Source organism: Rhinatrema bivittatum, chromosome 1 (assembly GCF_901001135.1).
Source record: "Rhinatrema bivittatum chromosome 1, aRhiBiv1.1, whole genome shotgun sequence".
Lineage (NCBI taxonomy): Eukaryota > Metazoa > Chordata > Amphibia > Gymnophiona > Rhinatrematidae > Rhinatrema > Rhinatrema bivittatum.
In genome coordinates, this window is record NC_042615.1 from 709,955,711 (window position 1) to 710,099,889 (window position 144,179).

Sequence of the window (144,179 nt, forward strand, 5' to 3'; positions counted from 1 at the left end):
CCTTCAGGATCTGCTGCAATTTTTACCATATCTGTCCTGCAGTAGAACCTGCAGGAGGGCCAGGATATTCATGTGGACCAGACAATGTTAGAGATGAGTGTACAGGGTCTGGAATCCACTCTGAAGCAGGTCAACAACAGGAGATATAATCTGCTTCAGAGAAGAATCCCACCACCCATGAACCTTCATCTCCAGTACCCTAATAAGCAGGGCTAACAGGACCAATATTCTGATAACCCTGAGGCTTTCTTTTCCCCAAAAATATTCCCCTTCCCTGACCTTTCCCAGCTTTAAGATTTTTATGAAATATAATTAATAAATGTTATTTATTTTTCTTACTTTTTCTGTTTGTTTGTTTTTTTTAATTCATTTTAGGGAGCTCAAGCTTAAAAAACCTGTCATCTGTCCATAGGGAAAAATAGTCTAATCAACTGTATCACACATGACTACATTCACAGACCATAAGTTGCAAAATTGTGTGCAGCAGAGCCAAATGTCAAGGCTTCAACCTTGGCTACTATCCATTCACACACCTTTCAAAAGCATTCACGCTTCATATACTCATTATTTTTGGTGATGATTCTAAGTCCGTGACCCTTTGGGTCTCAGGGCAGAGAGTTACAGACCAGAGGCTAAATGAGGCTGATGGCTGTGAGCTTGTGATCCAAGGCTTGTAGGGCAGACAGAATCATGATCAAGAGATTAATCGGCTCCGTGAGTCTGTGACCCAAGTTTCTCAGAGCAGAGACAGAGTTACAGTCCAGAGATTAATTGAGGATGTTAGTCTGTGACCCAAGGTTCACAGGACAAAGACAGAATCACAGTCCAGACACTAATTTGGGCTGTGAATTGTTGCACCGGAGGTGGACCCTTGGGCTGAGGTGGGGTTGATGCAACTTATAGGTAGGGACCTACGGGTCCCCACCGTCGGCAGATGAAGTGGGCTGATGTATGGAGGACAGCTGGCATTTCACCAACACCAGCCCTCGTTCCCTGTGGGTTGAGCCTTTCGGTGCCGGGGCCGACTGGACTTAGGTTGGCCTCTATATGTCGTCGTCGATGGAGGGATCGAGATCAGCCCAGAGACAACAGTAGAGAGATGGTACAGTCTAGCACTAGAGGTAGTATCCCAGAGTCTCAGATACCAAAGGAACAAAGGCAGACAGGGGGCACCCAAGCAAGAGCAGGCCGAAGCCTGAATAGCCAAGTCCAGAAGGCTGAAGAGGCATCATGAAGCAAGCTTGAGTCAGGGCTGGTGGCAATCTGGAAGTAGTGGCAAGGAAAGCGGAGGTCTGATCATGGAGATAGTCAAACGTAGACAAGCGAAGCGGAGGTCTGAGCTTTGGAGAGAGGCAACAGAGTAGTCAGGCAATGCAGAGGTCTGGGCTTGGAGAGAGGAAACGGTGTGGTCAGGCAATGCAGAGGTCTGGGTCTGGAGAAAGGCAACGACATGGTCAGGCAATGGCGTGGTCAGGCAATACAGAGGTCTGGGTCTGGAGAGAGGCAACAGTGTGGTCAGGCAATGAAGAGGTCCTGGTTTGGAGAGAGGCAACAGCATGGTCAGGCAATGCAGAGGTATGAGTCTGGAGAGAGGCAATGGTGTGGTCAGGCAATGCAGAGGTCTGGGTCTGGAGAGAGGCAACGGCATGGTCAGGCAAAGCAAAGTCAAAGTCCGTGTAGGCAATCCAAGGAAGGGTAGAAGAGCAGGAATACGGGAATGAAGGAAACAGGAACCGGGGTGAGACGAGGAACTGGAACACAGGAATGAGATGAATCTCTCAAGAGGCAACAAGTACTCAACCAGCGAGGAGACCTGTTGCAAAGGCAAAGCTAGGGAGCGGAGCCTGGGCTTAAATACCAAAGCTCCGCTAACGTCATCATCCGGGGCCGTGGTTAGGTTCCCACTGCGGGCCCTAATTAATGTTAAGTGATGCATGTGCGTGCACCTAGGGAAGAGTGCGGCACTGAATTGCAGCGTTTCTCCGTGGGCCACGTGGAGAGGCCCAATGTGGAGCAGTGGGAGTGGTAGCTGAACTGGAGACACTAGGGTCTGTAGCTTAGCCGGAAGTACCAGGGGTAGTCTGAGGACGGAGCTGGTGGCCTACCACTGCCAGAGACGAGGTACCAGGCATTGGAGTTACTGAAGAGAGGGGAGGGGGCCATGCCACGGGTCTGCAGTGGACGGCATACGTAACATGAATATGATCAAAGGTTCTCAGGCAGAGATAGAGTCATAGTCCAGAGACTAATCAGAGGTGTGAGTCTGTGACCCAACATTCACAGGGCAGAGTCACAGTCCAGAGAGTAACTGTGAGTCTGCAACCCACTGACCCTTGGTTTACAGAGCAGGAAGGGGCAGGGCATATGTGTGAGAGAAAGAGTTCTAACTCAAGGGACTTAGGAAGGAACAGGACAAATGTTAGAGAGACTAAGGAAGAAGCATTTCATGTGTGGCAGAGAGGGAGTTCCACCCCAAGAGGAAGGGCCAGGGCAGATGAGTGAGAGACAGTGATACACCCCAATTGACTTAGGAAGTGACAGAACAGATATGAGACAGAGATTTCTATCCCAGGGACTTCGCTAAGGGCAGGTCATTAAAATTTGGAAGGAAAAATGTTGGGAAGGCCTTTCTACATCAAGAATCATGAACCTCTAATCCTCTTGCAAATCAAAGGGAATTTCTAGGAAACCAAGGAGAAGAAGGTTTATTTTGCTGAAAATAACTGTTCTACCAATTCTGGAGACAAACATGAGCGGTGTGGATTCACAATTCACACATGTTGGTGGGAAGGAAAGAAAGTGCTGTGCTACTTTGGCAAGGTCTGGCAAGACTACATCCTTCTGTGCCTAATACCAAGGGATTTGTAGGCATGTTCTCAACTGGCTCAGATAGGTAACACCTGACTGAAATATCTGAAAGTTTCTCCTGAGGCTAGTGTTTGCTTAAACCTCTGCTGCTAACTGTTGATGCTATCACCTTTGTCATGGGAGTCAGTTCATCAAAGGCAGGATAAGATTGATGTCTCAATGGAGGGGATTAGGATACAACTGATGGGGAGCTACTGATACTAATAGAGCTGGAAGGGGAACCTACTTCTTCACTGCCACCTACCCTCTTTGACAATACCTCCTCAACCATTATCAACTTCTTTTTCCAACACATAAGAGCATTCTATTTGACTATGATACTGCCTTTCGAGCACATAGTGACTAACGTAGCAATCCCACTGGATTAGAGGCTTTAACCTTTTTCTGCTTGGTGCTTTCAACAGTTAACAAGCACCAATACATCCTTTGAAAAATCCTGCTGATGCAGAAATTCCTCTAATAAACTTGAAAAAAATACTAGGAGATCCATATTCAAAGCCATTTGTCCAGCTAAGTTCAAACTTATCTGGATAAACCCTGAATAAATAAAATAATTTGCTTTATTATGTGTACTTTCCAGTTAAAATGAGATTGATGTGTTTTAATTGTAATCTGCACTGAACAGTCTGTTGACTGGAGGGAGTGAACTATAATGCTTGAATAAATAAATAATACCTGTTCCAGATAGTTTACTACAGGGATGACACCACTCAGAGTGGCCTTGGCTAAACTCAGTGCATCAATAAATAGTTTAAAAGGCCTAAGATCATACACCATCTATGCATTATGTGTCCAGTCTCGACATCCAAAAGGAAATTCCAATCCATTTTTAGAGTCCAGAGCCAACTCATGACGTAGTGTCTGCTGTTCAGACAACCTCTGCAGCATAAGGTAAGTAGAATTCCAGGTAGTACGTTCATCCTGAACAAGGCTGTTCAATTGTGGCCCAACTACTACCTGCTTCTCTCTGAGCAGCTGCCTACTCTTCACACTCTGACTAAAAAGGTCTTCTATTTTGTGGCACTTCTCAATCAACCACTTTAGGACTTGGCTTCCCCCTTCCTTGCCTCTAAGCCCCAAAGCATCCCTTGCTACCAGGTGCAGAGAGTGTGCAAATTATTGGATGCCCTGGAATTCACCTCCAGTCACTGCCTTAGTAATATTGGTGCCATTATCAGTTATAAAAATCTATTTAAATTTATTTCACTGCTTCTAACTAACCATCCTTCCAAAATCCCCTGGATTGCTTCCAAGATATGTCCTGAGGTGTGGCTCTGGACTAGCACGTTGGTGTGCAGCACAGACCACCAGAATCCTGCTGGTGTAGCCTTTTTAGAGCTGCATTTAGCTAATGCCTCATCCAACTGCCACCAGTATGCAGTGAGGGACAAATATGCATACATTGCATTCACACTAGTCCAAAAGTCATTGGTGAAATTGATGTTCCTCCCCTTTGCCTTTGCCAGAAAAAAATCTGCATTCAGGAAGGGCACTGCATGTAAGGCTTGGAATCACACCATAACTAAATGTAGTCCTGCAAGGAACTTTATAATTGAGGGCTAAGAGATAAAACAGCTGCTTAAACCCCACTTTCTCTATCGTAACTTGCCACTTCAATCAGGGAAGAGGATGTGCAGTAACTGAGGGAGATGGCTGAGGGGTAACACTAGAAGATTGACTACAACCTCCCCTTTGCTCCTGTAGCTTTTCTGCTGAATGGGTGATCACTGTCCCAGCCTCTTCTTTGAGAAAATATGCTCTATGTTGCTTTTCCATGCGGCATTTCATAGAAAAGGCAGATGTTACAGTATCCTTCCCCTGCTCAGTTTTTTTTTACAGAAGGTACATTCTGCAAACTTCTGATCAGCTAGTGCACCGAAGTGACTCCAAATCTAAGATTTCTTTCTACTATCCCTATGCTGCTTAGGGATGTGCAGAAGAAAAAAAATGTTTCAGTGTATTCATTTGTTTCGTTGGAACACAAATTCATTTCATTAGTTTCCAAACAACAAAAAAATGTTAATTTATTTCTTTCATTAGTTTACTTGTTTTCTAGAGATGTGAAACAGAACCTGAATCGGTTCTGATTCCGGTTCCGATTCACATCGTGTTGTTTTTTTTTTTGTCTGGCCCGATTGGGTTTTTTTTTATCGGCTGCACCCGAGCCGATAAAATAAAAACCACCCCGACCTTTTAAAACTAATCCCTTAGCTTCCCCCACCCTCCCAACCCCCCAAAAACTTTTTACCTGGTGGTCCAGTGGGGGTCCCGGGAGAGATCTCCCGCTCCCGAGCCGTTGGCTGCCACTAATAAAAATGGCGCCGATGGCCTTTGCCCTTACCATGTGACAGGATATACATGCCATTGGCCGGCCCCTGTCACATGGTAGGAGCACTGGATGACCCACGCCATTTTTTAAGATGGTGCCGGCTGTCCATTGCTCCTACCATGTGACAGAGGCTGGCCAATGGCATCGATAGCCCCTGTCACATGGTAAGGGCAACGGGCCACAGGCACCATTTTGTTTATTGGCAGCTGACAGCCCGAGAGTGGGAGATCGCTCACGGGACCCCCGCTGGACCACCAGGGATTCAGGCAAGTTTTGGGGGGTTGAGAGGGTGAGGGATTATAATTAATTACATCTAAAGGGTTGGGGTGGGGGAGGGGTTTCAGATCGGGACAGCTGAAAAAAAATCGGCCGAACCGCAGGAAATGAAATTTCCCGTGGCGGGCCGATAACGAAGGGCGAACTGAAAGGTTTGGCCGAATCACATCTCTAGTAGTGATTCTCTGGTCCAGCTGCCAGCCCTCCAGCATCTCTCTGATGGCTGCTAAAATATTGGCTGAGCCATGGGCTCATCCGCCAGGTGGGTGTGCAGCAATGCCCATCTGCAGCCTGATACTCTGTGCCTGTAGAACTGCTATCTGACCCTACCTTAATCAGATCCCACCAATTTGCTGTCAGAGAGAGGAAAGCGTGTGAAGCATTTGTAGTTGTCTAGATGTCACTTGTGAAATGAACATTGATCCCCGCTGCCTTGGCCAACAGCACCTGGATGTGCCTATGGCACTGATTGTACAGACTGGGGATGACCTTTCTATTAAAGGTGGTCTTGGAAGGAACTTTATAGTTTGGTGCTAACAGATGTAGTAAATGCTTGAAACCCGCGTTCTTCACTTCCTGCTGGGGCTGATCCTCTAAAGCAATCATTTTGCCAAAGCTCTTTGGGTGCTGCCTGCCTCTTTCCTCAAGACAGTGTGACAGTACACCACCTGTTTCCTCCATTGCGGGTTCTCACTTATGTCATATAGTGGGGGACTGCTATTACTGGCCTGCCACCTGACTGGTGGAAGGAGTCAGGGGTACGGGAACAGCTTGAGAAGCACTCATCCCCTTTTGAAACAGTGTCCTCTGGATTGAAGAAGAGGTCCCCTAACTACTGCTACTACCATCCCCAACTGAATATTGAAGGGGATACTCCTTCTTCAGGTGATGCTGCATCCCAGAATTGCTTAAATAGCCTAATCATTGGCCTGGGCCAATATCCTTGGCACAATAATTACACCAAGCAAAGCACAGGTCTTCCCTCTCTTGAAAGTGTCTCCAGATCACAGATGTCTTTCGTGATCCTTGCCTCTGTCTGCATCCTTTGGGGTGGATGTTGATATTGGCATTGAAGTGAAGATGGAGGCAAATGAACCCTGAGAAACAATGGCAGGGGCTTCACTCATCCTATTTTCTTACACTGTTGCCTGCTCTCCTTCACCATCATCAACTCCTGCCTCTCTCTCCTTTATCACTGAAGTAGAAGATAAGACACTACTGACCAAAACTAGGGTCTACCACATCTGCTTCTGGAAATCCTTTAAAAGAAGATTCTGATTCACATTCTGAAGCATCTTCTGACAAGACTGCTTTTACTGCCTATTCAGCCCTGAAGGTGGACTGCAATGCTGGTGCTTTGACAACTTGTACTTCTACCTCCAATGGTACTGGTGATGCCCTGCTGCTAGTGCCTTCTCTTTTGCCTACTGTCCAATACATCAGGAACTGGAAGAGACACAGGTGGTAGTGACACATCCTCTCCAAATTTCAATTTTTTACGGCTTGAGATGCCTGACACTCCTGACATTTTTTATTTGAAAAAAATTCCTGTTTATTTTTGTTGGAGGACTCACTGTTGCTTTATAGAATCCTCTGCCAACTGCTGACTTACCTCAGTCTCTGCCTTTCCCAGATATGATGGGGTTTTATTTATCAGACACAATGCCTTCTGGGATTTAAATGATAAGTATGTGTTAATCTTTATTAATTTGAATAAAGTGAATGAGTGTGTGTAGTACTGACAATGACTGACACAATACCACTGTCTGACTGAAATGATCACTCTTTGTGCAACGGTGAGCTAAACACAGAGAGATAATGCACTGTAATATTTTCCTCTTCACACTAGTGCATAGTGCACACACTGCACACAGCACAGATAACAGATTCTGTTCTGCTCTGTCTGTGCACTAATTCTCAACAGTATCCACAAAATGGCCACCTGCCTGCCTGCTTTGTAGATGCTCTGACTCTGGTGTACTACAGACCCAGAAATAGAAGAAAACAATATGTATCTTGCTGACTGTGTGGCACAGATAACTAGCTGCTGGTTCAATGCAACTGGTTCTAAATCGCTTCCACAGTCCACTATGTCCCCCGAAAGGGAGAGAAAAGTTATGAAAAAAAACGAAAGCCTTCCTTTTTCAGTGGGAATGACAGTAAGAGGTAAAAATAAAAATCTATACAGATCAGCACAGCAGCCAAAAAGATTTTAAGTGAGGTATTTCTAGTTTTAACCACAAAGGACAAGAAAACTGTTGAAAAGGGTTGAGCATTCGGGAGAAATGAAATAGGAAATGAGACATAAACCGTGGCCTGACAAAATGACTGTAGTCTATACATGAGAGTGGCACCGGGGTCATGTCTAGGATCTGGCCTGATGTCAAGGTATCAGGACTCAGATTCCGATCCAGGCTGCAGTATCAAGCCTGTATCTTAGCCAAGGCCCCAGTCTCAGACGAAACCTCCAGAATGGACCACAGGGTTGGGTCTGGGCCCAGGCCCTGGCCTAGACAGGGACCCAGGCATTGAGCTACAGCCTCAGACCTATGCCCAAGGTTCAGAAGGACCCAGTCTCCAGACTGGGTCCCAGCATCTTGCCTGGGCCCTGACCTAGGCTGATGCATCAGGTCCAGGTGTCTAAGCCTGGGCCTTGTGTAGGGCCTAGGGTTAGATCACAGAGACCTACTGAGGCCTAGGCCTATGCAAGGCTGAGGCTTTGATCTGGGCCTAAGCTTCATCAGCAGATTCCCCAAAACTGGGTAAGTGGCGACCAAGGAGGATCCTGACCCCAACATTTTTCGGAGTGGGACAGTTGGGTGGTGGGATGGGAGGCCTCAGGAAACCCCGTTTTTGTTTTGTGTTGGTTTTTTTTTCTGTTTATTTCATTGTTTTAAACTATAGAGGAGACCACGTGATGCGGTGAGCAGGAGAGGACATGTTCAGGAGGACTCTGGGTGCCGCACTCTGATTCTCTCAGTTTTTGGCCAGCCTGTACTTATTTCTGACTAGCAATATCGTGGGACTCCGTGAGTATATGTCGATCACCTCTTACATGCAGCGCTCATCCTCCAGAATGGCCTTAAAGACCGGTAAAAAAAGAGAGGGAGAAAACTAAGATGGCTGAGCCCAAGATGGCAGCTACCCCTGAATCGCAAAGTGCTAAAGATGCTTCCCCTACAATGCCAGAGAACTTCAGAACTATTCTAATGGAAGCTTTGGATGTTAAACTCGCGTCAATCTCAATGCAGATTACTGAAGTACCAACAGCCCTCACAGAGCTCAATCCCCACTTCGTCCATGGCCTGGCCCACTCTTAGTCCCGTTTCCAGAGTATCCCACTCCTGGACCATTAGCTGTTGGACCATAGGTTGCAATTAATTAAATTTGAAGGGTTGGGGTGGGTTTGGGTTTTTTTTTTAATGTGCCCTTTCTCCCCCCCCCTATAATGATAAGAAAACCACACAAAATTTCATGGGTTTCCCTATAATTTCGGTGCCCCCCCCAAAATGCGACGAAATAGGAAATATCATCTTTATTTCCTATTTCATCGCAAACGTATTCACATCCCTATCCTTTATACCCTGCATCATATAGATCAATATCTCTCCTTAACTGTGACCTCAAAATATTAGCTAAAGTATTGGTGGATAGGTTAAGCATAATATTGCCCCATCTTATTTCCGAGCACCAAGTCGGGTTCGTGAAAAACAGACCCGCATGCTCCCACATAATTAAGCTATTCACGGCCATGTCTTCTTCTTTACATCAGCAGATACCCACTCTAGCGATAGGATTCGACTCAGAAAAAGCTTTTGACCGGGTTTCGTGGCCTAAAACGGTATGGGATAGACAGTAATATCCTGACATATATATCTCTACTTTATTCTGATCCAGTATCCCACATAGTGGCAAACGGCTTCAAATCAGCGGTGGTGCGCAATCTGCGCATAGGGTGAGGGGTCAGGCAGGGTTGCCCCCTTTCCCCATTATTATACATCCTTACTATAGTTCCCTTACTCCGAAAAATTGCCCAATTGCAAGAAATCAGAGGATTTCGGAATGATTTACATATGTTCAAAAGAGTAGCTTTCGCTGATGATATCCTAGTCTTTCTCACTACCCCACAGTCGTCGTTAGCCCCCTTACTTCTCATACAGGCTGGACTGCGGATAAATCAAAACAAGCCGGAGGCTCTGTGTTATGAACACAGCGCGCGTTTTGACAGGAACAAAAAAATGCGAGCACATAACCCCAGTTCTGATTACGCTACATTGGTTACCCATAACTTATCGCATACAGTACAAAGTTGCATGTATTTTACATAAAATTTTATATGGAAATAACATTGACTGGTTGAACTCTTCAATACGTTTACATGTACCACATAGAGAACTCCGTTCCAGTAATAAAGGTCTTCTATCTATTCCAACTGTTAAATCTGCAAAATTCAGCGCAGTCCGGGACAGAGCAATATCCATCGCGGGTCCTAAATTGTGGAATACATTACCAGCTACTTTAAGACAGCAGACAGACACTAAGAAATTTAAAGCAGAAATAAAGACATGGCTCTTTACGTGTGCATACACAGAAGCATGACATCCAAACAGTATGCGACTATTATATCCGTGATACTATAATGTGTTAAGATTTATTATTGTTTTAAACCGATATTTTATTACCCAGTTGTTGTTTAGTATACTATTTAATCTTATTGTTCTTTGATAGTATAGTAGTTAAGTTTTTAAGTTTTATTATTTTAAACCTATTAAGATTTTAAGTTGTCATTGAATTTAGGTAACTAACCAAAATGTCGTATTCAATATAGTTAACTGTATGTATTGAATTATGTCAATGTACACCGTTGTGATGGTCAAACGACTGATGTAACGCTATAAAAAACCAAATAAACTATAAACTATAAACTATAAACCCTCCTGTAGTGGTGCTACGGGAGGTTCCTTACCTCTTCCTGGAGGCCGCTCTGAAGCCGAGGTCTTGCCTACGAACTATCCAGGATTTGCTCCAGGGCCTGGGAGGCCGCAATGTTCTTGGGACCTGCCTGAGGCTTGCTTGTGTCTGCATGGACTTCCTGGTTTGAGCCACACCCTTCTCCCTAGGGGCCGGCCCGCAGCTCTCCTCCGTAGTTATAGGGCCAGCTAGGTGTGGGCCTTCCAAACTCCTCCCAGGGAGTCGCTGGTCTGCAGCCCTATAAAAGGACTTCAACTTCCAGTCAGCCTTGCCTTGCATCGGAGTTACTTCACTCTGGAGGCTCCTGCATGCCAGAGCTCCGTCAGGTCTTCTTTGTGGAGCTCCTCTTCGTTTCGTCTTCATGTCAAGTCAAGTCAAGTCTTCGTGCCTGAGGTCCTCGTCCAGGTGTCCTGGTGTCTCGTCTTGATCTTCCGTTTCCTGATGTCCCAGGTTCCTTGATGTTCTGCCCTTCTTGGTGTTTGCTTCAGCGCTCCTGAGCCTTCTGGTACCTGTCAGGCCGTGCTCTCTCAGATGACATCTTTCCCGAGCGTGGAGTAGCCTACAGGTGGACTGGTGTCCTGTGCTCCTGAGCCGTCATGTCCTGCCAGCCTTTGCAGAGCTCTGGATGACTTATGGCTCCGTCGTCGAAGTTCTGCCTCAGCTGGATTCTTCCCTGTGCTCGTCCCGTTCTCAGCGTGGTCCATGACCAGCCTCCTTGGGCTGTGTAGGGCACGCAGTGGGACAGGGTGGTCCGCGACCAGTCCCGTGTGTAGACTGTGTAGGGCACCCTGAGAGACAGTGCCAATGTCTTCCTTCCCAGCTTCTCGTCTCTTCTGGACTTCATCAAGTTCCTCATCTCTGATGCCGTTGCATCCGCCCTAGTGTCATGTTTTTGCTTCAACCCTCATCTGTGATGCCGTCGCATCAACCTTGGTGTCATGTCTTCGTGTCAAGGCCTCCGTCTTCCCTCATCCTCAGGCCGGCCTGCTGCTCCATGCCGATTCAAGCGGCAGGTCCGAAAGGGCTCGGAACAGTAGGAGGACCATTCCCCTACCAACATCATCTGTTGTTGGCTCTGGGAGCTTGCAGGCCTGGCAGAGGGTAAGACCATGTTCTGCCATGCTGGGACACGTCGCCAACCCTCGGTTCGGTCCTGGATCCGTCTGGGGTCGGGCTGAGGCCCTAGGGCACACTAAACACCCGCTACTTAACAGAATGCAAGGCCTTCCGAGGCCGTTACGTAACAGAATGCAAGGCCTTGTGCCCGACGATTGTGTTCGGCGATGGATCCGCCTTGTTCCTGAGTCTTGTCTGTGTTCCTGGACTGGTTTTTGGGACCAAAAAAAATTTTCAGGTTTTTTGTATATGACCTGCTGGAGGCGCCAGCTATCTGGATAATACGACCTGCAGGTATTCACGGCCATCCAGATTTTTTTGTCATGTTCGCCAGCTTGGGGTTGTTTTGACCTGCAGGAGGTGCCTGCACCCCACCTGGTTAGCTGGTTTTGCTTTGCCCGCCCTGGGTTCCCTCCCCCAGCTCTTCTTGATGTTTCTTGTGGTTCTTGTCTTGTTTGTGCTGTTTTGCTTGTTTTTGCTCATTTGTGCTGTGCGTTTTTTGTTTTGCTCATTTGTGCTGTGTGTTTTTTCTTCTTGCTCGTTTGTGTTTGTTGTTTGCTGTTCGCTTGTTTGTGCTGTTTGCTTGTTTGCTGTTTGCTTGTTTGTGCTGTTGTGCACTGTTTGCTTGTTTGTGCTGTGCGCTCGTTTGTGCTGTTTGCTCATTTGTGCTGTTGGTTGTCTGCTCGTTTGTGCTGTTTGTTTTGCTCGTTTGTGTTGTTGGCTGTCTGTGCTGTTTCTGTGGTTCTTGCTTGCCCTATGCTCTGTTCTGCTTTGTTCCTGGTCCTCTTAAAATGAGGGAGGGACCCCTTTGAGGGGGGGGGGTACTGTTATGAACCCTCCTGTAGCGGTGCTACGGGAGGCTCCTTACCTCTTCCTGGAGGATGCTCTGAAGCCGGGGTCTTGCCTACGAACTATCCAGGATTTTCTCCAGGGCCTGGGAGGCCGCAATGTTCACATATTAGGAGCAATGGATGGCCGATGCCATCTTAAAAAATGGCATGGACTATCCATTGCTCCTACCGTGACAGGGGCTGACCAATGGCACCGATAGCCCCTTTCACATGGTAAGGGCAAAGGGCTATTGGCGCCATTTTGATTAGTGGCAGCCGATGGCCCAAGAGGGGGAAATCGCTCCTGGGACCCTGCTGGACCACCAGGGACCTTTGGTAAGTCTTGGGGGAGGTCGGCAAGTCTTGGGGATCGGGAGGGTACGGGGTTGCAATTGCAATTGCAAAACCGTTCACATGGCTCCTTCACAGAAAGCTGCAAGTCCACCCAAATGGTCACATGGTCAAAGATGACTTGGGGTCCAATTATTGCTTTAACTAGTGCATGGAAGCCGTTCTGGGGTATCAGAATGTAATCTATTCGAGACAGCGAGGCATGAGCTCGGGATATATGAGTATAAACTTTCTCGGCAGGGGGAAGGGCATGCCGGAACTTTTGGCCAGCTTGGGGGGGTCAGGAGGCCCCCCCAAGCTGGCCAAAAGTTCCGGTTGGGTCCAACGGGGGTCCTGGAGCGGAGGCACGGAGAAGCACGTGACGTCGGCGTCACTCCGACGTGATGCCGACGTCACGTGCTCCTCGCAAAGGAATACAGGGATGGCTTCCTGACTCCCCGCTGGACCATCAGGGAGTTTTGGTAAGTCTTGGGGGGGGGATTAAGGAGGGTGAGGGGTTTAAATTTTTATTTAGGGAACCGGTGAACTTATGGACAGACCCTCAACTTATGGAATTCTCCATATGTCCATATTGAACGAAATCGACCCTCAACTTCAACTTATCAACTTATCAACGCAAACTGTTTGTCTGCACATCCCTAGTAATCATGATGTTTCTGTTGTATGACCTACTGTTTACATGTTCAGATTGATTATTGTTTCGTTGTCTGAGAAAACGTAATAAACATAAGTTACAAAAAAAAAATAAACTATAGAAATGAAATAAGTATTAACCAAAATGAAATTTGTGGAACCCCCTCAAAAATAAAACAAAAAACAAAATTGCATTTTTACCTCCGCCCACCCCTAGTGGCTAATTGCCTGCCAGTGCTACTACATTGTGTATGTAGAAGGTGCACAGCTCTTTACTTTACTGGCTAGAACTGGTATTGAGCGAATGAGAGTAACCTCCTCCACCCCACACATACAACCAGTAGCACTGTGTGCAGTTTGTAGCAATGCGAAAAACCTTAGTTTGCTCCTTACAGAGCCAATATAACTGATGGTGAATAAAATAAGAATAATTATGACCCCCATCACTAGCATTACAACTAAAAAATGTACTGATGTACATATTGAAGTCAGAAGGCCACTGGCCAGAAGCCACATACCAGAGAATAAACACACACCACACACCGAGTGACAACTTAGCTAGCAAAGTAGGTGTTTTACTCCCTCCAATAATCAATGTCAGCAAAACATAAACCAAAATATGTAATTTTCTCATGAAAGGCAATGCATACATCTAGTGAAACTTAGTTATATGATATAGAAAGCAAAAGCAACAGTGAGTCTAAATAACTGACTGCCTGCTAGGTCACCACTGCTACTACGTTGTGTATGTAGAAGGAGTTCTACTCTTAAATTTATAACTAAGACATGAGATTACTTTCTAGAACAGAAACTGCAGTGAGTGGCTATGTGAACCTTTTACTCTGCAGAGCCAGTATGGTGATTAAAATAATAATAATAATGATGATCCCACCACCAAAAGTACAATTGAGATAATATAAACTGGAGCACTCACTGAGGTCAGTGAGCCACTGGCCAGAGGGCAAATGAAAGACTACATGATGGAGGTCAAACACACACACAATAACACCTTAGCTAACAAAATATGTGTGATACTCCTTCCAATAATCAAAGGCAGCAAAACATAAACCAAGAAAATGTAATATTCATACTAAGGGTAAAAGCACACATCCAGTGAGTCTTAGTCATATGACATAAAAATCAAAAGCAGCAGTAAAGAGTGTAAATGACAGATTGCCTGCTACTGAACCAGTGCATCAGTGCACCACTTCTACTATGTTGTGCATGTAGAAGGAATGCTGCTCTTAAATTTATGATTGGAAAATTAGATTACTTACTAGAACTGGAACTGTGCAGTGTGTGGCTGTGTGAACATTATTCTGTTCTGCAGAGCCAAAACATCTGTTGATGATTAAAATAAGAATAATGATGACCCCACTGCCAGCACTACAATTGAGATAATATAAACTGGAGCACTCACAGAAATCAGTAGGCCACTGGCTAGAGGGCAGATGCCAGGCTATGCGACAGAGGATAAACACACATTTATTTATTTATTATTGATTGATTGATTGATTTTTATATACCGTCGTTTGGTGTAGCTATCACAATGGTTAACAAAGCATGACAGAAACACATACACACACTGACACTTTAGCTAATAAAGTATGCATGATTCTCTGATAGCAAAACATAAACTTAGAAAATTCAAATCTCCCATTAAAGGCAATGCAGCAAGTGAGACTTAGATTATAGATAATGACAAAAGCAGCAGTTAGTGTGATTGTCCCATGGCTATTATGTTGTGTTGCATAGAGCCTACACTCTAATGCCCTACCTTGCAGGCCTAGTGCCTCACAAGATGTACACTAAATCAAATCAATTACCAATTAATACAATGATAATAATTTTTGAGATTTCAAATTAATTATGTATCTCTCTCAAAAGAACAATGAACTATGCTGTCATCTACTCAGTTCCCTCCAAATCAACTTAGCAGACAGCTTGAGTCCCCTTATATATCTGTACTCAAGAGTCAAATTAGGAAAAACAATTAAAACTGATTATGAATTGGAAGATTCAAAATACAATTTTGACAATTAATATGAATCTCTTAAAATAATAAAGCAAGGTTGATGGATTCAAAATATATCCCAAAATGCCAGGACTTCTTCCCAAAATGAATATGGATTGGCAAATTTAAAATATGTACTTGCATTGTTTACTAGAACTTGTATTGATATTATGCTTACTTGTTTACACTTGTTACCAGGCAGCTAGCATCTTCTCCCCACAGACCACCTTGAAACCTTTGCAACATAAACAAGTAACCAAAGAGATGGCCAATGGGACTGGAAAGGCATAGCTATAACTAATGAACTGCTCCACCACTTTTAAACCAGTTTTTAACATTTAGTGCACATAATTAATTTCTAAACAATGTGAACTTACATAAACACACATTCAGCCCATAAAAAATATATTGAAATCTCACATTTTTATTGCAATATAATGTTGATATAATGCTCATAACAGAATCTTGCAACAAGTTAGCTGACATAGTGTTAATCAATAACTTATATTCACCAGATTATACTCATTTAGCATCATTAAGGCAAGGTCAGAACAGAGGGGGCAGGCTGTTAATAATATACAAAGAATTGATTCTTCTTCAAGACCTAGAGTCAGTCAGCTGATAGTTTGCTCATGCAAATGTATTCATTAACATTTTACTTAGTATACATGCCACCATTACATGATAACCTGATAATATTGGGTGATTTTAATCTCCATTTTCCGAACAAAGAAATGTCAAAGTTAGAAATTTCTCATCCACTGGTAAATTTAGGCTTCATTCAATTAGTTAACAGATCAACATATAAGTCTTGTAATACCCTAGATCTTATATTTAGGACTGAATTTCTATTGACCAAAAGTTCCATCAATCTGGTTAATAGCCTTCTTATTCCATGGTCTGACCACTAGGCCACATGCGCTATAGTAAATCTAAGCCTGAAAAGTTCTAAGATTGAGTTGGATTGTTGTGCCAATGAATGTTACCCTCTTTCCACTCATCCTGATTCATCTTCTGAGTTCTATCTGTACTCTATTTCTATCTGTACTTACCTGACATAGGAGCCTTGAACTGCAAAATTTGGCACCTGGATTTCATAGGGAACAGTTGTCCATCTACTGCACCATAAATGAATAAATAAATAATAAAAATAAAAAGAATTGTGGACCAGCTTTGTAGGACATTTGTATGTTGCTAATAAACTTTTCCAAATCTCTGAAAACAGAGCAAACTTATCAACTGTCAGTCTCTTGGCAGAAAGTTAAGCATACCCAGAAATTCCTCTGTGCTAGGGAACAATGAGAAGAGATAAAGAAAAAAGATAAGTGGCACTAAGCCAGAATGACAGTCATTAAAATGTAATCTGTACGTGTCAGAGAATCTAAGCCAGGAGATGCCAGAGGCTAATACTGTATGGCAGCATAATACATAAGTAGGCATTTGCTTTGTTTTATTTTATTGAGTTGAGCTTCGGTTCAGGTCCCCCGTGGGAAATATCAGTTTTCTCGTGGGTTTTTTTTCGTGTTTCTATTGCTTTGGTGTTAGTGCGCACTAACTTCATGTTAGTGAGCACTAAGTCATGTTAGTGCACACTAACCGGTTTTCTAATTTTGGAGTTAGTGCGCTTTATGGGGCTTAGAGTGCACTAACTCTATTTTAGTGCGTACAACCTAGTTTTCTAATTCAGGAGTTAGTGTGCCCTAATAGAACTTAGGGTGCACTGACTGGTTGTTAGCATGCACTAACTAAAGTTAGTGCGCACTAATAAAAAATGTTACCATTAAGTTAAAAATTGGGGGGCAGTTTGTTAGCCTGAGGTATGGTTCTGCATTCCCTGTTTCCTTCTAAAGAGACAGTAAGGAGACAGCCAATGGGAATGCAGAACCATACCTCTAGCTAACGGTCTACACCCCAACTGCCACATTTTGTAACTTACTGGCCACATTTTTTGTTAGTGCGCACCAACTTTAGTTAGTGCATGCTAACAACCAATTAGTGCACACTAAGTCCTATTAAGGCGCACTAACTCTGGAATTAGAAAACTAGGTAGTGCCCACTAATGGGAGTTAACACACACTGACATGTAATTAGTGTACCCTAAGCCGCATTAGAGTGCACTAAAACTTTAACTTAGGTAGTGCACACTAATCGGACTTAGTACGTACTAACACAAAAAACGAATTTTTCTGAATTGTCGGAAAAATTCCCTTCATTTATTGGTTCTTGCGATCCATGACGAATTAGACAATATAGTTTAAATTGTCTAATTCATTTCAAACGAATGCACATCTCTAGTAAATAGTACAGTACAAGCTCACAAGCATGAAACCTGCATGCGGTATTTGATAAGTAGCTCAAAATAGCTCAAGAATAAAATGTTGCATTGGAGGTGGACCCTTGGGCTGAGGTGGGGTTGACGCAACCCGTAGGCGAGGACCTACGGGTCCCCACCATCAGCAGGTGGAGTGGGCTGAAGCTAGAGGCCACTGGAGCTTCACCTATACCAGCCCTCGTTCCCCTCAGGTTGAGCCTTTGGGTGCTGGGGCTGGCAGAACTTAGGTGGACCTCGAGGTTAGCTAGAGAAGGAAGGTGATTCAGCCCAAAGACAGCAGTTGGTAGATGGCGCAGTCCTATCCTGGACTGGATTTGGTACTGGAACTCAGGCGCCAAAGGAACAATGAGGAACTGAAGGCACTTAATCAAAAGAAGGCCAAAGCCTTGAAAGTCCTCATCCAGAGGATTGGCAAGGAGAGGTGTCACTGACAGGCTAGGGTTAGAGCCGGCGATGAGTAGAAGTTGTGGCAAGCAACGTAGAACTCTGGACACTGGATATTCTGTAGCGTAGTAATTCAAAGCAAGGATCAGGGCACGAAGAAGGCAGGCATAGTCAATAAAGGCTGTGGTCAGGGCACGAAGAAGGCAGGCAAAGTCGAGCGTAGCAAAGGTCTGGGGCTGGAGAGAAGCTGAAGAGTAGTCAGGCGTAGTGGAGGTCCGGGGCTGGAGAGAAGCTGAAGAGTAGTCAGGCGTAGTGGAGGTCAAATCCAATGAGTCAGTCCAACACATAGACGAAACAAGAACTACGAGGACAGGAACCGGGAACCACAGGAAAACAGGAACCCATGATGAGATGAATCTAGGATCAGCAATGAGTACTCAGAGTACGAGGAGACCTGTTGCAAAGGCAATGCTATGGAGCGAGCCCTGGGCTTTAATACGCTGGGTATGCGGCCAGGTTCCCTCCATGGGCCCTTTAAAAGAATCAATGATGTGCGCATACGCGCCTAGGAAGGGGTGCTGCGCTGATGGCGATGTCTCTCTGTGGGTCATGCGGAGAGGCCCGACAAACAGGGACATCTTGGCTGGCAACACTGGGTGACATGGCAGGGCCGGAGGCACCGGAGGGAACCCAAGGTCGGTGGCTGCGGCCCACCGCCTCCAGCAAAGAGGAGCCAGGAGCTGGAGTCCGTCTAAGAAGGTGAGAGGGCCACGCTGTGGGGCTGTCATGGGCGGCATGCATAAAAGTACCCCCCTTGATGCCCCCCTCCTGGAGGTCAGGGTTTGCCTGGATGGGCACAGTGGAAGCTCAAGAGGAGGTAGTTATTCAGGATGTTTCGAGCTGGCTCCCACGAATTCTCTTCGGGTCCATATCCATCCCAGGAAAGGAGGTATTCCCAATGGTGGCCCCCTACAACGGACGTCTAGGACTTCGTGGACTTTATACGTCATGTCGGTTTCTGCCAAGAAAGGAGGTGGTTCAAGAGCTTTCTGGGCAGGCCAGGACAGAATCACACTCTTTAGAAGCGATACTTGGAATGTATTATGTATCCCCAGTGTGGGGTCAGCCGAAGCTGGTATGTAACAGGTCCGATAATTCAGGTAACAGGGAAAGGCTCAATAAACCTAAGAGCAAATCTCTGAGACGGAATTCGAAGTCAGATGTATCTGGTACTTAACCAGACTTTCTGGCCAGGAAGGAATTCAGGAGCCGAGCGGCATCAACTGTCAGCAGTTCTCTTGGCCCGGGAGGCGGCCTGATGCAGGCGAAGATTTGTCTGTTCCCATAATGTCTTAAGGGTATCCACAATAGCCTGTGCTGCAGGGGAAGACACGGATAGATGTATGGGTAATGGTGGTCGTGGTTGTTTCCCATAGACGATTGAATATGGGGACGTTCCAGTAGCCGTGGCAATGTGAGAGTTGTCAGAAAACTCTGCCCAGGATAAGAGGTCTGACCAATTATCTTGTCAGTCATTGATGTACGTGCACAGGAGCCTTCAAAGAGCAGTTCATCCGTTCGGCTTGCCCGTTGGCCTGGGGATGATAGGCAGTCATAAGGCTGATGTTAATACCAAATTTTCGGCAGAGTGAATGCCAATACCTGGCTACGAATTGAGGACCTCGATCTGAAACGATATCCATGGGTAAACCATGTAATCTGAAAATATGGTGGAAGAACAATCGCGCTAGCTCTGGAGCAGATGGTAGGCCCGGCAGAGGTACAAAATGGGCCATTTTAGAAAAGCAGTCTATGGTAACCCAAATTACAGTGTGACCCTCAGAAGGTGGAAAATCCACAATGAAATCCATAGACAGGTGAGTCCATGGTTCTTCGGGTGCTGGAAGTGTTTAAAGAAGACCCCAAGGTCACCAGACTGGGGTTTTTTCCTGTGCACAAACATTACAAGATTCGACATATGCTTTTGCGTCGGAGACCAAGGTAGGCCACCAGAAGAACTGCTGGAGCAGTGCCACGGTGTTACGGATCTGCTAGGGAGTTAGAAATCTGTAAGGTTTCGGCTCCTATGAAGGGAGGAGCTAGCAATCTGTTAGGTTTTACTCCTGTGGAGGGGAGAAGTTAGCAATCTGTTATGCTTTGCTCCTGTAGAAGGAGGAGTGAGTAATCTATTATGAACTGGCTCCTGTGGAAGGAGGAGTTAGCCATCTGTTATGCTCAGCTCCTGTAGAGGGAGTAGTAAACAATTTCTTAAGGAATAGACTGCGGAGGTAGCAATCTGATAAGAAACTGTAGCTGAAGACTCCTGATGGAAAAGGAGTAGCAATCTGTTATCAGCGGAGTGCTTGGAGAGGTCACTCAGCTGTAGAGGAATGTAGATAGGTGGGTCCTTGGGCCAATGGCAGATAACAGCGCCCCCAGGAGGATATCCTGAGAGGGACCACCGGCTAGGCTTGGATATGGAGACAGACACAGATAGTTCTTTTATTAGACAGATTAGTAGAACCACCAGAGGTTGCAGTAGTGAGCAGGGCTGAAGTCCCTCAGGTACTGGAACAGCGATCCCAGGGTAGCTGAGCTGTAGAGAAACTATAGATAGTGAGTAGACAGGGTATGCGGTGTACATAGCCAGAACTAGATGACACAACTCACATAAGGTCTTAATGAAGCTCAGAAGCTGGAAAGGGTTAGGCCCTCAAGGAGCAAGTACCTGGTTACAGGGAAAGCTCTGAGAGAGTGATAGTAACTCACAATGTCTATATCTGCGATAGCTACCAGGCATTAGAGAATCTTTAGAGTGTTTGGGAACATGGGCCCTCGAGGAGCAAGTACCTGGTTCCAGGGAAAGCTCTGAGAAAGCGCTGATAACTCACAATGTCTGTTACTGCGATAGCTTCCAGGCAGTAGAGAGTCTTCAGAGTGTTCAGGAGCATGGACCCTTGAGGAGTGAGTACCGGTTCCCATCGGCAATCTGAAATAAAGAAAAGAGAGCGAGGCCCCCGAGAAGCAGGTACCCCTGGTAAGTTTGAGGAGGCAGAGTAGCTTGGATGAATCCTTGCAGAGTAGCTTGGACAGCTGAAGCGAGTCTTTGCTAACTCGACACTTTAGCAAATACTGAGACCTTTTATATTGGAAGAGGATGATGTCATCTCGGGGACGCCCCCGAGGTTTGTGCCCTTGCTGGTACATCAATGAGAGCGCGAGCGCACGCGCCCTATGTCATTAGGCAACATGGTGGATCCACAGCGTCATGCCAGTCCGGGGACGCCGGAGGGAGACGGCAAGAAGACGCCGCGGTAGCTAGCTGTCCATCAGACCCGGAGGGAGTCACCACAGAGGTAAAGAGGGAAGAGTGAGGGCATCGAGCAGCGATGGATGCAACAGTAACCCCCTGCAAAGGGCGATCTCCTCTTCAGGTACAGGTTTCAAAGAATGCACGAGGTGAAACTGATGAAGCATCTCTTTATCCAAGATATTGGTCTGAGGCTCCCAAGTGATCAAATCGGGGCCTAAGCCTTCCCAATCAGAAGGTCTTCAAAAGTCTTGCCTCTGTAGCGAACATCCAGAATCTCTTTGATCTTGATTTCTAATTCATCTTCTGTATTGGTGACAGATGGATCTTGAGATTTGGAAGAATCTTTCAGAGTGTATTGATGATATCAGCAGCAATGGGTAGAGCTGCTGTGGAAGTCACTGAGGAATTCAGTGGAAGTGGTGATGTTGAAGAATGTCCAAAATCCACTTCTAAAGATGACTCTCCAGTAGAAGATGCTGGATGAGAAATGGTAGTATTTAGCAGCAATAGCGAACTGATAGACGCCACTGAGATTTCAACGGAAGTGGCAATGTTGGAGTACGTCCAATCCCACATCTAATGGTAACTCTTCAGTAAGTAATGGGAAGAGGTGTGAATTCAGCAGCAATAGCTCAGCTGCTATGACGTCACTGAACCTTCAGTGGAAGTGGCGATGTTGGGGTACGTCCAACCCCACTTCTAAGGGTACTTCTTCAGTAATGTGACTGGATGAGGTATAGAATTCAGCAGCAATAGCTTAGCTGCTATGGACGTCACATAACCTTCAACAGAAGTGGCAATGTTGGGATACGTCCAAAACCCACTTCTGGATAACTCTTCCATAGATGAAGCTGGAAGTGAGATGGTGGCAGCACCAGCAAACAAACAGGCTGGTAGCTAGAGATATCTTCTTCGGAACTAATTGTGCTGTAGTGCTTCAGACACGACTTCCGAGTGCAACAAGCTTAGCAAATATCTCTAAGTTATAGTCCATGAAGACAGTAAAGATGTAGAGTGCCATCTAGCCATGGCGAACATAGCAACCACTATGTATATAAGCAGCCAGTAGTAGAACTGCTGTGGACATCATTAAGATCCTCAAGAGAAGCGGTGATGTAAAGGAACATCCAAAGCCCACTTCAAGTTGTGATGCAGTAATGGATCTTCTAATTTGACAAAGGGACTCCTCAGGTCTTCCACAAGACTTCTGAAAATAAGGTTGCCTCCTGCCCCTGAGTCCAACAGGGCAGGAGTCCAAACTGTTGCTGGTTCAGAGGTCACAGAGACTGAACGAGAGAGTGGAGGAGATAACGCAGTATGGCCCAAGAACAGTCCTCCCGCAGGACATAGGCCCATCCGTTTCCCGGACGAATGAAGCATGTAGAGACATCATGGCCGGGCTGACCACAGTACATGCACAGGCCCCGTTTCTTCCGGAATCTTCTCTCCTTTGAGGTCAAGTGACCATGACCAAGTTGCTTCGGTTCATCTAGATCAACAGCAAGAATTGCTGGACCCATCCTAGGTGCTGGGGTATTGGCCTGTTTCAATCCAGTTAACACCTTAGGCCAGAGTTCCTTCACCTTGTCTCGGAGCTGACAATCAATCCGAGTAGCTAAGGCTATCAATTCTTTTTTTTTTTTTTTTTTAATTTTATTTTTAATTTCAACAAATACAAGCAAGTATTTCACAAAAAGAAATTTTGATAGACATTGATTACAAACTTAAACCATGCAAATTTTCATAGCGGATTCCATTAATCTCAATGCCATATTCATAATCACAACTACAATTACTGGTGAGAGATTACATTTTGAGGAGTACAATTAGGAAAATATAAAGAAGCATTGGTATAACCCAAAAAAAAAAATATGGTGCTTACTTCATTCAAGGCTCAGTGGGTTCATGCATTATAGGAAAAGAATCAATAAAAGATCTGAGCTGTTCTAGGGCAAACAAATATGTAGTAGTCATTTCCCTTCCTTACAACACACTTGCATGGGTAACGTAACAGAAACGTAGCACCTAAGGAAACAGTTTCCTGTTTCATAGCTAGAAAGCCCCTGCGTCTTTCCTGTGTTATTTTAGATATATCAGGAAACATTCGGACTAATGACCCATGAAAAGGGATATTTAAATGACGAAAATACCTGGTCATTATTTTACTTATATCACTTTCAGATACTACAGAAACAATTAAAGTTGAACAATCAATGACTTCAAATGCAGATGATTCCAAAAACAACGTCAGATTATTTAAATCCAATACATTTTGCTCCCTATTAACCTCCCTTTCATCAGATGACCCAGGTATAAAATATACCTTATTTAATATTGGTATGTCATTCTCAGTCATTTGTAAAATCTCTCGGAGGTACCTTTTAAAAGTCAAAATGGGTAATTCCCCCATTATCCTGGGAAATTTTATTAACCTAAGATTTAACCTCTGATTCCAATTTTCCAAAAGTTCTAGTCTTCATGACAATGCCATCCTGTCCTTGATTGTAGCTTGGTTAAAATCTTGTATATTTTTAAGCTCCACTTCCATCTTTTCCACTTTCTTTTCTACACTTAGCAAGGAAGGACTGCTTTTGTTCACCCAAGCGTGTATTCAAAGAGGAGGCTAACTGCTCCATTTTCAGATTTGTTGTTTTAACCTCAATGGCTAGGCCAGTTGTAAGTTCCCACAGAGTCTCTAACGTGACCACTGCCGGCTTAATAGGAGCTGCCACTGACTCACCAGATAATGATGGTACTCGGCGTCTCCTGCAGGTCTCCTGGCGATGACGTGCTCCTCTCAGCAGGAGGTCTACTCGCGGGGGGGCTGAGAGAAATCTCTGCCTCAGGCAGCTCCGAATCTCCTCCTGTCGGAGCCGCAGCAAGGCCACTCCCCCCTTCTCTCACCGTAGTTGGAGTCGCAAAGTTGGTAATGAGTCTCTGCTCTGATAGCTGCGTAGGTATAGAGGGAAAAACCCTTATTTTGCCTTTTCGTTTAGGTGGCATCTTATTTTATATTTCGTCAGTTTTTTAAAGGCAAAAACAGGAAATTTCGACTTAATTCTAAGAGAAGAAAAGCAGCTCCTTCACAGCGACTTCACAGTGACTCCAGTTTGGGCGTCATCTTGCCCCCACTAGCCTCTGGATGCAGGTTTCAGGCTATCAATTCTTCCAGCAAGTCAGGTGTCTGGCGAGCAGCCAGCTCATCTTTCAAGTGGGTATCCAGGCCTCTGCAGAAGAGAGTCTTGAGACATCTGGGGTCCCAGCGAAATTCCACTGCAAGAGTCTTGAATTCTATGGCAAATTCAGCCAATGATCTGTTGTCTTGCTTCAAGTCCACTAAAGCAAACCCGGCAACAAACATACGAGCAGGCTCATCAAAAACGGATTTAAACAAGTCCATAAATCCTTTTATGTCCTGCAAAATAGGGTCCTTGCATTCCCACAAGGTAGATGCCCATGACAAGGCTCTTCCATCCAAGTATGACAGGATGTAGGTGGCCTTAGAGAAGTCCATGGGAAACAATGAAGGCTGTAAGGTGAAATGCATGTTGCACTGGTTCAAAAAGCCCCGCGTCGAGAGGGCGAGCAGGAGCGGAGAGAGAAGCCCCGGAGTGTGTCATCAGATCGGAGCCAGGAGGTAACCCGAGTCAGCTGTTGGGCTGTGCGGCGCAGAGGAGCTGATTGGAGGCGGGACCCGAAGCGGCCAATATCACCGGCCCCCTGACTCTCTTACCGCGAGGGCGAGCAGGAGCGGAGAGAGAAGCCCCGGAGTGTGTCATCAGATCGGAGCCAGGAGGTAACCCGAGTCAGCTGTTGGGCTGTGCGGCGCAGAGGAGCTGATTGGAGGCGGGACCCGAAGCGGCCAATATCACCGGCCCCCTGACTCTCTTACCGCGAGGGCGAGTAGGAGCGGAGAGAGAAGCCCCGGAGTGTGTCATCAGATCGGAGCCAGGAGGTAACCCGAGTCAGCTGTTGGGCTGTGCGGCGCAGAGGAGCTGATTGGAGGCGGGACCCGAAGCGGCCAATATCACCGGCCCCCTGACTCTCTTACCGCGAGGGCGAGTAGGAGCGGAGAGAGAAGCCCCGGAGTGTGTCATCAGATCGGAGCCAGGAGGTAACCCGAGTCAGCTGTTGGGCTGTGCGGCGCAGAGGAGCTGATTGGAGGCGGGACCCGAAGCGGCCAATATCAACGGCCAGTGTGCGGCGCGTAGCAGAGCCGGCGCGTCGCTAAAGCCGCGCGCGCTCAAGGGGCGCGCGCAGGAACGGCTTTGCCGGGCTTCGCCGGATTCGCCGGATTGCCAAGGTCAAGTAAGAACCAAAGTTAAACTTCTTCTCTCTATTAAGCTCCTTGCTCCGATCCCTTGATTTATCAATAGATTCTGCTAAGGGTGATATAGCTTATTTCTTGCTATCCTTAAGTATGCCTCCAAAGCGGAAGGGGAGAATAAGAATTTATCCTCCCCCACCAATGTCGTCTCCTATACAGCAAGAAATATCAAGTTATATGTTATCCCCTATACCCTTACTTAAGGGAGCTGAGGAATCTGATGTGCCAGTAGTTTTGGGGAAATCTATTGAGCCGGCAGAAGAAGCGTCCCTTAGCCCTCACATCGGGCTAGCACCCCAGCAGAGAGTTTTGGAAAGGGTAACGGAATTGTCTTTGGAAAATCTTGAGTTAACATCTCAAGGATTGCAGCTTGATGCAATCAAAATCCAAGAACAAACAGACACAGCTGCCTCTAGAAATTTTAAAGGGGCAGCAGGGGATGTTTCCGATTTGACCCCAAATGGAGTTAAAGATTTTACACCAAATCTAAAGCAAGCTGATATCCCAACCAAACCTGCTGTAGTAACGATGGATACGCTTTGGGATATGATGGCAGGCATGATGGGAAAAATTCAAAATCTGGAAGAGAAAATGAATTCGATGTGCGAAGGGAATCAACAAGACTCTTTGAGAATACAAAAACAGATAAAAGACTCTAATGAACGAATTAAAGTTTTGGAACTCCAAGAGAGGAAAAACTCAGAAATTAGACAAGCTTTAGTTAAAGATAAAGAATATTTATCCCGTAGAGTTGAAATGTTAGAAAATAATTCTAAAAGATTTAATTTAAGATTTCTGAATTTTCCACGTAAAGTAGGGGAAGACTCTTTGATTACCTTAAAAAAGTTTCTTGTAGAGCAACTCGGTTTTTCTGAGGATAGAGCTCCAACTATAAATAATTGCAGTTTTCTCCCCCTTCCAAGAAATATGACGAGACCAGAATTATTTCAGGGTAACTTGTCTAATTTTCTGGAGGATTCCTCCTTGGAAGTAATAAACTGGGGTACATTGCTAGTGACCTTTTATTCCTTTTTGGATGCTAACTCTGTCATGAAGAAATATTTTAGCAAATACCCGGTAAAATTTCATGATAAGGATGTAAAAATCTTTCCTGATTTGGCTGTTACCACCCAGCAAAGGCGTAAAGCCTTTTTGAATTTTCGACAAGAGGTTCTTTCATTAGGCTTTTCTTTTACCCTCCGCTTTCCGTGTAAGTGTATTATTAAAAAACAAGAAGTTACATATTTATTTTTCATCCCAGACCAATTAAAGAATTTCTTAACTCAAAATAGATTGCCTACCTCATCCCCATTATCCATTTAAATGATAAATATTGGGTATAGTATAAGTAAGAATCAATCCTGAAATATTTCCTGTTATTCCCCTTTAAAAAGATAATTATCAAGGAATAGAAACCCTCCATTTGATTGATATTAATGGTTTAATTTTCAATGTATAACAATGTAAATTCAGTGAATTTCTTCTTATAAATAACCATGTATTCTGAATACAAATAATATGATTGTATCTATTATTTGAAAAGTTATAAATAAAGAATTAAAAAAAAAAAAAAAAAAGCCCCGCGTCTTCTGGAGTTCTCCGGAGAAGCGAATAGGAGCAGCCAGTGGAACAGCAGGGTGAGGGGTGTCAAATTTCCAGAAATTGAAGTTCACCAGAAATGATTAAAAATCAGGAAGATTCAACTTGCTGCAATAATATTTTACCAATTGTACAAGTATTTATAGTTTTCGAATGCATGATAACGTGCACTCAGTGGTTATTGTGTAGTAAATGGTACAGTATAAGATCACATGTATGAAAATGGGCTAAAAAACATGAATTCTGAGGTTGATAAAGTAGCTTAAAGTGTCTAAAAAAAATGACAATCAAAAAAAGTGATCTGTAGATGTAGCAAAGGTTCTAAGCCATGAGATACTACAGGCAGACCCTGGCTGTCAGCATAATGTAGAAAATAGAACAATACAATCTCACGTGCATAAAAATGGGCATAAAAATGTGCATGCAGTAATTGATAAGTGGCTCAAAATGGCTCAAAAACACGACAATAAAAAAATGATCTGTGTATGTAGCAGAGGTTCTAAACCATGAGATACCACAGGCTAACAGTGGTTGTCAGCCTAATACAGTAAATATTACAGTACAAGTTAACTAATGTGAAAACCTGTGCACAGTACTGCAAGTGGCTCAAAATGACTCAAAAACACAATGACAATCAAAAAATGCATTCTGTATATGTAGCAGTCTTTAAGCCATGCAATATTACAAGTAGACACTGAAAGTCAGCATAATACAGGAAATATGTACAGTACAAGTATATGTGCACAAAAACATGCACTCGGTGGTTCTAGAACATCTTGATTTTTTTAGAAAAACTGAAGAGGCATTGGAATGTCAAATTATCAGAAATTGAAGGTCAGCAGAAATGATTAAAAGTCAGGAGATTCAACTTGCTACGATATGTTTTACCGATTGTGCAAGCATTTATAGTTTTTGAATGCACAAAAACATGCATTCAGTGAGTAGAGTATTATATTATGAGAAACATTTTTAAAATATTTTAATCAGGTCACTAAACAGATAACCTGGAAATACTAAGGGCTTCAACTTACCCTCACTATAGGTGAAAGTGCTGATACTGCAAAGAGATGGGCTTGGGTAGAACAAATGATAGAGTCCAGCAAGAAATATATAAAATTTCACTTTGAAATTTTAGCACATTTTTTATGACATGAGCTTTGTCACTGTAAATTCCATAGCTAGTAAAGCATTTGCTGCACCACTTGCCCTGTTCCTGTAAGCCTTGTATACATTTAAAATGTTTCCCTCTGTATATGAGTAACCATTACTGCCATATATATCCTATGTCACCTTTGAACTGAAAACCTAACCTTAATGAATGTGCCACCAGAGTCATTGTGAATGAACTCTGATATAAAGGAATTTAAAAAGAACTTAAAAACTTTTTTGATTTAAAAGGTCTTCAAAATTTAAATAACATCTCATGGCAACCAAACTCCTTGATTAGTAATGATGGGCTGTATTATTATTATTAATGCTATTATTATTATTGTCCATAAATCAGGATCTTAGATTTTTGCTGCCTGGCACATATTAGGATGATCTAACATAAAAGTTGAATGTTTATTATTTAATATTTATTTATTGTTTTATTGCTGTTGTCTGTTACAAGAACTATATTCATTGTTTTTAAAGTGTGAATATCACTTTGTAAAACACCCCAGGTGATATTCTTGAAGGGTGCGGTATATAAGACTTCTAAATATATAAAAAAAATTAATAAGTAAATAATAAAACTGAGAAATAAGTATGGAAAACATCAAGCAGCAAGACATTTTAGGCTTTCTCATGTAAGAACAAGTAATGTTTAAGTAACCCATGTACCCATGGAAAAGCTATAGTAAAAGTATTAATATATAGAGAGGTAGATTGTATAATATGTGCACATGTGTCCATGTGCACATGCTTCCTGGGGGAGCTATCGCAATTTCCACGTGGCAACACATTTGGGCCTTCCCTAATTCCTTCCAGTCCACTCCAATTAAGGAGTGGACTGGAAGGGAACTTCCTTACCCCCCTATCTAAACTCCCTCCCTCTTCCCCTTTCCTTCCCACCCTCTAAATCCTACCATTTGTTGTTTTTTGTATTATCATTTACCTCAGCTCCTGAGCTGAAGTTGCATGTGCCAGCCGGTTGCCAGCATGCAAGTCTTCGGGACAGCGATCAATGGCGCTGTCCCAGCCTGCTCCCTGCCTTTCCCCATCCCCACCTAGACCTCACCCCCCCCCCCCCCCCCCAGTCTGCCCCTTTGAAGAGGCCTGGCAGTTGTGTGTATACCAGGGTTTAAGCACATGGCCAGGCCTCTTTGAAAATTCGCCCAGCGTGTACAAGGCCCAGCCATGCATGTGAACCCCCTGGATTTATGCATGCAGACCTTTTAAAATCTACCCAAAAATGTGCTTAAACAGACCGTATGAAATCCATCTGTTGGAGACTGAGAGGTTGAGCATGCATGCAAAGTGCATATGTTCACTCCACCAAAGAAGAGATACACCTGGCCCCTCAGTTATTCTACAGATAGCACCACCCCCACCCATGCACCCAGAAGAAATTAGGGGGTGGGGTCAGCACATGCATGCGTACCTCACCAAGAAAGAGACAAGCTTGTCCCATCAGCTGTTCTGCAGACAGCAACACTCCCACCTAAGCACTGAGAAGATACTGGAGGGGAAGTCAGCATGTGCATGTGCACCCCACAAAGGAAGAGATCTACTTGGTCATCAGATATTCCACAGAGGGCAGCACACCCACCTGTGCACCCGGAAGAGACTGGAGAGGGGACACAAAGACATAAGAACATAAGACTGCCATACTGGGTCAGACCGAGGGTCCATCAAGCCCAGCATCCTGCTTCCAATAGTAGCAAATCCAGGTTTCAAGTACCTAGCAATTATCCATACATTAAAAAGATCTATGCTACTAATGCCAGTATAAGCAATGGCATTCTCTAATGGCCAAATTTTAAATCCCCATCGCTTGAAGAAACAGGGATTATGCGCATGGCCAGGCCTTGCACGCGCCACGCACATCTTCAAAGGGGCCCAGCTACGTGCATAACCCCTGTTATGCACCGAACTGCTGGCCCAGAAAAAGGGGCGGTCCGGGGGGGTGGGGAGGGGTGGAGCTGGAGGTGCCAGTACAGAGGCCATTTGCTGCTATGCCAGAGAGGCGTGCACCAGCAGGGTGCCGGTGCGCACAACTTGCTACTGCAACTTTGAGGAGCAAAAGGTAAAACAAAGAAATCGGAGGTAGATAGGATAGGGATAGAGGGCAGGGAGGAGAGGAGAAGGGGAAGTGGGAGAGAGGTTAGGTAGGGGTTAGGAAACTAGGGAAGGCCATGATGCGTCGGCAAGTGAAAATTGCTTAATTTCCCCCCTTGCGCACCGTGTGCACATGTATGCGTGGATTACAAAATCCAGTGCGCATGTGCGCGCGGCCCAATGATTTTATAACAGGCACGCCAGCGCATGCCAGGAAGCGCGCGTACATGGACACATGCGCATTTATTAAAATCTACCTCATGTCAACTTGATTAATTGCAGTTTATGGACTTCTTCTCCAAGAACTTAGCCAAGCCTTTTTTAAACCCAGCTGCAGTCTCTGCCTTAACCACATCCTCTGGCAATGATTTACAGAGCTTAATTTTGTGTTGAGTAAAAAATAATTTTCTCCGATTTGTTTTAAAAGTGCTATTTGCTAACTTCATGGAGTGCTCCATAGTTCTTGTTTATCTGAAAGAGTAAATAACCAAATCACATTTACCCATTCATGACCTTTCATGATTTTATAGATCATAACCCCCCCTCAGCCATCTCTTCTCCAAGCTGAACAGCCCTAAACTATTTAGCCTTTCTTCATAGGGAAGCCATTCCATGCACTTTATCATTTTTGGCGCCCTTCTCTGTAACTTCTCCAGTGCAACTATATTTTGTTTAAGATATTTCTGCAGTAAAGTTGGGGAGGGAAGAGGAAAGAGGCCACTGGTCAGACTGGGAGGGAAGAGGAGACAGGGCTATGGTTGGGCTAGGGAGCCAAGGTGGGAGGAGAGAGTGTTGGGGAAAAACTGGAGGAAGGAGGGGGCAATAGTGTTGGGGCTGGACTAGCAGGAGGATGAGAGAGAGCTGGGTTTGGGCTAGGGAAAGGAGGATTAGAGAGGGCTGGGGTCAAGCTGGGAAAAGGATAGGGTGGCTTGGACTGGGGGATGGAGGAGGAGAGAGGGCTAGAGTTGGGCTTGGCAGGTATAGGAGAAATGGCTGGGGGGGGGGGGAATGTGTTCTGTTGAAGTGGAGAGGATGAGGAGAGGGGGCTCGGAGTGGGAGGCAAGAAGTCTTGGGTTGGATGGGAAGAGTGATTTTGGATAAAACTGAAACAAGTAGGCAGAAACATTAAAACAGAGAAAAGTTAGAGCAGAAAAAGATTTATGGCCTATCTAGTCTGCCCATCCACACAAACTAATTCAGCTTACAATTCCTATCATTCTCTCAGAGATCCCCTGTTTATCCCATACTTTCTTGAAATCAGATACTCCACCACTTTCACGGGGAGGCTGTTCCATGCATCCACCACCCTCTCTGTAAAGAAATATTTCCTTCAATTACTCCTTAGTCTATCCCCTTTCACCCTCACCCCATGACCCCCTCTTTCCAGAGCCTTGTGAAGAAGACTGAGCAAAGTCTTCTTGACTAGAACATAAAATCACACTGACTACAGCCTTTTTTAATGCAATTTCAAGTTTTATTAACATAAACATCAAAATAACATCTCAGTAGATTGCCTACCTTTACAGTATATTCAAACACAACTTCAGATAGGGTCAGGAGCTCCTTGACCTAGAGATGTGTGGGCCTCATGATCCCAGCTGGGCTCATATTCTTAATGTCCCAGCAGGGTCCTGTCCACGGAGCTCTTCCTGCCCAACAGGGTGCCGCCCATAAAGTTCTCTCCCTCTATGGGATTTAAGGTAGACCAGGCTAACTGTCTCACCCCACAGATGTTTAAAGGGGAAAAATATGAGCATTTCATCACATAACTCCATCGGATTGGACCCATCAGTCTGAGGATTATTACTCCCCCATAGATGCAATACAAGAAAGTACCACACACCCCACTTCCCTTCATCTGGCCAGGGTTCTAAGGCCACACTCAACCCTACCTATTAGGGTACCCCAGACAGCAGTATTACAACCACCCTCTGTGCCCTTAGCCCAGGTGTACCCCCATTGCTAGCTCCAGGTTCCAATCTTGCCTCGGCTGGACTCTTTGGAATGGCTGTAGGACATCTTTTAGTGGTTCCTAAGGCACCAGTTGTGGGTTCTATCCAGCATCTGGTGCCTCCTCTCTAGCATTTCTTTCAGAGCCCTTGAGCCAATCTATAGCACCAGTCCCCGGCCCTTCTGTAGTGCCATGCACTGGCTTCTCTGTAGCCCCTCTTGCTGTGATCTCTATGGCATCTTTCTGGGCTCTCCATGGTGCCTCTCTCAAGACTCTCTGCAGATCCTCCCTCTGGACTCTCCACAGCACCTCCATCTGGCTTGTCTGATACACTTCCAGCTGGCCTCTTGGAAGCACCTCTTTCAAGCTTCTCCATGCTGCCTCCCTCGGTTCTTGTTGCAGCACCTGCATTCAACCTCATGATAGCGCATCCATCTGGTGTCTCTGCTGTGTCTCCATCTGGTCTTTTTGCAGCACTTGCATCTAGTTCCTCTGTACTGATTCCCATAAGCCAAACAGTGCTGCATCCAGCAGCTCATTCTGTATTACCCATTTCTGGGCAGTCTGTTTTGCCTTCTCCAAGCCAGGCTATGAAGTTCCAGAATGAGCTTTCTGGTTTCTCCAGTCACTGTAGGATCATTCTTCTGATGCTCCTCCTCATCTGGCTCTCACCATTCAGGGTCTTTTTTTGGCTTCAGCCTCCTTGCTGCTTTCATCTTCCATTAGCCCTATACCCTTGCCTGGCTTCACTTCTGGCATTTCAGTTTTTCTTAGTTCACACATTATCAAGGTGTTCTCTCTGGCAAGTTGCCTTAGTTCAACCTCCACTTGGGTCATCTCACTTGCAATCTTATGTACTTCAGCCATCAGCTGAAACTATTTATTTCTCTGTGCAGCCTTTGCTTCCAGCTTTATCTCTGTCAGGCAGACAGCAACCTATGTCCAATGTGCTTCCCGGACCAACAGGTTCCTCATGGCACCATCTAGTCCCATGGCGTGCTTCTCTGTCGGGCTCATACCAATCAGGATCTGGCCTGATGGCATCTGGCTTGCTATTTCCAGCTTCCTCAGAAGCAGTGTCCATTTTCAGGGTAGAACAGACAGCTGATTTGGGAAGTTGTGCTTCCAGCTGCACTGGTCCAGCCCTGGTTTTACTTTAGCCAGATTGGAGTTATACACACCCTATCTGCTTTCTGTTTCCCCCCGCTGTTTGTCCAAACACCCTGGTATTTTAGGACAGTATCCTGCAGCTGCTTCTACCCTTCTATGAGACTTTGCATCAATGCATGCATATTTAGTCTCATCATGCTTCCAGTCAGCTGAATTTTGTTGCTTAGTGCAAAGCCTGCATATTGCCGGGGCTACACCCTGTGCACCTACAAGCAGTTTTACTTTCTGCCTGGGCCACACCCTTTTCCAGCCACAGTACACAACTGCTTTTCTCTCTTTGTTTAGTTTTTTTCTCTTCAAATGAAAAAAAGGTAAAAACAAAACAAAAAAACCCCTGCCTCTTCAGCACTAACTTCACTGAGTATTACAGTTCTATCTCCAGATGGAGCTTTCCTCCTTTGCTAAAAATCCTAAACCTGCTTCCCTCCAGGCACAACAGACCATTTTCTGCTTTAAAGGCAGTTTTGTTCTTTTTTTTTTTTCTGTGCTCTTCTTTGAGCCAGCAGGCTTTACTACAGTGCTCTGGAGCACACTCAGCACTGCTTTGCCTCCAAACCTCTTCTTTGGCTGGCACCACAACAAGCAAAACTTTCTTTCTCAGTTCTCCTGGAGACTTTTTTTTTTTTTTTCTGTGCCAAGCTTAGAAAAAATCCACAAACTGACACCATATGTGAGGATGACTGAGCAACGTCTTCTCAGCTAGAGCAGAAAACCACACTGACTCTAGCCTTTTCTAATAGAGATGTGAATCGTGTCCTCGATCGTCTTAACGATCGATTTCGGCTGGGAGGGGGAGGGAATCTTATCGTCGCCGTTTGGGTGTTTAGAGTATCGTGAAAATCGTTAAAATCGTGAACCGGCACACTAAAACCCCCTAAAACCCACCCCCGACCCTTTAAATTAAATCCCCCACTCTCCCGAACCCCCCACCCAAATGCCTTAAATTACCTGGGGGTCCAGCGGCAGTCCGTAGCTAAATCGGGGGAAGGGGGAGGGCAGGAAAACCGGCACACTAAAACACCCTAAAACCCACCCCCGACCCTTTAAATTAAATCCCCCACCCTCCCGAACACCCCCCAAATGCCTTAAATTACCTGGGGGTCCAGCGGCGGTCCGTAGCTAAATCGGGGGAAGGGGGAGGGCAGGAAAACTGGCACACTAAAACACCCTAAAACCCACCCCCGACCCTTTAAATTAAATCCCCCACCCTCCCGAACCCCCCCCCCCCCCAAATGCCTTAAATTACCTGGGGGTCCAGCGGCAGTCCGGAACGGTCTCCTGCAATTGAATCGTGTTCTCTTCAGCCGGCGCCATTCTGCGTCGCCATTTTGCAAAATGGCGGCGCAAAATGGCGGCGGCCATAGACCAACACGATTCAACTGCAGGAGGTCGTTCCGGACCCCCGCTGGACTTTTGGCTAGTCTTGTGGGGGTCAGGAGGCCCCCCCAAGCTGGCCAAAAGTCCCTGGGGGTCCAGCGGGGGTCCGGGAGCGATTTCCTGCCGCGAATCGTTTTCCGTATGGAAAACGATTCGCGGCAGGAAATCGCAGCAGGAAATCGCAGGAAATCCGTACGGAAAATGATTCGCGGCAGGAAATCGCTCCCGGACCCCCGCTGGACCCCCAGGGACTTTTGGCCAGCTTGCGGGGGCCTCCTGACCCCCACAAGACTTGCCAAAAGTCCAGCGGGGGTCCGGAACAACCTCCTGCAGTCGAATCGTGTTGGTCTATGGCCGCCGCCATTTTGCGCCACCATTTTGCAAAATGGCGGCGCAGAATGGCGCCGGCTGAAGACAACACGATTCAATTGCAGGAGACCGTTCCGGACCACCGCTGGCTCCCCAGGTAATTTAAGGCATTTGGGGGGGGTTCGGGAGGGTGGGGGATTTAATTTAAAGGGTCGGGGGTGGGTTTTAGGGTGTTTTAGTGTGCCGGTTTTCCTGCCCTCCCCCTTCCCCCGATTTAGCTACGGACCGCCGCTGGACCCCCAGGTAATTTAAGGCATTTGGGGGGGGGGGGGTTCGGGAGGGTGGGGGATTTAATTTAAAGGGTCGGGGGTGGGTTTTAGGGTGTTTTAGTGTGCCGGTTTTCCTGCCCTCCCCCTTCCCCCGATTTACGATTTTTTGACGATAAATCGGGGGAATTGGTATTGTATCGTGGCCCTAACGATTTTTGACGATTTAAAATATATTGGACGATATTTTAAATCGTCAAAAAACGATTCACATCCCTATTTTCTAATGCAATTTCAAGTTTTATTAACATAAACAGCAAAATACAATCACTCTATATTGCCCTCAACCCCCCCTTTGCATTTTTGACTAAGTTATGGGGCTAACTCCAATATTCAAAGTTAGCTTCTTAACCTGTAGGGCTGTCCTAAAGTTAGCCGGTTAGACATAACCGGCTAATTTTAGGACAGCTGGATATATTCAGGGGCATAGCCACACCGCTGAATATACCCTGTTAGTTATCTGGATATGTTTAACCAGCTAACTAGCCAAGCTGCACAGTAGCTGAAAAAGGACCATGAGATGTTTATTACATAGAAAAAATATTTTAATATGCACAATAAACAACTTGATACACTTAGTACGTCTGCCCATTTGTGTCTAGTGAAGTTGAAGCATAGTCATGGATAATAGACAGTACTTTTTCATTCTCCATATAAATGAATGACTTTCTGCGGTGTGATTAAATGCTAACATGTCAATGACAACAATGATAAGGTCAACTGACCTCAGCACCAGCGTTCATCAGCATAGCACAGATTGACAAATAATTTGTAAAATGTCACAAGAAGCATTTAATTAAGCTAATAATGACTATTACAGTTGACTCTGTCTACGGTTCTCCTTTATATCACTAAAATAAATAAATTAGGTTTAATAACATGTCAAACATTGTTTTCAGTCTCCTCGATGTTTCTAATTTGAGCTTTTGCTTTCTTATAAATCAAAACTGTTTGGAAAACTTATTTTAAAATGTATGAGCTAGTATTCTCTATTCAATTGTAGTTTCTAGATGTCTCAATATTTTCTCACTGGGGAGATATCATGGAATGAAAACTTTCTACTTAAGAGTAAATAAGTCTAAATAAGTCTTTTATAAAATATGAATCAAGAAATTACGTGGAAGGGGTGTGCTATCATTTTTAACAACATAGACAATGCCAATGACATTGTCTACTTCGTTTTATATCATTTATAAATTGAAACAACAGAACATTTGATGAAATTTTGTTTTTAAGTTTCATTTTAGTATGCACCATTTCCAATTATTTATGTATTTATTTTCATTTTTTTTATTGTGCTTCTATTCTGTATTTCCTTTAATATCAATGCACATTATATCACACATGCATAATAATGCAAAATATGTACACATATAAAATAGCAACAGTTAATTAAAAGAATCTAAAAATAACATCATGTCCACCTTTTTCCTGAATTTTAAATAGTCTCCTTCACTATGCATATCCCATGGCAAAGTATTCGATAGAGCAGGCCCAAGATCGAAAATGCTTTGGCTCTAGTCATTGATAATCTAGACAAGGACAATGAAGGTAATATTAACAAGTCTTGTGATGTAGAGCAGAAGGAATGGGAAGGAGTGTAACATCTTATTATATTCTTTAGACAAAAGTCATCCGAATAAATAGCTCTGTGAAGTAGAAATAACAGCTTAATACTGTACTCACTGAGCAACTGGTAACTAGTGTAGTTCTTCTGAAGACCAAATAGCAAGCATACAGCAACATTTTGAATAAATTGTAAAACATGTAACAATTGTTTTGGCAACCCTCCATACAGTGAATTACAGTAGTCCAGGTATGAGAATACCAAATCCTGAACAACTTACTGCAAGTCCTGTGGTGAAAGAATTACTCATAAGGATTTTAATAACCTCAATTTAAAAAAAAAAAAAAAGCCATTTTTGCCACGTTTTGAATTTGGGCTTTTAGGGACAATTTAGAATCTAATATCAATCCCAAATTCCAGGACTAAGGTACAATCATTATAGTACATGTGGAATAGGTGTGGATCCCAACCATATAGTGGGAGCACAATTTAAAACTACCATATTGCCCCTGATCAAGAATATTGTGATCATCAAAAAATTTGCTTAACTGCTTTAAAACACATTTTTTTCTAAAAGTTTTAGCAATAAACAGAGATTAGAAATGGGAAGATAGGATACTTCACAACTTCAAAGGTACCACTCCAGATTGTAAAGAAAGATTTAGTATCTGTAACAAAGTATGAGCAAATATTTCAAATCTATTTTTTATTATTACAAAAATGATAAGCATGGAGATCTCTAGAAGAAGACTTTCTACCTGCCAAAACATCACCCAGAATATGATTTAATATCTAATGAAAGTGAGACCATGAAGTATTTTCATTGTTACTGAAAGACAGAATCTTGTCCACCTGCTCCAGAGGATGTGAACATATTATTTATTTATTTATTTTAATGTAAAAACTGAGCCAAACACTATGGACCAGATTTAATAGCTATGCCCAATTTTATAACATGCGCGTGCAGCCATATGCATGTAATAAAATCCGGGATCGGCGCAAGCAAGGGGGTGCATACTTGTGCACCTTGCACGCGCCGAGCCCTAGGGGAGCCCCGATGGCTTTCCCAGTTCCCTCTGAGGCCACTCTGAAATCAGAGTGGCTTCAGAAGGAACTTTCCTTCTGGCTCCCCCCACCTTCCCCTCCCTTCCCCTACCTAACCTGCCCCCCAGCCCTACCTAAATCACCCTCTACTTTTATTTAATAAGTTGTGCCTGCCTCTGGTTGCCGGCGCATGATCCCCTGGCACGGCTGCTGTACCGGAGGCCTCGGTCCCGCTCCAGCCCCACCCCTGGACCGCCCTGACCCGCCCACTCCCCGCCCCTTTTTTCGAGCCCCAGGACATACTCGCGTCCCGGGGCTTGTGCAATTCACCGGGTCTATGGAAAATAGGCTCGGCGTGCGCAGGATTGGGTTTAAAAGGGTTACCCTTTTAAAATCCACCCCTAAGGATCTGGGTTTTCTTTAGTTCGAGATTGGGATGGTTTTACTGCAGAATTTGCTATATTAAATAGATCTAATGGGAGCACTGATAGGAGAGGATCACCTTGCTGGTGGCTGAAAACAATTGGTAAGTACTGTTGGGGAAATTTTAGAACTTAAAAGTTTTGTGGAGAAGTAAACTATTGGGGTATATTCTTTAATGGGTTTGTATGTCTGTATTAAATAGCTAGACAGAAGGCAGACAAAATAACCAGGAGTTTTGTGTGTTTGTATTAAATAGCTAGTCAGTCAGCATAAAAAAAAAAATTAGCTTTTTAACTTAAATTCAGAAATTCCCCACACCTTATCAAGAGTTTAACAATTCCCTTGTAGGTCACTACCAGATAAATAGTGAATACACTAATAGATTAAAAGGATCCTAATTGTATACATTCCAAATCCCATAGTAACCTAAACTTAACTAGGAACTGAACACATTTAAGATGGAGACAGCAGTCCAGCAGCAAGAGGGGGGGGGGGGGGGGCTCCCAGTCTTTTGCATTGAGTGTCACATGTATGATTTTTTTAACCGCTGGTGAGAAGTTCTATGTGTGCCCCTGGTGCAGGGAGCTCCTGTCTCTCAGTGAGTCTGATTTCTGGAGTCTAGAGTGGCAGTCCTGGAAGACCTGTGGCAGATGGAGAAGTTTATACATGAGACCTTCAGGGACTTAATAGCCAAGTCCCAACTCCAGTCTGCCTTGGAGGAGGAAGGTTTCCTGATTGGAGAGCATCAACCTGGTGCAGCAGGAAATGATCCTGTAGCAAGGACCTACTCTCCAGGTGGTACATTGTCTTCTTGCACTGAGGATCTGTCTCCTAGGGCTACTGCCCAGGAGGGAAGGGTTAGGTCGGCTATCATAGTTGGTGATTTTCAATTTGATTATTACGAATGTAGACGGCTGGATGGCTGGAGGGCATGAGGATCATCTGTTGCAAAGGTTTCTGACCTCACATATATCTAGATAGGATTTTAGACAGTGCTGAGGAGGAGTTGGTTGTCTTGGTGCATGTGGGCACCAATGACATAGGAAAATGTGGTTTTGGAAGCCAAATTTAGGCTTTTAGGTAGAAAACTGAAATCCAGAACCTCCAGGGTAGCATTCTCTGAAATAAGAAAATGGTGCAAGGAAGAGGGATTAGGTTTTGCAAGGAACTGAGGAACATTTTAGAAACAGAGAGTAGGATTAAATGGTCTGTTTTTCACAGTGGAAAAAGGTAAACAGTGGAGTGCCTCAGGGACCTGTGCTTTTTAATATATTTATAAATGATCTGGAAAGGGGCATGACAAGTGAGGTGATCAAATTTGCGGATGACTCAAAATTATGCAGAGTAGTTAAATCTCGATTGGGTTAAGTAGCAGTAGGACTTGTGAGACTGGAAGTTTGGGCTTCCAAATGGCAGATGAAATTTAATTTGGGCAAGTGCAAGGTTATGCATATAGGGAAAAATAACCCTTGCTGTAGTTACACAATTTTAGGTTCTATCTGTTAAGACTGTCACTGCCTGACGTCTCCACTCCGCCCTCCTTACCTCTTTGGCGACTCCTCCCACGGTTGATGGACGTCTGGCTACCGTGGCATCTGCCTTCCGTCCTCTCCGGCGTCCCCAGTCTGGCTTGGGCGCTGCATCCTGCCATGTTATTCAGCTACCATAGGGTGCACGCACCATGTGGCCCTGCTTCTTATTCCTTCTTTGGCACTAACCCCAGGGGCGTCCCCCTGTGATGACATCACGCATCCCGGATACAAAAGCCTACTCTGTTTGCTAGCTATTCGAGTTAGCAAGGGACTCCTTACGGATGGGATTCATTCTCCGTACCTAGCTACTCTGCCTCTCCTTAATTGGACTTACTCTATCGGGGTACCTGATCCTCGGGGGCCTCTCTCTTTTCTTTCAGGTCGCTGTCTGGAACCGGTACTTGCTCGAGGGCCCATGTTCCCGGACTCGCTGCCTGAGCTCACTTCTGCTTGGAAGAAAATGCTGCCTACACCATCAGTGAGTTACCATCTATATTCTCTCAGAGCTGTTCCCTGGAACCAGGTACTTGCTCCTCGAGGGCCTGCCTCTATTCCAACTTCTGTGTTACCTTCCAGGAGAAACCACTGTGTGAGTAATCAACCAACAAGGCTCTATACCAGAACCCTGTGTATGCTCCACTGTACTCACTATCTCAGTTTCTCTTCACTACAGCACAGGTATTGAGGGATCACTGTTCCAGTGTCCTGAGGGACTACAAGCCCAGCCGGGCTTCATCTCTACTCACTACTGACACCTCTGGTGGCTTCTCAACTCTGTTTAATAAAAGATAATTCTGTGTTGTGTGTCCTAAAGCTGAGTCTGACCTGTGGCCCCTCATAGGATTCCCCCCCCCCCGTGGGCATGGTCATCTGCCACAGTGTCCAAGGGTCCAAGGGTCCACCCAAAACCTTACAAACAGTAGAGATGTGAATCGTTTTTTGACGATTTAAAATATCATCCGATATATTTTAAATTGTCAAAAATCGTTAGAGTCGATATTTAATAGGAATTCCCCCGATTTATCGTCAAAAATCGTAAATCGGGGGAAGGGGGAGGGGAAGGGGGAGGGCGGGAAAACCGGCACACTAAAACATCCCTAAAACCCACCCCGACCCTTTAAAATAAATCCCCCACCCTCCCGAACCCCCCCAAATGTCTTAAATTACCTGGGGTCCAGTGGGGGGGGTCCCGTTGTGATCTTCCACTCTCGGGCCACGGGTGCGTTTATAGAAAATGGCGCCGGCGCCATTTTGGTTCCTGTCCCCCGACGTCACGAGCGTAGGAGATCGCTCCCAGACCCCCGCTGGACCCCCAGGGACTTTTGGCCAGCTTGGGGGGGCCTCCTGACCCCCACAAGACTTGCCAAAAGTCCAGCGGGGGTCTGGGAATGACCTCCTGCACTCGAATCGTGTTGCCGTAATGAAAAATGGCGCCGCTGGACTTTTGGCAAGTCTTGTGGGGGTCAGGAGGCCCCCCCCAAGCTGGCCAAAAGTCCCTGGGGGTCCAGCGGGGGTCCGGGAGCGATCTCCTACGCTCGTGACGTCGGGGGATAGGAACCAAAATGGCTACCTGGGCCGTCTGGTCTTAGGTGGGCCTCGCAGGATCTCCTTGATAGGAAGTTCAGGGATCAAGTCAAGCGGTCGACACTTAGGCCAGAAGTCCTGGGTGCCTGAGAAGGCCAGAAAAGTGTCTCTGAATATATAGCAAGGATCACGGCCAGGTTCAAGGGAACATGGTCAGCCAATGCAAGGGTCAGAGCCAATAATCAGTCCATGGATAGTCAAGCAAAGCAGAGTTCAGTTATCAGTAGTCAGTCTGTGGGTAGTCAGCCAAAGCAGGGGTCAAATTCCAGGAGACAGTCAGATGTGGTCGAGTTCAGGCAGAGGTCAGTTACAGGCAGCATGTAGACGTGGTCGTAGAAGCAGGCAGAAGGTCAGAGGCAGACAGTGGTCAAATGTAGTCAAGGAAAGCTGAGGTCAGTACCGAGAAGACAGTCCAAAGGTACTACCTGAGGAGATGGGGAGACAAGGGACGCTGGAATAGGAGGACGCTGGAACAGAAGGACACTGGAACAGAAGGATGCTGGTACAGAAGGATGCTGGAACAGAAGGATGCTGGAACATGTGCCAAGCCGCACATTTTACTTTCAGAAATTAGCGCCGACGCAAAGGTTGGCGCTAATTTCTTCCGGCACCGGGAAAGTGCACAGAAAAGCAGTAAAAACTGCTTTTCTGCGCAGAAAAGCTTTTCTGCGCAGAAAAGCTTTTCTGCACAGAAAAACTTTTCTGCACAGAAAAGCAGTAAAAACTGCTTTTCTGTGCACTCTCCGACTTAATATCATGGTGATATTAACTCGGAGGTCCCAAAGAGTAAAAAAAGTTTAAAAAAAAAAATTGAATTCGGCCCGCGGCGGTCGGGCCGAAAAGCGGACGCTCAATTTTGCCGGCGTCTGGTTTCCGAGCCCATGGCTGTCAGCGGGCTCAAGAACCGACGCCAGCAAAATTGAGCGTCGGCTGTCAAACCCGCTGACAGCCGCCGCTCCGGGCTAAAAGGAGGCGCTATGGACGCGCTAGTGTCCCTAGCACCTCCTTTTGCCCGATTCTATCGCACCACCTCATTTGCATACTGTATTGCACGCATCGGTGAGTGGCCGGTGCGTGCGCCGGGAGAGCAGGCGTTCGTCCGCTCGCCCGCGTTTTTTCTGAATCGGCCTGACAGAGAGAACAGAATGCACATTAGAATGCAAGTTGCTGTGTTGCTTCTCAAGGCTCTCTAAGGCTTGACTATCCACCTCAAGGTACCAGAACAGGAACACAATATTTGAAATTGTCCATACGGATGCATATGGCTAAGAGTCATATCACAGACTGGCATCCTGAGAACCCCAGTCACACTAAAACAAAGATAGTAAGTAATACGGAGCTGAGTAAACAGTGCTTATAGGCGTCAAAGCACTACTGCAGCAAGTCAATATCATGTAGCCCCCATCATGCCTCCATCCTCTCTTTCCCTTATCCCCTCTTCCAAAGCTCCTTTGATCTCTCACTTTCCCTCTTTTACTTCCTCCCCACCTGATCCCCTCACTCATCGGTTCATTCCATCCTCCCCTACAAACTCCTTATTCACCCTTGTTCACTCCTTCCCCCATCTCATCTCTCTCTCTCTCCCTCCTCCCAGTGCAATCCCTAATTTACACCATCACTCCCTCTCCCTACAATCCAGTTTACTCTCTCACTCTTTTGCCCCTTTCCCAGTTCACTCTGTCCCTTACCCCTCCCTCCCTCCCTCCCATGATTAGTTTACTCCCTTCCTTATCCCAAATCCCCAGTTCCCTCTGGCCCTCCCTCTCTTGCCCTGTGATCCCCAGTTAACTCTTTCCCTTCCCTGCCACCAACCACTTCATCCCTCCCTCCCTCCCTCCATCCCCAGTTCACTCTGTCCCTTCCTCCTTCCCGATCCCAGGAAGGATCATTCCCTCCACCTCCTCTCCCCCTGGCATTGCCGAGTCACTTGCTCTGTGCGTCCTGGATCCTCTCACTCACCTCTGATTATGTTAAACAGGAGGAGGAGGAGATACAATCTTTGCAGCAACTTAGATGCCTCCTTCTCCTCCTCTTTTCTGCCAGGCCCCACATTGTGCTTTCAATAATGCAATTGAAAGCTCAATGTTGGGCCCAGCAGGAGAGGAGGAGAAGAAAGAGGTGCCTGAAGGTCTGCAAAGCTGCCATATCCTCCTCCTCCTCCGGGTTAGTTTCCAAGCAGGTTGGACTGGTAGTCACAGTAGGCCAGAAGAGAGTGTCCGAGTGAAGCGCAAGGGTCAGAGCCAGAATATCAGTCCAAGAATAGTCAGCCAAAGCAAGGGTCAATACCAGAGTCAGTTCCAGGTGGCAGACAGGAGAATGGTCAGGCAGGCAGTGGTCAGTTCCAGGTGGCAGACAGGAGAATGGTCAGGCAGGCAGTGGTCAGTTCCACGCGGCAGACAGAAGAATGGTCAGGCAGGCAGTGGTCAGTTCCAGGTGATAGACAGGAGAATGGTCAGGCAGACAGTGGTGAGTTCCAAGCAGCAGACAGAAGAATGGGCAGGCAGGCAGAGGTCAGTACCAGAGGTCAGTCCGAAGAGGTACTACCTGAGAAGGATACAGGAACACACGGAGACAGAGGAGACGCTGGAACAGGAGACACTGGAACAGGAGAACGCTGGAACACACGTTGCAAACTAATACACCAATGGTGTTGACCCGATTGCCAAGGGAAGGCTATGGGGACTGGGCCTCGCCTTTTATACTGATCTCATGTGATGTCATCAGCAGGGACCACAGACTGGCTTCCCATGCTGGGCCCTTTAAAGGGCCGCGCGGTCCATGTGCGCACGCCTAGGGGCGGAGCCGATACTGAGGAGGACGCCGTACCCCGACGTGAGGAGCGTTGCGAGACTGAAGGCCTCAATGGGCCTGGAGATGCCCGGGGGTGCTGTAGACGAGAGGCACTGGCGGTGGCTGCAAGTGAAGGGGAACCGGAGCTGGTAGACAGAAGCGCTAGGTAAGCAGGCCCGGTCGCATCTCCAACGCAGCCCGAGACGCGCAACAGTAGTAAAGATCAAAAAAATTTTTTTCCAAATTCCCACGAGATTTCCCTTAAATATCGCTCTTATGCGCTGGACAATTCCACTAGCAAATAAACTCCATATCTGCATCTCGACAGGTAACAATTTATTTGCTATCTCTTACCAAAGATTAAAGTATTTGACTGAACTAGAGGACTCTCAACTACATATACCATTGAAATAGCGGTGATTTCTACTATTGATGTTTCCAAAAGTAGCTAGTGGCTTGTTTCAGCTGTTCTTGCGTTCCGGTGCAGCACAAGTAGGTACTGAATAACATAGGTTTAGTTATGTGATCTAAGACACTGTTTTCAAATGACTCTTTTTTAGCATGGATCATAGTGTGTGTTTTTAATATTTATTATTTATTTTTTTATTATTGATTTTTTTATTAATTTTGTATTCTTTAATTTTAGTTTTTAATTTCTGTTTGTGATGTCTATCTGTTGTATCCAAAAGCAGCTTTTGTTTTGTTTCAGTTGTTTTATGTGTTCTTGTGCAACACAAGGAGGTAGTGAATAACACAGCCTTAGTGATGGGAGGTAAGACACTGTGCTTGATTGCTTTTTTTTTTTAGCTTTAATGGTAGTGTGGGTTTTTATTATGTATTTTTTATTCTCTGTTTTTAATTCTGTTGCCCTAGTTTTTAACAGCCATTATAACTATAGAATTAGATTTGACTTAAACCTTTTTAAATCATACCTGATGTAACTTTTATATGATATTTATAATCAAGTTGAATATATATGAGCCAAAAGATTACAAACTTGGGGCTTCAATCGAATTGTGTTTGTGTTTGGTTTTAATTTTCTCTATGTAGTCCGGATAATCATGGTAATGACAATCCTGGTCTGAAAGTGTTTTTGTGATTAAGATATTCAGTAAAAGGCATGGGATAAACACTGTGGGGCAGATTTTTAGAGGAGCGTGCGCAGGGTACATTTGTGTGCGCTACCTGGCACGCACAAATGTACACCCGATTTTATAATTACTGCATTCACAGATGAATGCTTCTACTACCTCAGGTAAAGAAGAAATACTGCCAGAAGTGATGGTTAAAACAGTTGTACCCCTCTCCGCTCCTATTCGCTTCTCAGGGGAAGATGACGTATATCCTGTCTTATCTGGACGGAAGTCACTATCTTGGGCTTCTCTGCTGTAGGAGCGAGATGACCCCATCCTGAGAGACCTTGCTGGGTTTTTGGAATTGTTCAAATCCATATCTGATAACCCTGCCAGGTTCCACATTAGTTCATCTACTGCTGTAGATGAACTAATGTGGAACCTGGCAGGTGAAGTCTGGTAAAGGTAATAAACCTTTACCAGACTTCACCATCAAGTTTAAGACTTTGACTTCAGAGTTGAATTGGGACTCGAGATGCCTGAAGACCCTTTTCTTTGAAGGCCTGAACTCCCAGCTGAAAGATGAATTGGCGGCTCGAGAATTGCCTGAGAACTTGGAGGACCTTCACTCCCCCCACCTTCCCCCCCCCCCACACCTTTGTTGTCTAAGTTACGCCTGCCCAAGGCAGGTGTAACTTGCGCGCGCTGGCCAGCTGCCAGCGTGCCATCCCCCAACACAGCCGCTGTGCCAGAGGACTTGGGACCACCCCCAGACTGCCGCCCCACCCCTTTTTCAATGCCCCGGGACATACGCGCATCCCGGGGCTTGCGCGCGCAGGGTTTTTTTTAAAGGGTTACACGAGTATATTACGCGCATAACCCTTTGAAAATCTACCCCTGTGGATCTCTAAAGACTGAAGGTGGAATGAAGAAATGGGGACATGGGGGTAACCTGCAAGGAGCGGCAGCTATTACCCCCTAACATAAATCATGGGGATTACTACCCTTAACCAAACAAGTACCGAAGCAAAATCCTTGCATATCAGCAAGTATCCAACAACAATAGTGCAGGAACAAATCTTCAATTCCACAGAATTCTCAATGATTTTTATCTTTATTAATTTCAAAAGAATATATATGGCAACTCCATAGGTAGATCATGATTCATTTATAAAAGTCCCCCGACACGGTCCCGTGTTTCGCGGCAGCTGCATCGGGAGGGACCACAAGTGTTCAAACTATCTGTGAATAAAGACATAAGCATATGGTGGAATCTCACAATAAGCTACTATTTTTAAAAGCATTAAGGTCAATCGTACATACCCTTTATGAGTTGTCATGGAGCGCAAGCGCCCTCAGTCTGACAAACATTTAAAGCAGGAATTTGGCACGAAACAGTGATCCATCGCGAGATCCTCTAACCAATCAGCAAAGAGTAGAATTTAATCAAACAGATACCACTCGATTTCCTTGTTAAGGCCTCCCGGGCTGACAGTGTCCAATGTGTAAATCCATCTTTGCTCTCTCCTTCCTAGTATCTCAGCGAAGTCCACCTCGAGCAAGTCTCCCGGGGGGGAGACTTCGCCGAGATACTAGGAAGGAGAGAGCAAAGATGGATTTACACATTGGACACTGTCAGCCCGGGAGGCCTTAACAAGGAAATCGAGTGGCATCTGTTTGATTAAATTCTACTCTTTGCTGATTGGTTAGAGGATCTCGCGATGGATCACTGTTTCGCGCCAAATTCCTGCTTTAAATGTTTGTCAGACTGAGGGTGCTCACGCTCCATGACAGCTCATAAAGGGTATGTACGGTTGACCTTAATGCTTTTAAAAATAGTAGCTTATTGTGAGATTCCACCATATGCTTATGTCTTTATTCACAGATAGTTTGAACACTTGTGGTCCCTCCCGATGCAGCTGCCGCGAAACACGGGACCGTGTCGGGGGACTTTTATAAATGAATCATGATCTACCTATGGAGTTGCCATATATATTCTTTTGAAATTAATAAAGATAAAAATCATTGAGAATTCTGTGGAATTGAAGATTTGTTCCTGCACTATTGTTGTTGATTACTACCCTTAACCAATTAACTTTGACACAACTGCAACATCACTCTCCACTCTGGCGGGAAAAGGGGGGTTGGGGGAAAACAAGGATAATTGGATTCAGATGCTAGGCCCTGACCTTTACAGTCCAGTGTACTGATACACAGGACTGCTTCTATGGCCAAGTCCATAAGCAAAGCATGTTCAAACAGCATTGTCAAGAAAGTTGCTCACCCTGTAAAAATATTGCTAGCAGTAATTTTGTTATGGGTTTGACAGTTACATGGTTTGAAATGTTAATATTACTACCTTTAACATAAGACTTGATGGTAAACTGCATGGAGTGGCAGTTGCTACCCTTAACAGAAACATGGGGGTAACCTGTACATAGTGGCAGTTGCTATCCTTAACATAAGGCTTGGGGTTAACCTGCACGGAGTGGCAGCTAGAATCCTTTGCAGAAACATGGGGGTATTCGCACGGAGCAGCAATTAGTACCATGGGAACATTGCTCGGCAAACTGGATGGACCAGATGGTCTTTTACTGACGTCATTATTATGTTATGATACTATGTATGTTACAGACCAGACTGGCTTTATTAAAGGTTGGTTTTCTACTTTAGGCACTAGAACCTTGTTCAATATCATTCATCTTGCACACACTTGGCTGATTCCTGATTTGGTGATAGCCATGCATGTGGATAAGGCCTATGATGGCTTTCTTGGCCCTTTCTATATGTCACGCTGAGGAATTTCAGAATTTTGTAGGATTTTATTTTTTGTGTGGATGCAATGTACAGGAATGCTTGGCCACAGATTAGTGTCAATGTCTCAACCATTTTTTTCATTCAACAAGGCATTCATCAGGGTAGTCCCCTCTCCTGCTCTTTAATTTAGCTTTGGAACCTTTTACCCAATGGTTAGATCCACCGTCTCTATCAGATTGTTTACACTCCCCAGGAAGACCTGTAAAATGTAATTATATGTCAACAATGTACTGCTCTATCTTACTGATGTTGCTGTATCAGCCCCAACTCCTCTTTTGTCAGTGATTACAATTCAATCTCAGGATGTAGAGTCAACCTACATAAATCTGAAATTTTTCCTGATTGGCCCTTATTCACGTATTCCTTGGAGTCTTGCTGGAGGCAATGCCCCATCATGTGATAGTGCAAGGTCTGGTTGGCGCATTTGCAAAAATGGTGCTGTCTAGGCCTGGAGCTAGGAGGTTCCCCAGGCACTTAAACTAAACACCAATGATGGTTTTAAAGTAATGTGGTATGTGAAGGTCTTGGGGGAGGTCTGGGATGGGGGTCCAATAGCGCACAAATGTAATTTTTTTTAAGAACTGTGGGGTGGGAGGCCACTACCAGCCTATAACTTCCTTTGAAAGAGGGGGCCAGTGCTGGGGGGGAGGGGCTGACTCTTGTTGGGGTTTTGAGTGAATAAGGAAGGGGTTGGCTGGAGGAGGTCATCACCATGCGCCAATTTTAAGATATTATTTTACTATAATTTTGAGGGGCCACCTCAATTGGCAGCTGCAGGGCCCTTTGAGATGATGGTGGCCCCATGTGTTAGAGGTCACCATTGTCCTTTGAATAGACCTGAGACGCATTTTTTTTCTCTCATGGATTTTTTCCTGGAGACAAAAAATATGATAATACTGCTGTGTTATTTTGTTGGGGAGGGGAAAATTATTGTGGGACTGCCTCCTTGTGATATTGGGCCCCTTCCATGATAAAATATCACTGCTTAGTGAATCCAGACCTTAGCATCTTTCCATTTTTTAAAATATATATGGATCTGGTTTCACTCAGGTCAGCAGGGAGGGTAGTGGACTTTGGTAAAAAAAAAAAAAAAAGGCATACATTTTTATTCTGTCCTAATTTGGCTTGTGCCTCATTGTAAGGGTCCAGGATTTAGGACATGTCATTCCCTAGGGATTTTCCCTACATTTTTGTTGTCAGAAGGGAATGATTGATTGGGGATAGGGATCAAGGTTTGTTTAAACTTCGTGTGACTCCCCATTGTCCTGTCATCATTTTCATATCCAGTAGTGATGGGCACAGAGATTGGAGGGTGTCAGTTCCCTGGGGTCCCAAGTCTATATATGCTGACTTAGGCCAATAAGAATCAGAGTTTATTAGCAGGCTCTGTCCATGTGTTTTCCCTGCACAAAGGGGTTTCCGTCACATTAAGTTAAAAATGGCTTGTTTTTATAAGTGAGCTGAAAATGAAAGGCAATACAACAGTATGCAAAATGTTAATTCACAACTAAAATTAGAAACTCAGAGAAATACACTTTTAGAAATCACAGCAACAATATATATTTTTGAAAGGAGCGGTGTTTAATCAGATTACTCTGGCATCAGTATACACTCCTGATTTAACCATTTGTCTCTGAATTTCTAATATTGTCATTTTCCTTTGCAGATGGTAATATTATTATAGGTGGGGGACTTCAAGTTGATGACTAAGCCTGAATTGTACAAGACAGGAGGCTGACAAGACATATTCAACATATCTCCAACCTCTTTTAAAAACAGAAGGAGGCTGTGGGTTTACTTACATGTATGTCCATCCACAAGAAAAATATATATACCTTTTTCTCAACCCTTTACAACATTTATTCTAGAATAGATTATATACAGCATGAGATAGCAGGGGCCTGGTTAATGACATTGTGCATGCTAAGATCAATGTGATAGTCTGGTCTGATCATGCCCTGGTATCAATTTCTTTTTTTCTTTTACAGCCTAATATTAATATAGAGAAAAGATGTTCTCTAGATGATTCTCTACTAAAAGATGAGGAATATATTATCTCAGTAGGGAGTTACCTAAAAGACTACTTTAAATTGAATGAAGATTCTGGCCTGCATAGAATTGTAATTTGGGACACTAATAAAGCAGTGATAAGGGGACATTTATTTCTCTAAAAAGTGCTATTAATAAAGGGAGAATAGAAGAGGAGAACAGAATAAGAAGAAAAGTTAGAACTCTGGATGTTAAAAATCCTCAAAGACCATTGCAAACCTTAAAAGAAAACTGTTAAACAAGAGGGATCTTTTGAATGTGCTTATTGATTGCAAGGTGCAGGTCATTCTTAGAAGAACTAAACAGCGATACTGTGAATAAGTCAATAAAGCTAGAAAGCTGCTGGTCCATAAATTAAATTTCTTGAAGGTTAATAGATTCATAAAGGAACTGGAGATGAGGAGGGTAGAATCTAAAGTGATTCTAAATTGATTAGTGAGGTCTTTTTCTGTATTTTATCAGAATCTGTAGGCACAGGAGTAAAAGAAGCTGAAATGAAGGCAAAACATTTCTTAGATCATGTCACAATTATGCCTTTGAACAAAGAGGAGGCTGTATGCTTGAAAGTGAAATCACTTTGAAATAGAAAATGCGATTTAGACCCTCAACCATGTCAGGTGCATATTCGCCTCATCTCTCTAGCTTATATAATTGCCAACTCCATCCCTTCCCGCCACTCCCTCCTTCCTTTTCTGAATTTCTCTTACTGAAGCTGTTCATGAAGCTTCACACTATTATTTGAAAATGAGGAACTTAATTGGATGGATATGGTTTTAGCAAGAGTCAATTAATAACCAATTCAACTATTAGACATATTGTCAAATCCCTCTTGGGTGACCAGACCCTCACCTGAGCTTCAGTTCATAAAGGCTCAATGGTATCAAGCTAATGCAACATTCTGCCATTGAGGACACAAGGCCATACAAGTCTCGCCCCTCTGAAGATCCTGCAATTTGATCCTAGCTTACCAGGCTGAAGATCACTGCAGTGCAATGGTGTTCTGGTGCATGGAAACAGCAGGACTCACTTATTAAAGATGCAGCACAATTTTGGAGTGCTGAGGCGGCTAATGTTGGTTGTCAAAGCTGAAGACTTGACAAGCAACTTGCCTCCACTCTCACTCACCCATGCAACATATTAGCAGGAATATTTACTTGCCATGTTCTCTTAGGGCATGGTCAACCCCACAACAGCCCTCAGTAATGAAACCTCACTTGCCGTGGGCACACCACCTATCTTGCTGCAGCCATATCTTAAAATCAGTAATGCTGCTGTAAGGATCTTGTTCAAATGGTAAAGCAATAATATTGCTGTAAACATGATATATATTGCTGCAGAAATAGCACGGCCCCTCCAAAAACAGAGGAGAATATTGCAGATTGGTAATGGCAAGAAATGCAATATTATTACCACAAGCATGTCATCTGTCAATATACTCAGGATGTGTGGCATGCAGTAATAATCAAAGGGAAATATAGAATCACTGAATTATCCGGCCAACAAGAGATTCACCGAACACATTTCTCCAGCATAGATGAATACAATAGTACAATACACTTAAAGGGCTGAAGCGAAAACTTGCACAGAACTACTTGCATTATGGAGACCGTGAAGAAAACACATGAAGGCAGGTCCTTGTCAAGAACTCAAGTTCTGAGATGAACATGCATAGACTATGTGAGATGCAAGAATAGAACTCCTGTAGAAGAAAATGTGATGGGTCTGGAAACTCTGTGGTAGCAAAAACACATTCTTGAATGCGAGGTTGCAAGGCCTGGAGAAGACTGTGAGAAGACATCCAAGCTTTGATATCTCCTACACAGGCCAATACAGTACAGTGCGCTCCGATGGAGCGCACTTATGGAGCGCACTGTTAGCCTGCTCTTGGACGCGCGTTTTCCCTTACCCCTTATTCAATAAGGGGAGGAAAATGCGCGTCCAACCCGCGGCACCTAATAGCGCCCTCAACATGCAAATGCAATGTGATGGCCCTATTAGGTATGCGCATGGGATACAGAAAGTAAAATGTGCAGCCAAGCCGCACATTTTACTTTCAGAAATTAGCACCGACCCAAAGGTAGGCGCTAATTTCTTCCGGCACCGGGAAAGTGCACAGAAAAGCAGTAAAAACTGCTTTTCTGTGCACTCTCCGACTTAATATCTTGGTGATATTAAGTCAGAGGTCCCAAAGAATAAAAAAAGTTTAAAAAAAAAAATTTTGAATTCGGCCCACGGCTGTCAGGCCGAAAAGCGGACGCTCAATTTTGCCGGCGTCTGGTTTCCGAGCCCATGGCTGTCAGCAGGCTCAAGAACCGACGCCAGCAAAATTGAGCGTCGGCTGTCAAACCCGCTGACAGCCGCCGCTCCGGGCTAAAAGGAGGCACTGTGGACGCGCTAGTGTCTCTAGCGCCTCCTTTTGCCCGATTCTATCGCACCACCTCATTTGCATACTGTATCGCGCGCATCGGCGAGTGGCCGGTGCGTGCGCTGGGAGAGCGGGCGTTCGTCCGCTCTCCCGCGTTTTTACTGAATCGCCCTGACAGAGAGAACAGAATGCAAATTAGAATGCAAGTTGCTGTGTTGCTTCTCAAGGCTCTCTAAGGCTTGACTATCCACCTCAAGGTACCAGAACAGGAACACAATATTTGAAATTGACCATACGGATGCATATGGCTAAGAGTCATATCACAGACTGGCATCCTGAGAACCCCAGTCATTAGTTCATTCCATCCTCCCCTACAAACCCCTTATTCACCCTGGTTCACTCCTTCCCCCATCTCATCTCTCTCTCTCTCCCTCCTCCCAGTGCAATCCCTAGTTTACACCATCACTCCCTCTCCCTACAATCCAGTTTACTCTCTCACTCTTTTGCCCCCTTTCCCAGTTCACTCTGTCCCTTACCCCTCCCTCCCTCCCTCCCATGATTAGTTTACTCCCTTCCTTATCCCAAATCCCCAGTTCCCTCTGGCCCTCCCTCTCTTGCCCTGCGATCCCCAGTTAACTCTTTCCCTTCCCTGCCACCATCCACTTCATCCCTACCTCCCTCCCTCCCTTACCCCATCCCCAGTTCACTCTGTCCCTTCCTCCTTCCCGATCCCTGGAAGGATCATTCCCTCCACCCCCTCTCCCCCTGGCATTGCCGAGTCACTTGCTCTGTGCGTCCTGGATCCTCTCACTCACCTCTGATTATGTTAAACAGGAGGAGGAGGAGATACAATCTTTGCAGCAACTTAGATGCCTCCTTCTCCTCCTCTTTTCTGCCAGGCCCCACATTGTGCTTTCAATAATGTAATTCAAAGCTCAATGTTGGGCCCAGCAGGAGAGGAAGAGAAGAAGGAGGTGCCTGAAGGTCTGCAAAGCTGCCATCTCCTCCTCCTCCTCCTGTTTAACTTAATCAGCAGTGAGTGAAGGAATGTGAGGAAGGCAGGCAGGTGGGTAGGACAGGGGGACTACAACAAGTGCTGTCCCACTACTACAGTTTGGATTATTTTTTCTATGTGCATCGCATTGCACTTGTCCACATTAAATTTCATCTGTTGTTTAGATGCCCACTTTTCCATTCTCACAAAGTCCTCCTGCAGTTTCTCACAATTTGCTTGTGATTTAACAGCTTGGAATAATTTTGTGTTGTCTACAGATCTGATTGCCTCACTCACATTCCCTTTTCCATTTAGAAGAGGTCTATATTCAGCTGTCATGTGGCTGTACTAGTAAGCCGGTTATACATAACCGGCTAGCTAGCATGTTATATTCAGTGGTGTGGTTTTTTTCCGCTGAATATACTCTGCTAACTTAAAGTTAGCTGAGTACTGTATGACCAGCTAACTTTAGGACAGCTGACCAGAGGTAGCCACAGAAGGAACTGGCTATTTGGAGTTAGCCCATTAACTTAAGTGGCTAACTCTGCTCCTCCCCAAAATGCCTCCTGCTCCCCCTGGAACACCCCTGTCTTATCTGGCTAAATTTTAAGTGCTAAAAATAGCCAGGTTACCCATTTAGATGGATAACTATTATGTTTCTGTCTAAATTACTTTTGAATATAGACCTCTAAATATGTTAAAAAGCACTGATCTTAGTACAGATCCTTAACCATCACTATACTCTCAGTCACCACAGCACACCCTTAGGTACCTGTACTACACCATCAGCTTCTACCGGTATACTCAGCCACCAGAAGCACACCTTAGTCATTCACACTCTCCAAATAAAGGTGCATACATCCTGAGGCACATAAACATGGAAAACAAGAAAGCAAACACACCCTGAGACAAACAGAAAAGACAGACAAGTTAACAAACCAATAAGAAATGATAGGAAAAGAATCAAAATAGCGGACTATATGTAGCCAGTGAAGGCTTTTAGTATTACAGAGACATGATTTCCAGCATTCAGTCCACCTACGTTCAAGGCAGCCAACTTTTGGATAATCTTCAGTTTTCTCAATATTTTTTTGTGATAACCTATATAAACAATGAAAAAACCAAAAGAGTGTAATATTGTCTCAACAAAAGACAAAATACTCTTAGACAAGAAAAAGAATATAAACAAGTACAAACAGGCATAACCAGGACTTTAGAGAAAATAAGGTATCAGTAAACCAGGCTTTGTAACAAACTGCTTCTACATTTGGTCATAGCTATCATTTGCCTTCAATATAGTGTGAAATCATTACAAAAAATTTCCAGCATCTTTTTAACTTGCAAATAAAACCCTGATATTTTGCTTCTAACTTTTTCAGGTGGATGTAATAACAAATTACTCATTTAACAATCCATGCTTTCTCTTGAACCACACACCGTCTTAATGAATTTCCAACAAGTGATCCGACAGAAAGACATCCATCTTCTAAGATGCCGAACTTTTAAAATCAGCCAAGCTGACATGTCAATGCAGGTGCACTGACAATTAGAGTTCTGCAGGAAAACATAACACTTAAAAATTAGAAAAACAGAACAACTTCACAACAAGAAAATTGCAAGGGCTGGAATACAAATCATAGTATGCTAGTGAAAATACAATCATGTAGTTTATCATAAAAATGATTTAAAGAGACACTGAAAAATCTAACTTCATAGTCAGACCTTGCAGAGCTAAAATCTGGAGGACATACAGTATATCCAGCATTGTTCCATGGAAACATTTGTGGAGCAAGCTCCATCCCTCCAATCTACAAGCAAATGATCTATTACACAAAACCAAAGGTCATTAAAAATATGGCCAAATTAGATATAATGTGACACCCGAAGATGTTTCAGGAAGCTTTTTTGTTCAATTATCCTAGTGTGTACAGCATGAGTTGTCTTGCCTATGTAGAATTTCATAGAAGGGCAACAAATGATGTAAATCACAAAAGAAGATTGACAAGAGGTCTGATGTTTTAAAGTGATGGCCTTCTGTGCAGAAGGAACAAAGTGTCTATTTTCATAGAAATAGGGCAAATAGAACAGGAACCAACAGGTTTGTGTCCCATTTTAATTGGAGAGGCATAGAAAAATATAATGCTATCATGTGAGGAAAAGTCTAAAGGAACAGGTACATTCTGAAGGTTCATCCCATGCATGTAAGAGATTTAAGTTGGCTCATGAAAAACAGTATTGGCTTGTGTATTTGTACTACGTGCTAATATGTAAGAATAGCAGCATGGATTTTATTAGCACCAGTGGAGAAGGAAAACACACAAATAAGCCGTGAGTCTGTTTCATGATAAGATTTTTTTTAAAGGCACTCAAGATGACTACATTTTGCACTGGGTATAGGAGCTGTTTGTTACACAACATCTGGCTTGCAGATATCTTCTTACTCATTTTCTTTAAAGTCCTGGTTTTACCTGTTTGCACTTGTATATATTCTGTCTCTTTCTGTGAGTATTTAAACCTATACAGACTACATTATAGTAATCCAGTGTCAATATAAGCAAAGCCAGAACAACGGTTGCCAGTCAACAGCAGAAAGCTACAGATGAAGTTGGCAGATGATCCACAATTGGCCAAATACATATTTAGTAGCAGCAGAAATTGGGTAGATCTTGTTAGTCCAGAGACTTGTCAAATCCCCAAGTCTCTTAAAGTTCAATACTCAGACATTCTCGGCTAAGTAAGTTAGCCAGATAAGACTTATCCATAACTCACAAATGAATAGTAGGCATGCAAACAGATGTTATGCGCATACATCTATTGCCAACAACTTACATGCACACCATCCATATTGTGCATATACTACCATTTGTGAGATACACACATTCCATTGAAACAAATGAAACAAATGGAGCGATGAATGCCCATGCATAATAAATATCCCATATTTGATTCTACTTAACCACAAAAGCCTTATCCTGCTAAGTTTAGACCTGATACGGAGCAAGTATAACTTATCTGGTTTACAACTGAGTAAGTCCAAATATCACTACTTATCCAGCTAAGGGGATGATACATCAAGCTGTGTTAATGCTCTAACACGTGTTATATTTTGTATATTGCATGATATATGAGATATCTTGATTCTCTCCACCCAGATAATATCCCCTATTACAATGACCTTCTTTGCATGTTATATGCATGCATGCATAATGCAAATGAATGCAAAGAAGGTCATTGCTAATCAATCTGATGTAAATATTTTATTATGGCTGATAGAAAAGGCAGTCAACTGTGACACAATAACAACAGCTATTGAAAAGCCTTAGATGTGAGGTGGGAGGTCTGGGACCCTAACACGGGTCCTGAGGCTCCTGGTGCACATTTAAAGCAGCAGGAAAAACAATTACAGCAAAAGGGGGGTGGGGGGGACAATCCTAACCCCTGTCTCAACTGGGGCTACCACTCCAAAATGTTAATTAAAAAACAGAACTGTGCAGTGAAGACCCTGGCACCCCCCACCCCCCATTCCTCCCTCCATCTATATAAATAAAAATGTTAAATAGTTTGTACATCATCACTAACCTCGCCAACTGATTAACTGAATGCGTTCAAATTTGCACACAACATTCACTTCCCATATGGGAAGGATCTTATACACTTACATTACATATAGGTCACACCTGTGACAGGTAATACAAGTTTAAAAATTGCTTACACAAAACAGCGACATCTGGTGGCCGTCAGAGCAAGCGCAACCTCTTACACCTTTCACACACACTCACACACCACACCCCACCCCCACACAGGGCTATTGTCTTTCATTCACACTCCCTCATAACACACAGAAATCCACACTCATCACACCACACACCCCCACCCACACACCTGCCAATGTCACTTACTTCACCCACCCTCCCAAAACACACCAAAACACGAATTCCTGGCTGCTACATTGGGAAGCCATGCATTTCACACACCCTCCGAATTTAAATTAAAGTACCCTCTTCCACCCACCCACGCACTGCACTCCGATCACACACTACACCTGAAACAAGTCCGTGCTTCTCCGCCGGCACCACAGGAATGGTCCGGGACACATCGCATTCAGTAGGGCTGTTGGATGCCAGCAACTAAAATGGTGCCGGTGGACCTTGCCCTTACTATGCTATACGGAGACAACAACGACGTCGGTACACCATGTGACATAGTAAGGGCAAGAGCCCGTCGGCGCCATATCCTCAACGGACATTTGCCCTTACTAGGTCAGGAATCCTGACGCACCACTTTCACCGGTGAAGTTTTGTGACATGGCAGCCAGCGGAATAAACCCTAGCACACACCCTCGCCACCGGCTGGCAGTTTACACAGGTAGCCGGGGAGGAGCACGGTGGGGGACCATTCTTATTTTCCGCCGCGCATTTTTCACTGGGGGGGGGGCACTCATTCTCCACATCTCCCGAGAGGGGGGCTGTAGCGTGGGTTGCTCTATTTCGCCGGGTTGGGGGGGGGGGCCAGGAAGGTGTGCTTGCATATTTAAACTATTCTTTGCTGGTGCTGTTCATTTGGGGTAAAAAAAAAACAAAACACTAACTGTAACCTTTACTGCTCTGTTCTGTTTTTTCAACTTAACCAGGCTCAGCCACAGCAACGTGTGGCAGGGTTCAGCTAGGAAAATATAAAATGTGGCCTGGCCACTTGTAGCATGTCCCCCACTCCCAAGTGATAGAGATCCCCCCCAAAATTTGAAAAAACAAAAAAGGGTCCTGGCCTTAGCCCCCCTTCCCCCCTCCCCCTCCCACATTACCCCAAACATTTAAAAAAATCCAGCATGGGGGCTGGGTGCACCCTCGCAACCAACCTAGTAGGCACCATTTTCCAAAATGGCACAGACCTGCCCTTTCCCTAGCCATGTGACTGCAGGAAGGTTTGGGATCAGATCTCAACCATGTGGTAGGGGATCGATTCCAAAACCTTACCCCAGTCACATGGGTGGGGCAAGGTCAGGTCAGTACCATTTTGGAAAATAGCGCAGACGGGCCGAATGCAAGAGTGCACCTGGTGCTATACTGGATCCCTTTAAAGGTTTGGGGGGATGCAGGAGAGGGGTTGGGCCAGGGCCCTTTTTTCTTCTTTTTGACTTTTGGGGAGAATTTCTGTTACTTGGAGGGTGGGAGTATGGTAGCACGGGGATCTCTTTCATTTGAGGGGTGGGGGGGTTTAGCAACTGGGGGTATCTTTTTCACTTGTGGGGTTGGGGTTATGGCAGTGGGGTGCCAGAGCTACATTTTATGTTTTAGCTTTGGGAAGCAGGAAGGGGGAGCTGGGGCTGTCGGCATGCAGTTTTTTTTGTTTTTTTTTATTAACATTTTCAGGATGGTTTGAGTGTTGCCTTGACTGGTGGCCTTGGGTTGAGACAGTTCAGCACTGACACCCATTCAACCTCCCCATTTGCAAATAACATTTTGCTATCAAGCTAGTGGCCCTTTAAGGTGATGGCTATCCCTTAAGGTTGAGGTCACTATTGCATTAAAGGGCCACTTGGCATGTTCTTTTGTCCCACAATGTTTAAATGCGAGACAAAAGAAAGCACCTTACCGCTGTGATGCTCTTTTTAGGGGAATGGCCCCACTATCACAGTGAAACCCCCCATGATAGTCGGCCCCCTCCTGAAAAAAGATTTTGCAGCTTAATGTATGTAGGAGTAAGTTAGCCAGATAAGAAGGGCTGCCGAGTTACACCAACTGTCCACTCACTGACTAACCAGCTTACTACTTAGCTAGATAAGTGATTTATCCAGCTAAGTGGTGGCTGCTGAACATAACCGGATATTCAGCGACTGCCACTTAGCTGGATAAGTCCAATTTATCTGACTAAGTAGTGTTTGAATATCAGGCTCTCACTGAACTGATAATATGGACCCATTTAATAGAATCTGGAATCCCAGTTAGGATTCCGATTTCCACGGTTTCAGTATGGTTTTTAAACTACTTTGCCACCATGTTCAAGCACCAGCTGATGTTATCTATATCCTCTGTCTCTGACCCAGTCAGTGAAAAAAAAAAAAAACACCTGAAGATTATCTGCAAAAAGGTGATGTCATGATCCCACTGACAGAAAATCACACAGAAAGTTCCATGTAGAGTGAAAATTAATGATGACATTTTTGAACACTAAGAAACTCCACATGAGAGATTCCAAGAGGTAGAATGCATTTCACCAAAGACATCCTTTGTGCTCTATTCCACAAGAATAATACAAACTATTTAAAGACTATACCCCCTAATCCCACTATCCTCAACAATCAGCCAACAAATCATAGTTGGTAGTGTTGAAGGCAGGTATTATGCTTTCCCTGTTCAGAGAACATAGCTCAAGAGTAGTGCAGGACAGTAGCATGGGACATAGGTTGCTCTTCTGCCTAGCTAGCCCACTTCCCCACAGTCTGGGCTTTTAGATGCTAGGGGCCAGTAGGACTCCAGTGCGGCAGCAGTACATGGTTAGTCAATGAAAAGGCTGGATTAGGTAAGGCAGTGGCCATGGACAGGCTGGATCAAGCGACGCTGTGGACAGGCTGGACAGGTCTGTAATAAGGCTATGTCTAGGAGCAAACACAAGACAAGGACTAAGAAAGATTACTACAACACCAGATAAGGACAGTGCTGGACCAAAACAGGTCAGGACTGGAACAAGGCAAGACAGAATAAGGCCTGAGCAAGGCAACACAGAACACAGAGCAAATACGCCTGAAGGCAGCTAAGCAGAAGGCCTGTAGACCCCCAGAAGGCAGAAAAAGACCAGATAGGCCACAAGACAGTCAAGGCAATAAGCAGAAGACCCAGAGGCCACAAGGCAAGGTTGTAAAAGGCTCTGGGGCACAAGGCAAGACAAAAAGCGAAGAAATCAGAGGCTAGGACAAGGAGACAAAGGTAACGCCATGAACCAACAAAGTGGCTATGGCAAGGCTGGATTACATAGGGAAGAGATCTGGGCATGGTGAGAACAGAAAGGAGAATCATGGCCAGCCTGGAGAGTATGCTTGTTGAGGTCCCCTGGTGTAGGGGAGGCTGCAAAACAGGCTGACTCATGAGACCAAGGAAGAAATGGTGAGGACAGATCTGAGCTAAGCACATCAGAGGCCTCTGCTAGTGAGGGAATTACTAATGCACTTCCACACCATCCACCTCATCCATGTCTCTATACAGTTCATCGAAAAAGAGGATCATCATAGGTTCTATGTTTTGTTTTGTTTTTTAAACTGATTGGAATGTAGGTCATAGGTTTTCATTATCCATGAAATCTTATAATTGTACTGAAGCTACTATATTCTATAATTTTCCCAACACAAAGTAATTTGAAAATTGGTCTATAATGACCTTTAACCTGTGGGTCTAAGGAGGATCTTTTTAAAAATGGTCTCACCACCATATTCTTTAGTACCTCTCAGAGAGGCATTATTTTCCTTATTCTGTCCAGCAGACTGTCTTTTGCCCCTCATAATAAAAATGATGGACATGGTTCTAGTTTGCAGCATGTTGTTTTCAATTTACTTATTAAATTCTTGCGTAAAAGGTCATAAAATGCATCCAGAAGTTATTTGGATCTTCCAAAACATCTCCTATCCAAATCTAGTTTTGAAAAATGAAATGAACATATTTCCTTTTTTGCTCACTCTACCCTTCTAAGTGAAATTCCTTGCAACCTGAAATAATATTGTCCTGAACATGGTTTGTGAATTGGTTACACAGATCAGTATATTGCACTAGATAATTTTGATCATTGACATTAAATGTAAGCTCTATTCTAATTAAGCTGCCTTGAGTCACTGCGTGACAGCATCAGTATTATTTTTAACTAAACTTTCTTTCACCTTACTTGCCAGGAAACAGTGTTTAAATTCACACACACACACTCTACTCATACACTTTCATGTATATGATTTCACCATTCTTTCTCCTTAAGTCAGGATATTGTTACTTTCTGAGACCTATGAGAGGTTGAGAGGAGCACTGAGACAGTGCTTCCACTTTGTTCAACTTCACTCTCTGGTCTGCCCAAATTCTAAACTATCTTTGCCTTTTCTGATTTCCTTAGATTTATGCACCATGATGTCATGTCATTGGGCTCTATTTTTTAATGACACTAAATAATATCCCTTAAGCAAATGTTGGTCCGCTCTCAAAATTCCCTGGGTCAATTGTGCAGGGTGTTAAGAATTTTTCTGTAATTTTATTTTTGCTTAGTGATGCTTGATATTTTAAATCATACTTCTACTTCATCTATTCTAGTGATATTATGCTCACCAGATCACCGGTTGTTAGGGAAGATGTAACTGTGTATCACCCAGATATGGCTTCAGAATTTTCCCCGTTTCCGAAGCAGTCCTTGCTTTTATGGGATTATCTGACTGGCCTACTGGGGACACATCTGGGATACATCTGAATACTGAATCCTTTGAACAGGAAAAGAGAACATCAAGACTAAAGCATTTTTTACCACCAGCCTGAATAGGGACACTTCTGAACATTGATGCCTTTGTACAGGAAAAGTTGTTAAGGACTAACAAGTCATTTTTTGTTTTTTAACAGACACATTTCAGCAACAACAGACTACATAAGGACTACAGTGTCTGTTACTACCAGCTTCAATATTTGTTTTACAGCTTGGGATACATGGTTTCCAGCTGTCATGAACATTGTATCACTGACTTTGAAGTGAGACAATTTTAAATGTGAATGATGCATTGTAATATATGTATTGTAATTCTGTCTTTTGGGTATATATGAGGTGTTTGCAATATATCAGTCAGCTAGAATTTTTCTGTGTGAGTGTGCATGAATATATATGAGTATTGTTTTTCTAAGTGTGTATGTATGATAACATGTGTATTGTATGTAATTTCACTGTACTCTGCTTTAAATTATGGAATATTTTTAAATTGCTTTTGATTATTAAATATATTTGTAATATAATTATTGTATTCCATGATTCTGTTGCGTCCATCGCTGCTCGACGCCCTCACTCCACCCTCTTTACCTCTGTGGCGACTCCCTCCATGCCGCGGCAGGTGTTAATTCTTGAGGAGCCCGAAAAGCTTTTTAAACACAGTTCTTCTTTTTTGGTTTCCCCAACTTAATAGTGGCAATATTAGGTTGGGGAAACCAAAAAAGAAGAACCGTGTTTAAAAAAAAAAAAATTGTGCTGGCAGTCAGGTTAGGAAAAAAGATGATCAATTAACAAGCTTTCATTTTCCAAACTGTGGTGGTGCACAGGTTAGGAAAACGGACGCTTATAAAATTGCATCCACTGACAGCAATCTCTGCTGGGTGCCCGATGCCAAGGAGACATGCTAGGGATGCACAATCTTCTGGAAAGCAGCAATTGCTTTGGGTGTCCAAATTCGGGTGTTGAACCTTTTCCTAGTCATAGCAGTGAGTGGGGCAACTATGGAAGAGTAATTTGCAATGAAGCACCGGTAGTAATTGGTGAAGCCTAGAAAGCATTGCAATGTTCAAAGGCCTACTGGCTGAGGCCAGTCACGGATAGGGATGTGAATCGTTTTTCAATGATTAAAATTATCGTCCGATAATGTTTATATCATCTTAAATCGTTATAGAACACGATACAATAGAAATTCTAACGATTTATCGTTAAAAATCGTTAAATCGTGTTAGTGCGCACTAACTCGAGTTAGTGCGCACTAACTCCCCGTTAGTGCGCACTAACTCGATTTAGTGCGCACTAACTGAAAATGATACAAATAAACACTTTCCAGGTCACTGAAGGTCAGTTAGGAATGAATATGTGTTCCTATTGGCTGGCTGCCCTCTTATCTATTGATGTTACCAAGGTTACCACTGAGGTGATGGTTGGGGGGATGGGAAATGGAACTGGAAACTAACGAACACCAACAGAAAATGAAACAAAGTGTTCACACTTCCCAGGTCAGTAAAGGTCACTTAGGAATGAATATGTATGTATGTATTCCTATTGGCTGGCTGTGCTCTTATCTATTGATGTTACCAATATGGTTGGGGGGATGTGAAATGGAAACAGTTGGAAGCTTGACAAAAAAAGTAATGTAATGATCAGCACTCACCTGACTAGAACTTGTTTGTTTATTATTTTTGTTAGCAGGCACCTGAAATGCTAGTGCATGTTGAATTTGCCAATCACTGTGCATTTTAGAAAGGTGGTCCTGGCTGGAACTGTACACAGTTCAAATATATGTAATTGATTGTTGGTAAGTGTATTTTTTAAGTAGCCACACTGGCACCAGTATGTTTACTTTTCCTCCTACTTAACTCACTAGCTCAGCTTTGTAAGAAGGGCTTCTCTGCTTGTGTGTTGTTTTTGTTTGGTGTGAGGAGAGCAGAAACATCAGATCTTTATTCAATCTACTACAGTCATCTCTTACAGTGCCCTATCCCTATTAATACCAGGAGTGTTGTGATCTTCCTGCACACAGTGCCCTAACCCTGATACCAGTCTGAGACAGCTCCCTCCCTGCATTACTAGTGAGAGGCTGGCTTCACAGACAGGGGGGAGCTGCCTGACCCTCACTCCTGACTTCCCCCATGTCCCAGCTAGTGAATGGTGTGTGGGTGAGGGGGGGGGGAGGATGGTGAAGTCTGAGACAGCTCCCTCCCTGCATTACTAGTGAGAGGCTGGCATCACAGACAGGGGGGGAGCTGCCTGACCCTCACTCCTGCCTTCCCCCATGTCCCAGCTAGTGAATGGTGTGTGGGGGAGGGGGGGGGGGGGAGGATGGTGAAGTCTGAGACAGCTCCCTCCCTGCATTACTAGTGAGAGGCTGGCTTCACAGACAGGGGGGAGCTGCCTGACCCTCACTCCTGACTTCCCCCATGTCCCAGCTAGTGAATGGTGTGTGGGTGGGGGGGGGGGGGTGGATGGTGAAGTCTGAGACAGCTCCCTCCCTGCATTACTAGTGAGAGGCTGGCTTCACAGACAGGGGGGAGCTGCCTGACCCTCACTCCTGACTTCCCCCATGTCCCAGCTAGTGAATGGTGTGTGGGTGAGGGGGGGGGGGGAGGATGGTGAAGTCTGAGACAGCTCCCTCCCTGCATTACTAGTGAGAGGCTGGCTTCACAGACAGGGGGGAGCTGCCTGACCCTCACTCCTGACTTCCCCCATGTCCCAGCTAGTGAATGGTGTGTGGGTGAGGGGGGGGGGGAGGATGGTGAAGTCTGAGACAGCTCCCTCCCTGCATTACTAGTGAGAGGCTGGCTTCACAGACAGGGGGGAGCTGCCTGACCCTCACTCCTGACTTCCCCCATGTCCCAGCTAGTGAATGGTGTGTGGGTGAGGGGGGGGGGGGAGGATGGTGAAGTCTGAGACAGCTCCCTCCCTGCATTACTAGTGAGAGGCTGGCTTCACAGACAGGGGGGAGCTGCCTTACTCTCACTCCTCCGGGGTATTGTGATCTTCCTGCACACAGTGCCCTATCCCTGATACCAGGGGTGTTGTGATCTTCCTGCATGCAGTGCCCTATCCCTATTAATACCAGGAGTGTTGTGATCTTCCTGCATGCAGTGCCCTATCCCTATTAATACCAGGAGTGTTGTGATCTTCCTGCATGCAGTGCCCTATCCCTGATACCGGGATGTGTGCAAGAAGATCACAACACCCCTGGTATCAGGAATAGGGCACTGTGTGCAGGAAGATCACAACACCCCCAGTATCAGGAATAGGGCACTGTGTGCAGGAAGATCACAACACCCCTGGTATTAGGGATAGGGCACTGTGTGCAGGAAGATCACAACACTCCTGGTATTAATAGGGATAGGGCACTGTGTGCAGGAAGATCACAATACCCCTGGTATCAGGGTTAGGGCACAAGTTCTAGTCACATTGACTGATCACATTACTTGTTTTGTCAAGCTACCAACTGTTTCCATTTCCCATCCCCCATATACTGTCAGTAGGAAACTTGGTAACATGAATAAATAAGAGGGCAGCCAATAGGAATACATATTCATTCCTAAACTGACCTTAACTGACCTGAAAAGTGTCAAATTGTATCATTTTCAGTTAGTGCGCACTAACTCCCAGTTAGTGCGCACTAACTCCAGTTAGTGCGCACTAACTCCCGTTAGTGCGCACTAACTCGAGTTAGTGCGCACTAATCGGAAAAAAACGATTTTTAACGATTTTTTAACTAAAAAATCGTGCCTAAGACGATTTTCTTGCCCTGCCACACAATTTCTATCGTTAAGACGATATGGAAAACGATTCACATCCCTAGTCACGGATACCCTGGAGTTTCTCCGGGTCCATGGAGAATCCACGTTCAGAGATGATGTATCCCAAAAAGGGTAAGCGATTCCGCTCAAACAAATATTTCTCCAGTTTTGTATACAGATGGTTCTCTCTCAGACATTGGAGAATGATATGGACGTGTTCACAGTGGGATTCTAAATCCTTGGAGAAGATCAGAATGTCGTCAAGGTATACAACTACAAAATTGTACAGGAGATCTCGGACGATTTCATTCATGATGCGTTGGAAGATGGCTGGAGCGTTACATAGCCCAAAAGGCATTACCACGTATTCGTACTGGCCGTCTCTGGTATTAAACGCCGTCTTCCAGATGTCATCAGGTTGGATGCATACCAAGGTCCAGCTTGGAGAAGATTTGTGTCCCTTCAAGGCAAACGAACAGTTCGCTAATGAGGGGTAGCGGCTATCGATCCTTATGAGTTATCACATTGAGGCCCCTGTAATCGATACAAGGACGTAGTCCACCGTCCTTTTTCTTCATGAAGAAGAACCCTGCTCCTGCGGGGGAATCAGATGGACGGATAAAGCCTTTCTCTAGATTCTCTTTAATATAATCCGACATAGCCTGAGTCTCAGGCTGGGACAATGGATAGGTTCTGCCTTTGGGAGGCGTCATGCCCAGCAGAAGTTTAATAGGACTGTTGAACTTGCATAATGGAGGCAAGGTGTCCACTTTCTGCTTAGAAAACACGTCGCTGAAGTCAGAATACTGCGGAGGTAACCCTGGAAGGGTAACTGATTTCAAGACGGGTATCATGGGGGGAGCAGGTACAGAGAAGTCTTTTGGCACTTTGGACGCCACTGTACCAACTGCAGGGATTGCCAATCAAACTGGGGTTCATGGATCTGGAGCCAGGTTAACCCCAGGATTACCGGATGGGTTGAGCGTTTTAGGATGTAGAAGGATGTCTCTTCCTCATGGAGGGTACCTACAGTGAGATGGAAGCCACTGTCTGGTGTGTAATGAGACCCAGAAGATGCTCTCCCTGAATGGAGGCAAATCGAAGACTCACCTCTAGGGGTTAGAGAGATCTCTTCAAGAGTTTGATAATGTCATCTGTAATGAAACTACCGCTTGCTCCGGTATCGATGAGAGTAGTGGTCGCAAAGGTGTGGGCCTTGATGCCCAGGGATACGGGAAACAAGAGTTGAGAGCCAGAAACAGTTGTACCCAAGCTTGGGACCCCCGCCGGGCTCAGGCATTGCAGTTTCCCAGACGGACAGGGCAGAACTGCAGATGATGTCAGAAGTGCCACAGTAAAGGCAGAGCCCCTCCTTTCGCCGAAGGAGATTTTCAGTCGGAGACAATCGTCCACGATTCACCTCCATAGGTTCTACCATGGAGGCAGGTGATGGTGCAGGAGTCTTCACTGGAGTGCAAGGTGCACTTGTGGGATGTACAGGTGAAGGGCGTGGAGCCTTTACTTCTAGGTGTCTTTTCCGGAGGCGATGATCAATCCTCCTGGCAAGGGGGATCAAGTCTTCTAGAGATGTGGGAGTCTCACGGACAGAGAGCTCATCTTTCAGAGCACAAGAGAGTCCATCTAGGAAGATGGCTTGCAGACAATCTTCTTGCCACCTAAGTTCTGTGGCTAAGGTCCGAAACTCCACAGTGTACTCGGAGAGGGTCCTTGACCCTTGACGGAGGTGGAGTAAGCTATGACTAGCGATAGCCATACGACCAGAGTCTCTGAAGGTCTGCTTGAAGAGGGCAATGAAGTCAGACAGCTTGGAGAGGATGGGATCAGAATGTTCCCATAAGGGAGAGGCCCACGCTAGAGCCTTCCCTTCCAAAATGACAGAATGAAGGTGACTTTAGTGATCTCCTTCAAAAACAACGAGGGTTGTAGCACAAACTGCATTAAACACTGGTTAGGGAACAATGACAGGAGCGTGGATCCCCATTATACCTGGGGGGTACAGGAAGTGCCAGGGTTGCTTTGGGAAGCATTGTGGCCGGGGGGGGGGGGGCGCACCGAGTTTGCCATTGCTGTATCTTGTAGCTGAGAGTGCAGTTCTTCAACCGAAGAGGCCAGAGTCTCTAAAACTTGATGATGTTGCTTCACTGTGGTGGCCAGACCTGGTAGGGCCCTGGAGGCGGGAGACTCCGCCGAGTCCATGGCCTTGGCAACCTGTTGCGCTTGGGGGTGGACCCTTGTCCTGGGGCAGAGGTGGAACGTCTCCTGAAAGGGAACATGAGGTAGCTGCCCCCAGGGGGCGGAGCACTGGAGGAGACAGAGGCTAGGAAGAGCTTCACCACTGGAAGGCCAAGATCCCCCCAGGAGGAGCCCATAGGGACCCGGGCCGCTTGGACTTAGTTGGGCCTCACAGGGTCTCCTAGGAGTGAAAGTCTGGCATGCCCAAGGAGACAGGGGGAGCGCGATCGGGTTCAAAGTTGGCTGCTGGTTGCAACAGGGAGAACCAGAACAGTGTTGGTGATGACAAGGCGAGGAACAGAGCCAGAATCTGGAGACGAGGTCAGACAGGCAAGGTCAATGTCTAGAGGTCAGTCCAAGGAGTGGTCAACGAAGCAGAGGTCAGAAACTGGAGGTCAGACGAGGTCAAAGGCAGGCTGAGGTCTTGAGGCAGGTGGCAGGCAGACAGGCAAGTGAGGAACAGGCTGTGGTCTTTAGGAGGCAGGCAGGCAGGTCAGGAACAGGCTATGGTCTTTGAGGCAGGTGGCATGCAGGCAGGTCAGGAACAGGCTGAGGTCAGTACCAGAAGTTAGTCTAAGGTTACTACTGGGGTAGACAGACAGACGAACACAGGAACAGGCAGGATACAGTAACTAGGATGCAGGAATGAGTCAGGAGCAGAACTGGAACAGAAGGATCCTGGAACAAGACTAGGAACAAGCAGGAACAGATACAAGCACAGAAGCAATCTTAGAACAAACCGACCCAATTGCCAAGGCAAGGAAGCAGAGACAGGAACTTCCTTATATCGGGGAATCAATCAAGGCGCACCACGGAACTAGGACCCGCCCTTGGCTCTACATGAGTCTGGGCAATCCACGCGTGTGCGTGCGTATGGGCGTGGCCAACATGGTCGAAGACGCCGAACCTCGGCGTGTGGCCCGACGCGCAGTGGAAGCCCCAACGTCCGCCGCCGCAGGACGACGGGGCTAGCAGGACTGGCAACTACCGCGAGGGAGGTCGTCCTGGGACCCGCTGTGGATCCATGAAGGTAAGCAGGCCCATGCACGGGACGACCGCAGGCGGGCCGCGCATCATTTTGTATTGGATTCTGAATTTAATCAGGAGCCAGTGAAGTTAAAATAAGATTGGTGTGATATGATTTTTTAATGGTGAACCTAATAAAATACGTACAGCTGAATTTTGTATTAGTTGTAAGGGTCAAATAGCAGTATCAGGGAGGCCAAGATATAGGGCATTACAATAATCAATACCAGAAAAAATTAGTATTCATAGTACAGTACGAAAGTCATGGACGAATAGAAGGGGACACAAATTTTTAAGCATTTGCAGTTTTAAGAAAGAGTTCTTAACTATTGCAGAGATGTGTTGTGATATTGAGAGGTCTGAATTTAATAAAACATCTAAACCATGGGCTTGAGATTAGCAGCATATAGGTTGGGGGTCCATTGGAGGGGGTTAGTGATTGATGATAAGCCGAATCCTAATAAAACAGACATTATTCACCTAAGGTGATTATGTGACAGCCAGGTGTTAATTGTATTTATAGAGAGAGCAATGGTGGAGAGTGTATCAGACCAAGAGGATTTATATGGAACAAAAAAAAATGAACATCATCAGCATATATTTTGAATTGAATATCAAGAGCAGAGAGTAAGTGAAAGAGGGGAAGTAAATTGATATTGAAGAGAATAGGGGATAGAGAGAAACCTTGAGGAATGCCAGAAGAAACTGTATAATGATTAGAAGAATGCATATCAATGTTGATTTGTTGAGTATGATTGGATAGGTAAGATTTGGAACCAGTCAAAAACAGATGTAGTAAATCCAATGGATTGCAGACTTGATAAAAGAATTCAGTGATCTAAGGCATGGAAGGTAGTAGAAAGGTCTAAAAAGACTAAGATGAAATCTGTATTTGAGTCAAAACCATGTAAAAATGTATCAGATAGGGGTGTGCATTTATTTGCAACGTATTGGCAATCCGCAACGTATATGTCCATATTCATTGTATTCGCGGGGTCGCGAAAGGTATTGCGATTCCCCACGAATATAACATATCATCCGTTCCATATGTTTGGCGGCGCATGCTTTTCTTAGCTGCCATTTGAAATCCGAGAACGCCATTTGGGTGTATCCATAGCCAAAAACCAGCTGTGAGGTCACCAATCATCAGTGATCTCACAGCCCTGTCAGAGTGGGTCGGACAGGTTGGCAAGGAGACCAGAATGAAATGTATCAGCGATAAGAAGTTTTGCAATGCAGCCAATCGCGTTCTCACTCAGTGGTCGGCGACACTTTTCCTGATGACCCAGTACTATATATACTTAAGCATGCAGTGTGCCACGCACTTTCTTTGCAGGGGTGATCTGGGAAGGCTGGGAGGTGGTCTGTCTCTACGGAACGTGGCTGCACTCAGAGCTAGTCTGAGTTCTCAAATCTGTATTCAATTGCTAGCTAGGCTAGTTACTTAGATAGAAAAAGGTATTTGTTCTTCATTTGGCTGAAGTGCCAGCTAGCCCTTTTTTTTTTTTAAGCACTTTTTTTAGTTGATCTGAGACGGTCTCTCTGTGCCAGGGAGAGAAACTGCTAGCAGTGGCATTTTGTTGTTTAATACACCCCCTGGGATAGGTTGCAAGCACTATTTGGGTGTTGTGGGTGGGAGAGATAAATTCAATTTCTAGCTAGTTTACAAGAATTTCCATTGAAAAATATATTTCATTGATTTTCCTGCTGTGCCAAAAATTCCAGCTTTTTAGTTAACTGCATTTGTTTAATTGAACTCACTCAGTCTCTCTGTGCACTGGGCATCAGTGACAGTGGGCACTGGGTAGTTTTGTAGACTCAAGTATATTGGGACAGCAGTGGTCTGTGCAGCCAAATCCCCAGTGGGCCTCTTTTGTAGTTACAAGCTCGGTGTGTGCACACACATTACATTAGTGCATATCAAGGCACTGTGCCAGTGGGCAGGCAGTTTAGCAGACTCAAGTTTATTGGGACAGCAGTGGTCTGTGCAGCCAAGTCCCCAGTGGGCCTCTTTTGTAGTTACAAGCTCGGTATGTGCACACACATTACATTAGTGCATATGAAGGCACTGTGCCCATGGGCAGGCAGTTTAGCAGACTCAAGTATATTGGGACAGCAGTGGTCTGTGCAGCCAAATCCCCAGTGGGCCTGTTTTGTAGTTACCAGCTCGGTAACTGTTTTGTAGTTACCAGCTCGGTGTGTGCACACACATTACATTAGTGCATATGAAGGCACTTTGCCAGTGGGCAGGCAGTTTTACAGACTCAAGTATATTGGGACAGCAGTGGTCTGTGCAGCCAAATCCCCAGTGGGCCTCTTTTGTTGTTACAAGCTCAGTGTGTGCACACACATTACATTAGTGCATATCAAGGCTCTGTGCCCATGGACAGGCAATTTAGCAGACTCAGTTTAGCAGACCCTTACTTTTCAATATATTTATAAATGATCTGGAAAGAAATACGATGAGTGAGATAATCAAATTTGCAGATGACACAGAATTGTTCAGAGTAGTTAAATCACAAGCAGATTGTGATAAATTGCGGGAAGACCTTGTGAGACTGGAAAATTGGGCATCCAATTGGTAGATGAAATTTAATGTGGATAAGTGCAAGGTAATGCATATAGGGAAAAATAACCCATGCTATAATTACACAATGTTGGGTTCCATATTAGGTGCTACAACCCAAGAAAGAGATCTAGGTGTCATAGTGGATAACACATTGAAATTGTTGGTTCAGTGTGCTGCGGCAGTCAAAAAAGCAAACAGAATGTTGGGAATTATTAGAAAGGGAATGGTGAATAAAACGGAAAATGTCATAATGCCTCTGTCTCGCTCCATGGTGAGACCGCACCTTGAATACTGTGTACAATTCTGGTTGCCGCATCTCAAAAAAGATATAATTGCGATGGAGAAGGTACAGAGAAGGGCTACCAAAATGATAAGAGGAATGGAACAGCTCCCCTATGAGGAAAGACTAAAGAGGTTAGGACTTTTCAGCTTGGAGAAGAGATGGCTGAGGGGGGATATGATAGAGATGCTTAAAATCATGAGAGGTCTAGAACGGGTAGATGTGAATCGGTTATTTACTCTCTCGGATAGTAGAAAGACTAGGGGGCACTCCATGAAGTTAGCATGGTGCACATTTAAAACTAATCGGAGAAAGTTCTTTTTAACTCAACGCACAATTAAACGCTGGAATTTGTTGCCAGAGGATGTGGTTAGTGCAGTTAGTATAGCTGTGTTTAAAAAAGGATTGGTTAAGTTCTTGGAGGAGAAGTCCATTACCTGCTATTAAGTTCACTTAGAGAATAGCCACTGCCATTAGCAAAGGTAACATGGAATAGACTTAGTTTTTTGGTACTTGCCAGGTTCTTATGGCCTGGATTGGCCACTGTTGGAAACAGGATGCTGGGCTTGATAGACCCTTGGTCTGACCCAGTATGGCATTTTGTTAAGTATATTGGGACAGCAGTGGTCTATGCAGCCAAATAACCAGTGGGCCTCTTTTGTTGTTACAAGCTCGGTGAGTGCACACACATTACATTAGTGCATATCAAGGCACTGTGCAGGTGGGCAGGCAGTTTAGGAGACTCAAATATATTGGGACAGCAGTGGTCTGTGCAGCCAAATCCCCAGTGGGCCTCTTTTGTACTTACAAGCTCGGTGTGTGCACACACATTACATTAGTGCATATCAAGGCACTGTGCCTGTGGGCAGCCAGTAGGCACTAGGCAGTAGGGATGTGAATCGTTTTTTGACGATTTAAAAAAATCGTCCGATATTTTTTAAATCATCAAAAATCATTAGAGTGCACGATACAATAGAAATTCCCCTGATTTATCGTGAAAAATCATTAATGGATTAGTGTCCACTAACGGAAGTTATTAGGGGGGAGGGCGGGAAAACCGGCACACCAAAACAACCCCTAAATCCACCCCGACCCTTTAAAACTAAACCCTTACCTTCTCCCACCCTCCCGAACCCCCCAAAAACTTTTTACGAGTACCTGGTGGTCCAGTGGAAGCCCTGGGACCAATCTCCTGCTCTCGGGCCATCGGCGGCATTTTGGCCTCCACTAATAAAAATGGCGCCGATGGCCCGATAAAAAAAACCTACCGAAACTTTAAAAATGACCCCTTTGCTTTCCCCACCCTCCCGAACCCCCCCAAAACCATTTTAAAATTACCTGGTAGTCCAGTGGGGGCACGGGGAGTGATCTACTGCTCTCGGGCCATCGGCTGCCACTAATAAAAATGGCGCCGATGGCCCTTTGCCATGGTAGGAGCACTGGATGGCCAGCCATCCAGTGCTCCTACCATGTGACAGGGGCCGGCCAATGGCACGATACCCTGTCACATGGTAAGGGCAAAGGGCCATGGGTGCCATTTTTATTAGCGCATCCGATGGCCCGAGAGCAGGAGATCTCTCCCCGCGCCCCCACTGGACCACCAGGTAATTTTAAAACGGTTTTGGGGGGGTTCAGGAAGCAAAGGGGTCATTTTTAAAGGGTTGGGTGGGTTTTTTGTTTATCGGCTCGGGCGCAGCCGATAAACAAAAAACCAATCGTGCCAGACTATAAAATTTGTAAGATTTGAATCGGAACCGGAAATGAACCGATTCCGGTTCCAATTCAAATCTCTACTAGGCAGTGACATTAAATCCATAATGTCAGGGAAAGCTAGATGTGGTCGAGTGATTGGGACTGGCAGAGGAGGCACTTCAAAAGGCACTAGTGCCAGTCCCCCATTAAAGTTAAAAAGGGACCTGTTGCAATCTAATCTCTTTGGAGGGGCAGGCAGTTCCATCTAGAAAAAAATGAAATCTAAACATGATGCATCGCTGCCACCTGTTTCCGACTCTGTAGTTTTGGAAGTGAGCGAAGGGAAGGCTGAGTCATGCAAGACAAAATGTCGACAACCAAAAGCAGCAGTGGGACAGCAGTGTTGATAATGTAGCACAGGCACTGTTTGCTTCTGATTCTGATGAAGAATCATCTTGTGTGGGATTCTCATCAGAAACAGAAGAAGTAATGGCTGATGAAGTTTTAGGAGGATTAGTTAGTCCTGTCTTAGCCTCCACTTCAGTGCAGCAGGGGAGAGATGAAACTGATGAAGATGAGGAGGAGGAAGAGGAAGAGCAGCCAGCGCAGGCACAGAGGGTGACTGAGGCCCTTGACATTGCTTCTCAGGGTGCACCCACTACTTCAGCACCAGTGCCAGCATCCACCCCCAAGGCTATACAGAAGGGAGGATCATGAAATACATCTGCGATCTGGAGCCACTTTAAAGTGATGGAGGACCCAAATTTTGCTTGGTGTAATTATTGTGGCAGGGCTATTAGCAGAGGCAAGCAAATGGGACATCTATCTAATTTTGGCATGACGCATCATATGAAGAGGCAACACTCAACAACAGTACTGCCATCTGGGGATGGTGGCAGTACCAGTCAGGGGGCCCCTTCCAAGCAGCGTAAAGTGGTTCGAAAGGAGCAGAGTCACCCCACGTACTCAGTCCCTTCTAGCAGTCAGGTGGCAGGCCAGCAACCCCCTGACATGTGGCAGAAGCGACATCCCACCATGGAGGAAATGGGGTGGAGTGCAGTAATGCTATCCTGGGGTAGGAGGCAGGCAGCCTCAAAAGTTGTAACCAGGAGCATTGGGGAAATGATTGCCCTTGATGACCAGCCCTTGCAGATAGTGGAGAATGTGGGTTTCAAGCATTTTCTGAAGGTCGTAGTTCCAAATTACAAAGTCCCTTCCAGAACCACATTTATCAGAAAGGTCATCCCCAGCCTGTACAAGCAGTGTCACAGTTGCATCCAAGCACTGCTAGATAAGGCAGAGGGGAGTGTGCATTTCACCTGCGATATCTAGACCACCATGAATGCTACACACTCTTACCTCTCCCTGACAGCACACCAGTGGGATCTGGCTGAGGCAGGGGCAGGAAGCAGCTCTATTACTGAACAAGTATCAGGGTGAAGGTGAGCTTTACTGCACACCCACCTGATGGACCAGGCCCATACCACAGCCAATATTCTAGCATGCATCAGACAGATGCTGGAGGGCTGGCAACGACACCAGCAAGACAGGAATCCTCAGGCAGGGTTCTTTGTCACAGACAATGGTGCAAACATGGTTAAGGCAATAGCCGACGGGTGCTTTAAGAACATCTGATGTTTTTCACACACTCTGCACCTGGTAGTGAAGTCAGCTCTGGGGTTGGAGTCCAAGCACCAAGAGAATGGATACCTGCAGGACTTAATACACAAGTGCAGGAACAAGGCAGCGCACTTCCACAGAAGTGTGAAGGCGGGGCAGGTTCTCCAACAAAAGCAGACTGATTTGGAGATGCCTCACAAGCATCTCATTCAAGACATTGCCACCCGATGGAATTCTACCTTTATGATGCTGCAGAGGTTAGTGGAGCTGCAGACACCCCTGCATGAACTTTCTGGTTCAATGGACGGGTGTGCAGAATCCCCTAGGGCATCATGATTGGTTATTCATGAGTCAGCATTCGAGTCTGTCCTCGAATGCTGTCCATGTCTGTCCAGGTCTTATGTCCCTATGTGGGCTTAACCTCTATTCTCAATTGCTGTGCCTGTCCATCCAGGCCTTATGTCTCTATGTGGGCTTGACCTCTGTCCTTGAATGCTGTGCCTGTCCATCCAGGCCTTATGTCCCTATGTGGGCTTGACCTCTGTCCTCGAATGCTGTGTCTGTCTGTCCAGGCCTTATGTCCCTATGTAGGCTTGACCTCTGTCCTTGAATGCTGTGCTTGTTCATCCAGGCCTTATGTCCCTACGAGGGCTTGACCTCAAACAGTGTGCCTGTCCATCCACATTTGTAATGTACAAACATAAAAAGCTGACTTAAGATGTTGGGAGCTTGCGTATTTCATATGCTCAATAGTTTTCATGACCTTCATAATATTGGCCATGTTCCCTAAATCTTTCCTAGGTGTCAACATTAATGTTTCTTCTAGTACTATCGAAAACTGGTGGTAGTGGCACTCTAGTTCATCCTCTGTGTTCCCATAGTTTACACAGGCACTATAGGGTACAAAGTCAACATAGGTTGATATTGTAAATTTGGGCGGTAGATGACATCAGCGCTTCTTTTGGTCCTAACGGCTAAACCCTCATTGCAAAGGGAAACCTCAGTCTCTGGCAATTCAAACTAGTAATCCTTCACAGCATGGATCCTTAAATAAAACAAACAATTTTCTTTAGTTTCAGGGCAGAGAAGAGAACTTCCTCCGTCTTGCTCATGAAGTCATCATCTGTTTGCAAATGCTTAAATTCTAACAATTTGTACCATTATACACTCTAGGGGCTAACCCATTCCAGGGAGCTTTTTCCTGCTCAAAGGAAAGGGAACTCTCCCCGGGTGTAGCAGCCTATCTCTTAGCACCTGTTGACCCATGTTCAGAACAAGAAAAGAGCTCCAAGCTACTTAGACTGTGGCAAACACAGTGAGACCATGCTCACAGTGAGACCCTGCTCCACATCACCATGCTTTGAAGGCTCGTAATACACTCTAGGGGCCAACCCATTCCAAGGAAGCCCTTTCCTGCTCAAAGGAAAGGGAACTCTTCCCAGGTGTAACAGCCTATCTTTTAGTACCTGATGACCCATGTTGAACCACTGTTCACAGTGAGACCTCCTCCACGTCACCATACTTTGAAGGCTCGTGCTCCACTCTAGGGGCTAACCCATTCCAGGGAGCCCCTTCCTGCTCAAAGGAAAGGGAACTCTCCCCGGGTGTAGCTAGCCTGTATCTAACCTCTGACCCATGTTAAACCGCTGTTTACATGGAAACCTCCTCCGCCTCAGCCTTGAAAATTCTCATTTGTACATCTGCTAACTCCACCAGATTTTAAAAGACTAGCAAGAGCTCACTAGACATCAACGGAAACCCCCCACTCTAGGGGCGAACCCATTCTAGGGAGCCCTTTCCTGCGCAAATGAAAGGGAACTCTCCCCAGGTGTAGCCAGCCTGTATCTACCCTCTGCCACTCTGCCTTGCTGGCATACACCAGATGACTCACTCAACTCCTTGTGGTGTTCTTGCCACTATTATGGTTGCTCAGTGTGTTCATGCTAGTCTTTCTGCTTGCTATGTTCCCCCTTCATTGTACTGTAGGATGTTGATGCGCTTGCCACTATGCCTGTCGTGCTGCCTTCGAGGGTTCATGCATCTGTTATTGGTGCTCTCTTTTGAAAGTATGGTCTGTTTTTGACACTCTCGCTGCTGCTTTGCACCTCTATTAAAGCACCGTTCTTGCACTCCTGGTACCCTTTTGCCCCTTTAAAGTACCTTAGGCTATTCATGCCACTTTGGTGCCACTTTGCCACAGTCTAAGTACCTTGGAGCTCTTTTCTTGTTCTGATGACTGCTCCCCAGAAGTTTCAACAGAATTGATAATAAAACCCCAATTCTGCAGCCAAAAATAGGCTGCAAATACTTCCCCCTTTGACTTTAATGGGAACCGGAAAACAAATGAAATGTATCAACGGATCGGGGCCGCCATTGACCGAATGCAACATATTTGGCCCCCGACGAATACGAACACTAAATTGGATGAATCCGTACCTTCTGCACATCCCTAGTATCAAAGGAATGTAGCAACAATGTTTTAGTACAGTGAACTTGGCGAAAGCCATGTTACTGGGATGGAGGATATCATGATCAGAAAGGAAGTCTGTGAGCTGATGCAGAACAATGGATTCTATGAGTTTAGCAAGAGAAGTAAAGAAGCGATTGGTTTTAGATTATTGAGATCTGCAAAGTTTTGAGATTTGATCTTCAATATTGGGAGGACTGAAGTCTGTTTTAAGATGTCTGTAAAAGATCCAGATTCTAGCAATAAATTGACCAGTATATTTATTTATTTTATTTATTTAACATTTCTTATATACCGATATCCGTTCGCACATCGTATCGGTTCACAGTGAAACAAAACTTTGGGCATTGCCCTTACATATAACAGATAACATAGTAAACTCGGCAACATATAAATAATCTTTGGGAGGAGCCCTAAGATATAACAAGCATCAATGGGTAGATGCCCATTGATGCCTGTTATATCCCATGGCAAAGGGTAGATATATCTTAGGGCAATGGGTAGATAATAATTGTAACTAAAACTATATACATGATAGTGCAAAGTACAAAATCAGCAGACATCAAGGCGTTCATACCAGGAAATCAGTCTAACATTTCACAGGGGGGGTTTATGTAATAGGGGGTGAGATGGAGTAGGCTTGCCGAAAGAGCCAGGTTTTAAGTTTCTTTTTGAAAATGGGGGTATAAGTCTCTATGCGAATATCATGGGGCAGTGAGTTCCATAAGGTGGGTATACAAAGGTAATTATAGGCAACCTCTCCAATAGATTTGAAAAGGAGCCCTGAACAGGGGCTTAATGGGGAATTAGAGATTTTCTGTTTTTTAGAACAGATTGTAATATAACAGATGTGACTGGAGAAAAAGAGGACCAGTTATGGTTGGGTGGGGGAGGTGAAGTTTGAAGGTTTTGGAAAAGGAAGGTGAGAAAATTCCTTTGATATCATGTCAATTTTATTTTAGAAATGATCGGCAATCTTGTTGCAAAACAGTCGGTCAATGGTTTTGTCAGGGTTTTGACAAGGGGTTGTCAAGGATTTGACGATATTGAAAAATACAGATGGATTTCTGTTGCCAGATGAAATTTTATTTGCATAATATGATTGTTTAGCAATGGTGATTTCTTTTTTGTAGAGACGGAGAGTACAATAGAATTAGTTCTTTGAGTCCATTGATCTAGTTTTATGTCATAGACACTATTTTTGTCGTAACAGGGTTTTAAAGAGCGGAGTGATTTGGAATACAAGAGGGCACTTGGTTTGGTCTTCTTTGCAATCATCATTCCTTTACTCACAAATCGCAGATTACCTTGACCCCCACAAACGTCTGCCAAGGACAACCCCCAGTTTACACAGTGAATCCCTTTGGGGTAACTGTGGGGTAAATCTCACCTTACCTTTTAACCATGCTGGTATATTTCTGATCTGGGCTTCCAAGATTGTATATTTAAACATCCATGCCTGATGTAAATTCTTAACCTTTGCAATTGCTTCTTTCATTTTTTCCTAACCATTTTATGAACATAGCATTTGCCATATTAGATCAAACCAAAGGTCCATTAAGTTTAATATTCTGTTTCCAACAGTGGCCAATCCAGTCATTTGCAGCATGGAATCTATCGACCTTTGGTGATTTTATATATCAACCTTTTAGGATTTTATTGTAGTCTCCCTTTTGAAAGTTATATGCTGTTGCACTAGATTTCCTTAGTGTTCTTCCTCCAGTTATCTAGTCAAACCTAATCATGTTTTGATTACTATTGCCAAGTGGCCCTGACACCATTACCTCTTGCACTAAATCATATGTTCCTATAAGGAATAGGTCTAAAATATCTCCCCCTCTTGTCAGATCTTGTACCGGATGCTCCATGAAGTAATTATTTATTTCATCTAAAAACTTTACCTCTTTATCGTGTTCTGATGTGACATTTACCCAATCAATACCATGGTAAATGAAATCATCCATTATTACTGTGTTGTTAATTGTATTAGCTTTCTTAATTTCTATTAGCATTTCATCATTTGTCTATTTATTCTGGCCAAGTAAACAGTAGTTCACCCTCCTTCTCACAGAGAATTATTATCCATATTGTGCAGTGCATTTAGTTTCCTGTAGAACTTTTATCCTGTTTGACTCTATGCCCTTTTTAAAATATAACACCATGCTGCCACTAATTTGATTCATTCTATCATTGTGATATAATTCATACCCTGGTTTCACAGTGTCCTATTGCTTATTCTCCTTCCACCAGTTCTCTGAGATGCCAATTATATCTACCTCTTCATTCAGTGCTATATATTCTAATTCTCCCAGCTTATTTTTCAGACTTCTAGAATTTGCATACAGACATTTCAAAGTATGTTTTTTGTTTGCATTGGCAATCTGCTTATTAGTTGACGGGTAATATTTGGATCTTTTTGCTCTGGCTGCTCTTTACTTAAAGAAAGCATTTATTGCAACCTCTCTATTAGAATGCTGTAACATCCCTGTTTTGGTAGTATCCTTCAAAGATACATTATAATCATGCACTGCTGACTGACTTTCCCCAATCATCAAGTTTAAAAGCTGCTCTCACTCCTTTTTAAAGGATAGTGCCAGCTGCCTGGTTCCACTCTGGTTAAGATGGAGCCCATCCCTTCAGAATAGGCTTCCCTTCCCCAGAATGTTTTACAGTTCATAACAAATCTAAAACCCTCTCCCCTGAACCATTGTCTCATCTATACATTGAGACTGGAGCTCAGCCTTCCTCTGAGGGCCTGCGTGTAGAACAGAGAACATTTCTGAGAATGCAATCCTACGATTCTAGATTTCAGTTTCTTACCTAAGAGCCTAAATTTAGCCTCCAGAGTCTCCCTCCTGCACCTTCCTATGTGTTTGGAAGGAGCAGGAGGTACATGGTACCCACATGTACAACTATCATGGTACATGTGGGTACCATGTACCAACTACCTTCGCACCAGGCAGGCCAGTTACCAAGCATTCCTCACACCCACCAGCCACCCTGCTATCTAACATTTCTAATGATCAGATCACTCACTATAATGGCTGTCCTAACCCTTCCCTCCTGGGCACAAGACCAGACACATCCTCAGTGCAAAAAGATAGGATATCACCTAGAGGGCAAGTCCACTTCCTGCCATACAAAGGTGATGGTCTCCTGCAAGTTGATCTTAATCCTCCAAAGCAGAACAAAGGCTGCTTGTCTGGAGTTGAGACCGCTCTACTGTGTCCCTAAAAGTCTCCTCTATAAACTTATCTGCTGCCTCAGCTCCTCCTGGTCTACCGCTCTGGCTTCAGAGATTGGACTCATTCTCTCAGAGCCAGGAGATCTTTGCTCCAGGTGCACCCGTACAGCACCTCACGAACAGGTAGATAATCATACATGTGGCTGGCTAGCTCCCAATTCACTGTCTGCATCTTAGTTTTATTAAGTTACTAAAGTTTTAATGCTGATTATAGAGTAGGTATGTCTCTCAAATTAAGGGGTTTTAAATTATTTTGTGTCCTAACAAAGTGAAAATATATATGTGCATTTTCTTTGAAAATTGGTGCAAAGCATGCATGGTGTTCATCCCAATATGGACAATGAGAACATTTCTAATTTTAAAAAAGTTTGACTGCACTAGTACTCTAATAACTAAAAGCAATCCATAAAGCATTGAATAGGTTAAAATAAGCTTTATTTGGTTAGCTTTAATATCAGATTTTTTTAAAGTCATGGCACTACTCTTCTTTAAGACTAAAAACACAAATTATTTGTAGTGGGTACAAATTACCATAGCACAGCATTACCAGTTTAATAATCTCATTGTCATGATGATGTTTACATTTTTTTAACATTATAATTATACATAAAAGAAACAGTACAAGAGTATGCCACAATAATTCTCTGCATACAGTCTTTGCAAATGGCTCTATAACACCCTAGTAATTCCTGATTTACTGCAGGAATGATAAAACATGTCAGTTTTGATTAGTGTATATCCTGCATATAATAATCTGTTTCAGCTATAATTTATCAAATTCAGTAGAAATGGAAAATCACTACAAGAACAAGTTCTTTAATCAATACACCAAATTATAAAATGATCTCTCGCACACCATAACTGAGAAAACTAATTTGTTTGTGAGGAGGTAATGGTTGGACTACTAAGCTACCATATGCATTAGGAGAAATGTGGGCCATGCATTTTAGATCCTTATTAAAAAATGTTTTGTTTTTCCCCTTCTGTGTCAATGGGAATTTTTTTTTAAATAAATAAGACCTTTCTCTTTCAGAGATTAGCGAGATAACCTCAAGCCACAGTAGGGCTAATGTACTAAAGTGCAACCATTTCAGTGGCAGCTCCAGAAATGTTGTATGGGGGAGGTGGGGGGGAGGGCATAGATGGGGCACAGTGGGCAGGCACCAAGTTCCTTTCCCTCCAGGCAAAGTGGTCGAGCCAGAATGGGAAGGCAAGCTCCTTGTCTTGGAGAGCCCTTGCCTCCCCGCTGGGAGACACCCTTGAATTGTTTTTGATGTGTTGCCATTGTTGACATACCAAAACCGCTGTGAAAAATAATGGACACTACCATACTATATATGAAGCTAATAAGATGCAAACGTATGTGGAATTTTTACCACATTTCCACATGATAGCATAGTTAATGTATAGTAGAGATGTGAATCGTGTGATCGATCATTTTAACGATTGATTTCGGCTGGGGGGGGGAGGGAATCGGTTCGTGGTGGTTTTGTTTTTTTAAATATCGTGTAAATCGTAAATCAGGGGAGGGCGGGAAAACTGGCACACTAAAACATCCCTAAAACCCACCCCGACCCTTTAAAATAAATCCCCCACCCTCCCGAACCCCCCCAAAATGTCTTAAATTACCTGGGGTCCAGTGGGGGGGTCCCGTTGTGATCTTCCACTCTCGGGCCATGAGTGCGTTGATAGAAAATGTCATATGACAGGGCAAAGGTAGCGCCGGCGCCATTTTAGTTCCTGTCCCCGACGTCACGAGCGTAGAAGATCGCTCCCGGACCCCCGCTGGACCCCCAGGGACTTTTGGCCAGCTTGGGGGGGGCCTCCTGACCCCCACAAGACTTGCCAAAAGTCCAGCGGGGGTCCAGGAATGACCTCCTGCACTCGAATCGTGTTGCCGTACGGCCGGTGCCATTTTGCGATATGGCCATATGGCCGGCGCCATTTTGCGATATGGCCGTACGGCAACACGATTCGAGTGCAGGAGGTCGTTCCCGGACGCCCGCTGGACTTTTGGCAAGTCTTGTGGGGGTCAGGAGGCCCCCCAAGCTGGCCAAAAGTCCCTGTCATATGACAGGGCAAAGGTAGCGCCGGCGCCATTTTCTATCAACACACTCAAGGCCTGAGAGTGGAAGATCACAACGGAACCCCCCCACTGGACCCCAGGTAATTTAAGACATTTTGGGGGGGTTCGGGAGGGTGGGGGATTTATTTTAAAGGGTCAGGGTGGGTTTTAGGGATGTTTTAGTGTGCCGGTTTTCCCGCCCTCCCCCTCCCCTCCCCCTTCCCCCGATTTACGATTTTTGACGATAAATCGGGGGAATTCCTATTAAATATCGCCTCTAATGATTTTTGACGATTTAAAATATATCGGACGATATTTTAAATCGTCAAAAAACGATTCACATCCCTAATGTATAGTAACTCATTATCATGCGATAACAATCCATACCACAAGGTATTTTTGACATTGCAAGGATGTAGTTGTGGCGGATGAAAGGTCACACATACTTTTGATTTTCAAAAAAAGTATGCACAGAAATCTGAATGCATAAAGTTGTACTTCCTCTGAGCTGATTGTAATTTTCCGCATATAAATCTATGCATGTACTGACCAAATCCAGCGATTTTCTAAGCAGACTAAATTTTGGAAATGGAAAGTACCCACTGAGTTTAGTCCTATGTGTCGGTTTATAAAATTACCCACTGAGGGTAATTTAGTCACATCACTGGTAATTTATGTGACAGGGACTTTATTTCAATTTATAGCCCACCTAAGTCAAAATATATTGGTCTAGATGGATAAAGAGAATAAAATCTAAGCACATACATTAAATCAATTTTCAATATAAACTTATGCGCATAGGTTCACCTTGAAAATTAAACAAAAGTATGTGCAGAAACTCACGCACACAAAATTACATATCATCTATGTAACTTATGCATGTGAATTTATATGTGTACTTTTTTTTTAAGTTACTGTCAAAGTCAAAATAATTTCTACACAAGCCTAAAGTGGCTAATTTAGGTAACTATGGAAAAAGGTGACTTTTTTGAACAAATCTAAAGGATGGCCATGGGCGCCACCAAGGCCCCTGACATCACTAACCTTTAAGTTGTATCTTTTGAGGAACAATTCATTTACTGATGTCACTGGTTTGCATAGAGGGAAGATAACTTTCAAGCAATTCTGTGTAGCGGCATATACACTCGAATATGGGCGCGTGAAGACCCAAGAAAGTATTTTATAAACTGTAAGTATCATAAAACATGCACATCTCTACTCTGCAACATGCATGCATATTTAACTCCACCCTGGTGTGTGTGTGTGTATCTTGCATGGCTGGGGCCATACAAGTATTTGTAAGTTCTTCAGTGCAGGAACCCTGACTAGCTCTCTTCTGTGCCCCTTTCCCCAGGGTGTCGATCCTTTGGCTTAGGGGAGAAAGAGTTCCTTTCAGGTCCCAGTGCAGAGGTGGCTAACTTCCTGTTGGTTATCCCTGGGAGAGGGGTACTTTCTATTTGCTGTGTGCTGAGTGCCAAATAGCCTTGCTGCAGCCCCTGGATGAGTGTCCAACTTAAAATCTTTACTGTCAATACCAATTGGATAATTGCGCAATAAATATGATACAGAGTCACAGTCTTTTCTCTTCTCTGGTTACAATTCCTTAATCCTCTATCTGTGCAGGAATTTTTTCTAGTAGGCAAGGCAACTTTCCATCCATCTGGATTTAGAGAATGGCAGTCTGAGTGGGCAGGGCAACCCTTCGATGGTCTGGGAAACCCCTTCCAAGCTGGCCAAAACCTGTCTCTTCACAGAGAGCAAAATCTCTCCCCAGGGGCTTTTGAAGACTCTGGTTGGGTGTCCTCCAAATTGTGAACAGTTCTTACTCACAGTTAGTAGTTCTTTCTTTCTGCTTCCTCGAAGGGGATCCCTTTTGGGAGTGATCTTGGATAAACTGATGCTTCACAGGTCCGCTGATGGGAAGAGGGGCAGAAAGCACTTCCCAGTTATTCAAAAATAACTTCTTCTGGTTCCCAAAAAGGAAATAACCCTGGAGTTGTCCCTTGCAATGGGCCACCACCATTTCAGGGGCAGATCTTCCCTATCCCTGGGCATCCCAGCATGGGTTCCCCATGCCCTGGATCCAGGAAAGGCCCAGATATCCAGCAAGACTCCTACCAAGGAAAAGTCCAAAAATTCAAAATATTCCCAGGTTAACCAATCTGCACCTTGGGAAAAGAGTATAGCAGTGGCGCAATCGACCTGCCCTGAAGGATTCCAGGCAGGATGGAGCCCAGGCCCCAGGTACGCCAAAAATATAACTAAGGCCCAAATCTCCAGCTTTCCTCCTGAACTGCCCTCAGAGCCCTTGGTGGAGCTGTGCTATAAAACCTCTGAGTGGGACATCCATTCCAGCACCCTCAAGGGGAGGGGCTGCACAAGAATTGATCCTCCCCTAATTATCTCTCTCTCTAACTGCACTAACACCCTTTCCCAGGGCTTATTGGTAATCCGAAAAGGTGCCCGGGTTGCACATATATATACTTATGCGCAAATATATGCAATGCTTTGAAAGCATGAACTTTTTCTACCTATTTTAAAATTACATGTAACTCTTTTCTTGAAAGGGGACATTTTCCTACTGGGTACACAAAATAATTTATAAATTAGGGCTGTCTTTGCCACCTGTTCCCTCCTCTTTATGTCCCCAGGAGTGAGGTCCTTTTTATGGGGGAGCGGAAACTAATGTTTCTGGCCCAAGTGGTGAAGTATTTTCTTTAGCCAGTGTGTAGCTTATTGGCTGAAATAGTGCTGTGATGATGCTTCTCTGGGACAAAAGGAACAGGACACAGAACTGGGTGTTCAAAATAAAATAGTTTACTGATTGCTTCAAAAATGTAATCAAGGTCCAACTTGAATAAATAACTGAAAGTACAGCCGGACGTGTCTCGTGCTTTGTGTACATAATAAGGACTCAGTGTTAGGAATTGTGGACCCTAGCCCTGAGGTGGGGAAGGCGCTACCTGTGGGGTTGAGCCCCGCAGGTCCCCACCGTTGGGAGGCAAGGCTGGCCAGGAGCAGAGGCAAACAGGAACGTCACCAGTACCAGCCCTCGTTCCCCAAAGGTTGAGCCCTTGGGTGCTGGGGCCAACTGGTCTTAGGTGGGCCTCTGTTAGGGATGTGCAGAGGGACGCCATACGTTGCATTCGTGATTCGGATTCGTCGGGGAGCAGATACGTTGCATTCGGCCATATGGCGCCCCGATGCATTAATACGGCGATTTCTATTCGTGTCCCAGCTAAAATTAAAATTAACTACAACCCCCCACCCTCCTGACCCCCCCAAGACTTACCAAACCTCCCTGGTGGTCCAGCGGGGGGTCCAGAAGCCATCCCCTGCACTGACACCTTCGGTGCTGGTTTCATCATGGTGCCGATAGCCTTTGTCACAGGGGCTACCGGTGCCATTGGTCAGCCCCTGTCACATGGCCATCGGTGCCATCTTGTGCTGCTACCATGTGACAGGGGCTGACCAATGGCACCGGTAGCCCCTGTGACATAGTATGGGCAAAGGCTATCGGCGCCATTTTGAGTACTGGCATCGGACGGCCGGAGTGCAGGAGGTCACTCCGGGACCCCCATTGGACCCCCAAGGACTTTTGGCCAGCTTGGGGGGGCCTCCTGACCCCCACAAGACTTGCCAAAAGTCCAGGGGCGGTCCAGGAGCGACCTCCTGCATGCCGGCCGTCCGATGCCAGTTCTCAAAATGGCGCCGATCGCCTTTGCCCTCACTATGTCTCAGGTACCGACGGTCGGCCCCTGTGACATTGTGAGGGCAAAGGCGATCTGCTGCCAGTATTCAAAATGGCACCGATCGCCTTTGCCCTCACTATGTCACAGGGTCCGACCGTTGGTACCTGTGACATAGTGAGGGCAAAGGCAATCGGCGCCATTTTGAGTACTGGCATCGGATGGCCGGCATGCAGGAGGTCACTCCCAGATCCCCGCTGGACTTTTGGCAAGTCTTGTGGGGGTCAGGAGGCCCCCCCAAACTGGCCAAAAGTCCCTGGGGGTCCAACGGGGGTCCCGGAGCGACCTCCTGCACTCCGGCCGTCTGATGCCAGGACTGAAAATGGCGCCAATAGCCTTTGCCCATACTATGTCACAGGGGCTACTGGTGCCATTGGTCAGCCCCTGTCACATGGTAGGAGCACAAGATGGCGCCGATGGCCATGTGACAGGGGCTGACCAATGGCACCGGTAGCCCCTGTGACAAAGGCTATCGGCGCCATGATGAAACCGGCACCGAGGGTGTGAGCGCAGGGGATGGCTTCTGGACCCCCCGCTGGACCACCAGGGAGTTTTGGTAAGTCTTGGGGGGGTTCAGGAGGGTGGGGGGGGGTGTTTAAATTTTTATTTAGGTGGCCGTATAATTCGGCGAAGATTCGTTTATTCGTGGGGAATCGCGATACGTTTCGCTTCCCCACGAATACTATGAATAGTGCAATATACGTTGCGGATCGCCAATACGGCGAAAACAAATGCACACCCCTAGCCTCTGTGTAGCTGGTCCTGGAGGAAGCAGGCAGCTGGAAGCAGGGAGTGTTAGAGATGTCAGGATCATTCTAAGGTCGAGGTACCTTGGAGGATAGAGAGAGAGAAGGCCTCAAGGGATGAGATGCTAAAGCCATTCCAGAGAGAGTAGAGCAGGACCACGTGAGGTAGACCCCGTGGGAAGGAAGTGCAGGAGCAGAGGCCTGTATGATGGCATGTTGAAGCAGGCCCTGAGCGGGGAGTCCGCTGTGACATGTTCTAGTGGAGTAGAAGCGCAGAGGCACTGCCTGAGACGTGGCAGCGCAGTAGTAGGAACCTGTGAAGTAGGAGTGCTGAGAGATACCCAGGGGAGTGGGGACACAGAGACACACAGAGACACACAGAGACAGGTCCTGAGCGGGAACGTAGAGACAGCATCTCATGACGTAAAATCTCTGACCCAGGACCCAAGTGGTGGAAGCGCCGTGACGGGGTCTTGTGATGTAGCAGCGCTGAGCCAGGTCCCAAGGAGTGGGACGCTGAGGCAGGGTCCCAGATGTAGAAGTGCTGAACCGGGTCCCAAGGAGCAGGATGCTGAGGCAGGGTCCCCTATGTAGAAGCGCTGAGGCAGGACCCAAGAAGCAGGAGAGCAGAGACAGGATTCCGATGAGCAGAGCAGGGATCCATAGAACAGGAACAACAGGTCCGGAGTACTGAAGCAAGCACCAGTTAGGAACCAGGGAATGCGTTGCCAAGTCAGTTAGTGGTGGAGAGAGGTAGTCCTTAATAGAGATGTGAATCGGAACCAGAATCGGGTCGGATTTCAGTTCCGATTCACATCTCTATAGATGTGAATCGGAACCAGAATCGGGTCGGATTTCAGTTCCGATTCACATCTCTAGTCCTTAAATACCCCGGGCCGGTGATGTCATCGACTGGGGACGAGCCTGAAGTTCCCACCATTGGCCCTTTAAAGGGAAGACAGATGGCACGCGCATGCCTAGGGAGGCCCGTGGTCGGCGGCATCCCAGCTACCACGTGGAACTCAGAAAGCCAGGAGGAACGCAGTGGCAGTGACTGGCTGCGGCCACGAGAGTACCGGGAGTAAAGGGCCAAGCATGACATGAGGTGAGCTGAGCCAGCCGCGGGTGGCCGCGGCCAGTGGACATAACACTCAGGTCCCTGGGTGATTTCTAACACTCCTTTACTGAGTGTGTGAGAGGTCCAGTCTTGAGGTAATCCTATTTTGCATAGGGTCCCCTTTAGAAATATACAGTCCTACCTTTATCCACCAGTTGATCTGAAATGGTTCCCACAACTTCCCAGCCTGCGGCTTTGTCCTAAGGAGAAGATCCTGTGAAGGGTCTTCAATTCTTTCTCCTTGCTCGCTTTATTGGACCTCTCAGAAGGAAAGGTCTTGACTGACAAAGACCAGGCACACAGTCCAAGCTCCAAATGAGAGCAGGGGTGATCAAAATACCTCCTCTCAATAAAAGAGATTGCTTTTACTACAATGTCTAAAACTTTCTGGGATGATGCTGTCACTGCAGCTCTTCTACAAGGGTACTGGCAGCTGTTCAGTGACCTGGCATCTGGATCCAGGGAATAGCCTTCACCAAGAACACCAGGGTGCAAACCCAGCAAAACAATTGACAAAGAAGTCAAAAATCCTAAAAAAATGTTTTTCTCTAAACTGAGGTATATCCCTACAAAATCTCAACTCAAATGCCACACCTTCCATAATTCTAGTCTCTACTTATAGGTAAGGTCCACCTACTCAGGCAGCCTCTAGTGAAGGAGCTGAAAGGTGGTATTCCTGCAAGATGATTTGTGAGCTATTAGAAACATCTAGTGACTAAGCCAAAGGGGTGCCACACATACATGCATATATTTTATGTGCGAAAATAAAGTAGGAGTTGCTCGCACAAAAATCTGATTTACATGTGTAAGTCAATATATTTTAAAACATGTGCATGTAATTGAAATTACCAGTATACTGGATGATAAATCAGTATTGGATGTATACCAATCAGGGTTCCAAGAGTAGCAAAGTACAGAGACTTTTTTGGTGTTACTGTTAGATGATTTATATCATGAATTGGGTAAGGCATATGATGTGGTACTAATTTTCTTGGATCTCACTGCTGCCTTCAATACAGGCAACCATGTTTTTTGGTTGACCAGTTGAAGGCAGAAGGAATCCAGGGCCAGATATTATAGTGGTTTTATACCTTTTCTTATTGGCCGAATTCAGCAGATTGCTTTGGGTCAGTTTAAATCTCTTCCAGATGAGTTAGAGAATGTTGTACCTCAAGGTGCTGTTTGCCAGGGAATATCTGGGATCAGCAATCAGGGCTGCACTGGAGGGAAGGTGCATGTTTGGAGAGGCAAGGCCAGTGAAGTCCAGAAGCTAGAGAAGAACCAGGGGAGAAGTGTGAGGCAGAAACACTGGAACTGGAGAAACAGGACATGAAAACTGTCCTGAAAGAAAGGAAGATTTATCAAGCAAAAACATGATTACCAGGCAGAAATCAGAAACATGGTTACAAAAGGACCAGGAGTCACAAGGATAAGTGCTTCTGTGAGACAGATGCTGAGAGGGTTGTTGGACCGACAAAGATGTGTCAGGCTAGAAATCATTAAATATAGCCCTCTATTTGGGATACACCTAATGCTAATGCTTCTGGAAACTTCTAATGCTAATAGGGAGTTTCCAGAAGCAAGTCTCCCTAACTCTGTTTGTTTAATATGTTTTGCAGAGTACTTGGCAATTCAGAGACTCTATGGTGTCACAGCAGGATCCCCTAGTCTTCAATACCTGTAGCCACAGGTTCAATCCCAGTTGCACCTGATACATCTCTCCCTCTAATGGGTAGCCTCCAGACACTCCCAAAAGCCTATTCTGAACCCTAAGGGGCACAATCCAAAGAGGGCAAAGGGCCAGACCCCATTTAGCCTGGGGTATGACACTGGGGCTGACTTCACCTGCCAATGAGCAGGAGCTTGGATAGCAAGTAAGTTGACATAGAGTTCACCATTGCTAGTGCAAGCACTCAAGCTGTGGAGATAGCTGGTGTTGACTGCACAGATACACAGGCATGGCCTTGGGTAGACAAGTAATAGATTTGGGTTTAACTACTGAAAGTTATTTGTGCAAGGGATTATTAAGAACTGTTCATTCTTAAAAGGTTTTGTTAATTTTGGCGGTCTCCAGACTGCCTCCACGAACCGCCACACTCACCTCTCTGATCGAGCCATCTCTACTGGCTCCCAACATGGCCAAGCGTTGCTGGGAGCAGTGGGATGCTGCGGGATGCCACGCTCCAATGTGGCGAGATGTTACCATCTCTTAAAGTGGCAGGATGCCTCCGGCCCCATCTTGCCACACTCCTCCTTAGGTGCATGTGCACAGCCTCCCTTTATTTAAAGGGCCCATGGTAGGAAAAGCTCTGCTGCACCTATTGATGATCTCACAAGCCAAGCCCTATAAAGGGCTCTGCCTTGCCTTCCCTCACTGACTCAGCAACAGGTCCAGCTACTCCTAAGTAGTGCGTATTGCTTCCTTGCATTCAGTCTTTGTCCAGTTTGTCTTCAGTCTTCATCCTACTTGTTCTTGCCTTTGCCTGCCTGCCCTACCTATCCATCCCTCTTTTCCTCCTTCGGATGGATACCTGGTTTTCATCTCAGCCTGGACAAAAGGACCCAACAAAACCCAGGTGAAATAATAAACTTACTCAAAAAAGAACCAAAGGCAACAGAGATATTATAGAGACCATCGTAAGTGGGAACCTTTAAACGCCAAAGGACAGTTTTGCCCAACTTGGCTGGACTAACCATAGATCTCATAATTGTGTCCGCAAAAACTAGAAATATTTAAAAGTTTTTTGTGCATATTTTCCTTTTATCATTTATAGTCCCATAAATTCTTAAAATACTTTCAAAAGAGAAGAAAGAATACTTATCTTTGCCAAAGCATATGCGCATATTTTCATAAATTTATTTTTCTTTTTAAACGGAGACGCTAATCGTGAAACATTTATATCATGCCATGAGATGTCATAGGAATGGCTGAAACAGTCAGGCAGGGCATCATCGCAGCAGAAACTGGTGCAGTCTGGAGTGGAGTCATCAAGAGAATTGCTGGCTCAGCCTGAAACGCTGGAGTCATCATAGGAGGGGCTGGCTTCATTGGTGTCTGCACAAGGGGTGCTGGGACAACTGGACATGGAATTTTTGAATTTGTCAGAGTTATCAAAGGAATGGCCACTCCCTGGACAAGAGCTGTAGCAGATGCTTCAAATGCATGGAGAGGAACCACCACTGGATTTGATAGAGCTGGTTTGGCTTGTATAGCTGGTGCTGGAGTTACTGGAACTGGCTTGTTCCAGACAACCGGTGCTGGACTTGCTGGCTCTGGGTCAGCCTGGACAGCCGGCGTTGAACTTGTTGAACTTGGCTCAACCAGGAATGCTGGAATCCTCAGAGTAGCCTGCTTGGCTCTGAAGGCTGGGATCCTCAGAGCCACTGTCTCTGCCCAGAAGGCTGGAATTGCTGTGAATGAAATCTTTAAGTCTGCTGTGGGCATAGTCTGGAGCAAGCTTTTGGCACTGTTGCTGGAGAAACAACCTGGAGCAAGGTCTTGGTGAAGCTGCAGGAGGCACAGCCTGGAGTAGAGTTTTTGGTGCTATGGCAGGAGCAACTTGGAGTATAGGCTCTGGTGTTGCAGTAGGCAAAGCCTGGGGTAAAATCTTTCAATCTGTGGCAGGTGCAGCATGCAAAAGAGTCTTTGGCAGTGTTGCTGCAGAAGCAGCAATCTGGAGGAGAGGCTTGGAATTACTTCAGGTGCAGCCTGGAGCAGAGACTTGAAAACAGCTATGTGTGCAACCTGGATGTTGTGAGTGCAGCTTGGAATGGAATCATGGAAGCACTAGGGAGACTAGATGGTTGTCTAGAGTGCCACAGTTCAAGGGGCAGCAGTGGTGATGGGAAGAAGGAGCAAGCTAAAACATGAGTCCAAGAAGAGGAAAGAAGGTGACCCCATAACAACATTGGTCATGGGAGCCAAGAAAAGTAGAAGTCAGGGCAACGTTGGCTGTAGGGGCTGAAATAGGGAGGTCTCATAGCAGTATCCGCCACCCAAGCCAAAAGGAGGAGCATCAGCTGCACCTTACCGAATTAGAGAAGCCTCAGAACAGCGTCATCTGCCCAGGCTCCAGAGCAGCATCGGCTGTGTGGGGCAAAAGGAGGAGACTGAAAAGCAGGAGGCAGAGCAGTATCTGCGGCACAGGCAAAAGGAGGAGGAGCCTAGGCAGAACAGAGTTAGCCCCCGTGGCAGAAGAAATCAAAAGACCCAACATTTTGGCCCCTGCACCTGAAGGAGTTCTCCCAGCTGGGGTGCTGAAGGAGAAAACTCCTGCTGCCCATATGCTTCCAGAGCAGGAGCTAGTGAAGTAAGACAGGGAGTATTGTGTGTGTGACTGAGCATGTGTGTATGAGAGAATATGTATATGTTTGTAATTGAGCATGCATAAGCAAGCATGTATGATTGAACATAAGAACATAAGAAATTGCCAGGCTGGGTCAGACCAAGGGTCCATCAAGCCCAGCATCCTGTTTCCATGTGTGTGTGTGATTTAGCACATGGAACAGAGGGAGAGTGTGTATGCGATTGAGCATGTGGGAGAGAGGAAGAGTGTGTTACTGAGCATGTGTGAAAGAGAAAGAGCATTTGTCTGTGTGTGTGTGTGTGTGTGTGTGTGATTGAGCATGTGGGAAAGAGAGACGGAGAGAGAGAGAGATAGTGTGTGTGTGTGACTGAGCATGTGGGAAAGAGAGACGGAGAGAGAGAGAGATAGTGTGTGTGTGTGTGTGTGTGTGTGTGTGTGTGTGTGTGACTGAGCATGTGGGAAAGAGAGACGGAGAGAGAGAGATAGTGTGTGTGTGTGTGTGTGTGTGTGTGTGTGTGAGATTATCATTTCATATCCCACAGGAGGAACATATAGAGACCTTCATATAATGGAGTGATAAGCCAATCGCTCAGCTATGCATCATGTTAACAAAGAACGTGAACACCAACGCGCTTATATTTCACTCACAACATTTAATCATAGGTCTCAAAATGGCCTCAAAGTTTTTTATAAACATTTTTTGTTGCATATAAAACTGAAATTGATTGATTACTTTGTTTATCCTGAATGCTTTTAGTCATAAATGCTCCAATCTACTTATCTTAATATTGAAAGTCCTTTTAAGTGAGGTCCCTTGCCCAACACACTGCGTTTAAGAACATACGAAATTGTCATACTGGGTCAGATCAAGGGTCCATCAAGCCCAGCATCCTGTTTCCAACAGTGACCAATCCAGGCTACAAGTACCTGCAAGTACCCAAAATCTAAATATATCCCATTTGTATCTTCTTCAGGGGGAGCGCGGAATCATTAATTCATATTTTTCTTACTAAAAAATCATACAAGTGTATTAATAAAAAGTAAGAAAATACACTAACATTCAAAAAGTTAACGTTTACCACTTACATTTCAAATAAGGAGCAAGCATATTTTCTAGGATAAACATTACAAGCTCTCCACATCAGCGGACTAAGCCCTCCCTTCTAAAATGTTCATGTTTTCAATACTAAAGAACCCAATCAGATCTGAAAAAGCAGCACCATTTGGTCAATGGGAATCTACACATCTCAAATCAATGAAAGCCAATCAATGGTTTCATTGAGTCCCCTCAGTGTAATAGTGTTTAGCCGGAAAAACCATTGATGTTCTTTGAAATTAAGTAGCGTGGTCAAATCAACCCCTCACACCAAAACATGCACTGAGTCAATAATAATCCATTTGAAATCTTCAAATTTGTGATTATAATTCAAGCAATGTTTCACTATAGGCAGGGAAAGAGTGAATGAGGGGAGGGGAAGGGAAGGGATAGTAGGGAGGGAGGATGGGGGGATGGGGGTGAGAGAGACTGAGCAAGGAGAGAATGTGTGCCACTTCCTTATTTCTCTTCCAAGGAGGCAAAGAGCAGGATGAACTTTTGAATTCCAGTCCTCCCCCATCCTGTTCGAAGAGGTTGAGATCAGATGGTGAATCCCAGTCTGTCCCCACTTGCAAGGCATAAGATAGCCAACTGAGTCCAGTTCAACGAGGCGGCATGTTCCTTACTAGCCAAGAAGGGCAAGTAGAGGATAATTTTCTGTTATTTGTGATCATTGTGGGAAAGGAGCCTCTAGAACCTCCAGGGATTGGGAGTGAGACTTGGGGGCTCTAGGAACACTGGGGGGAGATGAGAACCACCGGAGGAATCATGGGGAGAGGAAGGGTGCATGAGATAGGGAACCAGAATAATCAGAGCAGAGATGATGATGAGGATGGGGTAGAAAGAAAGGGCCCCCATTCTCTCTACCCTCCTCCTCCTTACCTCAGTGACCCTCCACCACAGTCCTTATCAGTGTTCAACCCCCAATTGTCCTTCACTGGGTCAAGTTGGGGATGAAGGATCACTGGAATAAGGAAAAGAAAAAGCATGAAAAGTGTGTTCACAATTGTGTACGAGAGACTGTGCGTGTTAGGGTTTGTGCTTAGGAGAAAGAGAGGGTTCACATCTGGCTCTGGTCCTGGCCTTCCCTGCTGCCCTCCCCCTCCAACACACACATACATGATACCCTGCCCTGTTACTGCTCCCTGCACTCCGCCTCCCCCCACAGCTGCTCCACAGTTACACTTTCTTTTTGTCTACAAATTAAGGGGTAGAATTTCAAAGGGTTACGCAAAACTTACATGCGTAACCCCGAAAACCTGCCCCTGCGCGCGCCGAGCCTATTTTGCATAGGCTCGGCGGCGTGCGCAAGCCCCGGGACGCGCATATGTCCCGGAGCTTTGAAAAAGGGGTGGGGCATCGATCCTGGGGCAGTTCGGGGGTGGGACCGAGGCCTTTGGCACAGCGGCTGTGCCGGGGGTTGACGCGCTGGCAGCTGGCCAGCACGTGCAAGATACGCCTGACAGAGGCAAGCATAAAAAATAAAATAAGGTAGGGGAGATTTAGGTAGGGCTGGGGGGTGGGGTAGATAGGGGAAGGGAGAGGAAGGTGGGATGAGCAGAAGAAAAGTTCCCTCCAATGCCGCTCTGATTTCGGAGCGGCCTTGGAGGGAACGGGGAAAGCCATCAGGGCTCCCCTAGGGCTCGACTCGCGCAAGGTGCACAAGTGTGCACCCCCTTGCGTGCACCGAACCCAGATTTTATAACATGCACACGGCAGCATGTGCATGTTATAAAATCGGGTGTACGTTTGTGCACAAATGTACCCCGTGCGCGCTCGTTTAAAAATCTTCCCCTAAGCATTTTCTGACAATAGTAAATACATTTCCTTATACTTTTATGCATCAAAAGCATATTTAATTGTATGTCCTCTATGTTAAATCAGCACACCTCACTCAAGTAAGGGAAAGAGAACTGTCATTGGTAGAGATGTGCTTCGTTTTTTTCTGCCGGGTCGTTTTTTGACTCGGATACCTCGTGGTAAATTTCGGGTTTTCTGGTTTCGTTTTTTTGAAAAACGAAACGAGGAAACCCGAAACCGGGCCAAAAAACGAAACGGCAAAGGAAGCTTAAAGAAAACCCACCCCAAGCATTTAAAATCAGTTTTCTACATAAATACAAAGTTTACAAACTACCCCCCATCCCGATCCCTCCCCAAGACTTACTAAGTACATCCCTGGTGATCCAGCGGGGTCCCGGGTTCCATTTGCCCTCCGTGCCCGTGCTATTTGCAAGCCGTGCTCTTTAAAATGGTGCTGAATAGCCTCTGAACTACCATGTCACAGGGGCTACCGGCGCCATTGGTCAGCCCCTGTCACATGGCCATCGGCACCATCTTGTGCTCCTGTCATGTGACTGGAGCTGACCAATGGCGCCGAAAGCCTCTGTGACATAGTATGGGCAAAGGCTATCGGCGCCATTTTGATTACTGGCAGCCGACAACGAAATCGCTTTCGGACCCCTGCTGGACCCCCAGCCACATAGTGAGGGCAAAGGCGATCGGCGCCATTTTGAGAAGCAATCACCTTTGCCCTTTGCCTTTGCATCTCAAAATGGCGTCGATCGCCTTTGCCCTCACTATGTCACACATAGTGAGGGCAAAGGCGATCGGCGCCATTTTGAGTATTGGCATCAGACTGTGATTTTGAGTCTCAAAATGGCGCCAATCGCCTTTGCCCTCACTATGTGTGACATAGTGAGGGCAAAGGCGATTGGCGCCATTTTGAATATTGGCATTTGACGGCCGGCATGCAGGAGGTCGCTCCCGGACTCCCGCTGGACTTTTGTCAAGTCTTGTGGGAGTCAGGAGGCCCCCCCCAAGCTGGCCAAAAGTCCCTGTGGGTCCAACGGGGGTCCCGGAGCGACCTGCCGTCCGATGCCAGGACTCAAAATGGCGCCGATAGCCTTTGCCCATACTATGTCACAGGGGCTACCGGTGCCATTGGTCAGCCCCTGTCACATGGTAGGAGCACAAGATGGCGCCGGTGACCATGTGACAGGGACTGACCAATGGCACCGGTAGCCCCTGTGACACAGGCTATCGGCGTCATGATGAAACCGGCAAACGTGGGTGTGAGAATGCAGGGATGGCTTCTGGACTCGCCGCTGGACCACTAGGGAGTTTTGGTAAGTCTTGGGGGGGTCAGGAGGATGGGGGGTTGTAGTTAATTTTAATTTTAGCTGGGACAGGAATTTAACTCGCCGTAGTAACGTATTGACAGATCGACAACTTATGGAATTCTCAATACTTCCGCATGAAACGGAATTGACCCCCCATGAATACGTATCACGAATGCAACGAAAACGTTTTGGCTGCACATCCCTAATATTAATGTTAGATTTGAACCGCTTAACAGTTTCCTAACCAACATATAGGCTTAACTTAAACAGAAAGTTTATCGTATTAAAATATGTTACCGTACTATGATTTCACATGCTTAATTTGTAATCTATACCACTTATTATTTTCTTTATCATGCCTTTCTGTAAATCGTTGTGATGGTTATCTAACTTAACGAAGGTATAGAACAGTTTTTAAATAATAAATAAACAGATAAATAAATAATGTCATGCAATCGCAATCACAACTATAATAAATGTTGTTTTCTTATCATTTACCTTGAAAATAAGTTGAATAACATAGGTAGTTGTAAATCACAGGGTGTTGAATTTTAATAGAGTCTAAAGAATTTACACTATTAAGACTTAAAGTTTATTTTGCTTTTTGCCTTTTTCAAACTCACTGCTTGTTATCCAACTGTTTCAATCTGATTGCCAAGCATATGCAAACATTACCTGTAAAATTACTGTTTCAGCTAATGGTGCTACCATAATTCTGTCAAAACAAAGGAACTGCACCACACTGCTTCCTGAGTCAGCTGGAAAATATATTACAATACAAAATACAAATATACTCTCTCAGAAGGTTAGAATATTAAATTTAATTATGTCCCTGTCATTACAAACAATGAATGTTAAGAATATATATAGTGTTTTCTTTATAGCAAAAAATCTGATTCCGGCAAATCGGCTCTGTATTTGTTATGTTACATAGACAAATTCTTATAGCTGAATTTTAATTCTGTAAGGGAAAATAAATCAATGTTTTCCCCAGGATTTGATGTAAAAAGATATACATTATGGACTGCAATGATAATAATATTACTTTTGATTGTCATGTGTAGCCCCCCCTTTCCCCCCAATGTTTACCTGAGGGCACACTCGATACCAGAACTTAATCCTATAGTCTCTGGGGTGGATCCTCCAGTGAGGGCGAAGAATTGCCTTCACGGATCAAGGCATTTTGATTTTCTAGCTCCAAGGAGACATGGCACAAATTAAAAGTTTATTGAAATAAAATCAAAATGTTGCAAGAGGTACAGTTTTAAGCATTTAGAGTACTCAGGCAGTTATATATCCTTGCTGTGGATACACTCTCCTGGAATCCCATTATTCCATTTCATGGAGTTTGAAGCTTCCATGGAGAGAATCTGAGCTCCCTAAATCCCAAGGACCCATGTTGGTTTTCCAATGCTTGAATTTTTCTCCTGCACACTTTTCTCCTCCTGTCATTTGAACTGCTTTGGAAACCTTGATCAGGGCACAAGATGGGCAGCTCTCTCTTTTCTACTTTCTGCAGTGTTGGTTACCCCTAGACAGGTACTCGACACTCACTTCACACAGATCCTGCGTGAATCCTTGTTCAGACAAAGAACTCAGATCAGGGCCTTCATTCCCCCATAGAAAGAAAAGCCCAGAATGAGAAATCTCTTTTCGCAAAGCAGGGACCCTCCCTATTTGGCAGGTGCATTCATTTGAAACAAATTGGTAGAATGCAACGAATGATTACATTTTTCTTTTGGTTCATTGTTTCCAAAATGAATGGACAGTGCTTCTGAAAATTTGTTTAATTAGTTTCTAGATACATTATATCCTACTGAAGAATAAGAACTGTGGTTGTTTTTCTCTTCAAGCCAGACAGAGCAGGTGTAGAAAAGAAAAGGAAGAAGGATGACCAATTAAGGTGGAGCACTTTTAAAACAGTCTATCCCAGCATATTGTCCTCATTTTTTTCACTGTTAGTCAGTCATTTCTCTGATGGATTTCAGAGAAATACTGATTCTAAAACTCTTTCTCAGAGTAAAAGAAAAAGGTTTTAAAAGGTTTATAAAGGGAAGAGAAAGCAAAGTGGGTGGTACCTGTTGTCACAGTGTTATAAGTCAGCAAAAACAGTGTTGTATTTCTTAGTTACTAGTACAAATCTCCATATACTCAGTAAAATTAAAATTTTGTGTGGTTTTCCTATTGTGGTTTTTTTTTCTGGGGAGGGGGGGGAGTGCACATCTAGGGAAAAAAAATCCCAAACCTGCCCCAACCCTTCAAATTTAATTAAATACATCCCCTCCCACACATGCTCCCAACTCCCCCAAGAATCCTCCAATGTCCCTGGTGGTCCAGTGGGCATCCCAGGAGTGATCTTCCACTCTCGGCTTGTCGGCTGCCAGTAATCAAAATGGTGCCAGTGGCTTTTTGCCCATACCATGTGACAGGGGCTACCGGTGCCATTGGCCAGCCCCTGTCACATAGTAAGGGCAAAGGGCTGCTGGCACCATTTTGATTACTGGCAGCCGACAGCCTGAGAGTAGGAGACCCACTCTCGGGCCCCCTCGCTAGACCACCATGGACTTTTGATGAGTCTTGGGGGGATTGGGAGTATGGGGGGCATTGTATTTAATTAAATTTGAAGGGTTGGGTGGGTTTTTAACAAAATTGGCAATGAAAAAAAAATTTCTGATCCGAGGGTAGACTGAAATGCCTCACCCCCAAACCAAAAATGAAACGGGGATGAAAAAAATGTATGCATACCTCTAGCAATGAGCCCTTCCATATGTGACCTCACAGCCTTGTCAGAGCTGAGTCAAGGCACATTGGCAAGGAAACCACATACATGATAAATCACAATGAAGCATTTTTCTAAATTTCCTATCTTTGCTATTTGGATCCAGTGATGCTGACCCCCTCCCACTGTAAGGATTAAGCATATGCAAGAAACACTGCATTTCCTTTCTATGCATGCTCTGAGAAAGATTTACTAGTCCAGTCTTAATATTAATAGTTTTAATAAGTGGCTGGATCAGAGTAATTAAGTCATCTTGGACTGAAAATTACCTAAGGTGATAAATAAAAACCCATATTTCTTTCTTTTATTTATTGTGTCAAAATGTTTGCATTCTTGTTATGTATGGTTATTTATATTTTATGAATATTCTTATTTTCCCCATGAAGTAGATGGGTTATACATGTTTAAAATAAACAAATATGCTACAGCTGAAAATGACAATTTTTTCATATAGCTGAAATCTGCAGCCCTATGTTTAAGGTATTGTCAAAGAGAATTTCAAGACTTTATCTGTTAACTTATGGGCAATATATTACTATCCAGAAGTGCAAGTACATGAAGAGAAGGCCCAGTTACGCACATAAAGAGGCTTTCGTAACCCATAAGACTTCTTTGGAGGTAAAGTTTAAGCCTATTTAAACTTGATCATTCTGAAACCTTTCCAAGGCAAAGTTTTAATTTTGTTAAAAAGGAAAACTGGCTCTCACTCAAAGACAAGTATAATAGGACATCATCTGCATACACAAATAATTTTATCCTTGCCTATAGATGAGATTTCCCAGTGGTCTAAGATTGATGTTAAACATTATGGACCAGATTTTTTAAAGTCTACGTGCGTAAATCTGATGGATTTACGTGCGTAGGTGGGGTTAGGAACGCCGGGCCTATTTTAGAAAGGCCCAGTGACGCGCATAAAGCCCCGGAACGCGTCTAAGTCCCGGGGCTTCGAAAAAGAAGCGGGGAAGGGGAGGGGTCAGAGCCTCCTTACACAGTGGCCATTTTCCGCTGTGCTGGGGGATCACGTGCTGGCAGGCTGCCAGCTCGTGCAACCTGCACCTGCCCGGAGGCAGGTGCAGAAGGTAAAACAAAAGTCAGGGGGGTTTAGGATAGGGCCGGGGGGGGGGGGGGGGGGGGGGGGGGGAAGGGGATAGGTTAGAGGAAGGGGTATGAAGGTTAGATTAGGGGGGGTTAGGAAGTTCCCTCCGAGGCCGCTCTGAAATCGGAGCAGCTTGGGAGGGAACGGGTAAAGGCTGTGGGTGTCAGCGTGTGCAGGGTGCACAATTGTGCACCCCCTTGCGCGTGCCGACCACCGATTTTATAAAATCGGGCATCCATGTGTGCGCGCCAGGTAGCGCACGGACATGCACGCCCGTGCATACCTTTTAAAATCTACCCCATGGGAGAAAGAGTAGACTCCAAGGAATTCCACATTTTAAAATTAATGGAGAAGAGAGGACATTTTGAAGACTATACTGCTATATTCTGTCTGACATTATAAACTACAGGGAAGAAATCCTGATCCCCCTCCCAGTTTGGTAAAAGACTAGAAAAAAATCCCAGGTCCCTATCTTATTATATCAAATACAACTAAAAACACAGAGATAGATAAGAATCCACCCAAGTTTTATTAGCAGAAACTTAATGGCAATGAACAAAATATAAAGTTTGCATTTTTTGCCATTTCCTGTTTAATTTTTTTTAGTACAAGCAAGTAAAGCTAGCAACATTACTGAATACATTGCAAGCTGGCTGCAATTCCCCTCTTTCATTGAATAAACGCCACACAGTACACTACAAATTGTTGTGTCCGTCGGTCGCAGATGGCTGCGACCGCTGTGCCTTACCTCTTTTTCTCCTCTTTCACTCTCTTTGGGCAAGATGGCTGCCTCAGGTGCCAAGTGCCGAGGGTCTTGGCATTTCCAAACCAGCATGGGTGTCCCCATTGGCCATGCTCACTCCCGTGGCCTCCTAGGGTGCGAGCACGCACATCTCCTATGCTCAAATACACGTCATGGCGGGAACCTCGGGGACGTCAGTACCTCAGGGTATTTCTAGCCTCCGCTTCCGCTACCATCTTGAGTTAGCAAAGCTTTGGTTTAGCTACTCTGACCGCTCTAAGCTGTATGCTTAGACTCCACTTTCACTCCAAAGGCCTTGCTCCTGTAAGAAGCTCTAGACACCCGCTCCTTGGGGGTCTCTCGCTTCCAACTACCCTTCGGGGTCCTCACTAACTAATACAACCACTCCTCGGGGGTCTTTCTCTCTCTTCTACATTTCAGGATATTGGACTATTGGGAACTCGCTCCTCGAGGGCCTATCTCCCATTCTATCCTGCACCACGGACCTTCGGTCCCACCATTCTACCACCAGGAAGTAGGGGTGTGCATTCGTTTTCGCCGTATTGGAGGGTCCCCCAAGACTTGCCAAAAGCCCCTGGTGGTCCAGCGGGGGTCCAGGAGCGATCTCCTGCACTCGGGCTGTCGGCTGCCAGTGATCAAAATGGCACCGATAGCTTTTGCCCTTACTATGTCACAGGGGCTACTGGTGCCATTGGTCAGCCCCTGTCACATGGTAGGAGCACAAGATGGCACCGGCCATCCAGTGCTCCTACTATGTGACAGGTCCGGCCAATTGCACAGATACCCTGTCACATGGTAAGGGCAAAGGGCCATCGGCGCCATTTTGATTAGTGGCAGCCGATGGCCCGGGAGCGGGAGATCGCTCCAGGGACCCCCACTGGACCACCAGGTACCTGTAAAAAGTTTTTTGGGTGGTCGGGAGGGTGAGGGAAGCTAAGGGATTAGTTTTAAAGGGTCGGGGTAGGTTTTTTGTTTATCGACTAGGGCGCAGCCGGTAAACAAAACCGCGATCGGGCCCAATGAAAAAAAAACCACATGTGAATCGGAACCGGAATCCGAACCGATTCCGGTTCAGATTCACATCTCCATGGGATAGTACAGATGTAAGAGAGTGACATGGTATGCCTGGATCTACCTTCAACCTTTGCAACTCAGTGCCAATCAAGGTTCTTGAAAATGTTCTCTATTCAAATTATAATTTAGAGCATCGATTCCAGCAAATATCAGAAATAGTTTTGAATTGGGACAAAAGTTCAAAACCCTATAGAATCTAGTTTGCAACGAACTCTGCTAAAAATTTCACAGGTAGATTTTAAAAGCGTCGTTCATACAAAAACGGCCCCATACAAGTTTCTGTGGGCCATGCTAGAGCAACATGAATTTTAAGAAGCCATGAAGTATGCACGTTAGAGATGTGAATCGTGTCCTCGATCGTCTTAACGATCGATTTCAGCTGGGAGGGGGAGGGAATCGTATTGTTGCCGTTTGGGTGTGTAAACTATCGTGAAAATCGTTAAAATCGTGAGCCGGCACACTAAAACCCCCTAAAACCCACCCCCGACCCTTTAAATTAAATCCCCCCCCCTCCCGAACCCCCCCCCCCAATGCTTTAAATAACCTGGGGATCCAGCGGTGGTCCAGAACGGCGGCAGTCCGGAACGGCCCCCTCAATTGAATCCTGTTGTCTTCAGCCGGCGCCATTTTGCAAAATGGCCGCCGCAAAATGGCGGCGGCCATAGACAAAAACGATTCGACGCAGGAGGTCGTTCCGGACCCCCGCTGGACTTTTGGCAAGTCTTGTGGGGGTCAGGAGGCCCCCCCAAGCTGGCCAAAAGTTCCTGGGAGTCCAGCGGGGTTCAGGAAGCGATTTCTTGCCGCGAATCGTTTTCCGTACGGAAAATGGCGCCGGCAGGAGATCGACTGCAGGAGGTCGTTAAGCGGCGGTCCGGAACCCCCGCTGAACGACCTCCTGCAGTCGATCTCCTGCCGGCGCCATTTTCCGTACGGAAAACGATTCGCGGCAAGAAATCGCTTCCTGAACCCCGCTGGACTCCCAGGAACTTTTGGCCAGCTTGGGGGGGCCTCCTGACCCCCACAAGACTTGCCAAAAGTCCAGCAGGGGTCCAGAACGACCTCCTGCGTCGAATCGTTTTTGTCTATGGCCGCCGCCATTTTGCGGCGGCCATTTTGCAAAATGGCGCCGGCTGAAGACAACAGGATTCAATTGAGGGGGCCGTTCCAGACCGCCGCCGTTCTGGACCACCGCTGGATCCCCAGGTTATTTAAAGCATTGGGGGGGGGGGGTTCGGGAGGGTGGGGGATTTAATTTAAAGGGTCGGGGGTGGGTTTTAGGGGGTTTTAGTGTGCCGGTTTTCCTGCCCTCCCCCTTCCCCCGATTTACGATTTTTTAACGATAAATCGGGGGAATTGGTATTGTATCGTGGCCCTAACGTTTTTTGACGATTTAAAATATATCGGATGATATTTTAAATCGTCAAAAAACGATTCACATCCCTAATGCACGTATACCCATGTACGCATCAAGAACAAGGGGGTGGAAAAGTGGAAGGACATGGGCATTCCTAAGAGTTACACATGAAACTCCAAATTTTAGAAAAGCTGACTGTTAGGATTTGTGGGTTTCGTGGACACTTTGCCCGAGGTGAGGGTTGATGCAACCTGCAGGGAGGAGCCCCACAGGTCCTCACCATTGGGAGGCGAGGTTAGCTGCAGCAGGGGACTTGGTAGTAGTAGTAGAGAGATAGAATGTCCTGCGTCACAGCCATGTGATCACAGGGGCTTCTAGAGAGAGTACTGTGAGGTATCCTGAGGAGTGGGGCAAGAGACACAGTTCAGAGGGACACACAGTACTCAGGCAGAACTGGAGATACAAGTACCAGAGCAGGAGCCTCCAACAGAAAAGCACTAAGCAGGCCCCAAGGAGCGGGGGGTGCAAGACAGGAACTTCTGGAGGAATGCAGCAGAGACTTTCCTGAGGGGTGGGACAGTGTAGTGAGAGAGGCTCTGGTGTGATGACGTAGGCTGACCCAAGGAGCGGGGAAGCCCGAGTCGAAACTCCGAAGTAGTGACATAAGCTGCCCCGAGGAGCGGGGCTGCGCATGGTGGAATCTCTGGTAGATAAACGTAGGCACTGCCCCGAGGAGCAGGGAAGCGCAGGGTACAGTCACTGGTGTAGAACATAGGCACTGCCCCGAGGAGCGGGGAAGCTCAGGGTACAGTCACTGGTGTAGAACGTAGGCACTGCCCCGAGGAGCGGGGAAGCGCAGGGTACAGTCACTGGTGTAGAACGTAGGCACTGCCCAGAGGAGCGGGGAAGCACAGGGTACAGTCACTGGTGTAGAACGTAGGCACTGTCCCGAGGAGCGGGGAAGCGCAGTCACTGGTGTAGAACGTAGACACTGCCGCAATTAGCGGGGAAGCGCAGAGTACAGTCACTGGTGTAGAACGTAGGCACTGCCCCGAGGAGCGGGGAAGCGCAGAGTACAGTCACTGGTGTAGAACGTAGGCACTGCCCCGAGGAGCGGGGAAGCGCAGGGTACAGTCACTGGTGTAGAACGTAGGCACTGCCCCGAGGAGCGGGGAAGCGCAGGGTACAGTCACTGGTGTAGAACGTAGGCACTGCCGCGAGGAGCGGGGAAGCGCAGGGTACAGTCACTGGTGTAGAACGTAGGCACTGCCCCGAGGAGCGGGGAAGCGCAGGGTACAGTCACTGGTGTAGAACGTAGGCACTGCCGCGAGGAGCGGGGAAGCGCAGGGTACAGTCACTGGTGTAGAACGTAGGCACTGCCCCGAGGAGCGGGGAAGCGCAGGGTACAGTCACTGGTGTAGAACGTAGGCACTGCCCCGAGGAGCGGGGAAGCGCAGGGTACAGTCACTGGTGTAGAACGTAGGCACTGCCGCGAGGAGCGGGGAAGCGCAGAGTACAGTCACTGGTGTAGAACGTAGGCACTGCCCCGAGGAGCGGGGAAGCGCAGGGTACAGTCACTGGTGTAGAACGTAGGCACTGCCGCGAGGAGCGGGGAAGCGCAGGGTACAGTCACTGGTGTAGAACGTAGGCACTGCCCCGAGGAGCGGGGAAGCGCAGGGTACAGTCACTGGTGTAGAACGTAGGCACTGCCGCGAGGAGCGGGGAAGCACAGGGTACAGTCACTGGTGTAGAACGTAGGCACTGCCGCGAGGAGCGGGGAAGTGCAGAGTACAGTCACTGGTGTAGAACGTAGGCACTGCCCCGAGGAGCGGGGAAGCGCAGGGTACAGTCACTGGTGTAGAACATAGGCACTGCCCCGAGGAGCGGGGAAGCACAGGGTACAGTCACTGGTGTAGAACGTAGGCACTGCCGCGAGGAGCGGGGAAGCGCAGTCACTGGTGTAGAACGTAGGCACTGCCCCGAGGAGTGGGGAAGTGCAGGGTACAGTCACTGGTGTAGAACGTAGGCACTGCCCCGAGGAGCGGGGAAGCGCAGGGTACAGTCACTGGTGTAGAACGTAGGCACTGCCGCAAGGAGCGGGGAAGCGCAGAGTACAGTCACTGGTGTAGAACGTAGGCACTGCCCCGAGGAACGGGGAAGCGCAGAGTACAGTCACTGGTGTAGAACGTAGGCACTGCCGCGAGGAGCGGGGAAGCGCAGAGTACAGTCCTGGTGTAGAACTTAGGCACTGCCCCGAGGAGCGGGGAAGCGCAGGGTACAGTCACTGGTGTAGAACGTAGGAACTGCCCTGAGGAGCGGGGAAGCGCAGAGTACAGTCACTGGTGTAGAATGTAGGCACTGCCCCGAGGAGCGGGGAAGCGCAGGGTCCAGTCACTGGTGTAGAACGTAGGCACTGCCGCAAGGAGCGGTGAAGCGCAGAGTACAGTCACTGGTGTAGAACGTAGGCACTGCCCCGAGGAGCGGGGAAGCGCAGGGTACAGTCACTGGTGTAGAACGTAGGTACTGCCCCGAGGAGCGGGGAAGCGCAGGGTACAGTCACTGGTGTAGAACATAGGTACTGCCCCGAGGAGCGGGGAAGCGCAGAGTACAGTCACTGGTGTAGAACATAGGCACTGCCGCAAGGAGAGGGGAAGCACAGAGTACAGTCATTGGTGTAGACCATAGGCACTGCCCCGAGGAGCGAGGAAGCGCAGAGTCGAGTCTCCAAAGCAGTAAGGTAGTTAGTGGGGCAACCTCGAGAAGCAGGGAAGCCAGCAGGCAGGACCTCTGGAAGGCACAAGGGCTACCCCGAGGAGCGGGAAAGCCTGGAGACAGGGTCCCCAATTGGAGTGAGAGCAGGCCCCCGAGGAGCGGTTACCTGAGACATAGTCCAGAGCAGCAGGTAGATCCAAGGCAAGAACCACGGGTCCGAGGAAATAGGAGCAAGCCCCAGAAGACAAAGGAACTCATTGCCAAGTTGATTAGCATAGGCCAAGGGAGGTGCTTATGAATCCCAACCTTGTGATGTCATTAGTTGGGGATGTCTCTGAGGTTCCTGCCATTGGGCCTTTAAAAGAAGGCTGGAAGCACGCGCGCGTGCCTAGGAAGGCCCAAAGTTGGTGTGGAGGTCGGTGGCATCCCGGCTGCCACAAGGAGTCTCGAGAACCCGGAGGTATGCGGTGGTAGTGGCTAGCCCCAGCCACGAGTTGACCCGGAGAGGAGAGCAGGGCAACACATGACGTGAGTTGAGTCGGTCGCGGCCGTCTGCAACCGACGGTCGTAACACCGACCTTGGTGTGTAGTGGTGTGTTATCTGTGTAACTTTACTGCTAGTCCTGATGAGCAAATCTAGAGATCTTTAGTTTTAGGAATTTCAGCACAAGGGTTCAGGATCAAGTGGGTGGCTTACAGGATGAAGAACCAGAGGGTCTTCAAGACTGCTGAACTAATAGAGAGACAGACAGAGAGAGAAAGAGAGAGAATATGACACTATGTATGTCTACCACTGTAAGAGGGGCACTTTCAGCTCAGGTGGGTTTGAATCATAAGAACCTTATCCAAACCTTTTTTAAACCCAGTTACAGTAACTGCTGTGACCACATTCTCTGACAGTGAATTCCAGTGCTTAATTATTTGTTGAGTGAAAAATAATTTTCTCCGATTTCTTTTAAATGAGTTACTTGCTAACTTCATGGAGTGCCCCCTAGTCTTTCTATTGTCTGAGAGAGTAAATAACTGATTTACATGTACCTGGTCAAGTCCTTCATTCCCTAGCCCATGGCCAGGGTGCAAGGATCTGTAGCACACCAATGTAACACAGCTTGCCCCCAAACCCACTCTGAGTTGAAAGTGCCCCTATTACAGTGATAAATATACATGCGTAAAAGCCGTTAAAGCCCTGGTGGCAATTTGTGTTGGGTATTTACTTGAGCTACCTTTAAGATCATGAGCAGCAGGGATATTTTAAATTATGTGCATGTTATAAAATTGCAGTGTATCTCTATACGCATTTTTATCGGTGCACATGTGTTCTTTTTAAAATTAGCCAGTCAGTGAGCTGTAGTGACAGAGAAGTACTCTAGATTATCATCAATTTCCCCTTCATAGAAATATTTTATACTTGTCATTGTGATAGAATTGACAATATACATTTGGAATGATTGCAATAGTCATTTTCAATTCATCCAGATAATGCTTCGGTTGGTCATCTTTATCATACTAGCATGAGTAATATTTTTTTTTTAGTGCTATGACATGGTATTGTGATGCATATGTGTGTGGTAGAATGAAGAGGGATATACAATATTTTCTTGATGTTGGTGAGCCATATGATTTTGTTAAAAGTACTGATTCAAAACTCTACTGAAATAATGCCCCAAAAACCTTTTTGACCCTTTAATTAAAATTAGCTTCTGCAGTAAAGGCTAGGCAAGTTTTGCAGCACAAATCATGTAAATCATATTTTGGTCTATATAGAACCCTGGGGTACAAACAGAATCCATGATTTGTGAAAATTTGCATTTTATAATTGTTTCTACAGATGATTGAAAAGTTCAATCACATCATGGCAATTTTGTATTTCAGTTACTGTATGAGCTGCAGAATTTTAACTAGTTTCATTTCCAGTACTCAGTAGTTGATATGGGATCTCTGAGATTGCTTTTTTTTAAACAGCAAATTAAAGTTCACCAAATTTATAATGAAAGACTGGGTAAAGAGTAAGACTACTTCACAAAAGTAAATAATTTTATTGTAGAGCCAGAAGAGGCAGATAAGAAACAAAACTGGATGAACTATTTTTTTTTTCATTTTTGATTTCTATGCTTGCTTGAGGATACAAAAAAATAATTATTGTTAGAAAAAGACACTCTGGATTCACAGAAATTCTCAGGTAAGAAAAAAAAATCCATTATGAGAGTAACTATGAAACTTAAACTTATTGACTAAATATTCTTCATTTTTGTTGAAAATGGTATTATTTACTTTAATAAATAGAATAACATGGAAAAATGATAGAGAAAACATCTTGATTTGTTTGACCTCATAAGAAATTAAGGGCTAGATTTATCAAAATGTTGCATGTGATAGGAAGAGGGGTGTGTTTTATGGTAATAGCCTATTTATTGCAATGTGTGTTACCTTAGCACAGGTATTACTGCAAAGTGTGTTAGCTTTTTGCAGTAATACTGCAATAATTGCATTTTCTTACCTGCAAGGTGCTCATTTTATGAGAGAGAGAGACAGAGAGAGAGAACTTATCTACAAAGCCCTTCTAGTAGTTAGCTATTTATGCTACTATAGGAGGCCCTCCTAGTAACTTGAGGTGGGGCTTAGGTAGTGGTGCAGGGATTAGGGGCCACTTTAACATGCAGTGTGAGATGCATGAACAGAACAGTGCACACTTGTGAAGATTTGATGACTTTCGGAGTGAGAAAACTCACACCAGAATGAGATTTATACTAGGTTGAGAGAACATTGTATAAATCTCAATGTTGTATGAGTTTCCTCACTCCAAAAGACATCAAATCTTCACAAGAGTGCACTGTTCTGTTTGTGCGTCTCACATTGAATGTCAAAGTGGCCCCTAAGCCCTACACTACTACCTAAACCTCACCTCGAGTTACTAGGAGGGCCTCCTATAGTAGCATAAATAGCTAACTACTAGAAGGGATTTGTAGATAAGTTCTCTTTCTCTTTCTCACACACTCTCTCTCTCAGCCATATATTATGGCTTCACACTTTGTGAAGCCAGCCCACTTTTACAAAATTTCTGACTCTGCCCCAATCCCTCCCCTTTTAAAAATTTGCATCACACCGTGCGTTATGGTGTTTTTGCATGCGTTAAGGCATTTTTCACATGTGAAAGCAACATAATGCAAGTTGGAAAATGACCCTATATGATTGACAACATCATTTTTATAGAATGCACTGACTAAATAATATCTACTTGATAATAAAACAAATGTGTAGGCCCAAAAACAAATTGGTGTAAAAATTTAAAGCAGTTGGCTGTCCTAGTTAAATTTATTTTATCTTAAAAGTGCTTATACTAATAAGGATCTTGTGAATGAACATAACTATTAGTGAATTTGTGCAGCTATTTAAAAAGTTACTACAAAGTAGCATAGGTCAGCCAATTGATCTGATAGCTCAGTTGGCTTATATGGTTTGTATGGTTTATATGGATTGGTTACATGGATGTCAAGGAAGATGTGTGAAAATACGTAAAGGTTGTTCAATGTTGCAAGATATATTTTGCAGTTTCCTCAGGAAGCTGGTTTTTTTTTTTTTTTTTAATACAGTTTTAATACAGAAACAATTCAATAATAGGACAGTCTCCAACACAGCCATGTTTTGCCAGAAGGGCTGTTCTGGGTAGGACCAACAGGAAAGATCTCAAATCAATAAGGAAGAGAATAATATATATCAGAGCAGCAGCAATGACAGCAGTCATAAATAATCAGAATGCAGTCAAAATACAACCTAAATATACAACTTATACAAAAAATAAAACATGTTAAAAAGAGAGTATCACATACCATTTAATTTAGATATTCTAACTTCTTAGCAAAATAAAATGTTCTATGAATTAAACAAGCTGTCAACTCTCTTGTCAGATATAAATAAGACTCATATCCCTTACAAAGGACCTTTGTTTTGCCTATTGGCTTTTTCAAGAGGATTGTATCAGAACAAATAGTAAAGTATCCAGACATGTGCTTGACACTTACCTTAAAAAGACTGTTTCCTCTTCCCACAAACCTCATTGTACATGCTTCATAGAGTTTCTGTAGCATATTTCCAATATGCATCAATCTGCTGTAAATTTATCTAGATGTTAATGAGATACCATTCCAGCAAGTGAATCATTTTCCAACTGATCAGTCTGAAACACATATGCCAGTATTAAAAAACATTCAATACTAGAGATGTGAATCGTGTCCTCGATCGTCTTAATGATCGATTTCGGCTGGGAGGGGGAGGGAATCGTATTGTTGCCGTTTGGGGGGGTAAAATATCGTGATATATCGTTAAAATCGTTAAAACCCGCTAAAACCCACCCCCGACCCTTTAAATTAAATCCCCCACCCTCCCGAACCCCCCCCAAATGACTTAAATTACCTGGTGGTCCAGCGGCGGTCCGGAACGGCAGCGGTCCGGAACGGCAGCGGTCCGGAACGGGCTCCTGCTACTGAATCTTGTTGTCTTCGGCCGGCGCCATTTTCCAAAATGGCGCTGAAAAATGGCGGCGGCCATAGACCAACAGGATTCGACGGCAGGAGGTCCTTCCAGACCCCCGCTGGACTTTTGGCAAGTCTTGTGGGGGTCAGGAGGCCCCCCCCAAGCTGGCCAAAAGTTCCTGGAGGTCCAGCGGGGGTCAGGGAGCGATTTCCCGCCGCGAATCGTTTTCTGAGTGGGGCAGATGGAAGAACTCAGTGGCTGCTCCCAAATCTGTAACACTGTAGATGGCTACCTAGTTCACCTAGTGCTTCCATGAGCCCTGAAAGATGCAGTTTTGTCCTCTGAAATTTCTGAAAAGGAAAAATTGGTGGCAGGGTCCAAGGGAAAGGCATAGGAATGAACAGGGAGATGTGGTGACCTCTAGAAAACTCAAGATTAATCTTGTGAATCTTGTCAAGGCACTAGTCAGCCATAGTCTGGGCAGAGAGTGAGGGGGGATTGGAAGTGGAGGCAGTTTGAGGAGGGAGTTGAGTGTGGCTAAGAGATAGTGAGAGTTGGAGGCAAGGGAGTTTGTCACATGAACAAGGTAGTTTTGCTTGATGAATGCAATAGTAGACCAGAAGGAGGTCAGTATGAATTTGAAATATACGTAGTCAGTATGGGCATGGGGTTTTAGCAGGAATGTAGGGAGCACATTTTGGAAGTAAGCAAAGGGTGAGCTTTGATATGCCTAACAGAAGGGGGAAGGAGACGAGCAAGAGTGTCTAAAGCAGAGCAGAGTATAATGTTATTAAAGGAAATTGCTTTGTCAAAAGACTTTAATAATGTTGTGGAGGAGAGGAGAGATAAGAAAATGGTGAGATGATGCAAGGGTCAATAGCCTACAGATTAAAAAATGTGTTAGTGGTGAATGGATGAGATTGTGGGTAATCAACTGTTTAATTTTTTAACTGATGGTCATAGGGGGAAGAATTGAGGTAGAAACATTTGAGATAGAGCAATTAGAGGAAAGAACTAGGTCAAGGCAGTGGCCAAGCTAGTTAGTAGAGGTGGCAGAACATAGCTAAAGGTCAAATGAGGAAGCTAAATCAAGGAACTCTGAGACATAACAGTCATACAGATCAATAGCATGGAGGTTAACGTCTTTAAGAATGAGGAAAAGGGAAAATGATTCAAGGAAGAAGGGAAACCAGGCATCAAAATCAGTGAGAGAGGAGGAAGAGGACATCAGGCATTAAATGACAGCTACCCAGATAGGTAGCAGGATGAATAGAAAGATGGAGTGGAACTTGAAGGAAGAAAAGGCATGGGATTGAGGTGGAAGAAGAGGTGGAAGAAGAGGTTGAAACCTACAATAGGGGAAGAGAAAGAATGTCAACACTGCCATCATGGCCACCCGAGCAAGGTGTATGAGATGAAATGTTAACCTTCATGAGAGAAGGCAGCATTGAGGGAAAAACTATATCTCAGTCAAAGCAAGAAAACGGAAGGTATGAGTGATAATGAAGTCATGAATGCAGGAAACCTTGTTGCAAATAGAGGGAGAAAGGAAGGGGATAGAGACATGATTGGTGGAATAATTGTTTGATGTGCACAAATGAAGATTGCCTTGGAGAACCAAGGTTGGGATTGATATATCCAGATGAGAGGAAGGAGGAGCAGGAGAATACAGAGAAGAAGTATAATAATAGTGTTGAAAATGAAATGTTCTCAGGAAGAATGTGTATGTCTGGATAAGAAGAAAAAAAATTGAAGTTTAAGAGCATTAGATAGTGCAGAAGACAGAATGGCTGACAAGGTGAAGAATTTTGAGAATGGGGAGAGTGGTCTTGAATGATGTTCATAGCGGGTAATATGATTGGAGAGGATTAGCATCAGGAAGATAAGGTATTAGGGATGTGAATCGTTTTTCAATGATTAAAATTATCGTCCGATAATTTTCAAATTGTCTTAAATCGTTAAAGAACACAATACAATAGGAATTCTAACGATTTATCATTAAAAAATCGTTAATCGGGTTAGTGCGCACTAACCGGGAGTTAGTGCGCACTAACAGAAAATGATACAAATTGACACTTTCCAGGTCAGATAGGAATGAATATGTATTCCTATTGGCTGGCTGCCCTCTTATTTATTGATGTTACCAAGGTTCCCACTGAGGTGATGGTTGGGGGGATGGGAAATGGAAACGGTTGGTAGCTTGACAAAAAAAGTAATGTGATCAGTCAATGTGACTAGAACTTGTGCCTATCCCTGATACCGGGAGTGTTGTGATCTTCCTGCATACAGTGCCCTAACCCTGATACCGGGAGTGTTGTGATCTTCCTGCACGCAGTGCCGTATCCCTGATACTGGGAGTGTTGTGATCTTCCTGCATGCAGTGCCCTATCCCTGCACTGCATGCACTGCGTGCAGGAAGATCACAACACTCCTGGTATCAGGGTTAGGGCACTGTGTGCAGGAAGTTCACAACACTCCCGGTATCAGGGATAGGGCACTGTGTGCAGGAAGATCACAACACCCCTGGTATCAGGGTTAGGGTACTACATGCAGGAAGATCACAACACCCCCAGTATCAGGGATATGGCACTGAGTGCAGGAAGATCACAACACCCCTGGTATCAGGGATAGGGCACTGTGTGCAGGAAGATCACAACACTCCCAGTATCAGGGATATGGCACTGAGTGCTGGAAGATCACAACACCCCTGGTATCAGGGATAGGGCACTGCATGCAGGAAGATCACAACACTCCCGGTATCAGGGTTAGGGCACTGTGTGCAGGAAGATCACAACACTCCTGGTATTAGGGATAGGGCACTGAATGCAGGAAGATCACAACACCCCTGGTATCAGGGATAGGGCGCTGCGTGCAGGAAGATCTCAACACTCCCAGTATCAGGGATACGGCACTGCATGCAGGAAGATCACAACACTCCCAGTATCAGGGATAGGGCACAAGTTCTAGTCACATTGACTGATCACATTATTTTTTTTGCCAAGCTACCAACTGTTTCCATTTCCCATCCCCCATATATTGTCAGTGGGAACCTTGGTAACATGAATAAATAAGAGGGCAGCCAATAGGAATACATATTCATTCCTAAACTGACCTTAACTGACCTGAAAAGTGTCAAATTGTATCATTTTCTGTTAGTGCGCACTAACTCCCGTTAGTGCGCACTAATCGGAAAAACTGATTTTTTAACTAAAAAATCGTGCCAAACACGATTTTCTTCTCCTGCCAGACGATTTCGATCGTTAAGACGATCAGGCACACGATTCACATCCCTATAAGGCATAGTAGAGAAGGAGGAAACAAAGAAAGATCTACTTCCCTGAGATGATGGTATGGTAATGTGTGTGCCTTTTGGCCAGCAGCTGGAAAGAATGCAGGATGTCAGCAGCTCAGAAGACCCCAACTGGGAGAAACATGCAGATGAGCTGTAAACTCCCCAATTACTCAGCAAGTGACTGGAAGGAGCAGGGAGTACCAGCAGCCCAAGCTCAGATGAGTTTCATTGGACCCAGAAGTCCACTACTGAGGAACCTGAAAGAAATAATACACAAATGGGATTCAACCTCCCCAGTTACCAGAATATCTAACAGAATATGAAAGGGAATGAGTGCAAAGTTGTGACGGAAAGGAAATTAAGGCTTAAAATTGGAGGTGCAGTAATTATTGTATAAGGTAATGTAGGCAAGCAGGGTTGGCCAAGCTGTTTTTAAAAAGCTAGGGCTTTGATCCTAAAAAGGAAAAGTGACACTGGTTCTTTGTGGCTTTTGCATGAAAAACCTAGCCAGTGTTTAAAATTAGGGGAAAGAACGGAAATGTTTTCTTTTTGTGGTGCAAATGTAACCCATGGTTACTTATTCAAATGATTCATTCCAGCACCCCATGTGGGATATGCTGATGGTTTAATATTTTGTTTTTGTTCTGAGTATGCTCAGATTTTAGAGGTTCTCTGGTGAAAGCACACAGACAAATTAGTGTTCTGTTCAGCATTCAGCCCTAATGGATCCAGGTCCTTGTAAAGCATTTGCAAGCTCCAGGGAGGATTGTGCCATTTTATCCAACTGTATTTTTGCTTAAATGGGAACTTGCATCAAGCCATTTCTGCAGTGAATACCCAGGGTTGTGTTAGGTGTGCTTCCCCCCTGGCCTTTTATAAACAATGTCAGGGAACATGTATAAATATAATGGCTAATGATGAATAGAATGAATAGAAACTACTGTAAGACAGCATACTGAAGGAAAAGTAAGTTCATTAACAGTTAGACTTTAGAAAGCCAATACTTATCCCTGGGAGTGAGATACTAAAACAGATCAACTATTGGGGCTCTGCTGAGTACTTGTGACCCAGACTGGCCACTGTTAAGAGACCAGTCTGGAACTTGGTCTGATCTAGCATGGCACTTGAATTTGAATTTATTAAATTTTACAGCCCACATTCATCATAATTAGTTTGAGGTGGAGAACAATGCCTAACATAAATAAATTAAAACAAACATACAAATTGGAAAAATAAGACAAAAGAGAATATCATACAGCCAAGCCTTATCAGCCACACTTATTATGCTAATATAGCACCTAGGTGGAAAACTCTGTGAATGTCAGCTTAAATAAGTATGTTATTCTGCCAATGAAATGCATATCATAGCAAACTCCTTGCTCAGAGATTTTCTGAATATATTAGAAATATATGTTAGGAATTTTTTCCCATCCTGATAATAAGAACCAACATCATTAACATATATATGATGCCAGATGTATGCAGCTTCTGTTCTACACTAATAAGTTAATTTTCAAAAGAGTTACGCATATAAAATTTACCTATCCGTGCAACATGCACAGATAGGTATTCATGTAAATGCAATTTTATAAATATCAAAAGCATGCATGTATTTTTAGCTTCCTGTGCACATTTACACGTGCAAAAAAAGAGGCGGTCTGGGGCATTCCAGGATGAAACCAAAAGGTTTGTTCATAAGTTGCTATTTTATAAGAGATATATGTCAATACATTAGACAAATTATTTGTGCAATTTTACATTTGCTAATTAACTACCGTATTTGATATCATACTCATTTGCTGTCTGCTATTTTTGGGTGGGAGGTCTGGGTGAACTGGGGAAAGTTCAGGATAAAGTAGTAGGAGGGACTGGGTGAACTGGTAGAGGTATCGGCAAATTTGTGATTTCAAGTACTCACCAATGTCTTAAAATATACTTACTTCCTTGTGTATATCAGGGTTATATGCATACAAGTAATACCTTTTGAGGCATAAAATATACACTTGTATGTTTCAATGCTCTGCACATATTTGCATATACTGAAACATACATATGTATTTCAGGAGAGATGAATATATGTGCATCCCAGCTCCCGGTGCGGATTGCTACCCAATGAGGCAATAAAAAATATTTGAACAGGTTCCAGAGAGGTCCCAATTCTTAAAGAGGAAAAGTTCCACAACATGACCCAGAGAGGAATAACCTAACCAGACAGGTTGTGTACTGGAAAGGAACCCCTCCTGACCCTGGCCAGGATCACCAAGCAGGGCTTGCCTGGCTGAAATCGGCTGGGCCTGTAAAACAACAAAAATCTAACTCCTCTCTACCTTCTGTACTCAGTACTAAATCCAAAAGACTGCCTCCCAAGCTGCAGCAAGGGAGCAGTGATATAGAAGAGGACCGGAAGGCTTATCTGCATACTGCTCCCAGTATTCCTGGGGAGAGGATTCCAGAGGTTACAGCGAGCGAACCAGGGTTTGAACTGCACAGCCCCAGCTATCAGAGGCCCCGCACCCTTTACAGTAAAAGAGGACCAGAAGGCTCATCTGCATTCTGCTCCCAGCATCCCCCGGGAGAGGACTCCAAAGGTCACAGTGAAAGATCCAGGGTTAGAACTCCACAGCTCCAGCTACCAGAGGCCCTGCACCCTTTACAGTAGAAAAGGAATGGAAGTGTGCACCCAAGGGTTGCGCAAATCTCAAACCCTTCAAATCTTTGAGTGAAGATCAATTTAATGGTGGTTGAAGAGGATTGGCAAGTATAGCTTTGAGAAATCTTTGGACTTTAAAAAGTTTGGAGAAAAGTGAAATAGTGGGAAATATATTTAGAGTTTGTGTGTGTCTGAGATAATAAGCAAGCCAGAGGTAGTTAATTCTAGTATCTGTCTTTCCCACATACCCACCCCTACACAACCATTGATTTTTAGACAGGAGACACTTTCTCATTAAAAATCAATCAAGCACTTATCTAAATCATAATATTGCACCAGCCCTTATTGAGAGTTTAATCATCCTCTTGTAGGACACTACCAGTAAATTTAAAGTACTCTAATTCCAACTCCCTTAGCATCCTAAATTTTACTAGGAACTCAACAAAATTAAGAAGAAGGCAGCAGTCCAGCAGCAAGAGGGGGGCTTTCCAGTCTTTTGCATTGAGTGTCACATGTATTATTTTTTACCTACCAGTGAGAGATTATATATGTGCACCCGGTGAAAAGAGCTCCTGGCTCTCAGGGAATGAGTCTGATCTCTGGAGGCTAGAGTGGCAGCTTGGAGGAGCTGAGGCAGACAGGTATATTGATGAGAACTTCAGGGGCATAGTAGCCAAGTCCCAAATCCAGTCTGGCACCTCCAGTGCTGCCTTGGATCAGAAAAGTCTCCCAGTTGAAGAACATCACCCTGCTGTAGCAGAAAGTGATCATGTAGTAAGGACTGCTCTCCAGGTCTTGTCCTCTCACACTGAGGACAAGTCTCTCAGGGCTACTGCCCAGGAGGGAAGGGTTAGGCCGGCCATCATAATTGTTGATTTGATTATTAGAAATGTAGATAGATGGGTGGCTGGTGGACATCAGGACTCCCTGGTAAGTTGCCTTGCCTGCTGTGAAGATGGTGGACCTCACAAGTCACCTAGATAGGATTATAGACAGTACTGGGGAACAGCCAGCTGTTGTGGTGCATATGGGCACCAATGACATAGGAAAATGTGGGAGAGAGGTTCTGGAAACCAAATTTAGGATTTTAGGTACAAAGCTGAAATTCAGAACCTCCAGGGTGGCATTCTCTGAAATGCTTTCTGTTCTACCTGCAGGTTCCCAGAGGCAGACAGAGCTCCGGAGTCTGAATGCATGGATGAGATGATGGTACAGGGAAGAGGGATTCAACTTTATATTGAACTAGGGAAACTTTTGGGAAAAGGGGGGACTTTTCCGAAAGGATGGGCTCCACCTTAACCAGAGTGGAATCAAGCTGCTGGCACTAATTTTCAAAAAGGAGATAGAGCAGCTTTTAAACTAGAACAAGGGGGAAAGTCAGCAGTCACTCAGCAGTGCATGGTTCAGAGGAATGTATCCTTGAAGGATATTAATGAAACAGGAGAGTTAGGGCATCCCAACAGAGAGGTTCCAACAAAAGAAACATAGTCCAAATGCCTATACATAAAAAATCACCTGAGCTAAAGATTTCCAAATTATCCCTATCAACTGAAAAGCAGGTTATTAATACAAACAAAAAACACACTTTGAAATGCCTGTATGCCAATGCCAGAAGTCTAAGAAGTAAGATGGGCGAGTTAGCGTGTATAGCAGTAAATGATGAGATTGACATAATTGGTGGAAGGAGGATAACCAATGGGACAGCGCTATATCAGAATACAAATTATAGGATAGGGAGGATCAACTTGGTGGGGGTGTGGCACTTTATGTCTGGGAGTCTATAAAGTCCAACAGGATAAAGATCATATAAGAGTCTAAGGGCTGGATTTTAAAAACCCTAAGCGCATAAATCCAGAGGATTTACGTTCGTGGGGGGGGGGTTTGCATGCCAGGCCTATTTTAAAAAGGCCCAGCGACACGCGTGAAGCCCCGGGGCGCATGTGAGTCCCAGGGTTTTACTAAAGGGGCGTTCTGGGGGTGACGTGGGGTGGTCTGGGGTGGGGTGGGGCGGGGCCAGAGGCCTCCGACAGAGCGGCCATTGCTGCTGTGTCAGAGGATCGTGTGCTGGCAGGCTGCCGGCAGGCGCAAAAGTTAAGACAAAGGTAAGGGGGGGTTTAGAGTAGGGCTGGGGGGGAAAGGTTAGGGGAAGGGGTGGGAAGGTTAGGCTAGGGGAAAGGGAATGGGGGAAGGCAGCGCGGCTTGACGCACGCAAGGTGCACAATTGTGCAGCCCCTTACATGCGTCAACCCCCGATTTTATAAGATACGTGTGCCTGCGTGTGCATGTTATAAAATCAGGCATACATGTGTGCATGCCGGGTTGCACGTGCACATGTATATCCGCGCGCACCTTTTAAAATCTACCCCTAAATGCTCAGTAGAATCCTTATGGGTAGAAATTCCATCTATGTTTTGTCCATCCACCTGGACAAAATGGTCAGACATGATGAAATGCTAAAAGAAATCAGGGAAGCTAACCAATTTGGCAGTGCAGTAATAATGGGAGATTTCAATTACCCAAATATTGACTGGGTAAATGTAACATCAGGACATGCTAGAGACATAAAGTTCCTGGATGGAATAAACGACTGCTTCATGGAGCAATTGGTTCAGGAAAGAACGAGAGAGGGAGCTATTTTAGATTTAATTATTTGCAGAACGCAGGATTTAGTGAGAGACGTAACGGGGCCACTTTGAAATTGTATCATAACATGATCAAATTTGAACTAATAAACTGCAAGAGGGACAAAAAGTAAATCTACAGCTCTAACATTAAATTTTAAAAAGGGAAACTTTGATAAAATGAGAAAAATAGAAAAAACTGAAAGGTGCAGCTGCAAAGGTTAAAAGTGTTCAATAAGCATGGACATTGTTTAAAAATACAATCTTAGATGCACAGTACAAAGGTATTCCACGCATTAAGAAAGGTGGAAGGACAGCAAAACGATTACCGGCATGGTTAAAAGGTGAGGTAAAAGAGGCTATTTTATAAAAAAAACATCCTTCAAAAATTGGAAGAAGGATCCATCTGAAGAAAATAGGAAAAAGCATAAGCATTGTCAAGTTAAGTGTAAAACAGTGATAAGTCAGGCAAAGAGAAAATTTGAAATGAAGTTGGCCACAGAGGCAAAAACTCATAATAAAAACGTTTTAAAATATATCAGAAGTATGAAACATGTGAGGGAGTTGGTTGGACCTTTAGATGACCAAGGGGTTAAAGGGGCTCTTAGGGAAGATAAGGCCATTGTAGAAAGACTATATTAATTATTTGTTTCTGTGTTTACCAATGAGGGTGTTGGGGAGATACCAATTCTGGAGATGGTTTTCAAGGTGATGAATCAGATGAACTGAACCAAATCATTGTGAACCTGGAAGATGTAATAGGCCAGACTGACAAACGAAAGAGAAGCAAATCACCTGGACTGGATGGTATGCATTCCAGGGTTCTGAAGGAACTAAAAAAATGAAATTTCAGATCTATTAGTTAAAATCTTTAACCTATCATTAAAATCATCCATTGTACCTGTTGCGTCCATCGGTCTTCAACGGCTTCGCCCCGCTTGTTGCACCCCTATCTCGGCTCCTCCCGCTTACCTGGGCAAGATGGCTACTGCAGCATTGTCAAGCCGACTTCTCTGGTGTCCCTGGAACGGCTATGGTGCAGCCGTACTCCATTGCTCCTCCCGGGTAACTGCTAGGGTGCACGCGCACGCGCAACCCACATCTAAGTACGCCCAGTGACGCAAACCTCGAGGGCGTTTCCTCATCTGACGTCCATCAATCCGGGTATATCTACTTCTCAAGATTTCTAGCTCATTGAGTTGGCAAAGGCTCGAATAGACTCTAACTGTTCCTGTCTGCACTACTCTGCCGCTTCTCTGCTGCCTGCAGGAAGCTTTCCTTCTGCTCTTCGGGGTTTACTACTAACTTGGGTACCCACTCCTCGGGGGCCCTCTGTTCTATTTTCAGGTGCCATTCAGGAAACAGGTACTTGCTCCTCAAGAGCCTGCTCTCCCTGCCTCAGTGCCTGTACCTACGACAACTATCTGGTGGAATCGCATCCATAACAGCTAACACCGAGTGAGTACTCTAATCTCTCATCTGTCTCATCCACAGTAACTCATTGCTGTGGAACCTCCAGATGTCATCTGGGAGAGAAAGGCTCCCTCTGCTGAGGTCTCCGAGACTACAACTCACCACTGCCACCTGGTGGCTACTTCAAGCTGTATAATAAAATAGTTCAATTCCGGTGTTTTGTGTATGAGTCTAGCCCAGTGCTGTGGCTCCTCACGGGGCTCCTCCCCATGGGTGTGGTCATCTCCACAGCACCCAAGGATCCACTAAAACACACAAAATAAAAACAGATTGCTAACTCCATGGATCCGGCTCAGCTCACGGCATTGCAGGCCATTCCAGGCCTGGCCCAGTGGATCACCGAACAGCAGACCATGCTGGAAGGACTGACCGCTGCATTTAATTTGTTACACAAACAGATGAACTCCCCTTCCACCTCAGGTAAAGAGGCTAAACCGTCGGAGGTGACGGTGAAGACAACTGTACCTCTAGCAGCTCCTACCCACTTCTCGGGAGAAGTATGGAGATGCAGAGACTTCATTAACCAGTGCTGCATGCACTTTGCATTACAACCTGGACATTTTCCCACAGCTTACGTGAAGACTACGTATATCCTGTCATACCTAGATGGACGAGCCCTGTCCTGGGCATCTTTGCTGTGGGAACACGAGGACCCGATCCTTCACAACATTGAAGGAATCTTTGAACTGTTTAAATCAGTTTTTGATGACCCTGCCCGATATTCTGTTGTAGGATCTTCTTTGGTTCACCTAAAGCAAGGTAACAAGACCCCAGCTGACTTCGCTATTGAATTCAAGACACTGGCGTCTGAATTATCCTGGGACCCAAGATGCCTGAAGACGCTGTTCTTTGAAGGACTGAGCAATCGCCTGAAGGATGAACTCTCAACTAGAGAGATGCCTGAAACCTTGGCTGAACTGGTGAAACTGGCAACTAGAATCGATCGCCGGCTTCAAGATAAAGTTCAAGAAACCAAGACTTCTCGGAGACCCTTTCTGAGTGAAGTCTGAGAAGACTGCATCCAGGGCTGCCCCTACAGTCCCAGCAGCCGGCGAAGAGGAACCGATGCAATTAGACTGCAGCCACCTGACGTCAAAAGAGAGAAGAACTTGGAGGAAATTAGGGCTGTGTATATACTGTGGACAAGCTGGCCATGCTGTCCAAAATTGCCCTATATGTCCGGGAAACGGACAGAGCTAAGTCCTGTGGGAGGACTCTTCTTAGGTCTCATCACTCCTTCTCCTCCACTCTCTCTTCCTGTATCTCTCATCTGCAGTCCTCTTGCCCTAGTGGACTCAGGGGCAGGAGGCAACTTCATTCTTCAATGACTAGTGGAACATCTACGGATCCCCACTTCTACCTTGCTGCCTCCTCTACTTCTCTTATCCATCCATGGAGAACCCTTGCCAGGAGAAGTAACACTACATACTGAACCAGTGTGTCGACGTATCGGTGCTCTCCATACGGAGACCATCTCCTTCTTTGTTTTAAAGAAGGCTATGCACCCCATAGTACTGGGATTACCGTGGCTACAACAGCATATGCCTTAGTTCGATTGAGTCACTCTGGAACTGTCAAGCTGGGGTCCAGACTGCCATAGGCAATGCCTGACTGAGGTTAAGCCATTACCTTGTATGCTTACCACCCCAATAATGCCAGACTTGCTGCCTCAATACACATATTTTCAAGATGTATTTTCAAAAGAAGCTGCAGATACACTTCCTCCTCATAGACCCTATGACTGTGCCATTTGTCTGAAGCCGAATACGGAGCCACCCAAGGGCAGAGTGTATCCCTTGTCTGTGGCCGAGAACAAAGCCATGTCTGAATACATTCAGGAGAATCTCAACAAGGGCTTCATTAGACTGTCCAAGTCTCCTGTGGGTGCAGGCTTCTTCTTTGTGGGCAAAAAGGATGGCACATTTCGTCCTTGCATAGATTACAGAGGCCTTAACGAAATAACTATTAAGGACCGTTATCCCCTGCCTCTGATTTCAGAACTTTTTGATAGACTACAAGGAGCCTAGATCTTTTCAAAACTGGATCTGAAGGGAGCATACAACCTACTTCGCATTAAAGCTGGTGATGAATGGAAAATGGCCTTCAACACTCAAGACGGCCACTTCGAATATTTAGTGATGCCGTTCGGCCTGTGCAATGCTCCGGCTGTCTTTCAAAATCTAATGAATGACATCTTCTGAGACCTGCTCTATAAATGTGTTGTTATCTACTTAGATGACATCTTAATCTTTTCACAAGACAACACTACTCCAAGAGGATGTCAAGAGAGTACTACTATAGAGGCTTCTTGAGAACCATCTCTACGCCAAGCTATCTAAATGTGAATTTCATAAGGAATCAGTGCCTTTCCTCCAAAGAAGGTTTTCAAATGGACCCACAGAAGCTGGAGAGTATCAAGAAATGGGCACAACCCACCGGGTTAAAGGCTCTCAGACGCTTCTTAGGTTTCACCAACTATTATAGGACCTTCATCAAGAATTACTCCTCACTCACAGTACAGCTGACCGCTATGACAAGAAAGGGTGCCAACGTGGCTAATTGGTCTCCCGAAGCGATTGCAGCATTCCAAAAGCTGAAGGATGCCTTTTCAACCAAGCCATGCCTTTGACATCCAGACCCCTCAAAACCTTTCATCGAAGAGGTTGATACCTCAGATCTTGGCATAGGGGCAGTGCTAAGCCAGGCTGGTGATTCTAAGATCCCACATCCATGCTCATTTTTCTCACGTCGCTTTTCTCCTGCCGAGAGAAATTACGGAGTTGGAGACAAGGAACTTCTGGCCATAAAGATGGCATTCAAAGAATGGCACCCTTGGCTCGAGGGAGTGCAACATCAAGTAACGGTCTTCACAGACCATAAGAACGTTGGTAAACTCCAAATCAAAGAACTCATTTAGTTTTTCTTTGATTGCCTTATCTTCCCTAAGTTCTCTTTTAATACCTCGATCGCCTAATGGTCCAACCAACACCCTTGCAGGCTTCCTGTTTCAGATATATTTTTAAAAGTTTTTATTATGAGTTTTTGCTTTTATGACCAACTTCTTTTCAAATTCTCTCTTAGCCTAACTTATCAATGTTTTACAATTAACTTGCCATTGCTTATGCTTTTTTTTCTATTTTCTTCAGATGGATCCTTCTTCCAATTTTTAAGGAAGATTTTTGGCTAAAATAGCCTCTTTCACCTCATCTTTTAACCATGCCTTCCACCTGGAAGGCATCTGGACTGCACTTATAAGATGGCATTTTTTAACAATGTTCACTCCTGTTGTATAATCTTAATCTTTGTAACTGTACCTTTAATTTTTTTCCTAATATTTTTCTTATTTTATCAAAGTTTCCCTTTTGAAAGTTTAGTGCTGGAGCTGTGGATTTACTGACGGGTCGATACAGTACAGTGTGCTCCGATGGAGCTCCGATGGAGCGCACTGTTAGCCGGCATTTGGACGCGTGTTTTGGACGCACTAGCTTTACCCCTTATTCAGTCCAAAAACACGCATCCAACCCCCCTGAACTTAATAGCGCCCGCAACATGGAAATGCAGGTTGATGGCCCTATTAGGTATTCCCGCGCGATACAGTAAGTAAAATGTGCAGCCAAGCGGCACATTTTACTTTAAGAAATTAGCACCAACCCAAAGGTAGGCGTTAATTTCTGCCGGCACCGGGGAAGTGCACAGAAAAGCAATAAAAATTGCTTTTCTGTGCACCCTCCGACTTAATATCATGGCGATATTAAGTCGGAGGCCCCAAAAGTTACAAAAAGTAAAACATTTAAAAAAAAAATTTAAAAATGGGCCCACGGCTTGTGGGCCGAAAACCGAACGCTCAATTTTGCCGGCATCCGGTTTCCGAGCCCATGGCTGTCAGCGGGCTCAAGAACCGACGCTGGAAAAATTGAGCATCAGCTGTCAAACCCGCTGACAGCCGCCACCGCTCCTGTCAAAAAAGAGGCACTAGGGATGCGCTGGTATCCCTAGCACCTCTTTTTACCGCTGGCCCAAATTATAATAAATTATAATACTGAATCGCGCTCATTAGTTTGCCCGCTCTCCCGCGTTTTTACTGTATCAGTCCATTAGTGTCCCCTTTCCAGTCATTATTTCAAATTTGATCATGTTATGAACACTATTGCCAAATAGTGAATATCCTTTAACAGAGAGTGGAGGGCTATAATTAGTTTGCAATTTTACATGGGTAAACATGTTTATCTCCATAAACCATGCTGATTATTGCCCCCTTAATGTCTTGTGGGAACTTGTAGCTATGTAATTAATAATATGTTTAATTACTCCCTACAGCTCTTAGTATTCATTATATACTATGGATGTGTACTGTATGTTAAAGAAGATGGAAGATATAGGGTATGCATGTAGAAAATATATAGACTGAAACTCTGCATGAATGAGATACAACAATATAACCATGATAGTGAAAATGAGAGGAAAAATATAAAGCGATAAATGAACTGAAAAATATACTTCTTTAAAGATGTGATTATATGAATATTATATAGCATAACATAGGATATGCCAATATATATTTTTTTATAAACTAAAACAATGTCAGATTGCTTAAGTAAGTACATATAATCTAAAGTGGGTGAACTGAGCGCTTAGTAGTTGCAGAGGGAAGGGAAAATGCTGAAAAAGAAAAAGATAAGACAATATCTAATGGAACTTGTGTGTATGTATCTGTGTTTTGAGATAGTTGTATTGTATTCAAAATTGCACAAGCAAACTGACTTGCAAACATTTTGTAGTTATTCTGCAAAATAATTATAGAATGTCTGCAAACCAGTTTTGCCAGAAACTTAAATCTGGTCAAAAGGGTATCATTATTAGCAGCAGTAGCATTAATGCAGTAAATCTGTTTCCCTATGAATTCAGACACAAAGGACAATCTAGAGAAAGTGAATAAAGTTATCTGCTGTAAAAGGATCACACACAGAGCAAATAGGAAAGTATATACTATAGCAAAATATAATTTTCTTTTAACAGTTCTGCTAGTGGTTTACTTCAGAATTAATAAGCTAGTTCTATGCTATTGTAATGTGAAGCTCCCTAGTAGCATGATTGAGATCCAGCAGGACATATATTAGCCTAGTGAAATTTTTATTGTAAGAGTCAGCAGGGAAATCAGGTTCAGCTCACAGGTTTGATAGCTTTTCTTGGATAAAAATTTAAAAGGTTATAAATGTGCTTATCCTGTGTCTGCATAAAATAAAAACAGTCAGAAAGGTTTCATTTGTGTGATTCAGAGCCCCTAAACTTAACCTAGGATATGAGAAGTCAGACTTAATCCAAACTATAGTTAATTGTCATCCCTTATTTGTAGTTTTATAATTTGTATAATTACCAGAATATAATTTAGTCACTTGAGAAAATAACTAGATAAGAAATTTGGAGAGAGTTGTAGAATTTATACAAAACTCAATTTGGTACCATGGTTCCTACAATTATAGTTATTTATTAAAGGCCCAAGAGAAACTTTTTATTTAACCACACTGGATGGTGTGGTTATATTTACAGTAGGATTAAACAATTTGATTCGTACCCTGGGTTTTAGAGACAATAATTATCATTCTTGTATCACTACTGTTCCTTATTATTATGACCATATTGAAAGATTAAGGGCCAGATTTTTAGAGGATTTATGCATGTAGCGGGGTTATGCGTACTGGGCCTATTTTATAAAGGCCTGGCGATGGTCATAAAGCCCCGGGACATTTCTAAGACCCGGGGCTTTACTAAAGGGGCGGTCTGGGGCAGGGCGGTCCAGGGGCAGGATGGGGGCGGGGTCAGGGGCCACCAGCACAGTGGCCATTTGCCACTGTGTCAGAGAATCACGTGCCGGCAGGCTGCTGGCGCGCAACCTGCGCCTGCCAAAAGGTATAACAAGAATTTGGTGGGTTAGGTTAGGGGGAAGGTTCGGAGCGGCCTGGGAGGGAATGGGGCAAGCCCACGGGCATCGGCGCATGAAGGTGCACTAGTGTGTACTCCCTTGCACGCACCGACTCATGATTTCTAACATATGCACGCCTGCGCATGCATGTTATAAAATCGGGCATACATGTGTGCATGCTGGGTAGCGCGCACACATGTATGCCCACACACAGGTTTGAAAATTCACCCCTAAGGCAAGAAAATGCATAAAATCCATGATCACAAGTTACTTTTCTGGGCTCCTCAATGCTTTCCTTCAGTATAATTTGGCAAATTGAGCTTTTACTTTAGAAGAGCAATGCATTTTATTTTTTTCAGTTTTTCACAAAAACCTCTACATTATTTTCAGTAACTTACAGTATTACCTTTTTTTTACTGCTAAACCAAGGCATGATGTTCTAAAAATACTTTGTTTTATTTTTCATATGAACTGTAAGTGAATAATATTCTAAAAGTCAAAGGAAAGTTATGGAACTAAAAATAAATGATCAAATATTTGTAAACGGAGAAGTCAGAGAAACTGTCGGCAGTGGCACACAGACTCACAAAGAGAAGGCATATAGCTGACAAGCACAGAAGAAATGAAAGAAAATGCAGGCAAACAGCAAATAAACAGTTAATTACACTTTACCATGATCCACCACAAACTGCATTTCACAACCCCAGCACTAGCAACTAATGAAACCATCAGGTCCCAAAAAACAAGCAAGGTTTAAGATTTACAGGTTAAATAAGCAGATACAAAATTGTGCTTGCATGTTTGATGATGCACACTCTTGCATATAAAATAGGGAAACATACGCAAACTTGCAGACCCCACTTGGGAACACCCTTGAAATGTCCTTGTTTTATGCGCATATATTTATGTTTTACATCACCAGAAAGCACGTATTGCCAAGCTTATGAAAATTTGCTTGGCCTACACAAATGCTGCTTATGTTCATACAATCTGATTTTATGTGCTTAAACCCCGCCTGTGTCTTTGAAAATGCACCCCATAAAATGCTGACATCATTTTGTTCTTTAATTTTATAAATATTAATATAGTATTATCTTAAAATGGAAAACCACAAAACTATTGTATGACAGATTAAGGATATATTTAAGGTTAATTTGCTTTAGAAAGATACGTTGGGACAATGACACTGCAATATGAAAACCTTCTGATTCATACAACTTATTAGTTACTCTGCATTTTATTATTTTTTTTTATATCCCCAGAGACCCCACAAATGCAAAAAGCTTGACTGAGCAGAAACAATCAGAAGAACCTGTGAAAGCCTTTCTAAAAGCATGTGCCTCAAGGAGGTGCCTACAACATATTTTTCTTTTATAGGAATGCTATGTACTTAGGAGATGAGAAATACATTTGCACAAGTCAAACTCATTTAGGGAATACATTCTACACAGTAAGTGATTTAAGGATTGAGATCTTTAAACAACTGCTATTTGGTAACACAGATTGTAGTTGAGGAATAAGAAAGATTTTCATGGATAATAAAGTATTCTGCAAATTGACCTTCCAGTCTAGAAGCTTCAAAGCAAATGGTTTTGTTTCTCTTAGGAATTCAGAATTGTTACATTAGTACATTTTCTCTTTCATTGAGTTAAAAAGCAATAAGGCCTGAGGTTTCACATCATTTAGTAATAAACAAGAGGAAGACTGTACTGCCAGTATTTATCACATTGTTCTTATAATCTCAATTAAGAATTACATAAAATTAATTTGAAAATAATAAGCCTTTATAAGGATTTTCATAAAGAAAATGTACAAAGACTTGTACTTCTATTGACATAGCAATATGTACATCAAGAAAGTATAAAAAGAGGCTTTCGGTTATGCCCTGGGGGGGAAGGCTGCTGGATGACCACGCTCCCGCTATCAATTGCTTATAAATTGTGATTTTCTTTCATTTGGGGCTGCTGCTAGCATTTTGTCGGTGCTGAAATACACCAGCAAAAGATCGATTCCCTCTCTGTGGGCTGATCATGCTAGGAAACTTAAGAAAGTGAGTGTTAAATCTGGTGGTGCAAAATGGCACAGGTAGAAGAGTCATTTTCAGAGGAAGAAGTGGGGAATGACATTCCAAATGTAGATGAGAATATTATTTATATATAGCAATTAATGGAGAAATTTGTTGATTAAACTATCAAGCAAGTTGGATTTGAGACTGGGCATTATCATTCAAAAAATTGTTCACATAGTCAAAACTGTACAGAATAATGACACATAGCTGGAAGAGACTGACATGAAAATTCAAGACCTTGAAATGTCTTTAACTTCTGCAGGTATCAAAACTGACAAACTTGATTGCAACTATACTTCTGTTATTGACATAAGGTGGTCATTTATTAAAATGCACTAAGGTGTTTTTGCATGCGATAGCACCATATTGTATGGTGTGATGCAAATCTGAAAAAGAGGAGGAGTGGGCTTACCAGTTTGCAAAGTCCCATTGCATGGACTTAATGCTGATTTTAGCTACACTTTTTTCAGTAGCATTAAGGTGTGTTATCATTTTGGTGTGTTAGTGTATTTTGTGATGTCTCCTGAAAGGCCTGTTTTAGTAGGTTTGAAGCTCTTGGAGCACCAGCCTAGCCATGAGAGAGAGAGAGAGAAAGAGAAAAAATACTAGCCATAATGTCCTTTCCCTAGATAGGTATTTGTATCCCTATGGGAGGCCCACCTTGTAACTCAAGGTGAGGTTTAGGTGTTAGTGTAGGGGGTTAGGGGAAACTCACCCAAAGATGAGATTGGTGCAATGTTCTCTCCACCTAGCTTGATGGACGCTCTACCTGGGTAACATCAAGCTAGATGGAGAGAACATTGCACCAATCTCATCTTTGGGTGAGTTTCCTCTCTCCGTAGGTCATCAAATCTTCACAAGAGACCACTGTTCTGTTCGTACGTCTCACTTTGAATGTCAAAGTGGCCCCTAACCCCCTACACTAATACCTAAACCTCACCTCGAGTTACTAGGTGGGCCTCCCATAGGGATACAAATACCTGTCTAGGGAGAGGACATTATGGTTAGTTTCTCTCTCTCTCTCTCTCTCATTAAAAATGGTCCCCCAGTGGTTGTATGCAGGAAATACAACAGGTCTGGCATGTATCATAAAGTATAAAAACATTATCACAATTTGTGCTAACTTAGCTCTTCACATAATTATTAGTACAAATTGTGATAAAATCCAGGCCTAAGATTGCTATAATGGGTCAGACAAAAAAATACATCAAGCTCAGAATCCTGTTTCCAACAATGGCTAATCCAGGTCACAAGTACCTGGCAGAATCCCAAGAGGTAGTGAGAGTCCATGCTGCTTATCTCAGGGATAAGGAGTTGATTAATTTTCCACCTTAATAATGGTTTATGGACTTTTCCTCCAGGAACATGTCCAAACCTTTTTTTAAACACAGCTATACTATCAGCTTTCATCACATCCTCTGGCAACAAATTCCAAAGCTTAATTTTGCATTGAGTAAAAAAAAATATTGTCTCTTATTTTAAATGTACAACTTAATAACTTCATTGGGTTTCCCTTAATCTTTGTAATTTTTGAAAGAGTAAGACAAACAACCAATTCATGTTTACTCATTCTACTGCAATCAATATCTTATAGACCTTTACCATATCTCCCCTCAACCATCTTTTCTACATGCTGAGGAATTCTATCCTCTTTAGCCTTCCCCCATAAGGTAATCATTCCATCCCCTTTATCATTTTGGTCAACTTTCTCTGTAACTTTTCTAATTCTGCTATATCTTTTTGAGATGTGGTGACCAGAACTGCACACAATACTCAAGATGAAGTTGCATCATGGAGTGATACAAAGGCATTATGATATTGCCTGTTTTATTCTCCATTCCTTTCCTAATAATTCTTAGCATTATATTTGCTTTCTTGGCTGCTTCTGTACACTGAGCAGAAGATTTCAACATGTAATCAATGATGATGCCTAGATCCTTTTCCTGAATGGTTATTCCTAATGTAGAATCTTGCATTGTGTAGCATATTTCGGGTTACATAACTACACCACTTTGCATTTGTCCAGATTAAATTTCATTTGCCATTTGAATGCCTAGTATCCCCATTTTGCAAGGTGTTCTTGCAATTTCTCAAAATCCTCTTGTGATTTAACAACTTTGAACAATTTTGTGTCATTGCCAATTTTAATCATCTCACTCATTGTTCCCATTTCCAGTAGAGATGTGAATCGTGTCCTCGATCGTCTTAACGATCGATTTCGGCTGGGAGGGGGAGGGAATCGTATTGTTGCCGTTTGGGTGTTTGAAGTATCGTGAAAATCGTGAAAATCGTGAAAATCGTGAGCCGGCACACTAAAACCCCCTAAAACCCACCCCCGACCCTTTAAATTAAATCCCCCACCCTCCCGAACCCCCCCCCCAAATGCCTTAAATTACCTGGGGGTCCAGCGGCGGTCCGGAACGGCAGCAGTCCGGAATCGCCTCCTGCAATTGAATTGTGTTGTCTTCAGCCGGCGCCATTTTTCAAAATGGCGGCGCAAAATGGCGGCGGCCATAGACCAACACGATTCGTCTGCAGGAGGTCATTCCAGACCCCCGCTGGACTTTTGGCAAGTCTTGTGGGGGTCAGGAGGCCCCCCAAGCTGGCCAAAAGTCCCTGGGGGTCCAGCGGGGGTCCGGAAAACGATCTCCTGCCGCGAATCGTTTTCCGTACGGAAAATGGCGCCGGCAGGAGATCGACTGCAGGAGGTCGTTCAGCGGGGGTTCCGGACCGCCGCTGAACGACCTCCTGCAGTCGATCTCCTGCCGGCGCCATTTTCCGTACGGAAAATGATTCGCGGCAGGAGATCATTTTCTGGACCCCCGCTGGACCCCCAGGGACTTTTGGCCAGCTTGGGGGGGCCTCCTGACCCCCACAAGACTTGCCAAAAGTCCAGCGGGGGTCCGGAACGACCTCCTGCAGTCGAATCGTGTTGGTCTATGGCCGCCGCCATTTTGCACCGCCATTTTGAAAAATGGCGCCGGCTGAAGACAACACAATTCAATTGCAGGAGGCCGTTCCGGACCGCTGCCGTTCCGGACCGCCGCTGGACCCCCAGGTAATTTAAGGCATTTGGGGGGGGTTCGGGAGGGTGGGAGATTTAATTTAAAGGGTCGGGGGTGGGTTTTAGGGGGTTTTAGTGTGCCGGTTTTCCTGCCCTCCCCCTTCCCCCGATTTACGATTTTTTGACGATAAATCGGGGGAATTGGTATTGTATCGTGGCCCTAAAGATTTTTGACGATTTAAAATATATCGGACGATATTTTAAATCGTCAAAAAACGATTCACATCCCTAATTTCCAGGTAATTTATAAATATGTTAAAAGGCAGTGGTCTCAGAACAGATTTATGGGGCACTCCACTGTTTTCTATCTTTTAACCAGCTCCCAATCCACAATTGGACACTGTCCCATCCAATTTATTTTTAATTTCCTAAGAAGTCACTCAAGAGGGACTTTGTCAAATGCTTTCTGGATATCCTGATGTACTATATCCACTAGCTCACCTTTAACCACATGTTATTTACACCCTAAAAAAATTGCAACAGTTTAGTGAGGCATCATTTGCTTTGGCTAAATCCATGTTCACTTTGTCCTATTAAAGCTATGCATATCTATATGTTCAGTAATTTTGTTCTTTATGATAGTTTCTACAATTTTGTCTGTCACAGATGTCAAACTCACTGGTCTGTAGTTTCCTGGCTCACCCCTGGTTCCCTTTTTAAAAATTGACATTACATAACCTTCAAGTCTTCAAGTACCACAGATGATTTTAATAATAGATTACAAATTACCAAAAGCAGAACCACAATTTCATTTTTCAATTCTTTCAGCATGCTAGGATGTATACCATCTGGTTCAGGGGTTAATAAACATGTGGATAAAGGTGAACTATTGGATGTAGTCTATTTGGATTTTCAGAAGGTGTTTGACAAAGTCCCTCATGAGAGGCTTCTAAGAAAAGTAAAAAGTCATGGGATAGGAGGCGATGTCCTTTCGTGGATTACAAACTGGTTAAAAGAAAGGAAACGGAGAGTAGGATTAAACGGTCAATTTTCTCAGTGGAAAAGGGTAAACAGTGGAGAGCATCAGGGATCTGTACTTGGACCGGTGCTTTCAATATATTTATAAAAGATCTGGAAAGGAATACGATGAATGAGGTTATCAAATTTGCAGATGATACAAAATTATTCAGAGTAGTTAAATCACAAGCAGATTGTGATAAATTGTAGGAGGACTTTGCGAGTGGAAGATTGGGCATCCAAAAAGCAGATGAAATTTAATGTGGACAAGGGCAAGGTGTTGCACATTAGGGAAAAATAACCCTTGCTGTAGTTACACGATGTTAGGTTACATATTAGGAGTTACCACCCAGGAAAAAGATATAGGCATCATAGTGGATAATACTTTGAAATCATTGGCTCAGTATGCTGCAGCATGCAAAAAAGCAAACAAATTGTTAGGAATTATTAGGAAGGGAATGGTTAATAAAACAGAAAATGTCATAATGCCTCTATATCGTAACCTCAAGCTCACCCATTTCCTATACGCGGATGACATACAAATTATCATCCCCATAACGGATACTATACATAAAACCATGGCTCACTGGAACAAATGCCTCTCATCCATCAACGACCTATTAGCAAGCCTCAACCTGGTTCTAAACACCAACAAAACAGAAATCCTTATAATAACACCGGAACAAGCTGCCCCGCCTACCTCCAGCAATCCTCCAGACACCTCAGGATACACCACCTCACATCAAGTCAGAGATCTGGGTGTACTCCTAGACAACAGACTCAGCCTCAATAAATTCGTAAATAACACTACAAAAGAATGCTTCTTTAAATTACAAGTTTTAAAGAAACTAAATCTACTATACAGGGATTTCCGCACAGTACTCCAAGCCATCATTCTCCCGAAATTAGACTACTGAAATTCACTTCTGCTGGGCCTTCCCGCCTGCACCACCAAACCCCTCCAGATGATACTGAATGCCACTGCAAGAATTCTCACCAACGCCAAAAAAAAGGACCATATCACCCCGATCCTTCTGCATCTCCACTGGCTCCCCATTAAATACAGGATACAGTTCAAAACCAGCATGATGATTCATAAGGCACTACATAGCATCTCTCCACTCAACTTAACTTTCCAGCTTCAACTACACACTTCCAAAAAACCAACTAGAAGGGCATACCAGAACAGATTGGTCACCCAACCAGCAAAATCCTCCCTGAGGAAACGAGCACTATCCACTGCGGGCCCGTCTCTCTGGAACTCTCTACCACCAGACCTCCGCCTTGAGCCGTGCCATACTACTTTCAAAGTGAAACTCAAAACCTGGCTCTTCCTTCAAGCTTTCCCTGAGAGCTAAGAGCAAGAAGAGCAACAACCTTCCTGTTATTACAACAATAATGTAAAGTTCATTTGCTTTATTTATATGTTCTAAGTTGATCTTAGTTTGTATTGTTACTCTATAATAGATTAATCGTTTGATATGTTCCATGTAAACCGCCATCCCGGCGATAGTTATCTCGGTTACCTGTGAACCGGAGTGATATGTATTGTATACAGGAACTTCCGGTATATAAAAACCAAAAATAAATAAATAAATGGTGAGAACGCACCTTGAATACTGTGTACAATTCTGGTTATCTCATCTCAAAAAACATATAGTTGCCATGGAGAAGGGACAGAGAAGGGCAACCAAAATGATAAAGGGGATAGAACAACTCCCCTATGAGGAAAGGCTGAAAAGGTTAGGGCTGTTCAGCTTGGAGAAGAGATGGCTGAGGGGGGATCTGATAAAGGTCTTTAAAATCATGAGAGGTCTTGAACGAGTAGATGTGAATCGGTTATTTACACTTTCGGATAATAGAAGGACTAGGGGATATTCCATGAAGTTAGCAAGTAGCATATTTAAGACTAATCGGAGAAAATTATTTTTCACTCAATGCACAATTAAGCTCTGGAATTTGTTGCCAGAGGATGTGGTTAGTGTAGTTAGTGTAGTTGGGTTCAAAAAAGGTTTGGATAAGTTCTTGGAAGAGAAGTCCATTAACTGCTATTAATCAAGTTGACTTAGGGAATAGCCACTGCTATTAATTATATCAGTAGCATGGGATCTTCTTGGTGTTTGGGTAATTGCCAGGTTCTTGTGGCCTGGTTTGGCCTCTATTGGAAACAGGATGCTGGGCTTCATGGTCAATTTGCTCTATTACATCTTCCAGCTTCACTGAGATTTATTTCATTTCCTCAGAATCATCACCTATAAATTTCATTTCTGGCCTTATGTCTTCCTCAGTAAAGACCAAAGGAAAGAATTAATTTAGTCTCTTTGCTATGGCCTTGTCATCCCTAAGTGCCCCTTTTACCCCTTGATCATCTAAATGGACCCTTGATCAGGTCTAAATGCAGGCTTTATACTTCGAATATACCTGAAAAAGATTTTATTATGAGTTTTTTGCTTCCACGGCAAGCTTCTTTTCAAATTCTCTTTTTTCCTTCCTTATCAATGTTTTGCATATAACTTGCTATTGCTTATGTTGGTTCCTATTGTAGTGGCTTGGAGGGATTGAGGTTTTTGCCTTGTAGTCTGGATTACACAATAATACTAAGAACATAATGACTTGACTATGGCTTACATGAAAATATGAAAAGCTATATTTCCTGTATAATATATGCACAAACAGAAACTTATAAGGACATCTGGGTTACAGACAAATAGAACAGGTTATATATTAGCACAATTAGCAAGGGTAAATATCTTTCCCAAATGAATAGGGTAAATTATATACAATGGCCTAGCAAAAGCTACCACTTTCCTGAAAAGGAGTGCCTTCCAAAATTCCACAGACAATAGGAGCAGGTAGATCTCTTTGGGAAGGCTGACAACAATGGAGACCCCTTTGTCTTTGTCAAGAGGAGGTGTGTTGACATGGTCGGGCTCAATTTCTCAGCAGGGAATTTGTCTGTCCCACCAGGTGTTAGTGTTCTATATCTTTTGGATGGCACATAGACTGAATAGGCCTCTTTGTCTACTAGCCCTCCTGAGATATTGCCAAATGAACTGATAAGGGAAAACTACTGCATTTATACTCTGAAATGGTGGATTTTTTTGTGGTTTATTCTTTACCTCTAATCACCATTTTGCATAGACCTTCTCTCTCACACAAGTGTAACTATTAGCCTTGCACATTATCTAAACCTGAACACTTTATGCTGGACACCCAGGATAATAACCAAAAATCAGCAGAAGTGTCATCAGCAATAATAAAATATTTTAGACAGCATGGAAAACACTACTGTTAAATCACTATAAAAGAGCCTGTGTACAGTTTATACTATGCCTATAATCCATTTCTAAATAAAGAAGTTTTACCATAAACTAATCCAGGGCATATGCCAGATGTTTTCCTATCCTCAGCACTTGTAAAATTACTTGGACTACACATGACTGAGCACAGTCTGTTAATTCTCTAATTATCAGCTGGCACTAAGTGGTATTCTTATTCTCTAAAGAATCTTTTCTCCATCTTGTATTCTGTAACTCTGTGTGTGTGTGTGTGTGTGTGTGTGTGTGTGTGTGTGTGTGCGCGTGTATGTGATTTGAAGTTTCCTGCATACTTCATATTAGACTAGTGGGAAAAGGGAGCGCTAGGGGGCACTGTGGATTGTAAAGCAAGGGCAAGTCATTAAGGGCTAGATTTTTAAAAAATACGTGCACGCCCAAGGGTGCGTGATTTTATAACATATGCACGCTGGCACGCGCATGTTATAAAATCCTGGACGGCATGCACAAGGGGGGGGTTGAATAACACAAAATTATGCTGTGACGAGATTAGGGCCTTCCCCAGTTTCCTCCCACTCCACTCCAATTAAGGAGCGGACTGGGAGAGAACTTTCCTACCCCCTACCCTAACCTCCCTTCCCGTTCCCCTTCCTCTCTCCTCCCCACCCTCTAAAACCCTTTTTTTTTACCTTTTATTTTGCAAGTTACTTCAGGGCCCGACCTGAAGTAACTTGCGGGCACCAGTAGCCGGCCAGCGTGTGAGGCTCCAGGACAGCAAGGAATGGCACTGTTCCGGACCGCACCGCTTCACCCCCGGACTGCCCCCTTTTAAGGCCCTGACACTTGCTCATGTCCCGTGGTTGACGCACGTGGCTGGGCTTGTTTGAACATTGGCCCAGTGCACATAAGGATTTATGCACGCCAGGGTTTTAAAATCCAGTCATAAATGTGTTTATTGTAGAATTGTGCAATTTAATTATAACCACCCTTGGTCAACCTCCCTTACCAGTAGCTGGGCCTGATTAGGTTTCATGGCACCATTTTTATATTTCAGCTTCAGCAGATAGGAAGCAACATTGAAAAGTACCACATTGTATCTGAGCCTTCAATTTTTTTCCAGGATTCCTATTACCCTTATATTACATTGGCAGGAGTGGTTTTCAAGCTCACTAATTTTCAAGACCTAGACCTTAACGAACACAGGATTTGGTGTGAGAGGTGAAGGTGTTGGAGTCACTTGGCAATAGTGATCATAACATGATAAAATTTGATTTAATAACTGGAGAGAAGACACTAGAGAAATCTACTGTGACATCATTTATCTTTCAAAAAGGTGTCTATGATAAAATGTGGAAAATGGTTGGGAAAAAACTGAAAGGAGCAGTTGCAGAGGTTAAAAGTTTACATCAGCATGGACCTTGTTTAAAAATACCATCTTGAAAGCCCAGATCAAATGTATGCCATTAGAAAAGGCAGCACGGGAGATGAAATAGGTCTTTTTTATCAAGACAGCTGGATCATGATTTTTCAAGATTTTTCAGCCAATGTGCTGAGGAAGAACAGTTAAAAGGGAGCTGCAAGGGCTTAATATTAGGTATGCTATGCTTTATCCTGCAAAACTGTGAATATGGTGAAATAGTTCAGTTTAAGTCCCTGTTTAATAAATTATGTCAAAGTAAAATATATTGTTGACTTAAACTTTTGCAACTGTGAGGTTAGAGAAACAGTTGGAGCTTGGTACAAGATAAGAACAAGCAAATATAATACTTCTCATGTATGATTAAAGGGCGGCTGTGAGCCTAGTCTGCCTCAAAATGCTTCCAAGGTTAATTTTTCTTTTAACTTGCTTATCATAATTGATGTCTTGGTTAGAAAATGCATTTAAACCCTGTATATGCCATGGCAATCTAAAGTCGGTACTTTGCTGACTTCCCATGCACATGTTAATAAAAAGTTAACTTACAAGAACTTCCAAGTCTCTTTGTATTCTGTTGTGCTATTGGTAATTATTTTCATAACAATGGTCAATGGGAAACCTATGGTAATGGAGAGTAAAGTATCACTGTGGTGGAGAAACTGCTGCAGGAGCTGAAAAATGAGCATGAGGCTATGCCTTAACATGTGGGCTAAATTTGCTGTAGAGGCAGCAGCACCCTGTCATATGGCAGGAGTAAAAGGTTTAGCTTTTTGAGGGAAATTCTGGCAGCAAAGACTAGACTTTGGGATAAGAATGGTACTCTCTGGTTTATTTTTACTTTTCTGCATATTTTTTTCCCAGAGTCATTTGTGGAGAATCTTGGATTTTTTTCTTGCTGACATCAAATGATTTTATACCTGTGAACTGTGGAAGGTGCTTCTTGCTGACAGTACAATTACTTTGAAACTTCGATTTCTGGATCCTGTCATTACTGTTTTATATAAGCTTACTGAATTGTGAGTACGATACAGCAAGGACCTCAATATCCTGGGCTCGAACTTTCCTTTGATCACCAATGAAACTGTCTTCAGTAGCCCAGGTTTTTCTTTTAACTTTCTTTTTTATTTACAGTGCAGACTTTAAGCTTGAGACCTTGGTAAACTATTTTACTTTTGACTTTCTTGCTCTTACAGCAATAATATTTTTATATGGATTTCTGAATTGAAGGATATTAACATTCACTTAAGATGTAGTTATTATTATGTTGATTATCAATTGCTATTCTTATACAAGAGTCCTTTTATTGATTCTGGGACTGGGATTCAAGATGATCTATGGAAATGGCTATGGGTAAAGGTTTTGGTGATCAGTATCCCATTTCAATGAGATTTACCCTTAAGACCACAACACAGATCTCAACAGAGGGTTTGGGTTTTGTGCACCTATACAGTGAATGTTGTGACTGGGATGGGGGTGGGAGAGATATGGGGGGTTGGGAGGAAGGAAGAGATATAGGGTTGGACAGACCAGTTGTTTTCTTGTTCTCAGTTTTTAGGAGTTCTGGACTTAAGGATCATTCGGGCATGGTTTAGGCTGTTAGGAGGAGATTGGGGGCTGATAAAGACCCTAACTCTACCCTCAAGTTCCAACAGTAGTCCCACTGAAGAGCTTTTTATAGGATTAGGAGTAGATAGGAGGATAGAACTTGGGTTTGTTATGTGATAGTGGCAGTAGTAGAAGGTAGGGGGGGGGGGATTAGCCATGAAGTTGGGGTGTAGCATTAGAATTTTAAGGAATCGGGGTAAATGGCATACTGTCTTATACTTATGTGCAAGGTGACTTTTGTATGCAAAATACAGAAATTATTGATATGAATGGCATATTTTATTATTTTGTACTTGACCAGTACCTTATCATTTTTTTTCTTATGATGTGCTTTTTACATTTTTATAACATTGTTATTCTTTATTATGGATATTCCTCCCCCCAGTGGCCTTTGGGGTTAAATGTGTTTCTTTGAATGTTAGAGGAATTTCTTCCCCCATTAAGAAAAAAATGTATTTTACAGCTTGCCATAGAAATAAAATACAAATATTATTGCTACAAGAAACTCATCTCATCAATCAAGAGCTCCAAAAGCTTAAGTATGGATGGGTTGGGCAGGTTTTCTATTTTTCATATAATTTCAGGAGAAGAAGAGATTGTGTCCTTATAGTTTGTGTCCTTATAGTTCCCAACCCTATTATGCATGCACATTTTCTCTCATACATATTCATTGTGGATATCCTGAAAACCCGACTGGCTGGGAACCACTGTTATAGACAAAAATTTGCCTCTCACTTTTCATTGCTCATGGGTAGATACTGAAGATAGATTAATCATTTTTATTTATTTATTTATGAACTTTTAATATACTGACATTCGTAGAACACATCACACCGGTTTGCAATTAACTCAAAGAAAGAAAAATTACATTTAACAGGGGGTGGGGCGAGGGGAGCAGGCACGAAGAGGGGAGAAAGATGGGCTGGGAACGGGAGGGACTAAGAGAAGAATACTAAAATGAAGTTAAGAGGAGAAAGTGGAGAGGAACCAAAATAGCCAAAAAAACTTACTATATTTACATCATTGGGAGAGTACATAAAGTATCTGGGCTAGCTATATACATAAATATATTTTAAGGTGAGTTCTGCGAGGTAGGGTGGGCCTTGTCTAGGTTTGGTTAGTAATTGGGTAGGCCTGTTTGAAAAGCCATGTCTTGATGCCTTTTTTAAAGTTGCATAAGGATGGTTCTAGATGGAGATCAGTGGGAAGGGAGTTCCAGAGGGAGGGGCCAGCAATGGAGAAGGCTCTTTCTCTAGTGAGGGTAAAGTGTGCAGTTTTGAGGGATGGGGTGTGAAGGGTGCCTGCAAGGGAGGTTCTGGTGGGGTGGTTAGAGGATCGGAAACGTGGCAGTTCTTCGAGCCAGGGAGGGTTGTCTTTGTAAAGCGTGTTGTGTAGGATGGTGAGGGTTTTGTATTGAATGCGGACAGGGATGGGAAGCCAGTGCAGATCCTTTAGAATGGGGGTAATGTAGTCCCTTTTGCGGGTGTTGGTTATGATTCTCGCCATTGAGTTCTGCAGTATTTGCAAGGGTTTAATAGTTGAAGTCGGGAGACCTAAAAGAAGGGGATTGCAGTAGTCCAATTTAGATAGAATGGTTGTTTGCAGAACTAGGTGGAAGTCCTGGGTATGGAGGAGGGGCTTAAGTTTTTTAAGGATGTGGAGTTTGTAGAAGCCCCCCTTTAGTAGAGACTTAATGTGGGGTTTGAAATTTAGGCATTGATCTAGTGAGATGCTTAGGTCTCTTACGGAGTGCAGTAGGGTAAGGGCTGAGGCAGAGTTAAGAGGGGTGGATTTAAATGTGTGTTCCGGTTGCTAAGAGATGATGAGGATTTCTGTTTTAGATGCGTTTAGTGCATGGTGGAGGTTAGATAGTAGGGAATTGATGGAAACATGGCAAGATTCCCAGAATTGCAGGGATTCCATGAGGGTTTTTTGAATAGGGATAAGGATTTGCATATCATCAGCATACAGGAAAAACTTCAGGCCTAGGTCAGAGAGTAGGTGGCAGAGTGGTAAAAGGTAAATATTGAATAGGGTGAAGGATAGGGAGGAACCTTGGGGAACACCTTGTGTAAGTGGGATGTGCGAGGATTCAGACTTATCAATTTTTACTAAGTATTCTCTGTGGGAGAGATAGGATGTAAACCATGATAGTGCTGAGTCAGTGATGCCTATTTCTGCCAGTCGGGAAATGAGGATTTGGTGGTTGACAGTATCAAAGGCTGCCGAGATATCTAGGAGGACAAGTAAATACGATTTGCCTTGGTCCATTCCTATGAGGATGGTGTCTGTAATTGCTAGTAAGAGATTTTCAGTATTGTGACCTTTGCGGAAACCAAACTGTGATTGGTGTAGGATATTGTGGTCTTCAAGGAAGTCAGTGAGTTGCATGTTGACAACATTTTCAAGGATTTTGGAGATGAAAGGCAGGTTGGATATAGGCTGGCAGTTTGCTGGGTCAGTGGGGTCGAGGGTGGGTTTTTTGAGGAGGGGCTTGATGACAGCAAGTTTAAGAGAGTCTGGGACTTTACCAAAAGCAAGGGAGCAATTGACTATGTCAGCTAAGGGTTTTGCAATGGCAGTGGGGATAGAGAGGAGGGTTTTCGAGGGGATTGTGTCTGAAATGTGTGTAGCAGGTTTCATCTTTTTCAGGAAGGATTCAATCTCCAAGGATGATGTAAGGTCGAGAGACCCAATATTGACTCCATTGTTATTTTGGTGCGGAGAGGTGGGGGAAGGATTTGTGGGGAAGCGAAAGAGAATATTGGTGATTTTGTTCTGGATGTACTTAGCTAGTTCTTCGCATTTATCTTTGGCGTTTTCTTCGTGGGAGGTGGGAGGGGTGGTCTTTGTGAGATCTGCAACATATGAGAAAAGGGCATTTGAGTTGAATTGATAATCATGAATTTTAGCTGAGTAGAAATCTCGTTTGGCTTGGAGAGTGGTTTGACGGTAGGTGTGCAGTGTATGTTTGTAAGCTGTTTTGTGTGAGGGGGAGGGTTGTCTACACTAGGTGCGTTCTTTAGCTCTGAGGTCCTGTTTTATCTTTTTTAGTTCACTGGTACCAGGGTTTTCTATCTGTTCATGACAGGGGTATTTCTTTATGGACTATGGGGAAGATTTCATCGGCTATAGTTGTGGTGATAGTATTCCATGAGCGTAGGGCAGCATCTGGATTGGTAAGGTCAAGGTTCTTGGCTACTTTATTAAACGCTAGAGCAAGGTCCTCTGAAGGAAAAAATTTGCGGAAGGAGATTGTCTTACTACATGTTAGTGAATCTGGCAGGGGGATATTAGTGGTAAGGTGGGCGTTAATGAGGAAGTGGTCGGACCAGGGGATGGGGGTGACTACAGGGGTGTTGGGTGCTGTAATGAGTAAGTTAACAAATAGGAGGTTGAGGGTATGACCTGCTTTATGAATAGGTACAGAGATAAGCTGTCTGAAGCCCAAGGCCTTGAGGGTGTCAAGGAGGATTTCACATGCAGGTATGACAGGGTGGACATCAACAAGGAGATTGAAATCTCCGAGTATAACTGCAGGGGTGTCTGGTTTAAGATTGACTGCAAGATATTCGATGATAGGGGAAGGGTCATGTTCGAGAAGGTCTGGGGGGGGGGGGGCATAAATGAGGCAGACCTGCAGATAAATTAAGTATATTTGAGAGTCATATTTGAGTGTTTGAGTCATATTTGAGTGTTCTTTCTACTTGATACATTTCACGCTAGTTAACGTTTATAGACCTAATTCTGACAAATTTGAACTATTTCCAATTGGGACTAAAATGATGACTCTTTCTTGTCTGTCCCCTTTTAGAGTAATACATGATGGTTTCTAGTACCTAGGTGTTTATATTACCAGTGATTTAAAAAAATTATTTTCAAAAAATTAAACTTCCTTACTTAATAAAATAAAACAAGACTTGCTAGCATGGGAGAACCTACTTATTTCCTGGGCAGGTAGAGTTAACTTAGTGAAAATGAACATTCTTCCAGGGACAGTAACTTTCAAATGGGCGCATAGGCATACATATCCATGTATGTCTTTGTGCATGGCCAGATAGTGGGGT